General features: G+C 39.9%; 5 protein-coding genes and 1 non-coding gene across 10 annotated transcripts; 2 read left to right on the top strand and 4 right to left on the bottom strand.

Moving 5' to 3' along the window:
• The first annotated feature begins 163 nt into the window (after positions 1 to 163).
• On the top strand, positions 164 to 236 carry trnar-ccu (transfer RNA arginine (anticodon CCU)). The gene has a single exon. It is a non-coding gene; the product is annotated as a tRNA-Arg (tRNA).
• Positions 237 to 9,533: 9,297 nt separating this feature from the next.
• LOC113017725 (copper-transporting ATPase 2-like) lies at positions 9,534 to 18,403 on the top strand. 3 transcript variants are annotated; one of them, XM_080297422.1, is made up of 6 exons: positions 9,534 to 11,310; positions 11,387 to 11,550; positions 11,621 to 11,782; positions 11,872 to 11,964; positions 17,021 to 17,076; positions 17,244 to 18,403. In XM_080297422.1, exons 5-6 carry the CDS (start codon positions 17,062 to 17,064, stop codon positions 18,372 to 18,374), a joined length of 1,146 nt encoding a protein of 381 aa, XP_080153548.1. In that variant the 5' UTR covers positions 9,534 to 11,310; positions 11,387 to 11,550; positions 11,621 to 11,782; positions 11,872 to 11,964; positions 17,021 to 17,061; the 3' UTR covers positions 18,375 to 18,403. The 3 variants fall into 3 exon arrangements, with proteins under 3 accessions (XP_080153548.1, XP_080153549.1, XP_026016622.2); XM_080297423.1 differs by having other exon boundaries at positions 9,539 to 11,310; XM_026160837.2 differs by lacking the exons at positions 9,534 to 11,310; positions 11,387 to 11,550; positions 11,621 to 11,782; positions 11,872 to 11,964 and having other exon boundaries at positions 15,741 to 17,076.
• A 12,098-nt stretch (positions 18,404 to 30,501) lies between these two features.
• On the bottom strand, positions 30,502 to 105,243 carry LOC145424251 (interferon-induced protein 44-like). Of its 3 annotated transcripts, none has more exons than XM_080297417.1 (9): positions 105,150 to 105,243; positions 104,970 to 105,005; positions 104,177 to 104,209; positions 103,336 to 103,369; positions 101,458 to 101,653; positions 101,065 to 101,217; positions 100,814 to 100,985; positions 100,614 to 100,714; positions 30,502 to 30,693 (listed from the first exon to the last, which is right to left on the bottom strand). In XM_080297417.1, exons 2-9 carry the CDS (start codon positions 104,983 to 104,985, stop codon positions 30,517 to 30,519), a joined length of 882 nt encoding a protein of 293 aa, XP_080153543.1. In that variant the 5' UTR covers positions 104,986 to 105,005; positions 105,150 to 105,243; the 3' UTR covers positions 30,502 to 30,516. The 3 variants fall into 3 exon arrangements, with proteins under 3 accessions (XP_080153543.1, XP_080153542.1, XP_080153544.1); XM_080297416.1 differs by lacking the exon at positions 30,502 to 30,693 and adding an exon at positions 99,889 to 100,406; XM_080297418.1 differs by lacking the exons at positions 30,502 to 30,693; positions 104,970 to 105,005 and adding an exon at positions 99,889 to 100,406 and having other exon boundaries at positions 105,150 to 105,206.
• LOC113017623 (interferon-induced protein 44-like) lies at positions 48,246 to 53,529 on the bottom strand. Its single transcript, XM_080297415.1, has 9 exons — positions 53,401 to 53,529; positions 53,172 to 53,214; positions 52,987 to 53,007; positions 52,166 to 52,199; positions 49,813 to 50,014; positions 49,436 to 49,588; positions 49,167 to 49,338; positions 48,978 to 49,078; positions 48,246 to 48,774 (listed from the first exon to the last, which is right to left on the bottom strand). Exons 1-9 carry the CDS (start codon positions 53,512 to 53,514, stop codon positions 48,601 to 48,603), a joined length of 1,014 nt encoding a protein of 337 aa, XP_080153541.1. The 5' UTR covers positions 53,515 to 53,529; the 3' UTR covers positions 48,246 to 48,600.
• Positions 94,708 to 97,509, bottom strand: LOC145424252 (interferon-induced protein 44-like). Its single transcript, XM_080297419.1, has 7 exons — positions 97,435 to 97,509; positions 96,870 to 96,903; positions 96,162 to 96,357; positions 95,783 to 95,935; positions 95,517 to 95,688; positions 95,347 to 95,447; positions 94,708 to 95,138 (listed from the first exon to the last, which is right to left on the bottom strand). The coding sequence occupies exons 1-7, from the start codon at positions 97,484 to 97,486 to the stop codon at positions 94,971 to 94,973; spliced, it is 876 nt and encodes a 291-aa protein (XP_080153545.1). The 5' UTR covers positions 97,487 to 97,509; the 3' UTR covers positions 94,708 to 94,970.
• A 4,972-nt stretch (positions 105,244 to 110,215) lies between the features above and the next one.
• Positions 110,216 to 118,997, bottom strand: LOC145424253 (interferon-induced protein 44-like). The gene is made up of 4 exons (XM_080297420.1): positions 118,678 to 118,997; positions 118,323 to 118,475; positions 118,051 to 118,222; positions 110,216 to 110,353 (listed from the first exon to the last, which is right to left on the bottom strand). Exons 1-4 carry the CDS (start codon positions 118,879 to 118,881, stop codon positions 110,349 to 110,351), a joined length of 534 nt encoding a protein of 177 aa, XP_080153546.1. The 5' UTR covers positions 118,882 to 118,997; the 3' UTR covers positions 110,216 to 110,348.
• Between the last annotated feature and the right edge of the window lie 25,182 nt (positions 118,998 to 144,179).

Below are 144,179 nucleotides of genomic sequence, written 5' to 3'. Positions count from 1 at the left end.
AGCGTTCTGGACACTGAGTTGCCCAGAGTGTAATTTATTTTCTCAGCGTTTCTCAAATGTTCTTAAATACAGCTTCATCTTTGAACTAAAAACCAGCTTGAAACCATGGCTCTCACTCGAACCCCGAAACAACCTCCAAAGAAAGGAAGTTAAGGAATCATCTGCCCCGGTGGCCTAATGGATAAGGCACTGGCCTCCTAAGCCAGGGATTGTGGGTTCGAGTCCCATCTGGGGTGCTGTCCAGCAGAGTGGCGCAGCGGAAGCGTGCTGGGCCCATAACCCAGAGGTCGATGGATCGAAACCATCCTCTGCTATGTGTTTTGGATGGCCCGATTCTCTGAACTGTGTCCAAAAACAGACAACACTCAGGTCCTGTTCCCCCCAAAAATGCAGACAAGTAACCCTGTAGTACAGGCACCGAGTGAGTCAGTCATGTACGATAACTGCCCCCGATCACCAAAGGCCACTTCTTATGTCTACATAGAGCCTAGCACAGGGATTCCAAGTCCAGTCCTGGAGAGGCACTGTTCTTTTTTTCTTTAGCTTTTAGACGCATCCTTGTTCTGACACACCTGAATCAAATGAATGGCTTGTTGTCAGGCCTTTGTCAAACTTGATGCCATGCTGAAGAGCTAATTCAGGCATTTGATCCAGCTGTGTTTGAGCACGTCACACATGCTCCTGCTACTCCCCCTCTTTTAGTGGAACTAGATTCAGTGATTCAAATCGTTGGTACTCTCTGGTCTTCATGTGTTTTCACAAGTCTCAACAGACAACATAAACGCCCCCAAATAAAGTGGAGCAATAAGCACAGCGTGTTGGCTGGCCAGAGTTCTGGACACTGAGTTGCCCAGAGTGTATACAGAGTGTAAATTATTTTCTCAGCGTTTCTCAAATGTTCTTAAATACAGCTTCATCTTTGAACTAAAAACCAGCTTGAAACCATGGCTCTCACTCAAACCCCGAAACAACCTCCAAAGAAAGGAAGTCAAGCACTCATCTGCCCCGGTGGCCTAATGGATAAGGCACTGGCCTCCTAAGCCAGGGATTGAGGGTTCGAGTCCCATCTGGATTGCTGTCCAGAAGAGTGGCCCAGCGGAAGCGTGCTGGGCCCATAACCCAGAGGTCGATGGATCGAAACCATCCTCTGCTATGTGTTTTGGATGGCCCGATTCTCTGAACTGTGTCCAAAAACAGACGACAGTCAGGTCCTTTTCCCCAAAAACGCAGACAAGTTACCCTGTAGTACAGGCACCGAGTGAGTCAGTCATGTACGATAACTGCGCCCGATCATCAAAGGCGACTCCTTATGTGTACATAGAGCCTAGCACAGGGACTCCAACTCCAGTCCTGGAGAACTACTTTTTTTTATTTAGCTTTTAGACGCATCCTTGTTCTGACACACCTGAATCAAATGAATGGCTTGTTGTCAGGCCTTTGCCAAACTTGATGCCATGCTGAAGAGCTAATTCAGGCATTTGATCCAGCTGTGTTTGAGCACATCACACATTCTTCTGCTACTCCCCCTCTTTTAGTGGAACTAAAAGTAATTAAAAGAACAGAACTGTAGATAAATAAACATACCTTTATCCTGTCAGCTAGATACTTGTCATGCTTAATGGCAACAATGTTGCGTTTTTCATTTCTCAAATGGTAATGGTGTTATATGTTTGATGGACATGAGCTTTATGAATTTCAAACTAAAGTATTAATTAAATTACTAAAAAAAAAGAAAAAAAAAAGAAACCAATGCTCCTCTTGCATTCTTGTTAATAACTGCAATATATTAATCACTTTCTACTAAACTGGCCCTTTTGATTACTGCACTAACAAACATTTCCAGTCCCCGTACCTTAATACTAAACCTAAAACCAATCAATGACATGAGCCTGATGTTAACAGGTAGATTACCTCAGTTGATGGATCTGATTGGTGCAACATCTACCGAGTCAATAGTGCCTGTTAAAAAAAAAACCAAAAAAAAAAAAGTCTGGTATAAGACCATGACACCTGAAAGAACATATTTACATAACATGCAGTTACGGCGTGACGCAGGTGCTCATGATGCAGGTAGGCAGCAGATTGTGCATTTTGGAATGTTAGTTTATTTAAGCTTATTCACTTAAATAAGGGTAAAATGCTTGCCTTTTTCCAAAGGGTAGAATCACCTATTTATTTATTTTTGATTAAAGATTTTTTAAAAATTGTCATTTGACAAATAACACAGTTTAACAGGTACTTGGAGGTTCTTATTTCTGCTTGAATGTACTTACATCTGATTATTGTTTATTAACTTCTCATTTAAATATCACAGAATCAAGGTTAACATGGGAATAACATTTTCCAATCCTCAGTGTCAACGTTCAAATAGTCTTCCGTATGATGCAGTTAGTATGTAGGCCTATTTACAAAGAGTAGTTATGTAGCATGTGAAAAGGATGACAACATGTCAGTTTAGTCAGTTAAATTCTCTATATTTACCAGGCAGTGAGCTTTGCATTGAGCTTAAGTAGACTGTGATACAAATGCACTTGTATATTTTTTGCAGCATGTATACAGTAATGGACTGGTATGAGAACACTGGAAATGTAAAAGATGGTGTGAAATTTGTAAAATTTCTCCTGTGTGATTTATTTCAGTGCTGCTGCACTTTGATCATGAGTCAACATTGCAGTGTTTGCTTTTGCTTTAACACAAAATAGAAGTTGAACTCAATGCACAGATTCCCACTGATTATTCTCTAAATCAGAGACATCTGTTGTGTTGTAATAGAAATTGTTGTGCATTGTGTTTGTGATGAAATGGATAAAATGATGTTAATGCAAGTGCAACTCTGCTTAATTTTCTTTTTTATAAGGGTTGGCTTTTCCCCTCAGTTCAATGAGATGTCTTTAAGCAGAGTCATGCTGGGAGGCTTAGGTGAAGGGCCAATCATGTGGTCTCCTGACATGACAGCCTTATAGTGGATTTAAAGTGTCCAGTAGTGTCTGAGCCATCTATCTAGCATCTCATTTTTCAATCCATAAATGTCTTAGATTGCACTTGAGAGGTACCAACAATAGGACTAACAATAGGACTACAAATTAATTCTGTGGTTGTTGGTTTTCACTACAATGTTAAGATTGTAGTTAAAAAAGTACAAAATACACCAGGTCAGGGTCCAAGGCTTTTAGTCAAACTCATATAAATAAAACTTTGCTTTTAGGGTCTTACCCTGTAAATAATTTCTGTTAGCTTACTGGGGTCAGACAGGGGCTTTTCATAGGATTAAACAGTGGCTGGCTTTAGGAACTGTAAAGCTAAGTAAAAATTCATGTTGTTTCTCAGCTGAGGACTTAAAAGACTAGCAGAAACAGGGTTGTCATACTTACAAGTGTATTTGAGGTCTTGTGAAGTCTTTGTTCTTGAGCCACTAATACAGTCACAACAGCAACATGAATATGCAACATGAAGCACCAAGGAATTTAACATAAATGTGGCATGTCAACAAACCAAATGCAAAATGCAGCTTAATATAATGTGGTTAATACTTATTAAATACTTGATGAGTTCACTTTATCTGAGAAAATCTATATCCCAAGAAAGAACAACAAGACAAGTTCCAACAAGAATCTCATGACAGTTGGAAAACAGTTGGTATTTCCCCACATTCTGCAATGTATAAGCTGTGTACTGAACAATGCCCAGCAATGTGGCTTAATGTGTGGCCCCAGTGATCTAATGGACAAAGTAAGCCAGGGATTGTGGGTTTGTGGTTATTTGCAGTAGCATTAAAAGTAGAAGTGGTCCATGGATAGTATATATATATATATATACATATATATATATATATATATATATTAGGGGTGCAACGATATTCGTATCGATATTGAACCGTTCGATACAGTGCTTTCGGTTCGGTACGCATATGTATCGAACAATACAACATTTGTAATTTATTTTATCAACTTTCCTTCTGACGATGCTGTCTGTGTGGAGCGCTCAGTGAATCTGCGTTCGACTACTCCGCCTAGGCTGCACTGTCGAGCGCAGATCCACTGAGTGCTCCACACAGACAGCATAGTCAGAAGGAAGAGCGCAGGGCAAGCTAGCAAGACACATGGACCTCCCCCACCCTCATTCAGATCTGGCGTTTGGAATTATTTTGGTTTTCATGTGACGTATGACCCTGAAGGTAAGCGAGTCATGGACTAAAGTAAAACAGTATGTTGGATGTGCCATGCAATGCTCAATTACATGGGTGGGAACTAGTGTGTTAGCGCAGTTAGCTCGTTAACGTGTTGGCCGTCTAGCCCCATGCACGGGGCGATCGGCGGTAGCTCGTTAACGGAGATTTGCCGTGTTGTGGTGTTAAGGTCATTTCAACGAGATTAACCTGAAAGCACTAGTGGGAACACAACGAATATGACTGCACATTTACGCCGACATCATCCTAGTGCAAAGACAAAAACAACAAGCATGCTACTAACTTTAGCCGAGTCATTTAGACAGCTGTTAGCACATGATTCTCCTTATGCTGCTGAGAATATAGCCCAGAAGAAGCGGATAGTATAGCTTTTATTTTGGAAAGAGACATTTCTCTGTAATAAACTCTCTTTTCCAAAGATGAGTGATTCCTCAATCAGATACAGGGCTTGCAATATCGCTAGCCTGACATCCTGGGGCTAGCGATTTTTTCAGTCGGGCTACCAAAATCTTTCTCTTCCCTGCCCATCGGGCTATTGTAGGAAGGAAAAATATATGTCAATGCTTTTGCATTCTTTCAGAAATGTAGCTGGGTAATTATGTCATTGGCATCGGTGAGCCACTGTCAATATGTGACATATTGAAATCGCGTTTGAATTTGCGCTTGTTTTTTTGCTTTCACTTTGCAATCTGTGTATAGAGAGCGACAGCACTGATCTGTGAGTGATGATAATTTGTGCACCAATTCCTCTGACATCGTCTTATTAATCGTTAGCTTACTATGCAAACATGACAAGTGAAATCTCCCGCAGCAAGCTTAAACATGTGAGAGGTTGATCGCGCAGAGAATCGCTGAGCTTATGTGAGTGAGTGTGTAAAAGCATTTCAGTTCTGCTGAGCCAAACAAGACAGGTCAGGGTGAAGAAGTGACAGCCAAAGAAAAGCTTACCACAAAACGGAGAAGTTATGACAAATCAGACTATAAGGCAAAAAGAAAGTGCAGCTTTATGGTTTCATGGACAAAATAATTTCTGTGGCTGCAATATGACGAGCTAAATAACCAGGGCTGCACATAAGTGGTCCGCAGGTGCGCATTCGCTGTCAAAATAAAAAACACGCACAAGGGTTAGGGTTAAATTTAAAAACTGTACTTTTGAGTTAAAATATATATTTATAATTTTAATAAATGACAAATTAAAAATGCATGAACATTTTTTTTGTATCGAAAAAATATCGAACCGTGACACCAAAGTATCGAACCGAACCGAACCGTGACTTTTGTGTATCGTTGCACCCCCTAATATATATATATATATATATATATATATATATATATATATATATAACTGATATGTGCAAAGCACTTTTTAGGGGCTTTTAAATGTGTGGTGACGCTTATATGTAGAGCTTTGTGTCATCTGAATAATTTAGGTCAGAGTTGCTGTGATGTTCCAGTTCTGATGCTCACAGACGTCAAATAGCAGAAGCCTGATAGAATTACCTTACACTATGGTTTCTGGATCTTATCCTTCTGTCTTACTACATATCTTAATAATAGCATTCTGTAAAGACGGCCTTTATTCTTAAAATATGACCTAAGATATTGTAATTTTAAGATAAATTGTAATAATTATTTTCCCTACATTTCCAAAAATAAAAAAAATGCTGAATTGATATGCTCTTCTGTTGTCCTTCCAGGAGAATGACCATGACATTGAGAAACAAGGCTTTGAAAACCTGGCCTACGAGTATGGGAGCCAAACTGAGCTCTGCCCTCCACCTAAAGCTGCCTCAAGAGCATCTTTTAAACTTCAGCGGATCACCTCTGAGCATGAGGTCCACATCATCCAAACCAGAATCTGCAGCCTGAATGGAATAATTGCTGTCACATAGAGCTGGGCGATATGAGATTTTTTCATATCACGATATGTTTTTTTCATTTCAGGCGATAACGATATCTATCACGATATAAGCCAAATAACTATATTTGTAAGATTTAAATGTGCCGTTGCTCACAAGTAAAATGTGAAATAATCAGCAGCTTGTTTTTAAATATTTATTTCCCATAATAAGTTCAACAGGGTAGATGTACTTAAGGAACATGAGACTTTTTCAGATAAATAAAGGCAAATATTGCAAACTACACAAAAGGCAGCCGCTAAAGCGTTTAAGTTTCAAAATAGAACAAACGAAACAGACTAAATTGTCAATTCCACTTAGAAACAAAATATTAATTCTAAAAATAAATCTTAGTTTGTTTTACAGAAGAACAGACAAAACTGACTAACTTTTGTCAATATCAAATAAACTGAGAACTAAAAGGAAATTCTCAATCTCTCCTTGTTGTATAGCTTAGCTTTTCAAACAGTTTTAACAGTTACTTTAGTCTGACAAAAGCCGAATGACGAATTAGCGCTTCCAGTCAGAGACTGAGGCTACGTCCACACGTACACGGGTATTTTTGAAAACTGAGATTTTCCGTTTTCGTTTTAAAAAATAATCCCGTCCACACATAAAGGCAGAAATGAAGGAAAACGCTGCTATGAACATGCCAAAGCAGCAGGTGGCGCTAGATTCCTAACCGTGCAGAAATGTTGGCCAATCAGAAGTCTAGAAGCCTCGGTGGGAAAAAGTAAACAAAGCTGCGGCATAGAAGCAGAACCGAGTCGTATGCGTGGAGGGACAGTAACTGTGTGTATATGTAAGCATTTAAACACTGCAGAGAGTAGAATTAACAGTAACAGTATTGTAGAAATTCATTTCACCGAAACAATAACGCGGCGCACAGTGTGACGCATGCACCAGTTTATTGTATTTCCAGACTTGCTTTCGGCACAATTTACAGTGCACGCTACTCTGTTTTTTGTCAGACTTGAAATAGCCGAAATACCTTCACACTACGGAACTTCTTTGGCTCTTCCGTTCGACAATCTCTCCGGCGTTGGAACCATCATCTGTTTTCTCTTCGGTCACGCTCGGTTGATTTTTCTAGTCGGCACACTCATTTCCTCCATTATGCGCTGGCTTCATTACCCGCTGGCTGCTTCCCAAACAAACACACGTGCGGCTTGGCACTTGTGCTGTACGTAGCAAGTCACGCGACGTGACGCTGCGGCTGTGATTGGTTCAGCTCTGCGCTACTGAATTTGGATTGGCTGACCTTTTTTTTTTTTTTTTTTTTTTTTTTTTAAGAGGACAAGAGCGGCGAGGTCTATCGCGATAGCTTAATTTCTCTATCGAGTAAAAGTTATATCGCGATACATATCGTTATCGTTCTATCGCCCAGCTCTACTGTCACATGGTCTGTACCCAACAGTTTGGCCAAGGTGGACTATGATGCTTCAGTTATTCCAACCAAAGAGATCGCCCTGGAACTACAGACCTTGGGATACAGCGTGGAGTCTGTGGTGCAGATCAGGGTGGATGGTATGCACTGCCAGTCCTGTGTGCAGTCCATTCAGGGACAGATCGGGGAGCTGCAGGGGGTTTCACATATTCAGGTGTCTCTTCAGGACAAAGCAGCGCTGATTGTTTTTCAGCCTCTTCTAGTCACACATGAAGAGCTGAGAGACAAAATTGAGGACATGGGCTTTGATACTGCTTTGTTATCTGAGGACCCATCAGTAGAAGATTTAAGTTTCTGGCAGAAAAAGGAGGTGGATGCCTCCACCCAGACTGTAACCATTTTGATTGGAGGGATGACTTGCAGCTCTTGTGTGCAGACAATAGAAGGGAGGATCTCTCAGATGACTGGAGTGCGGTTCATAGCGGTGTCCCTGGAGGCGGAAAAGGGAACAATAACCTTTGATCCCTATTTGACAGAGCCAGAGCAGCTCAGGGCAGCTATTGAGGACATGGGCTTTGACGCCTCACTTAACCCTCCTGCCATCCTTTAAAAAACTCACACCCATCACCCTAGGGACCATTCTCAGCCACGCCATAAAAAGACCATATATCCATATTTTATTCCACTTTAAATTAGCCAACCTTGTAAAACTACTTCTCCCTGAAATATTCATGTAAAGTTTTAATTATATTTTCGTTGTTTTAACCCTTCAAATCCCAGTGTTGTTACATGAGCGCCCTGTGTTATAAGCCCCAAAAACCAAAAAACGAAACTAAATATTTCCACAAAAAACCAGTTGAAGTAATATGTGATTGTCATTATAAGTAGGCCTTTAAATGGACCAAAGATTGGCACCAACATACATTTTGACCTGCCATTATTTTTTTTGCATTTTTTTTGCAATTTAAAAATTAAAACTTCAAGGCCCTGAGTCTTCATTGACATCCAAGAAAAGAAGAAAAAATAAAATCATATGATGATAATTTGGGGTTGAAAAATAGCGTTTATAATGGAAGTCAATGGGCAGAAAATGGTCCCCAGGGTGATGGGTGTGGGGATTTCTGCTGCTCAGCCATTTTAGGCTGATTTAAGGAATTCACACTGGAATATTAACATTGACAGGTAAAAACTATCCTGTGGCAAGTTTGGTTATATTCCACTGAACACAGTGGAAATGGCAGCCATTTAACACATAGCAGTGGCACAAAAAGGTCCCAAGAAGGCAGGAAGGTTAAAGGTAGGTAACAAAAATAAATGTTTGCTTAATGAAGCTTTTAAAAAATATATTATTTTAGGATTATTTCAGTTTTCTTTTTCAGTGTGTCAAATCTTAATAAATAGTGAGGGTGACAACTGACTGAACATCCAGGGAACAGTTAGCATTTGTTTTTGCCATCCTGTTTTTCTTTAACATCTTACTTGAGCTCCGCAGCACTTGGTCCAGATCACAACCTAAAGATCCCAAAACTTCTCCAACATAAAGGGACACAAACACTCAGGAACTAGATACCTTACCCATTAGTTCACATGGTAGCAGGTGTTAGCTTGACTCCAGCTGATCAGGCTTGGACAAGAAGTTGTGCATTTTAATTTATTTTGGGTAGAATTTGGCACAGGTTGGTGCATTTTTTCCCTATCCCTATCTTTCCATTTCTGAGTTTGTACATCATTTCCCCAAATCCTCTCATCTGGTCTCAGTGCCTCTCACCAGAGATGCAAGAACAGTAGCACAGCTGGATCATCTGACCAATTTTTAATTTGTTATGGCCCACTGCTGTATTGGCTGATCTCAGGTGTCAGGGCAAGACAGAAACAAGAGGTAAAAAGTAAAAAAGTAAAGTCTACATTTTATGCAATATAATAATAATAATAATAATAATAATAATAATAATAATAATTATTATTATTATTATTATTATTATTATTATTAAAGGCATACACAGACCAATGGGATGAACATGAAAAACAACTCTCATGCCTCAGTGGCACCTCATCTCTTCATCTGGTATTTCTGTCAGGCAAGGAGTGAGTTGGGAACTCAAGTATCTTTGAACTAGTTTTTACACCCGAGGTATAAAAGCACTCATTGTTTGATGTCCTTGGAGGGGTTTGCTTTCATTTAGGAAATGTCTGCCATTAACCGTAAAATCGTGTACATGCTATCTAAAGGGTTTCTTAGAAGAGGTATGTTGTTTAGAGTAAACCAGAAACTCAACGGTTACTCTGGGAACCAGACAACTGTACTCCTCAGTGAAACTCTGAGAGCCCTTATCCTTACCAGGGCTTTAATTGCAGAAACAGCCTGCCAAGATGAGGGATTAATGCAGGCAGATTATGAACAAATTCTTTAATTTCTCTTTATCTTGCTCAGCTCTCAGTGTCAGGTTTTATTGGCCTCTATTGGCCTCTTATTGGGATAGAAGTTATATATCATGTGGTTGTATATCATATGCCAGTGAGCTGTAAAAAAGTCTATCCAAATTTCTAAAACTAAGCAAATGCTTGGTTATTTTCTCTTCTGCATTATCTGTTTAGCAGAAGGTGTGGGAGAAGATTGTGGACTTAAAGTAAAAAAAATAAAATAAATCCAGCTTGCTTTAGAAATGCCATTCATGCTCGTTTCCAATTCTGTGCTTTGAAGCTATATGAGAATTAAACAATCAAAAATCATTCCTGTTTACTTTGTGCGCCTTATATTTCCAGTACAACAGGGAATCATGCCACCTGCAGATGTTCTCTGACGACCGAGTTGTTAGTTCCTACCATGTTATCCAATCCATTAATCCATTTGTTTCACTGTGAAGGCATACAATGTTTTAAAGAGTTCAAGCAAACAAGTAACTTATGTTCCTATTGCTTTAAAGTTTGGAGATGACCCATGGAAAATAAGGCTTTTTCCTAATTTGTGTGAACCTGACCGTTGACCTTGAAGCATTACATACTAAAGTTTTATATCTTTACCCTTGTCTTCTATAAGTTGTGAAAGTTTGACATTTTAAGATATATTCATGCATGCGTGATTTTGCAAAACTTTATGGCGTCACTGTGATGCCTCTCCAGGCCTTTTCACAGGATATATTACTTGATATTATTCCTTGAAGTGTTTTTTCCAAGGTCAACTTTGACCTTAAACAATAAATGTCAATGTTAAATACTTAGCCAACCTAGGTACTCATGTCCCACAGGGCCTAGTATATTGCTGTGAAATCTGAAAAATTATGGGTGATATAAAGATTTTACTAACTTTCACATCTGGTATGACCTTGACTTTGACCGATTTTCTTGAAAATTTAATCACCTTGAGCTGTTATTGGTATCTATTGGTTATTGCTATCTACCATCACACAAAATTCGAAAACTCTGGTTGCCACACTGCTAACAAACAGACAAAAAAAATGAATGAAAGAGATTATATCCTCCCTCCCTTCAGGAAGAGAATAGGATGAGTTTTTAAAATTTCTAGTTGGACTATGGTGATTGAAGATTCTAAGTTGAGCCTCATAAATCTGTAGAGCTACAAACTTATATGGCGCCTCCATATTTTTTTGTCCTTTCAGAACCTATAAAGAGTGTTCAGAGTCATGAAAAGTCCCAGCCTGTAAGCTTTGGACTTTCTGACATGTCGACAAACAGGCCTGTAGTCAGCAATGGGACGGGTTCACAGGCACCATCTGCAAGTTCGCCTGAGATAAAAGCACAGAAATGCTTCATCTGCGTTACGGGGATGACCTGTGCCTCCTGTGTGTCCAACATCGAGAGGAACCTGCTCAAACACAGAGGTGAGCGACTTCCAGGGATGAGGCATTTGAACTGAGATGAAGATTGTTGATAAAGTGTACTGTGTTTGTTAACCAGGAATCTTCTCAGTGTTGGTGTCGCTAATGGCCGGTAAGGCAGAGGTGAAGTATGATTCACATGTCCTGGATGCTACTGCAGTGACTGAGCTCATCAAAGACTTGGGCTTTGGTGCCAAAGTGATTGAGGATAATGCAGTAGCACATGGAAAGCTGGACCTCACTGTAAGTCTGCGGGACACCATATAATGCAGAATTTTGTGCAAATTCCACATCACATGTATTTCACATGCAGATAACAGGCATGACGTGCGCATCATGTGTCCACAACATCGAGTCCAAGCTCAACTTAACCAGAGGGATCCTCATGGCTTCGGTCGCACTGGCAACCAACAAAGCTCAGGTTGAGTTTGACCCAGAGGTGCTCGGACCTCGGGATATTATCAAGCTCATCCAGGTGTTTATCACAGGACTTTTAAAAGCTATCTTAAACCTACAATTTTTTACACATGCAATTTCACACCTTGGAGTTTCTCCTCATTTCAGGGTCTTGGATTTGAGGCCAGGCTGGCTACATGGCAGCGTCCCCAGCAAACCATGTGGAAGTCAACCTGACCGCGTAGCTACTCATGCAGCAAGGTGGTTCCCCTCTCTTCCTAATCTGTCTTGGGTGTGTGAGGGCTCAGAGAAGCACTTCCAGTTCATTAAATGCCTCTCACTTCATACCCCATCATTCAAAGTTGTTAAGAATACATCACACTAAGTGTGCATTTATGTCTCATAGTGATGCATTGTACATACTAGGAGTACACTGCTGCTGCTTAGTGTAGTCTAGACCGCGGTCAGCTCCTCGACTAGATGGATGAGGTCCCGATGATACCGAGATTTTTAATTTTGATCATTTAGAGACAAAAAACCTCCATGAGGCTTGCATATTTCTGGTTCATGCTCCAAGCCACGCACATATAAAATTATAATAAATAAGATGTAATGTTAATGGAACACCTTGAAAACCCATCAAATGTCAATGAGAAAGAAATCATGCTGGAACAAGAAGATGTCACAGCGTTAGACAGAAATGAAAATGATCATCCTACATCCCAAAAATCAAAGTAAAAAAATTACTATTGAATTTTACTTGATAACTAAATCAAAACTAATGCACGAGGACAAAAACGATGGTTGACTGCACTGACACTTTTATTAGCAAATAAAAAAACAAAAACAATCATTTTCACTTAGTTATTGAATGTGTATATGATCTGTTTTAATAAGTTATTTATTTTCATATTGTGAAATAGCCTAAAAAACGGACTAAGCATTCTAACTTTGTGCTATTCAGTCAGTCCCATACATGAACATGGACACACACTTGATCTTGTTTTATCTCATGGTTCTTCTGTTTGTTTCTGTTTTTAACGTAGAGATTTGTGATGCTGTGTTTTCTGACCACAGTCCTGTGATGCTTCAAGTTCCTCTTGCCCGTACCTCAGTTAAACCGCGCTGCTGCTCGCCGCTGTCGTATTTTTGACCCGTCCACTGCTGAGCAGTTTTTAACAGTTTTTAACCAGAACTGTAAAATCCCGGAGCTTTTGTGCAGCCAGACTGAGGAACTGAGCTCATGGTTTTATTCCACCTACCAGATTGCTTTGGACACTGTGGCTCCGTTAAGAACCAGGCAGCCTAAAACTAAATCTGACCCCTGGCTGAAGGCTGTCAGACGCAAGTGCTGTCGAGCTGAGCGTGAATGGAAACAAGCTACAAGTGTCATTCCAGATGCTAAAGGACTGTTGGCATCAATATCAAAAAACTGTAAAAGATACCAAAAGACAACACTTATCTGACATTATTTCATCAAACTGTCGCAACCTGCATGTTTTATTTAACCCTAGAACACTATCGCTATAAATAGTAACACGATCACTAATGCCGGGTGATTTTTACCCGGTATAATATAACCAATGAAAAGTAATCAAATATATCAAAATATGACAACACATGACAAATTAGAGTGGTCTTCTTTTACTTTCAACTGTGCCATGTCTAACAAAATGAAAAATAAAACTCCTAAAACAAAATAATGACTCTGGAAAGCTGGTGTTTGGTCCACCCATTCCTGGGACATTTGAGACTTCCCTGGTGATGGCACAGACTCCTCGACACGCAAACAGCTGCAGGAGTGAGAAATCATGTAAATGTATTTTCTCGGGTGTAAATCACCCAGCGATAGTGTTCTAGGGTTAAAACCATTAACTCTGTTCTTAGTGCACCACATACTGACTGCAGCCTGTAAACGTTTTTTTAAACACTTTTTTATTGAGAAGGTCTCCTCCACCAGGGTTCAAATCTCTTGGCAGCCCTACTGAGACCCCCAATGTGTATTTAGATACCTTGACACAGTACGTTAAACCAGCTGTGACAAACCTGGAGGTCAAAGTGAACTCTGACCTGAAGCTTGACAGTCAGATTAAGGCAGTGGTAAAATCAAGCTTCTTTCAGCTCAGGCAGCTGATAAAATAAAGACATTTATTTCACAGCAGCACTTTGAGACAGTTATCCACGCCTTTGTTAGCACTCGGCTGGATTACTGTAATGCACTTTATATAGGGATCAGTGCTTCATACGTTACTCGTTTACAGTGGCGTGTCCAGCGGAGTGGCCTTGGGGGGCAGAGGCCACCCCCCCAACCAGACTGGCCACCCCAGGTGCCACCCCGAAGCTAAAACAATAAAATTTAATGAAATATCAAATGTACGATTATGGCTTCACAGTGAAGCTCAGATGTCTGAGGGTAAGTGAATGCAGCACCGGCTTCTGCACTATGAGCATCATGTTAGCAAAGGTAGGAGAGCCAAGCACGAAAGACGGCACCACAGAAAACGTTTTTTCAGCGAAAGATTAACAAGTTAACATAGCTGGACTAGCCATCGGACATTTGCACAGTGGGCTGATGACTTTTTTTTTTTTTTTTTTTTGTAACGGCATGAACAATGAGAGGTGGTGGATTGGCCAGATGCTGGCCGATGTGTAAAAATAACTCAGTTGTTTGGTGGTGGCTATGGCGGGGCTTCCACAGAGGCAACAGATGGATGAGGGAAGGGGAGGCAGGAGGAGCAGAGACCTGAGGCGGCCGCCGGTTCGAGTGTCAGGTGAACTGAACTTGAGGTAAGAAGTTATGACCTGCAGTCTATCTGGGTCAGATATAAACCAAGTTTAGGTGGAGTTTATTTTCGTTGTGCTGACTTTTTACAGTCAGTTACAATAACTCGTACTGCGTGAGCTAGCATGACGGAGTTTCTATACAGCTGTTCGGTTGCTATGATGTTACTGATAGTGAACTTTATTTTATTCATAAGGTTAGTTAGTAGAGTTGCCAACGGCTCCTTAAAAAGTGGAATGGTCCCTCATTCAGAGAAAATATTACGGGTTTCGTATTGAGCTGAGAAGAGACGCAGTTTGTCCCGTACTTTAGCTAGAATGGGAAAAGACACAAAGCTGGAGTTATTCTGTCTTTACGCTGCACAGCTGCCTCTTCTCACATTCTCTCCCCCTCCCTCTCCTGTTGCTACTTCAATCATGAAACTGATCAATGATCAGCTGATCGGCTTTTCTCTCTTGTTTGTTTATCGCCCACTTTGCACCAGAAACAGGAAACCAGCAGATGTCGCGCTAAACAACAGCAGCACGTTTAAGCTTGATCAGCTGTTGTTAGAATTTATTGAATATTAATTTCTAGTATCAGCTGATGTTTGCTGGAGCCACAGCTGTAAAGCTGCTGGTCATGATGTCGGTTTGGATATGTGGTGAGAGGGAAACATGAAGATGAAACCAGGAGATGTCCTTACTGAATCATCAGAGCTGTGATGGAGAAACAGGTTTACCTTTTAGGTGACATGAATGAGTTGAAGGGAAGTTATGAACTGTTTCTGAGAGACAAATAACACCAGCATCCTTTTTTTATGTAGCTGACAGCTGGTAACTGTGCAGGGGCGGATCTAGGAAAGTTTTGCCAGGGGGGCAGGTAGGGTATTAACAGGGAGAGGGGGGCACAAAGAAATACTTTTCTTTCTTATTCTCATTTCAAATATTTAGCTTTTATTAAATAATTATCTAAATCTTACAACCAAAGTTTTTATCTGACATAAATGTATAGAAACCATACATATACCAACAAGACAGTGTACATATGGAAAAGATATATATAAATTTTATAAAGTTTGTAAATGTCTTGTGTGAAACTTGTATGAAAAGCATACAAGAGTAAAAACAGATATAAGATCCCTTGAAAGATTATATAATGAATCTTGTATGTTTTGGATACTTACTAAAACAATATATGAAAGTAATGAGAAAGTGGCCACTTTCATGAGTAAATCATATACGTTTTTACTATTTCTTTTCCATATGGGACTGTCACAACAGCATTTGTTTTCATTCAAAGGCTTTATGGCTTTAATACCTGGTGGGCTGGTCTGTAGTGAAAATGCCCAATTTTTTTGTCCCAGTCCAGCCCTGCAGGTTAATACTGGCAGTGTCACCATGCCAGCTGACTGTATTTCATCATCAGCCAGTGTTGTTCTTTATACATCAATATTACCAAAGTTTACCATAAGGCAGCATAGAAAGTATTTACTTGCTTTCAGGTGTTATTCAAATGTTAGTCTTTTCAGTTGTTTCCCCACTTTTTCCTGTTTCAAAATCAAACACCAGTTTGTGAGAAGATTATCTTCTTTTTTTAATAGGCATTGGTTTTGCATTGGCATTGGCTAATTTGTCAATTGTTTGTTACAAATGTTCGTATTTTAATATTCAAAAATGTTTTTGCCCAAAACATATGTGCACTACATGTCAGTAAAAATACTATGCAAATATTGATGTCCTTGACTGCTGAATAAACACTGACTGATTGTATCTCTTGTACTTTATCAACGAAGTATCTAAAAACTTTGCACCGTAGTGGTTAAAATCTCATTCTAATAAGAGTTAAAAGCGCATTTGGTTATTAGGTTTATAAGATTATTGAATTATGGTTAACGGTTGGTAGAATTTTTTTTAAACATTATCTGCCAATTACATCTGGCACCCTTCTCCAAATCTGTGCCCCTACCTGGCCCCCTAACAAAAATTTTCTAGACACGCCACTGTTAAGGCCTGACTGGTGGCATTGGTGCCCATTGCTTTACTGTGCTGTTGGATGTGTATGTGGGCTATCCCTTGTACCTGACATTTGACTGGGCATCACTGTGTTGCTATGGCATGATCCTGGTAGTTGTTGTTAATAAAACAATAACAAATTCAAATTCAAACATTGCTGCATTCTTCTGTCACTGAGGATTCCAAACCTGCACTCAGTCTCCTCATTACTTTGGTACTGAACAGACAAACTTTGGAGCTCCTGCAAACTTTATTCACAAACTGCAACTATTTTACACAAATCTGCGACTGACAACAAGCACAGAGACTTCAAACAATCACTGAAGTAAGGACTGAAAGATTTACTTTTAAACAATAATGATTAAGACCTTTTTCGTAAGGTTGTTTTCCCTTGATTGCCAGCTGTTACTGTTTTTATCTTCATATCTTTCATATTTGTCCACCTAAACAATGCTTTAATGATACAGTTTGAGAAGTTTGATATGAATTTATCCAACTGACTTGAAAATGAAACTGACAACTGTCCTGTAATCTTACACAGAGAAACCAAATCCTGCGTCTTTGCCTTGACAGACGCCTAAAATGGCTCGAGCTGTGGTAAGTTACCCTTCACTGTGTCTGTTTCTAAACATTAAATCGTGTGAATTTTTAAAGAAAAATCCAACAACAACAACAATAATATGTAACAGAGCAAAACGTCAGATGACTTGAATGTTCCTCTGCAACACAAGATCCCTTTGGCTCAAAGTCTGCCTCCTCCACAGGCAAAGGAGAAGCTCCCACACTCATCCGATGCAGACCGTTGTGCTCTGGACAATGAAGTTCCCGCTTTCATGTTCAGACCTATCAGTGCACCTGCATGTGAGCTCCCAAGTCCACCACCTGCTGATGCCAGCTTTCATTCAAAGGACACAAACAAGATCATTCACCCAGATTTGAAAAATGATCGTTCATCCCTGGATGATGAAGTGGCGTTTTTCATGTTTCCTACTGATGTTCCTCTGGCTCCGAGACCTCCACCCACTGCAGAGTTACGTCTCTGCAGAAAGCGCAGATATTCTGCTGTTTTTTCTGTGGAGGATGAAGAGGAACATTTGATGCCTAAACGCATGAGGCTGATGAGTTCTGATGTTCCAGTTTCTTCAGTTCCTCCACCTGCTGATGCCAGCTTTCATTCAAAGGACACAAACAAGATCATTCATCCAGATTTGAAAAATGATCGTTCATCCCTGGATGATGAAGTGGCGTTTTTCATGTGTCCTACTGATGTTCCTCTGCCTCCGAGACCTCCACCCACTGCAGAGTTACGTCTCTGCAGAAAGCGCAGACATTCTGCTGTTTTTTCTGTGGAGGATGAAGAGGAACATTTGATGCCTAAACGCATGAGGCTGATGAGTTCTGATGTTCCACTTTCTTCAAGTCCACCACCTGCTGATGCCAGCTTTCAGTCAAAGGACACAGACAAGATCATGCATCCAGATTTTAAATATGATTGTTCATCCCTGGATGATGATTTGGCCTTTTTAATGTCTCCTCTGCCTCTGACACCTCCACCCATTGCAGAGTTAGGTCTGGGCAGAAAGCGCAGATATTCAAGTGTTTTTTCTGTGGAGGATGAAGAGGAACATTTGCCTCAGCCTAAACGCATGAGGCTGATGACTTGGGATGTCTCTAAGTCTCCAGCTGCTGAAAAGAAGTATGTTTGCTTTCCGTGTCCTGAAGATAAGAGGTCTGAGTTACCTCTCAGCTCCCCCCAAGGCCATCCACCATCACCGGTCAATAATAATGACACTGACCAGTGTACCATTCTGCTGCCTCCTGAAATCCCAGTACCTCCAAGTCCTGCCCCTGTTGGAGTTCTAGAAACTGTTGACTTTCCTTGTGTTGATAATTAAATACGTGTTTGTAGTAATAAATTAATTTTTGAGCATATACATGTTGAGATGATTCGGTTGCTTATGATGGTTATAATTATCCAAACAGTATTATTCCTAATAAGATCTTTACTTTTTCTACTTATTTTCTCCATGAACTATTTTGATGTCTATTTTGAAGATCCACTCATATCGTGACAGTATGCTTATTCTCAGTAGAGTGTATAGCCACATCTGAAGAAAGAATAAATTAAAGTCACTCATTAACAACTTACCACATACGCCGGAGCTGAATTCAAGATGTAAGCAGACGTTTCACAGATATCTTGGTTGTCTTTCCATTTCCTACACTAACGGTATCCTGAGAATTGTCTTATACAGCTGACATAAAGGTGAAATTTGATGACTTAATCTAAGCATCATCAGCTTAAATGCAAATGAATCCACTGTACTTGAGGTAACCTAGAGCTGGGCGATAGAACGATAACGATATGTATCGCGATATAACTTTTTCTCGATAGAAAAATTAAACTATCGCGATAGACCTCGCCGCTCTTGTCCTCTTAAAAAAAAAAGAGAACAGCCAATCCAAATTAAGTAGCGCAGAGCCGAACCAATCACAGCCGCAGCGTCACGTCACGTGACTTGTTACGTACAGCACAAGTGCCAAGCCGCACATGTGTATTTGTTTAGGAAGCAGCCAGCCACCATACCCCCCGGGTAATGGAGGAAATGAGTGTGCCGACTAGAAAAATCAACCGAGCGTGACTGAAGAAAAAACAGATGATGGTTCCAATGCCGGAGAGATTGTCGAACAGAAGAGCCATAGAAGTTCCGTAGTGTGAAGGTATTTCGGCTATTTCAAGTCTGACAAAAAACAGAGTAGCGTGCACTGTAAATTGTGCCGAAAGCAAGTCTGGAAATACAATAAACTGGTGCATGCGCTACGTTCACACGTACCCGGGTATTTTTGAAAACGCAGATTTTTCTATGCGTTTGCACCTTTCGTCCACACGTAAATGGCGTTTTTGGTCACTGAAAACGAAGATTTTTGAAAACTCTGTTTTTGCATTTACGTGTGGACTAGAAAAACGGAGAAAACGCAGCGTCAAAGGTGTGCGCATTTTTTGACGTCACACTGTGCGCCACGTTATTGTTTCGGTGAAATGAATTTCTACAATACTGTTACTGTTAATTCTACTCTCTGCAGTGTTTAAATGCTTACATATACACACAGTTACTGTCCCTCCACGCATACGACTCGGTTCTGCTTCTATGCCCCAGCTTTGTTTACTTTTTCCCACCGAGGCTTCTAGACTTCAGGGGCCTGTTCTTCGTACCTCGCTAAGTAAGTTAGCTGGATTAGATTGTTGACGATTTCGCGTGATCCCGGATCGTTCGGTTCCCCGAAGCTCATCCGGGACTTGCTGTCATAGCAACAGAGCCGTAAGCGTAAACCTGCTCGGGAGCAGGTTTACTTTATGTAAACAGGATTAGATCGCGGCCACGCAGGTATGTCCGCTTCATTTATACGAAAGCAACAGCGATATTCCACCACTGTTTCACCATAAATAAATAACATCAATGTAACTAAAGATAATGCAGCACTTGATCCTTTTAATGATGTCACACAGATACATACAGGTCATTTCCTAAAAAAGGGAAATGAACTATTAACATTCTATTACATGTATGTGATTATTACAGATGTAATTCATATTTCAGAGTAGTAATTGTAAATTACTTCGTGTAATCAAGATGAGAGACCACGGCTATAAAAGCGAAAGTGGATTTGGGAAGCCTGTCGCAGCCATGTCCTGTCCGTATACGCGAGCCACCCATTGCGGAAGGTGCAAGATTGATAAGGAGAGTCCTCAGAATCCAGCGTATATTGCGGGATAGACAGGATCCTTTAGCTCAGCGCGACAGTGTGCTCATTGAGAGATATCGATATTCCCGTGAGGGTATTATTTACTTAACCAACTTGTTGACGAGGGGGTGCAGGACCACCACCTGTATTTTTTTCCTCTGCCCTTTTCTTGGTTGCTGTTATGAACAAACTAACAGAGTATTACAGGGCAGTATTACCTTGCCAAGAGACGCAAAGCAATCTAAGAGATAAATATTACCATTCTGTAGAATACTCCTGTATTCCACTTTTACTTGTTCCCATGTTCTTGTGGGTCCTGTTGTGGCTCTAATGTGAAAGGGGATATAATATAACATATTATAATATAATATAATGCCATATGATATTGGACAATATAGTGTCATATGATAGATCTACCCTACCGCCTACTGGTGTTGGCCAGAGGGGCCGATGGCGCGATATGGCAGCCTGGCTACAACCGTAGCTGCCTCCACCAGTGTGTGAATGTGGGAGTGAATGAATAGTGGTATCGTAAAGCGCTTTGGGTGCCTTGGAAAGCGCTATATGAACCCAATCCATTATTATTAGTATTATTATTAAATTACCTACGAGTTGGATTTGTCAGCAACTTTCTGCCAGCCCTCTCTCCTTGCTTCTGCAGCCTTTGCAGTGTTCTCTTGCGTTTTAATTAAACTCTGAAACTCCTGAAATCCCTCACTCATGAGTTCTTGCTCTGCTGCTGGAAAATACCGAGCACGCCCCTTCGACATTTTCGCCGACCAATCAGCGGGTTGCCGATCAATGTTTCTACTATCGATGCGTAGCCCCTTTTACGACACCCAGTGATGTCACATTACTGCGTCCAGCTGTACTAATCGTCAACAGCAGGCGTGTTCGGGGAACCGGATTAGCGAGCTCACGGTTAGCGGGATGGTTTGGTCTTGGATGTGTCATTTGATCTTGGATGTAGTAAGCGACGTACGAAGAACAGGCCCCAGATTGGCCAACATTTCTGCACGGTTAGGAATCTAGCGCCACCTGCTGCTTTGGCATGTTCATAGCAGCGTTTTCCTTCATTTCTTCCTTTATGTGTGGACGGGATTATTTTTTAAAACGAAAACTGAAAATCTCCGTTTTCAAAAATACCCGTGTACGTGTGGACGTAGCCTCAGTCTCTGACTGGAAGCGCTAATTCGTCATTCGGCTTTTGTCAGACTAAAGTAACTGTTACAACTGTTTGAAAAGCTCAGCTATACAACAAGGACAGATTGAGAATTTCCTTTTAGTTCTCAGTTTATTTGATATTGACAAAAGTTAGTGAGTTTTGTCTGTTCTTCTGTAAAACAAACTAAGATTTATTTTTAGAATTAATATTTTGTTGCTAAGTGGAATTGACAATTTAGTCGTCTGTTTCGTTTGTTCTATTTTGAAACTTAAACGCTTTAACGGCTGCCTTTTGTGTAGTTTGCAATATTTGCCTTTATTTATCTGAAAAAGTCTCATGTTCCTTAAGTACATCTACCCTGTTGAACTTATTATGGGAAATAAATATTTAAATAAAAACAAGCTGCTGATTATTTCACATTTTACTTGTGAGCAACGGCACATTTAAATCTTACAAATATAGTTATTTGGCTTATATCGTGATATATATCGTTATCGCCTGAAATGAAAAAAACATATCGTGATATGAAAAAATCTTATATCGCCCAGCTCTAAGGTAACCTAACACTGACCATGAACGCCACAATCACTGTGCGCCAGTCCAACACAGTGCTTTACTGTGAACTCACCACAGTACTGCAAACTAAAGTGTTTATCTTCCAGTCCAATCCAATCCATCTTTATTGAGAAAGCACTTTAAAATACCCAACAATAGAATAAAACTTAACAGTAAGAAAATAAAACACATAATACATAAAAAATTTAAACAGCCCTATATTTAAAAACAAGATAAAACAGCAAAAATAAACTAAAAAACTCAAACTAAAAGCCAACATCTTACAAGGTGTCAAAGGTCAGGGTGAAGAGATGAGTTTTCAGGAGTGATTTAAGAACAGGCAGAGAAGAAGCCTGTCTAATCTCTAAAGGCAGATCGTGTCACAGTTTCAGAGATGCTACAGCAAAAGCACGATGTCCTCTAAGTTTGCGCTCAGTCCTGGGAACATTCAGGAACAGCTGATCAGCTGACCTGAGACAGCGGGTGGGTTTATAAGACTGTGGCAGCTCAGAGAGTTAAGATGCAGCTAGGTCATGGAGAGCTTTAAAGGCAAATAAAAGAATTTTAAAATGAATGCCAAAAGAAATGGGCAGCCAGTGAAGTGAAGCTAAAATAGGGGAGATGTGCTCAAACCTTCGAGTGCCAGTTAAAACACAAGCTGCCGCATTTTGCACCCTCCGTAAACGAGCAGTGGCGTGTCTAGAAATCTTTTGTTGGGGGGGCCAGGTAGGGGCACAGATTTGGAGAAGGGTGGCAGATGTAATTGTCAGATAATGTTAAAAACAATTCTACCAACCGTTAACCATAATTCAATAACCCTATAAACCTAATAACCGAATGCGCTTTTAACTCTTATTAGAATGAGATTTTAACCACTACGGTGCAAAGTTTTTAGATACTTCGTTGATAAAGTACAAGAGATACAATCAGTCAGTGTTTATTCAGCAGTCAAGGACATCAATATTTGCATAGTATTTTTACTGACATGTAGTGCACATATGTTTTGGGCAAAAACATTTTTTAATATTAAAATACGAACATTTTAACATACAATTGGCAAATTAGCCAATGCCAATGCAAAACCAATGCCTATTAAAAAAAGAAGATAATCTTCTCACAAACTGGTGTTTGATTTTGAAACAGGAAAAAAGTGTGGAAACAAATGAAAAGACTAACATTTGAATAACACCTGAAAGCAAGTAAATACTTTCTATGCTGCCTTATGGTAAACTTTGGTAATATTGATGTATAAAGAACAACACTGGCTGATGATAAAATACAGTCAGCTGGCATGGTGACACTGCCAGTATTAACCTGCAGGGCTGGACTGGGACAAAAAATTGGGCATTTTCACTACAGACCAGCCCACCAGGTATTAAAGCCATAAAGCCTTTGAATGAAAACAAACGCTGTTGTGACAGCGATGTACAGTCTTTTTGGTATATGTATGATCTCTATACATTTTACGTCAGATAAAAACTTTGTTTGCAAGATTCAGATAATTATTTAATAAAAGCTAAATATTTGAAATGAGAATAAGAAAGAAAAGTATTTCTTTGTGCCCCCCTCTCCCTGTTAATGCCCTACCTGGCCCCCTGGCAACACTTTGCTAGATCCGCCCCTGCACAGTTACCAGCTGTCAGCTACTTAGAAAAAGGATGCTGGTGTTATTTGTCTCTCAGAAACAGTTCATAACTTCCCTTCAACTCATTCATGTCACCTAAAAGGTAAACCTGTTTCTCCATCACTGTTCTGCTCTGATGATTCAGTAAGGACATCTCCTGGTTTCATCTTCATGTTTCCCTCTCACCACATATCCAAACCGATATCATGACCAGCAGCTTTACAGCTGTGGCTCCAGCAAACATCAGCTGATACTAGAAATTAATATTAAATAAATTCTAACAACAGCTGATCAAGCTTAAACGTGCTGCTGTTGTTTAGCGCGACATCCGCTGGTTTTCTCTTTCTGGTGCAAAGTGGGCGATAAACAAACAAGAGAGAAAAGCCGATCAGCTGATCATTGATCAGTTTCAACAGGAGAGGGAGGGGGAGAGAATGTGAGAAGAGGCAGCTGTGCAGCGTAAATACAGAATAACTCCAGCTTTGTGTCTTTTCCCATTCTAGCTAAAGTCCGGGACAAACTGCGTCTCTTCTCAGCTCAATACGAAACATGTAATATTTTCTCTGAATGAGGGACCATTCCATTTTTTAAGGAGCCATTGGCAACTCTACTAACTAACCTTATGAATAAAATAAAGTTCACTATCAGTAACATCATAGCAACAGAACAGCTGTATAGAAACTCCGTCAAGCTGGCTAGAACGCAGTACGAGTTATTGCAACTGACTGTAAAAAGTCAGCACAACGAAAATAAACTCCACCTAAACTTGGTTTATATCTGACCCAGATAGACTGCAGGTCATAACTTCTTACCTCAAGTTCAGTTCACCTGACACTCGGACTGGTGGCTGCCTCGGGTCTCTTCTCCTGCCTCCCCTTCCCTCATCCACCTGCTGCCTCTGTGGAAGCCCCGCCATAGCCACCACCAAACAACTGAGTTATTTTTACACATCGACCTGCATCTTGCCAATCCACCACCTCTCATTGTTCATGCCCTTACAAAAAAAAATAAGTCACCAGGCATATGCCCGGTATGCCCGATGGCCAGTCCAGGTATGTTAACCTGCAACCAAATCTGCAGCTCCATACAGCAATGTTACGACTTAGATTATATCTTATAACTCATAACTCTTATGTTAGCTCCCCTCAGTAGCATACTGCCTGAAATATTCGACGGCTGCAATAATAAGTGTTATTTTTTCCTTGGTATTCTAATTTCACCGAAGTTTACTAAACTCAACAAACTTAATATTACTTACCGAGACATTTATTCTGTCCTCATTTTCTTTCACCGAAAAATTGTTTCCTGCGGTGCCGTCTTTCGTGCTTGGCTCTCCTACCTTTGCTAACGTGATGCACATAGCGCAGAAGCCGATGCTGCATTCACTTACACTCGGATATCTGAACTTCACCGTGAAAACATAATCGGACATTTGATATTTGATTGAATTTTATTGTTTTGCCTTTGGGGGTGGCCAGTCTGGTTGGGGGGGTGGCCTGTGCCCCCCCAGGCCACCCCGCTGGACACGCCACTGGGCCTTAAAAATACCTGAGTTATATAACAGCACACTGACAGTGTCTCATCCAAAAAAAGAAAATGTATAAATACAGTTAATATCATTTTTATTCAAATTTTATTTAATTCTCTTCATATAGTGCCAAACAGATGTCTCAAGTCGTCACTGTTACAACATAGATAAACATGAACATGAAATCCATTATTTAATTCTCTTCCATTCACTCCAGTTCAATTCAATAGCTATATAGATGGATAGACAGATACTGTATTATATACTATATTGATTCCAAATGGAGAATTAATGTGTTATATCACCAGGATAATGAATTCAAGTAGTACAATCTCCAATAAACAGACAACACAGTTAAAGTTCAAAGTGCAATATGTGCAGGATCCAGGCTTTATATTGTAAGATGCAAAACGTTTATATATACATAATATTGTTGAAAAAATAAAGAAAGTTAAAAATCAAAATAAGTTTATTGTCACGGTGGCAGATGTGATTGCAATATGAACCCGGAAGCAGACAAGGGAGAGATGGAACTGAATCTTAACAAAAAGCAAACCATTTATTAGGTTGAAAAAACATGAACACAAAACAAGGCCCAGCAAACAGGGGCGACAACTAAAACTAAAACCTACACTGGGAATAACTCAGTATGACTATGACAACTATGACAGGAAAAACATGAACATGAATCCGAGGAGGTGCATGCGAGAAACTCTGATGAAAAAACATGAACATGAACATGGACCTAAACAGAATCAGGAGATAACCTGAAACCCGGAATAACGTGAACGGAGGAAAACAGACACACCAGCACTGACCAGAGGAAGACAGCGGACTTAAATACACAGAAAATAAAAGGGGAAGTGGAAACACAGCTGACACAAATGAACCTGACACCACAGGGGAAGCAAAATGAAACACACTGAACATGGAAACACAACCCTTTCATAATAAAAGACGAAACAAGGAGAGACATAGACGTGTGATGGGCTGAGTTGAAAAAGCAGGAGGAGTCACAGGAATTATTACAAAAACATAGTTTTCATTTATCTAACCCAAAAAAGCTGTGATGGATGGCCTTCGCCTCACGGTAATGCACCAAAGCTTTTAATCCGCCACCCTCCAGCCCAGAGGACATAGTTGGACTGGCCATCGGGCATACTGGGCATTTGCCCGGTGGGCCGATGGTGATTTTTCGTTTTTATGGGCCAATGGGTTTTTTTTTCATTTTTTCCCCGTAACAGTATAAACACTGAAAGGTGGTGGATTGGCCAGATGCTGGGAGATGTGTAAAAATAACTCAATTGTTTGGTGGTGGCTATTGCGGAGCTTCCACAGATTCAGTAACATTAGCAAGTGGTGGAGGCCAGCAGATGCAACACGCTGGCAGGTGGATGATGGAAAGGCAGGAGGAGCAGAGGCCGGAGGCGGTGAACTGAACTTCAGGTAAGAAGTTATGACCTGCAGTCTATCTGGGTCAGATATAAACCAAGTTTAGGTGGAGTTTATTTTCGTTGTGCTGACTTTTTACAGTCAGTTACAATAACTCGTACTGCGTGAGCTAGCATGAAGGAGTTTCTATACAGCTGTTCTGTTGCTATGATGTTACTGATAGTGAACTTTATTTTATTCATAAGGTTAGTTAGTAGAGTTGCCAACGGCTCCTTAAAAAATGGAATGGTCCCTCATTCAGAGAAAATATTATGTGTTTTGTATTGAGCTGAGAAGAGACACAGTTTGTCCCGGACTTTAGCTAGAATGGGAAAAGACAAAAAGCTGGAGTTATTCTGTCTTTACGCTGCACAGCTGCCTCTTCTCTTATCCTCCCCCCCTCCCTCCCTCTTCTGTTGCTACTTTGATCATGAAACTGATCAATGATCAGCTGATCGGCTTTTCTCTCTTGTTTATTTATCTCCCACTTTGCGCCAGAAACAGGAAACCAGCGGATGTCACGCTAAACAACAGCAGCACGTTTAAGCTTGATCAGCTGTTGTTAGAATTTATTTAATATTAATTTCTAGTATCAGCTGATGTTTGCTGGAGCCACAGCTGTAAAGCTGCTGGTCATGATATCGGTTTGTATCAGAATCAGAATCAGAATACTTTATTGATCCCTGGGGGAAATTATTTTTTGTTACAGTGCTCCATTTTAAACCAACATTAAGACAAGACAGACAATACGCTAACTAAGAATAGTACAATATATACATATATATACATACATACATACATAAGTCACTTATAAATAAATAGTTGGAAAAGAAACATGTGTAGCTGTAGCAGCAAACAGTGTGTTAAGTGGATGCGTTGTACAGGGAGATGGCCACAGGCAGGAATGATTTCGTTCAGTGGTGCTTTTCGGTAATCTCAGTCTCTCACTGAACGAGCTCCTGTGACTGACCAACATGTCATGGAGTGGGTGGGAGGTGTTATCCAACATTGTCTTTATCTTGGACAGCATCCGCCTCTCCGACACCACCTTGAGGGAGTCCAGCTCCATCCCCACAACATTGCTGGCCTTACGGATCAGTTTATTAAGTCTGTTGGCATCTGCGACCCTCAGCCTGCTCCCCCAGCATGCAACAGCATAGAGGATCGCACTGGCCACAACAGACTCATAGAAAATCCTCAGCATTTTCTGGCAGATGTTGAAGGACCTCAGTCGCCTCAAAAAATAGAGACGACTCTGGCCCTTCCTGTAAAGTGCTGTGGTGTTTTTAGCCCAGTCCAGTTTATTGTCAATGTGTACTCCAAGGTATTTATAGTCCTCCACAATGTCAACACTGACCCCCTGGATTGAAACAGGGGTCAAGTGTTTCCTGGTCTTCCTGAAGTCCACGATCAGTTCCTTGGTCTTTGCCACGTTGAGCTGCAGATGATTCTGCTCACACCACGTGACAAAGGAGTCGACCACAGCCCGGTACTCTGTCTCATCATCCCTGCTGATGCATCCAACCACCGCAGAGTCATCAGAAAACTTCTGAAGATGGCAGGTCTCTGTGCAGTGGCTGAAGTCTGTGGTGAAGAGGGTGAAGAGGAAGGGGGAGAGGACAGTCCCCTGTGGTGCCCCTGTGTTGCTAATCACCTTGTCAGACACACACTGTGGGAGACGTACATATTGTGGTCTTCCTGTCAGGTAATCAACAATCCAGGACACCAGAGAAGCATCCACCTGCATCGCTGCTAACTTATCACCCAGGAGGGTCGGCCTGATGGTGTTGAAAGCACTGGAAAAGTCAAAAAACATGACCCTCACAGTGCTCGCCGGCTGGTCCAGATGGGTGTAGACACGATTGAGCAGGTAGATGATGGCGTCCTCAGTTCCGAGACGAGGCTGATAAGCGAACTGAAGGGGATCCAGATGTGGTCTTACTATGGGTCGTATATGTGGTGAGAGGGAAACATGAAGATGAAACCAGGAGATGTCCTTACTGAATCATCAGAGCTGAACAGTGATGGAGAAACAGGTTTACCTTTTAGGTGACATGAATGAGTTGAAGGGAAGTTATGAACTGTTTCTGAGAGACAAATAACACCAGCATCCTTTTTCTAAGTAGCTGACAGCTGGTAACTGTGCAGGGGCGGATCTAGCAAAGTGTTGCCAGGGGGCCAGGTAAGGCATTAACAGGGAGAGGGGGGCACAAAGAAATACTTTTCTTTCTTATTCTCATTTCAAATATTTAGCTTTTATTAAATAATTATCTGAATCTTGCGAACAAAGTTTTTATCTGACGTAAAATGTATAGAGATCATACATATACCAAAAAGACAGTGTACATCACTGTCACAACAGCGTTTGTTTTCATTCAAAGGCTTTATGGCTTTAATACCTGGTGAGCTGGTCTGTAGTGAAAATGCCCAATTTTTTGTCCCAGTCCAGCCCTGCAGGTTAATACTGGCAGTGTCACCATGCCAGCTGACTGTATTTCATCATCAGCCAGTGTTGTTCTTTATACATCAATATTACCAAAGTTTACCATAAGGCAGCATAGAAAGTATTTACTTGCTTTCAGGTGTTATTCAAATGTTAGTCTTTTCATTTGTTTCCACACTTTTTTCCTGTTTCAAAATCAAACACCAGTTTGTGAGAAGATTATCTTCTTTTTTTAATAGGCATTGGTTTTGCATTGGCTAATTTGCCAATTGTATGTTAAAATGTTCGTATTTTAATATTCAAAAATGTTTTTGCCCAAAACATATGTGCACTACATGTCAGTAAAAATACTATTCAAATATTGATGTCCTTGACTGCTGAATAAACACTGACTGATTGTATCTCTTGTACTTTATCAACGCAGTATCTAAAAACTTTGCACCGTAGTGGTTAAAATCTCATTCTAATAAGAGTTAAAAGCGCATTCGGTTATTAGGTTTATAGGGTTATTGAATTATGGTTAACGGTTGGTAGAATTGTTTTTAACATTATCTGACAATTACATCTGCCACCCTTCTCCAAATCTGTGCCCCTACCTGGCCCCCCCAACAAAAGATTTCTAGACACGCCACTGCAGAGTGACAGAAAACAAGAAGCTCAAACATGCAAAGACACAGACGTACACAGAACAGAGGGGGCACAGAGAAACATGAAGGGCAAGGGATCAAAGCTAGAAACCATAGAATAAATCACACAAGTACAAAATACAAGAATCACAAAGAACTAAAAACGCTGGGTCAGGAGACCCAGGCTCCTGACAGCAGTGAAGTTTTCCAGCTGTGGTTAAAGAGTGTGCACTGCAAGATGTGTTTTGATTAACCCCTTCAAGTTAATGCAGCATGCAATTTGTATTTTATATGTTGTTAGAAAAGTAAGATGTTTATTTGTGACACAACTGTTGCGTTTATGTTAGTCACGTGTAATATGTCAACATTTGTAAAGGTCCCAGATTTTAAGCCAACAGACCCCTTATTGATCCTCTACCTAATCACACGAGCCAAGGTGTGAAAATGGGTGTGGATGCAGAAGATGCAGATGTAATTACAGTTCAGAAAACAAGAAATCAACTCAACAGATCACAGTCACCACCACCAAAATCAGCACACCTCCATTTACCTTCCATCTGTGCATGTGTATCTTTTTAGCTTTTTAATTTTCTTAGCAAAATTAGGATTCACTGCGTTAATGCACTGATTCACAGAGGACAGCCTTACAATGATTTATTTGAGTTACACAGCAGACAACAGGTTACATGCATATATCTGTCATTCTTCCTGCAGTTAACATTTTTGATTATACAGTAAAGAACAAAAAGTAGATGTATTGATTTTCCAGGAAGGTTATTTGGATTTAATTTGCAAAAGAAAATAAGTTAAAGAAAACAAGAACAAGACAAAAATTCAGTAGGATTAGATTTCTCATGAAATTAACTTTTTGTGTGACTTTTTTGCATAACATTTTCATTTTCTATCCCCCTCACACACTGATTATAGGTCAGGATCATCCTGGTCATTCAGGTAGTCCTCTCCATAGTCAATGATCTTTTTCAGTACACTCAGTATAAGTGAATCCACATCGTTCTCCGTCTCAATCTCTGTGTGGTAGTTCTTCACGAGGAAGATGCAGTTCAGTGGAATACCCAGGTTCATGCTCACTGTTTCCATCTAAGTTTAAACAATATTACATTTTAAAAACTGAAACTCTATTGTTGCACTAGTGACATAATTATAAATTACTTCTTGAATTATTTGTACTGATTCCAGCTGAGGTTTCTGTACAAATATACTGAAATGTACAGCTAAATTAGAGATGTTATATTCATGTGTAAACTGTCTACATATGCATGAAAGTTACTTCACCTGCTTATTCAAGTACTTGCTCTTGTAGACGTTCTTTATGTCTTTTTTGACTTCAGGACAGGCTTCATCAATTTTAGTCATGATAGCTATTTGTGGGATCCCTGCCAATACAGAAACCAATGCAATCAATTACATAATTTCTTAGGGATTAATAAAGTATGTTGATTAATTCTTATCTCATGTTTTTCAGGTATTTGAAATTGTACATCATATGAACGACAACTGCTCTCACCTTTGTCACGAGCTGCTGATCTGACATCTTTCATCTTCCTGACAGTTTCATCATTCATTATGCTCACTGTGTCAGCAGGAATAACTAAAACCAGAATGTGGACTTTGTCATCTAAAGTGGGAAAACTGTTGTAGCTGGAATTTGTTTCAGGCAACGGAGATGTGGGATTGAACTGGAAAAAAGCAAAGTCACTGAAACCTTTTTGCATGATACAGTTTCTGTATCACAGCACTGTGTACAAGCATCTGAATGAAGATTTCATACCCTGTAATCTTCGTTTACATGTCCTCTAATGGCAAGTTTGATGTCTTCCACATGAATTCCTTTGTCACTGGACTGAAGGCCCATGGTGTCATTGAAGACAAAAGGGTAAAACGTTCCTGGCTCTCCTTACTGAATTTTATATGTCCTGAACTGTAAATAAAAAATGTAGTGTTGTTACATTAGTTCAGGATACTAGAGACCCTAAAAAGTTTACCAAATAATTTACAGTCTAGTTGTACCTACTATCTTACTTTTTCTAGTTCAGTGTCTATATGGCAGTTACCACTGCAGTGTGTAGTGCTAGAAAATCTGTTTTTTCATGTAATGCTCTAACAGCAAATGCCATAAGAATAGATACTGTGGCTTGCAAAAGTATTCAGCCCCCTTGAACTTTCCCACATTTTGTCACATTACAGCCACAAACATGAATTCATTTTATTGGAATTCCACGTGAAAGACCAACACAAAGTGGTGCACACGTGAGAAGTGGAACAAAAATCATACATGATTCCAAACATTTTTACAAATAAATAACTGCAAAGTGGGGTGTGTGTAATTATTCAGCCCCCTTTGGTCTGAGTGCAGTCAGTTGCCCATAGACATTGCCTGATGAGTGCTAATGACTAAATAGAGTGCACCTGTGTGTAATCTAATGTCAGTACAAATACAGCTGCTCTGTGATGGCCTCAGAGGTTGTCTAAGAGAATATTGGGAGCAACAACACCATGAAGTCCAAAGAACACACCAGACAGGTCAGGGATAAAGTTATTGAGAAATTTAAAGCAGGCTTAGGCTGCAAAAAGATTTCCCAAGCCTTGAACATCCCACGGAGCGCTGTTCAAGCGCTCATTCAGAAATGGAAGGAGTATGGCACAACTGTAAACCTACCAAGACAAGGCCGTCCACCTAAACTCACAGGCCGAACAAGGAGAGCGCTGATCAGAAATGCAGCCAAGAGGCCCATGGTGACTCTGGACGAGCTGCAGAGCTCTACAGCTCAGGTGGGGGAATCTGTCCATAGGACAACTATTAGTAGTGCACTGCACAACGTTGGCCTTTATGGAAGAGTGGCAAGAAGAAAGCCATTGTTAACAGAAAACCATAAGAAGTCCCATTTGCAGTTTGCCACAAACCAATGTGGGGGACACAGCAAACATGTGGAAGAAGGTGCTCTGGTCAGATGAGACCAAATTGGAACCTTTTGGCCAAAATGCAAAACGCTATGTGTGGCAGAAAACTAACACTGCACATCAGTCTGAACACACCATCCCCACTGTCAAATATGGTGGTGGCAGCATCATGCTCTGGGGGTGCTTCTCTTCAGCAGGGACAGGGAAGCTGGTCAGAGTTGATGGGAAGCTGGATGGAGCCAAATGCAGGGCAATCTTGGAAGAAAACCTCTTGGAGTCTGCAAAAGACTTGAGACTGGGGCAGAGGTTCACCTTCCAGCAGGACAATGACCCTAAACATAAAGCCAGGGCAACAATGGGATGGTTTAAAACAAAACATATCCATGTGTTAGAACGGCCCAGTCAAAGTCCAGATCTAAATCCAGTTGAGAATCTGTGGGAAAATCTGAAAACTTCACAAATGCTGTCCATCTAATCTGACTGAGCTGGAGTTGTTTTGCAAAGAAGAATGGGCAAGGATTTCAGTCTGTAGATGTGCAAAGCTGGTAGAGACAGACCTTAAAAGACTGGCAGCTGTAATTGCAGCAAAAGCTGGTTCTACAAAGTATTGACTCAGGGGGCTGAATAATTACACACACCCCACTTTGCAGTTATTTATTTGTAAAAAATGTTTGGAATCATGTATGATTTTCGTTCCACTTCTCACGTGTGCACCACTTTGTATTGGTCTTTCACGTGGAATTCCAATAAAATTGATTCATGTTTGTGGCTGTAATGTGACTAAATGTGAGAAGCCCTGGGGACCGAATACTTTTGCAAGCCACTGTACATCCTCATACATACTGCAATGGTGAAGCTGTCACCAGAGGTTGCTGCTGCCAAAGCTCGAGTTGCGATTTTGCCTCTTAAAACACTGTCGACAGAGTTGATGAAGCTGGACTTTCCAGCACCTGGTGGTCCATAAAGCATAATTCTGAGATGCTGGACATCTTTGTGAGGCTTGTAATCTCTGACAAGCTGCAGGTCTCGCTCTCTTTCACTGTTCATTAAGAAAATTACAACAGCATTCAGTTTACACTTACAGTTTAACATTATACAACAGTAATATAAACAAACACAAAATAACACAATAAACTGATAACTCAAGCGTTCTGCCTCAGTGTGCGAAGTTACATAAATGAGGCATTTGATGTTTCATGTAACTCATTGGTCTGATTGTAAGAGGCGGAAGAGGAAAATGTGATGCTGATTTCTAAAGATTATAATAAGTATAACAGCAAGAGACAAACAAGTAGCAGAAAATGATTAATCTTTTGAATTCCTAATTTAATACATTTATTTTAGCACTCAGTGCACACTCAGCACTGTGATTCATTGCCAACAGAACAGCTGCACATTGGAGGTCTGAAACTCTCTACCGATACATTTATACATTATATAATCTGGTCTGACATTTACATCTAATAACAAGCATGTGTAAAAAACACGAGTCACATCAAAGTTCTGGAACACAAAAAAGAACCACGCCCATAATACTCACATCCATGGTATGTTCCTTTCTTCTTTCTGTAAAACTGTAAAGTGAACATATTAATTTTGTGAATAACAACACAAGGGAATTTTAAAAAAATAATCATGTGATGATGGTGGAGGGGGAGGGGGAGGTGGAGTACCTGCAATTAAAATATGACAATGTAGCAACATTTTTGCAACACTTTTCCATATTCAGTGTTACTTATATAATTTACTTATTTCATTTTCTTATGTCAAATTAAATGTTACCATTTTCCACGTTCAGAACAAAAGTACATGATGGTATCTTTTGCATTATAAAATCACTCTGCAAACATCTATGACTAATCCAGATCAAGATAACACGAGAATCGAGGATTTTCTTATTTTAGCAGCTTTGATTTACACACCTCAAAAAGCTATTTGGTAGGTAGGTAGGTATGTAGGTATGTAGGTATGTAGATAGATAGATAGACAGACAGATAGATAGATATAATTTTATTTCGAACATGCAAATATAATTGAAATAACAACAGAAAAAAAAAAACCCAAAACGTAAATATCATCAAGCTATTTGGTAAGTCAAGTCAAGCAAGTTTTATCTGTAAAGAGCAATAATATATGAAAAAGCCCAAAGAGCTTAATATGCATGAAAACATACTGGGAGTAAATGAAAAACAGAAAACAAACAAACAAAAAAACTCAAAATTTAAGAACTTATTAAAGCAGAGCTACAAACAAACAAGCAAACCATCACAAATATTTAAGCCATAAAAATGTTACCCAAAAAAAATCTGCTTACCCCGAATAAATTTTATGTTTCCTAATGAAGCTCATGTTTTTTGCACTGACTACCTGTGAATAAAACAGGTAGTTGATTAAATGCCAGTTGCATTTAATAATTGTTTTTCTTACAGTACTGAAATGATAACACAATGTTAGCATACCTGAGTATCCAATTGTGATGGAAAAATAGTGGTTCTCTGGTGTTGCCTTCACTGATGTAGGCTGAGTATGACTTTGTTTTATATAAGCATGCTTTCAGTTTTATTTGAGTCATGTGACTTCTGTGAATTCCCTCCTCACTTGTCCACACTAGTCCGTTATAGCTTCTTTGTTTGTATGTGTCATACACACGTATTTCTTAGAATGGAATTATTGATTCAAAAGTAGCTTCTTAGTGTGTGGTAATTAATGACTAATGCTAATAATTACCACAGTGTACACAATACCTGGTTCTAAATGTAAGTTTTTAACCTTTGGTTGTGGAAGAAAAAAAGTATCAAAGCATCAGCTTTTTCTGGATCAGAGTTTGCATATCAGCCACTCAATCAGTTTGCTCTACATGTATTCTACAGAATCTCCATGTATTCCAAGTTCTGAACTCAAATTAAGTACAACTTAAAATAATCCAAACTTCCAATTTACAAATAAAAAAATTGCAGAAATAAAATGTGAAGCTAAATTAACTCACATTAAAAAAAAGGCCAGAGCAAAATGACAGACCAGCAGTCATTGTTTTTCCTACAATATTGACACATTAGCATACCTGAATATCCATTATGCTATAAAAAAGTGGTTCTCTTACGTTTCCTCCACTGATATAGACCAAGTTTGTTTTATATAAGCATGCTTTCAGTTTTATTTGGGTCACTTTGATGAATTCCTTCCTCTCTTGTCCACACTAGTCTAGACCACATTAAAAAAAAAGGCCAGAGCAAAATGACAGACCAGCAAGGTCAACATCATCAGACGTAAAACCAGGGCCAGATTTGGACAAGTTTTCCACAGCTTCACCTCCACCCTACTCTGACCGTGAAAAACAAGCTTCAAGAGCAACCAATCCCAATCTATCCCAGGCCAAACCAAAAATTGCTGGATCAATTGCACCATGTCTTTCTCCTCAAATCACCAGATTGGGAAAAGAGTTTAACCTAAGAAGGAGTGTGCACTAAAAACTGTAAAAATAAATTCAATTGAAAAAAAGAAAATGTCCTGTTAGTTTTTTGCCAGGAGATTTTTTTTTTTTTTATCGGACTTTCACAGACTTTTCCAAAACTAGTAAAACAGAAAATTCTATAGATTGACAGTAGATCATCTGCACTATTTACTGACATTTCCTTCAAAGCCTCATTTTAAAAGTACAGATGGTATCTTTCTCCCTTTTCAGTGAGTTATTAGGATATCCTGATAATAACGAATTACAGTAGTCCAGACTAGAAGCAATAAATGCATGAACTAGTTTTTCAGCGTCACCCTGAGACAGGATTTAATTTTAGATATCCTGATCAAAAATGACTCCAAGTTTTTTCACAGTGTTGCTGGAGGCCAAGGTAATGCCATCCAGAGTACTCAACTGATTATATACCATATTTCAAAGATTTTTGGGGTCAAGTACAATTACATCAATTTTCTGGGCCGGTTCTAGACAGGCATAAATGAGGGGGCAGACAGAAATGTAAAGATGGCACATGGTGGCAATGGAGGTGGGAAAGGGGTGGTGTGCTCGATAACAGTATCTCACAAAAGTGAAATTTCTCACAAAGAGATACTCGATATCAGATATATTAAAACCCAACAATAACACTTCTCAGTATTGCTCATATTAACAAAATTAAAAAGGGTTAGGCTGAGTTATAAAAAAAACTCAGTTCACCAAGTCTTGAAAAAACAAACAAACAGAAAAATAGAATAAAAAAATAAAATAAAATACAGAATAAAATAAAATATCCATCTAGATCTTTAAAACCAAGAACATAAAATTTATCTTAACTGGATGACCTAATTCTCAAATAAATTTGCAAAATAAAGTAAGAATAAAATAAGACTTCTCAATATAGCCAATATTTACAGGGTTGGCAATTTAAAAAAAAACACAGTTCACCATGTTTCCCTACAACTGTAAAACTATTTTGTAGAATACAACAGATTTTTGCAACTGAACAGCTCCACTGTCCTTTCTCCTCAGTCCACTCTACAACAACAGTCTCCTGTTTCCCTTTCCAAAAACTCTTACAAATTCATCCAAAGTTATTCATTATGGACTTCTTATGGATCAAGATCACCAATTCCTCTTCCTTTTATGTAACATGGTGTGACAGGTTAGGACCTGTGACAAAGTTGAGAAGGAACTCTCACATGATGCTGAAGACACACCAATCACCAGGGCTGTTACACACAAGTTATGCAACTCAGGAAAGGTTTCCTTGTACTCCTGTAGGACTTTACACACAGTGGACAGGTCTGTTTCCTTTGAACATTGTTTGAGCAGCATCTGTTTTGCCACAAGAACTTCATTTTTCAGATTTACAACATCTGCTACAGTGCCAGCCATCACAGCCAGAGGGTGCAACAGGGTGGGGTCTAGAAATGTGCTAGATTTGGGTGCAAGACTAGATATGGCTCTCATCAGGTCATTATTCTTATGGTAAAATCTAGTTTCCATTTCTGAAATGGCCCCAGTCAAGGATGATGAGCAGGGATCTTTTCAGAGACTTATGGGGAGAAATGGTAAGTTCACCAGAGTCTGTATGGCCCAAAGTTCAGAGCACAATACTTTGATCCAGGTGTTTGCTCACTGTTTTCCTTCTCTTTGTTGGATGTGACTCATCCTCATCAGGAGAAGACACTCCCCAGCAGTCATCCTCACGGAAAAACCTCACGTTTCTTTAAGGTGCTGCACTAAGAGCCTCAGAAACACTGCACAGACCAACTGACTGAGAGGTCATATTTTTTCCTGACCTCTCCAGCCACTGATTGGATAATTTCATTTCGGACGTCCTTATCCAAAATTGTGTATTTTGCTTTTTTTTGGGATACCCTTAGTAGTGCTTGCCAGCTCCTCATCCTTCTCTAAGGTATATTCCATCACTTTAAGAAAAATACCTTAAGCAATGTCATTATCATTAACCCCTGCATCATATCTCAAGGGTTCTGCAGTCCCACAGAGCCCCAACTCATTTACACAGAGAAACGTTATAGCACTACCAATACTCAAGACATAGTAATGTTTTTTTTCCTCCAGGTTATAGTTTACCAACCAACACTGAATCCAAAGCAGCCCCTGTGGCCTCTCTGCTTTTATGCTCAGTCCAGATGGTTGAAGCATGCACATAGTTGTGGCTGGACACATGACTCAGCAGCCCCTTGTCTCAATCAAGTGCTGCTTTCCAGTTGTTAAAACCAGTTAAGGTAAAAACTAAATCCCTCTCATTAACAGTGCTGCCTTATTTCCGACAGGCAAAACAGAAGCATGCATCCCGCACAACAGAGTACTCCAGCCATGGTCATGTGCGGTACCAGGCAGGATTGAATGATCTTAATGTTGTACTACCAAATACACGCTTGTATTTGGTAGTACAAATGTCACAGTGTGCCGAAGCAGACTGTGTGAATAGTGGACCCAGTATGCAGACACGAAGGAACAAAACTTGAATTAGCAAAAAGCAAGCCGTTTAATGTGGCTGATGGAGAAATGCAGAGTAATGCATAAGGTAAACAAAGACAAGAAAAAACAATAACCTAAACTGGGGAAACTAAAAATAAACATGAAACTTGGCGTGGATACAAAGATACTTTGCAATTGGAGCCATGGCGCAAAAGACAAGAGAAAACCTGACACTGAACAAAGGAGGACAGAAGACTCCAGTACACAGAAAGATAATGAGAGGACGGGGAACAGGTGGGAACACAGCTGGGACAAATTAGGGGCCTGGGCTGGCACCACCTGATCGTGCACCTAATTGTCCATGTAGGCATGTAGGAGTGGTGATTTTGGTGGTGGTGATTGTGATCTGCTAATTTCTTCTTTCTAGAACTGTAATTAAATCTGTTCAGTAATCAACTTATTGTATTAATAAAACGGACATAACATTGCTAATGTTAGCAATTTATGGTATTTCAAGTTCTTTCTAACTCCAATGTGTTCAGCTAAATACATTCACAACAAATAATCAGATTACATACAGCTCATCATTTTGATGTTTAAGGTGTGCTTCGAAGTCACATTTATTTTATAAATTATCCTCAATGATGTCTTAGCCCTGCAATCACCTTGTGACCTGTCCGTCCTGTGACAACTGGGTGAGACTCCAGTCCTCTGTGACCCTGAGTTGGATAAGCAGAAGAGGATGGATGGATGAATCAGGCTAATCTTTCATCATTCAAAGTTTACTTTCTTAGGTGATGGCAGAATGTAACAACCACAGCCTCTTAGCATGTAAAATGAAACTGAAATATAGAATGTATGAATTGTTAAAAACCCTCCTGTCAGCACATGCTTTGTCTCTGTGGGATAAGTGTGATCCCCACACAGACCAATCGGAATCGACCAATCAAAGTACTTAGCCGTCCCTTTCTTTGTCTTGGCAATTGAGAGCTATTTTCTTTTGACTTTCAGAAAGAGCCAGACTGTTACTCATGAAACTAGTAAGTTTACCCTTACGGGTCGCAACATGTAGTATTTCTCTTTGTAGCATCTCCTGTAGCTCTTTCATTTCTGAATGGAAGCTTTTTAAACCTAGGATCCAGTAATGCAGTTTCTGAGAGGACAGTGTTGAACTCCATACGCAGATATTTTCGATCCATGGTTGAACAAAGATCCGCAACCAATTCCTTTACTTTCTGCACGGTTACTGTCAGTTGGTGTTGGGCTGTCACTGGCTGAAGACCTTTGCTAAGCAGGAGCATTTTGGAGGCTGTGACATAGCTGAAGGAGAGAAAACAGCAACTTTTAAAATTAGTTTTGTTTTTTAATTATGTGGCATATTTAATTTTTCAATTTAGTTTTGTCAATCATATGTGTTGTTTCTGCAATGTATATTAGTGACCGAATAGTAGAGAAAAAAAAACTGTGCAAGGTACCTGTCTGTACTTATCTCAACAGTCACTTCCTTATGGTTGCAGGACGGTGCAGACGTCTTTCACCAGCTCCCATTCCTCTTGACTTAACGTATCAACAGGTGCACTGATCAGGGCCATGGTGGAGATACTGGCATCTTTTGTTTCAAGAATGCCTCAGTTCAGGTAACTCCATCTGGCGCTGTGTGGACTTTAGCCTCTTTGCAGCTACTGTGCTTCTGTGGAAAAACTCCACATTAGCCTTTACCTTGTCCACGGTTGTTTTCACCACCTTCAGGGAATCTCTTATCAACAGGTTTAATGTATGTGCCAGACATGGGTGGTGGGTCCACTTCAGAATTTTTATGGCCTTGGTGATGTTTGCAGCATTATCACTCACACATCACACCACTTTGTCCTGTACTTGCCACTCATTTGCCACTTTTAATAGCTCCTCTACCAACATTTATGTAGTGTGTCTGTCAGTGATGTCAAAGCAGTCCAGCAGACAAAGATGTCATCTTGTAATTTTCAATAAAGTGGCAAGTGACAGACTCGAAAGAGCAGGTGGTTCAAGAGGTCCAGCAGTGAGTTGTCAGGCAAACCGATGGAGCTTTTTTTCACCCTGTCTTGCCATAATGCATGTTCTGTGCCATATACTTTTGGGATTATTGTTAGGGACCGTGTTTTCCTACTAGGTAGAGTGTATGTGGGATTTAAGGCTTTGACAAAACCTTTAAAACCTTTATCCCCCATAATGGAAAAGGGCTGGAAATCAGTGACAATCATGTTAGCCAACCCCTCATCAATACTGTGCTGTTTGGCTGAGGTCATCTGCTTTGGTATAAACTGACTTATTGTGCTTTGAGTTGCAGTAAGATGGGCTGATGCACTAGTAGCTTCTGCAGCAGTTGTTGTTGGTTTGGGACCAGACACCACAGGGTCAGTAGACGTTGAGCCAGCTTGCCCTCTATCCTCCAACTGCACTGTGGGATGGACAGTTCTGATCTGTCTGTGCAGGTTTGTGGTGGAACCTGCTCTTACTGTTATTTTCATTTTACAGTAAAAGCACTCTGCTCTGCTATTCACAATATCTTTAAACTGCAGCCAGATGCTGCTTCATTTACGGGTGTCAGTCATATTTAACCAAGTTAACCAAGCCAGACAGTTCTTTTGTAATGAAAATGTAAACACTCATTTCGCCGGTAAGTTACTGCAGTGCCAGCTGTTTAATTCACAGGACCTTATGCAGTAACTATGGTAACCACGGACACTGAGCAGCTGGATCGATGCAGGTCAGACTCTGGGAAGTATCCCTCATGTCCCTTTGAAACTAAAAAGTGGTCATTCATCAGCTGTGCAGATAGTTTTCCAGCAGGGTCCTGCTGATAAACTGTAAAACAAATGGAAACGTGTTAATGATGAAAATAGCGTGTCTGCCTCTACAGTCTTTGTGTTTCCCTGATGGGCATCAGTAATAAAATCATAGGCACAAGTTTATTTAATTTTCTCATGTTGGCTGAAAACAATTTTACATACATTTTACATCGATCTTAAAACAGGACACAGACACTGTAATTACTGACCTCATATCCTGAGCCCATGTTTGACGTTTCTTTTTATGTCTAAACTTTGCTCTCAAATCTTTAAACAGCAGCGAGTCTGCAGCTGAGAGAATACAAACTCAAACTTTCGGAGCAGGTTTGATCGTTTCCATTATAAGCAGTGTTGGGGAGTAACGGAATACATGTACCGCCGTTACGTATTTAAAATACAAAATATGAGTAACTGTATTCCATTACAGTTACTGTTTAAAAAAAGTGGTATTCAGAATACAGTTACTTTGTTGAAATAAAGGGATTACACGCGGTCTCTTCCTGTTTCAGGAGAGGCTATCCCCTCTCTATTTTGGTAATTCCACGTCGGTGGAAACCCAAACAAAACACGCATTAAGAGGCTCAAATGCCTGTGTCTCAATCTCGTGTCTCATAATGACTTGAAGAAATATTTTTTAAAAATTATTTAATATGAAGGCAATAGGCAGAGTGTTACAGGCATCGCCCTAAAGAATGTAGCCTTATGGGCAGAGTAGTGCTGCAGGGAGAATGGACTGCCATACCTGTTATGTGTCTGTGAGCGCCAGGGAGGAACAAAAAGGAGAGTCGAAAAGTATGAGCTGTCACCGAGCAGAAACGGGAGCTGGAAGCATGTAAATAATAACCACTGCAGCTAAAAAGAGTGCCTGACAAGCCCAGTTGTAAGTAAGCTATTAAGACTCTGCATTTTTCGTGTTTTCCTCCGAAACAATAAGTTCCATTGGAGCAGCTTTTCAATGCCTCTCTCTGTCTCTCGCTAGCAAAGTTGACCCAGACAACAAAGTAAAGCCGCGGACCTGTTTTAAATACGTGCGGAATTGACTATGTGCACGTTAGCATATGCTACTTCCGGTGCGGAAACTCCTGTGGGGAGCTTTGTTTCCGGTGTCCTATTTGCGCCTGGTTTACGGTCCAAAACAAGTTAAACAAATGAATGAATCAAGCGGCGATTTACATTTCTATAGATGTCTTGGGCATTTACCCAGTATAGCTGTAAATGATGTTCATCAACTTGTCGATATTTTTCCCTGCGCCTCAGAGCAAAAGAGAAAAGGGATTCAAATGTTATATTTCTCAGCTGTCCCTCGTTTATCGCGGGTGTTATGTTCTACAAATAACCAGCAATAGGTGAAATCAAGTAGCCAATTTTATTTTTTGACGGTGCAAAACGTTTGGTGGACATCCAGTACTGCACTTCAGAGTCACACTTCTAGCGATCGATGCAGTGATTCTGTACTGTACAGGAGAGACGTCACGGAGGAGATCGTCTGCAGCGATCAGGACGCAGGACACAATGTGACGTAAAAAAAAAAAGTGCAAACTTGCACTAAAAAATTCTGTGAAACAGCGAGGTGAAAGGTGAACCGCGTTATTAGCAAGGGACCACTGTAATTTTGAAGGTAAGTCACAACATACCCTTCTAAATACTAATGTATAGAAACCGTTACCAGCAATCATTCATTTTTTGTGTGGCTTTTTTCACGATTTGTTAACATGCTGTGTAGGTGTGTACTTGACTTGCTGATCTCAACATAATGGGGGAAACATCTGGTTTGACTATTGTTCACCTGTAGTTTGAATGCTGAACATTTACCTGTTTAAATCATGAGACCAGTCACTATACAGAGATGTGCTTCTGAATGTGGACGATGTGTCTTCTGCATGCAGTAATGCAGTTCTGCTTGTGTTGAGTGATGTAAACAACTGATCGATCTAAACTCTTTAAACGTCAAAATTGATCATTCGATTTTTTATGACACAACAGCGGGGGGTGTTCCCACCTTATGCTCTTTGTAACTTAACGTGATCTTTCCGTTTTCGACATGATTTTGGAGTATATCTTCGCAGTAGCGATTGACTGCAAAGTAAAGCAACAGGAAATGTACAACCCTAGATCCGGTCTCAAACCAGGAAGTTAGCATTTTCTCGTGCACAGGATCAATAGTTTTCAATACGAGGTCACTGCAAAAAGTGCAGCCTTACCTAATGTCCTCCTTACTGTTACTCATTTTATATTAAGATTTAAATATCTAGTTGGTATTGGTATGGCGAGTAACCTTCAGTAATACTAATAAATCACACGGTAATAGTACATTCATATAGTTGTAAAAAAGCATGATAATATGTTAAGTAATCCAAGGTATTCAGAATACGTTGCTCTCATTGAGTAACGTAATGGAATACGTTACACAATACATTTTGGGGCATGTATTCTGTAATCTGTAGTGGAATACATTTTAAAAGTAACCTTCCCAACACTGATTATAAGTCAGCTGGAAGTGCCATGTTTTCACTCAGCCTTTTATTTACCGCATGTTTTGTGTGTTTAAAACTTGGGAATGTGTTTAAAATGAGCAGCATGCAGCCTGCTGTACTAAAATCACTGATTGAAGGGCAAACAGTGCGTAGCATTGTCACAGATGCGTGTATTAATTTGGTGATTTATTAAATGTGGCCAATAGATGTTCTGTTTGATTCTAATCTGCTGCTGAGTTTTTTACGCTGATGGAAGTGCAGATAACTCAGAACAGACATCATGAACACCGGTTCAACCAATCACTTTCATTCCACTTTAGAGTAGGAACATACACCTTATGATTTATGACAAAAAAAAAGTTTACTTTTTTGACAAAAAGTTCACTTTTTTGGGGGGACTGTGTATGTGTGTGTGTCTGTCTGTGTGTGTCTGTCTGTGTCTGCGTGCATGTGAAAATGGGTCAAGCCAAAATAAAATTCTTAGTTGAACTGTTGCTTTTGTAACAGTGAAAATGGGGAGATTTGGAGGCTGCTTGCCGCGATGGACAGCTTTATTACATTGTATTTGCTTTTGTTTAGGCCAGAAAAAGGAAATCAGAATCAAAATTGGCCTTACAAACGAGAAAAGTAAAAATGTGTCACGGTTTGGCATGGCACTGAGTCACAGGGTCGTGTCTCAGTGCTCTCCGCTCCCGTGTCTCAGCACTCCTCGTGCTGGCTGCTGTCTGGCGCTCCACACTTCTCATGGGGACACAATAGACGCAGCCGTCAGGACACATATAACCGCGGGCATACACACACTAACTCAGTTCAACTGGATGACTAACGTGGAGTCTCATGGAAGGATCCCGCGTCAGTGGGAGCTCCAAGACTCTCCTAAGTAGCTCCCCCGACGAGGCCTGATCAGCAGCAGGTGCGTGGCTTCGGGTGTGGCCAGTCCGCCAGCAGGGCCACACCCACCAGGCCTGAAGGCGCCCGCAGAAACACATATACACACACGCAAACAGGGAGAAGGACAGAAACACCAAATATACATACAATAATAATATAATCCATAACTGCTCAGGGATCCTGGGTTGCTCAGACCCAGGATCCCTGACTGTCAGAGATTTACAGTTAACAAACAGTCAGGTGAGTAAACAACACTGAGACGCTTCGTTTATTTTTATAGGTTACATAGTCAATATGCAAATATAATCACATTTCCTGTTACGCAGGTCCTGATGCTGTCTGTGTGTAAGCTGTGTGTGTGTGTGTGTGTGTCACAAAGTATGTGTGTTGCAAGTCAATTTCTAAGAATAATATACTGCGAGTCAACTTCTGCAGATGTGTATTTCTGTACTGATCTCTTGCGTTAAATGTCACAGGGTCACAGGGTCAGCTTCCTGTTTCAACAGAAAACTGTGTCTGGTGAAATATGTGTAACATAACTTTTGAAGCATAAACAAATAAAACAATAAAAACTCCCTAACACTGACAAAATGCGTCTTCACACATTGGGCCGTGCAGATAAATTGACATTCTCTCTGACCCCATGTTGGGTTTGTGGATTTGACACTTAAAGGTTTTGAAAGTGGGATTACATGCTTCTGGTGAGCATAAGATTTCTGATAAGAGCTTGCCATCTCAGTTATAAATGAAATTCAAAAGTTTTTTCAAAGTCTGGCTAATGTATAATTTGACTTCTAAAGTACACACAACAAGGCCAAGAAGACAAAGGGATAGTTTACTACATCCTATAAAAACACAGTCCTTAATCTTTGATCTTCCAACTGTATCTTTCTGTTCTGGCTTTAGAGTCTTTTTTTATTGAGTCATACTTTCGGAATCATCCTGCTGTGGTGCTGGGAGACATACAGCATTATACAAGCAGTATGTTTTGGCTGTATCATTAGATCTAAGAAACAAACCTGTTATTAATTATTAAAAAAAGAGTTAACTGAAGTGCAGCTTTAATTTATAATTACTGCATGAACTGACCAGGAATTACATTCAGCTTTATAGAGGAAGGGGCTGTGTGCTAAAATGCTAAAATTCTCTGAGTGTATTTGCTGTATATAACCACCATTTGTAGATCAGTAGTAATTACTCACATAGGTTTTTTACTCATTTTAAATTTGTGCAGTATTTATTTATTTATTTTTGTATTTTTCTAATATATCTCGGATTCAATTTTTCTTGCTGACCCTTGTGTTGCTGTAACATGTGAATTTCCCCAGAGTGGGACTAATAAAGTCTGTGTCTATGCCAAACCTAAAGTTTAAACCCCTTTTATAATTTACCTAGCAGCATTTCTGATTTGCAGTTAAGATTGTGACATGTGTATGTGATATGTTTTCACCATTTGCAAGCCAGAAGAGTGACCGCTCTTGAAGCCTGGTTGCTGCACAATACTAGTACTACTACTGCTACTGCAACTGCTACTGCACAAGTGCCTCAGAGGGCCATATGCCAGCAAGGGTTAGAGGTCAGACACAATGCCGCTTTGTAAAAGATTCTAACATCCAGGTGCTACGTGGTGTTGCGGCTGATAAAGAGCCATAAACTAACCCATTGTTTAGAAGTGATTACCAGTTTGCTGCGGTTTTTAGAGACACAGAATGAGAGAGATCATGTTCTACATTACTTTTTTAAAAACAAAAGGGATTTTCAGAGCTGTTGATATATGAAGTGGTCTTCATAGAAACATGGATCAACCCTGTTTTCGGCATTGAGTGTTAAATTATGACAGTTTTAATAAAGCCTGCAGGTTCCTGCATTTATACTGGAGAGCAAAGAAAAGTTAGATGATGTTTGTACTATTGAAAATCACTTTATCCATAAAAACCACATAGACAGACATGAAAAAGAATGTGTTTGTAAAACTAGTGGTAACGTCCAAGAACTATAAGACTATGTTTCTGCTATTAGAACAGTTTGTGTTGTTAATCCTGAATGATTCTTGGTCATGACATTTGCATCATCAGAGAAAGTTCATTTTACTCCACACACATTTGGAAAATCACATAGTTTGACCATCAAATCCCAGAATAATTAATATTTGACACTGATGCAGCAACATCACTGTGCTTTCATTTGAAAATATAAAATGTTGAAGTTTAAAGTGTAAAGCATAAAAACAAAACAGCTTAAGTTGTTAAAGTTGGAGATTATGTATCGGAATTTCAGGAGCAGGACCACACCTCCTAACACGCTCCTTCCGGTTGTCATCTATATTGGTTCCCCCAGTTCTGCAAGCTGTTCATTCTCGTTTACGTGCCCCACCCTCCCTCCCTCCTTGTTCTCAATTCTAGTACATGGGGATCTGCCAGGCCCGGGAACCGTCAACAGTCCTTCCCCAAATCATAGCTCAATTCATGTCCAATCATTCATCTTTACCTACTAAAAAGCTGTCAAACATAAAATGAGGATGTGAGCCCAGCTAGTGAAATGAAATTTGTGAATATCTAGCATTAGCGTTTTCCGTGGGAAAAATGTTTCGTCACTCATCCAAGTGATTTCTTCAGTCTCAGCTGACTGCAGGTTTCCCCAATCTTATAAACCGTACATTTGCATAATGACTGAAACCAGCCCACTGAAGGAACAATGGGCTGGGAGGTTGTTTCTCCTACGGAAAACGCTACGCCCAGATGAACAGAATCGACTTTTGGAGATTTACTCACCTGGATGACTGAGAATGCATCAAGAAGACATTACAATTGTTGCACATTACTCTAAAATCACTTTTATGAGAGTGACTTTTAGATAACAACCTGATTTAAAACAGAATCTAGCATAAACATTCTTTCCCTTGGAAATAACTCTAAGATATTAAGAGAATATAGCAAATGAGATCACAGGATGGCCAAAAATGTACTTTCAAATGAGATCTTCTTGTTTCATTGGAACAGCAAAGCACCATAAGAAAGAATAAGTAGCCCACACCTATGTATGAACAAGTATCACTGCTATGGAGTTTTCATGTTTTGCATGCAGACTCGGGGCTCCAAGTCTCCTCTTGGCATTTTCTTATTTAAACACTGATGACTTATAACCTCAAAGTTTAGCAGCACAACACAGTGTTCCCTTTTCCATCAGACATTTCTTTCAGTCTTTATTTCCTCAAATCAAAGGGCTTGTGTTTTGGTATTTTTGCTACTGAAAAGCATACAAGTAATCTAAGAAAAGCATGAGTCAGAAACTTTACGTCCTGCAGAAGTGGCAAAGAAGGATGTGCCGCTACACCGGAGACTGAATGGAAATAACTAAACAAAAAGCTGAGAAGGTAAACTTACGAGTTTCATGAATAGTAGTCCGACTCTAACTAGAAGCCAAATAATCTGCAACATCTGATTAAGCTCTCAAATGCATAGCCAAGGGGGAGACTAAGGACATATACAAGTCCTAATTTGGACTTGTATAATTACCTGGATGCTCGTATGGGTTGATAACCTAAGTCATTAAATATCTATCCATCCTCTTCCGCTTCTAAACTCTCATTACAGTTTAGAAAACAAGAAATCACTGATTCACAGAGGACAGTCTCACATCGAGGGTTGAACTGATTTATTTGAGTTACACAGCAGGCAACAGGTTACAAGCATATATGTGTCATTCTTTATGCCATTACCATTTTGAATATACAGTAAATAAAAAGTACATATTGATTTTCTGTGAAGGTTATTTGGATTTAATTTACGAAAGAAAAAAAAGTGAAATAAAATAAGAACAAGACAAAAATCAGTACAATAAAGTTTCTGATGAAATTCACTTTTTGTGTGACTGTGATTGTAATGATAGCAAAGCAAAATAACCTGAAGAGTAACTGAGCATTTTCATTTTCTATCCCCCTCAAACATTTGTTACAGGCCAGGATTATTCAACCCAACAATATACAACCATTCATTCAATCATTTATATCCTGGTCATTCAGGTAGTCCTCTCCATAGTCAATGATCTTTTTCAGTGCACACAGTATCAGTGAATCTATGTTGTCATTCGTGTCAGTTTCTTTGTGGTAGTTCTTCACGAGGAAGATGCAGTTCAGTAGAATACCCAGGTTCCTGTTTACTGTTTGCATCTAAGTTTAAAAAATATTGCATTTAAAAACTGAAACTGTATTGTTGCACTAGTGACATGATTATAAATTATTTATTGAATTATTTGTACTGATTCCAGCTGAGGTTTCTGTTCAAATATACTGAAATGTACAGCTGAATTATAGATGTTAAATACAAGTGTAAACTGTCTACAAGCTCATGAAAGTTACTTCCTGGAACATACCTGGTCATTCAAGTACTTGCTCTTGTAGGTGTTCTTTATGTTTCTTTTGACTTCGGGACAGGCTTCATCAATTTTGGTCATGATGGCTATTTGTGGGATCCCTGCCAATACAGAAAGCAATGCAATAACTTTATCTCATGTTTTTCTAGTATTTGAAATCGTGACATCATGTAGAACATCTGCTCTCACCTGTGTCACGAGCATGTAGTCTGACTTCTTTCATCTTCCTCCAAGTTTCATCACTGATCATGCTCACTGTGTCAGCTGGAATAACAAAAGCCAGAATTTGGACTTTGTCATCTAAAGTAGGAGAACTGTTGTAGTAAGGATCCGATTCACGCAAGAGAGCTGTGGGTTTGAACTGGGGAAAAAAAACCCAAAGTCACTTAAACCTTTTTGCACGATACAGTTTCTGTATCACAGACTGTGTACAAGCATCTGGATGAAAAACATCATACCGTGTAACCTTCTTTGACATGTCCACTAATGGCAAGTTTGATGTCTTCCACGTGTATTCCTTTCTCAGCGCCCCTCTCAAGCCCCATGGTGTCAGTGAAGACAAAAGAGTAAAAAGTTTCTGGATTTCCTTTCTGAATTTTAAATGTCCTGTACTGTAAATAAAAAATGTGGTGTTGTTATATTAGTGCCAAATACTAAAGATCCTAAACAGTTTTCAAAATAATTGACACACTAGTTGTGCTGACTATTTTTCACTCTTTTTATAGTTTAATGCTCATAAAGCAGCTACCACTGCAGTATGCTCCTGTAGTCATAGAAAACCTCAAAGGAAATGAGTGTGCAACTATGATAAGGATAGATACATCCTCATACATACTGCATTAGTGAAACTATCACCAGAGGTTGCATCTGCCAATGCTCGAGTTGCGATTTTGCCTCTTAAAGCACTGTCCACAGAGTTGATGAAGCTGGACTTTCCAGCACCTGGTGGTCCATGAAGCATAATTCTGAGATGCTGGACATCTTTGTGAGGCTTGTAAGCTCTGACAAGCTGCAGGTCTCGCTCTCTTTCACTGTTTCTAAAGAAAATTACAATAGGATTTAGTGTGCACTTACAGTTTACACAACAGTGTTATGAACAAACACAAAATAACAACAAACAAGCAAAACACTTGAGGGGTGTACTACTGAGACAGGCTGACATCTGTTTTCTACTACCTGCAATTTCAGAAGCCTGAAATAACCAAATAAGCATTTCTGTGTCACCATGTGAAACTACACTGAACAAAAATATAAACGCAACACTATTGTTTTTGCTCCCATTCTCCATGGGATGGATGTAGAGACCTAAAATTCATTCCAGATACACAATATAACCATCCCTCCCAAACAGTGGTCACAAATCAGTCCAAATGTGTGGTAGTGGGCACATCTGCCATATTGAGATAATCCATCCCACCTCACAGGTGTGCCACATCAGGATGCTGATCTGACATCATGAGTAGTGCACAGGTGTACCTCAGACTGCCCACAACAAAAGGCCACCCTGGAATGTGCAGTTTTTTGCGCTACTGGGGGTCTGGGGACCCAGAACCGGTCAGTATCTGGTGTGACCACCATTTGCCTCATGCAGTGCAACACATCATCGCATGGAGTCTATCAGATTGTCAATTGTGGCCTGTGGAATGTTGGTCCACTCCACTTCAATGGCTGTGCGAGGTTGTTGGATATTCGTGGGAACTGGTACACGCTGTCGTATACGCCGGTCAAGCACATCCCGAACATGCTCAATGGGTGACATGTCCAGTGAGTATGCTGGCCATGCAAGAACTGGGACATTCTCAGCTGCCATCTGCCCTGAACAATGTGAACCATGATTCATCCGTGAAGCGCACACCTCTCCAACGTGCCAGACGCCATCGAATGTGAGCATTTGCCCACACAAGTCTGTTACGGCGACGAGCTGGAGTCAGGTCAAGACCCCGATGAGGACGACGGGCATGCAGTTAAGCGTCCATCAGACGGTTTCTGACAGTTTGTGCAGAAATTGTTTGGTTGTGCAAACCAATTGTTCCAGCAGCTGTCTGGGTGGCTGGTCTCAGACGATCTTGGAGGTGAACCTGCTGGATGTGGAGGTCCTGGGCTGGTGTGGTTACACGAGGTCTGCGGTTGTGAGGCCGGTTGGATGTGCTGCCATATTCTCTGAAACGCCTGTGGAGACGGCTTATGGTTGAGAAATGAACATTCAATGCACGGGCGACAGATCTGGTTGACATTCCTGCTGTCAGCATGCCAATTGCATGCTCCCTCATTGCTTGTGGCATCTGTGGCATTTTGCTGTGAGACAAAACTGCACATTCCAGGGTGGCCTTTTGTTGTGGGCAGTCTGAGGTACACCTGTGCACTACTCATGATGTCAGATCAGCATCCTGATGTGGCACACCTGTGAGGTGGGATGGATTATCTCAATATAGCAGATGTGCCCACTACCACACATTTGGACTGATTTGTGACCACTGTTTGGGAGGGATGGTTATATTGTGTATCTGGGATGAATTTTAGGTCTCTATGTCCATCCCATGGGGAATGGGAGCAAAAACAAAAGTGTTGCGTTTATATTTTTGTTCAGTGTATGTGAATTCCACATTGTGACTCAGAGGTTTGTGCTGCTGTAACAATTTGAATGTATAAAATTTATTCAGCAGAGAATCACTTCAGAATCAAAATGTAAATGTGAGATCCACAGATGGGTTTAAAGTAAAATTGAATGGACATTAAACATAAGTTAACAAAATGATCAAACAAGTCAAAAGACTTTGATTTTCCATCCATCCATCTTCATCCGCTTTATCCGAGGCCGGGTCGCGGGGGCAGCAGCCTAAGCAAAGAGGCCCAGACCTCCCTCTCCCCAGCCACCTCCTCCAGTTTATCCGGGGGAATACCAAGGCGTTCCCAGGCCAGCCGAGACATATAATCTCTCCAGCGTGTCCTGGGTCTGCCCCGGGGCCTCCTCCCGGTGGGACATGCCTGGAACACCTCACCCAGGAGGCGCCCAGGGGGCATCCTTGTCAGATGCCCGAACCACCTCAGCTGGCTCCTTTCGATGTGGAGCAGCACTTTGATTTTGTGATATAAAATTGTGACTCTAGGATTAACACAGAGTTGGTGAAAAGGGTTATTTTTATTAATTCTAGTACACCTCTCTAATTAACCACACTTTTAACACTCACCCCCATGGTATGATCCTCTCTTCTGCCTTTAACACTATAAAGTAAAAATGTAAATTCTACGAGTCACATTGGAAGCATAACATTTTAAATTAATTACACATTATGTATTAAGGCTGTTACACACTGAACGCGTTGTGTTTTTGAGGACAATTCCTCCTCAATAAACGCACTGTGAAAACTAAAATTGAAGCCGACGTCAAACTATGACGAGCTGAGAAAAGTAAGAAACTAAGAAAACAGCAGCAGGGAGAATTTAACGGTTGGATCCATGAGCTGAAGCTGTGTGTTTGTACAGTTCAGGATGTCAGTGGGACAGTTTGAGGCGAGGCAGGAAATTATTTTACTGAGCCGCATTGTGTAGCTGTGTTTTTGAGGTAATTAGTATTACGTGACTATTTCCATTTGATTGTGTATTCAGTAGGCGTGCCGTGTGAGTTTAGAGGGCACTCGTTGTCTGACGCAGTTATTATATGTTATTCAGGTCATTTTATTCAGATCCAAAAAATCTGACAAATCGATCTTGAATTGCAAAAATAAATAAATAAATAATTTCATCAATTCTGCTTTTTACTCATGGATTTCAGTAACGTTGCTCTGCCTGTAACCAATTGCGCCTCGCCCAAAGTTCCAGTCCAGGAATTTTGTTTACATTTCCTGGAATTGTTCAGCTCAAACGGTCAGTGTGAACAGCTGCAAAAAGAACAGATGAGTCTGAACAATATTTTTAAGATAGGAAATATTTTCACAGATTTTACACGTCTGGTGTGTAAAAGCCTCAAGTTTTGTCTTCGAGATTTTGTATCATATTTTAAATATCTTACGAGGAGGTGGTGAGCGATTTCCTGCAATTGAAATATGACAAAGTAAAAACATGTTAGCAACATTTTTCCATATTCAGTTCAGTTCTATTAGATTTTAAGTTAAATTAAATGTTTTTTTGACTTTTAAATCAAAGGACGTTATGAACAATGAACAACAATGAATATAATATGAAAAAAAAGCTTACCTGACAAGATATTTATAATTTTTTCCATTTTTTTTGTCATCAACTAATTGTGAATTAAACAAACAGAAAAGATAGTAAATTAAAAAATAGTAAATTCGTTAAATTCTTCAAGAAACTACATTCTTTTAACTTAATCTGAACCAAATGGCAGAGATGACTCAGTCCGGTCAATTTAATAATTTAATAACTCGACTTCTTGCATTGGATTATTAACACAATGTTACCGTACCTGAATGTCCAACTGTGCTGTGAAGTTGTCGTCCCTTGGTTTATTGTTCACACTGGTGTAGATGACGTGTGACTTTGGATTTATAAATGTCCTTTCACTTTCTTTTTGGGTCATGTGACTTCTATTATTCTCTCTATCTGATGGCAGTCTAATGTAGTTGTAGCTGCATAGCTTCTTAATTTGCATGTGTCACTAACATCTATTTCTTAAAATCTAAAACTTGCTTCTGTCATAATCCCAGGATTTTTACCCAGCGTTTTCAGTTTTAGCCTTTGTTGAAGTTTTCAGTTTGAATATTACCTTTTATCATCTGCTCCAGATATATTTTCATTCTGATTTAGTATTTATAGTTTTCTTTGTTAGTTATTCTTAAGTTTTTCCTTTTCGTCTACTGGATGTTCCTGATGTTTTTGAGAATCTATTGTGTTTGAGTTTGGCTTTTTGTATATTAGGTTTGTTTAGTTTCCTTTAGAATTGATTATATCATCTGTAGTTTCTCTTTATAATGCAGTTTATCTACTTGGTTTTTATTCTTCCAACTTACCTTCTTTTATGATTCTTTTCTGTTTCCTACTTGTGTCCCTGTATCTGTCTTGTCTCTTTGTGCCCTGGTTGTCTGTTTCCCTATTTATTTGTCTCCCATTCAGTCATTTCCCCCTTCCTGTTGACTGTATGTGTGTTTGTGTTACTTCCTGCTTTACTTTGATAGTCCAAGTGCTTGATATTGAATTTTACTCCCCTCATCTAGTTAATCCTGATTTGTTCCTTGGTGTTTCGGTTTCATCTGCATTTATCGCCCCATTTATCGTACTCCTGTTCTCCTCTATGTAAGTTTACCCCATTGTCTTGTTATTCATTCTGCAGTTATTGTCTCCATCTTCCACTGTCCTTTGTCATGTCCTATCGTCATAATTTTACGTTACTTGTTTCCAATTTTTTGCACTCCGCAATTTTCCCTAGAACAAAAACTTGGGAACACAGAGCAAGGAGTGCAAAACTATTCCTGGCTCCAGTGTTCCTCTGATTTTGCATCTGTGTTTTGATGAAACATTCAAGCTGTTAAGTTCATCTCCGGTTTCTCAAGTTCTGCAACCATTTCTGTACACAGGACTAAATGATAAACATTCAACTGTACTCCATATGGTATATAATGTATGTGAAAAGTAAAAAACATCATGTTGGCAAGTTTGTGTTAATAGGAATGAACAAAAAAAGTTATTGATTGAAATAAAATGAACTGATCTTCAAAACTGGAAAGGAACATTGTGATAAGGAATATTAATAAACTTTTTAGCAGAATGATATAATGAAATTAGCATAATTGTTTTTTATTTTCTAAAGAATATTGCAGCGGTTTGAGATGACAATTTTTAAGCTTGTAGTGTGAGTCACAAAAAAGAGAAATTCATTGAGAATTTCATATCATTATGATATCTGTTATCATATGTGATATCAGATATGATTGTTTTGTAATTTTTTGTTTATTAAGTTATCACATTCCTTTCAAATTATTCAATTTGAGCAGAGTTGTGCTTTAATTTCTCAAGAGTATGGCAGCAGTTTGACATTAAACAGATGAACATCTGCACAAATGTTTAGTAGGTGAGGAAGAAGAAGAAACACTTAGATTTTCATGAGAACACAAAGATTTTCACTGAATTTTTGATATGTCATCACATTCTATTGAACCTGTTTCATTTGAGCATAAAGGTCATTTAAGTTCTCTGGAATCATGCAGTCGTTTGAGATAAAACTGCACAGATATAGTGTGGAGCACCTGGGACCCTGTTCTTGACACATATGTAGCAGGGTCTAGCAGTCTGGCATGCCAGGCTTCTCATTGCCTCTTGTAAATGCTGTTAAACAATGTTCTATTTAGAGCTCATGATGTGGATGACTGATTTATCATGGATTGTGTAATTTCATGAATATGTAATTTCATGTTAAAAATGTCTTCATTTAAAATGTATATGTGTAATGTGTAAGGGCTAATGTCTCATGAGAACACCCTTAGCGAGATTATACAAGAGAGAGTACAATGAGAGAGTATATTTCTTTCTTGGACTGCGGGCGAGCAGATGTCACTCATGAAGCTCTGCTAAGCTAAACTAAAGGTTTATTGAAATCAAGGCAAAGTAACACAAAGACATCAGGACCTCTTTTCAGGACAAGCGGTCAACGAGGTATTTCTGTCTTTATTTTATGTTTGGACTAAATATATGTACTGTAAAATTGCTAATGTGTGTGTACCGTTCACTCAATTTAAACAGTTCTCACTGTGTATTGGCATAATGGTGTACTGGGGTTAAGGCCTGAAGACTCGATGGTATAACTAAAGAGCAGAGAAAGCCCAAGTAATAAACCCCTGTTTCAAAGAACCGACCTGTGTCTGTGTTGTAGTGAAGAGAGCTACACCTCTCGGCCTTTGGGACTCCTGAGAGATGTTATTGCAGTTTCCGACCCTCATTATCAAGTACATTTTGTGACAAAAACACTTGCTGCTCATGGTGGTGCTGTGTGGCAAGCAGAGGTAGGACCCAAATGCAGGACTCGGAAACAAAAGGTAGTAAACTAAAGATTCAAGAGTCAAGAAGCTTATTGTGATGTACACTGCAAAATACAGATGGTTATACAGAGCAATGAAATTCTTACTTTGCAGGTTCCCTTCACACAACAGATTTACAGTTATGGATAATTACAGTTCGACAGTAAGTCAGAGATTTAGTAGCCTGATGGCCTGTGGATAGAAACAGTTTCTTAGTCTGGTGCTCCTTGCTTTCCACTCTCCTGCCTCCCTCGCTTCCCCCCCTTCCTGACACCATGACACCCCCCTCCTCCAATCCCTCTCTCAGCAGCAAGACATCTCCCCCCCTCCCCTCCTCCCAAACATCTCCCAGTGTCACAGTGGATCAGGTCAGGAGGCAACTGAGGAAGCTTCGCCCCAGAAAGGCAGCAGGCCCAGACAAGGTGTGTCCTAGGATGCTAAAGGCGTGTGCTGCTGAACTTGGGGAGCCGCTACAACGAGTCTTCAACCTCAGTCTGCGACTGGGGAGAGTGCCCGCCCTATGGAAGACATCCTGCATCGTCCCGGTCCCCAAAAAGAACCGGCCCAATGAGCTGAATGACTTCCGACCGGTGGCACTGACGTCACATCTTATGAAGACTCTAGAGCGGCTCTTCCTCAACTTCCTCCGACCACAGGTACAACATGCCCAGGACCCACTACAGTTTGCATACAAGGCGGGTGTCGGAGTGGAGGATGCCATCCTGTACCTCCTACACAGAGCCCACTCACACCTGGATGGGGGAAAAGGCACGGTCAGGATACTGTTTCTTGACTTTTCCAGTGCCTTTAATACCATCCGGCCCTGTATGCTTCAGGAAAAACTGAACAGGATGGAGGTGGACCCCTGCCTGGTGGCTTGGATCTCCGACTACCTCACCGACAGACCACAGTACGTCAGGCTGAAGGACATCACGTCTGACACTGTGGTCAGCAGCACAGGAGCACCACAGGGAACTGTGCTGTCCCCTCTTCTCTTCACCCTGTACACCTCTGACTTCTGCTACAACTCTGAATTATGCCATATTCAGAAGTTTGCAGATGACACGGCCATCATGGGGTGTATCTGGGATGATCAGGAAGAGGAGTACAGAAGTCTGGTGAGGAACTTTGTCGCATGGAGTCACACAAACCACCTGCAACTCAACACCTCAAAGACTAAGGAACTGGTTGTGGACTTCGGGAGGTCCAGAGAAGGTCCACTGCCGGTTCAGATAGAGGGGGAGGAGGTGGAGGTGGTCAACAAGTACAAGTACCTCGGGCTGTGGGTGGACAATAAACTGGACTGGTCATGCAACACAGAGCACCTGTATAAAAAAGCCCAAAGCCGACTGTACTTCCTCAGGAGGCTGAGGTCTTTTAACATCTGCAGGAAGCTCCTGAGGATGTTTTACCAGTCGGTGGTTGCTGGAGTACTTTTCTATGCTGTGGTGTGCTGGGGGAGCAGCACAGCAAAGAGGGACTCATGCAGGCTGGAGAAACTGATCAGGAGGGCTAGCTCTGTGGTCGGCATGAAGCTGGACACTCTGGTGACAGTGGCAGAGAAAAGGACATTAAAGAAACTGATGGACATTATGAACAATGCTGGGCATCCTCTGCACACGGCCATAAACAATCAGAAGAGTCTGTTCAGTGACAGGTTGCTTCTCCCCAAGACAAGAACTAACAGACTTAAAAACTCCTTTGTCCCACACGCCATCAAACTGTTTAACTCCTCTCTGGAGGGGAGAGGGAGGGGAAACAGGAGGACAAAGGAGGGGGGAACAACTAAGCTGTAGTGCCTCTTCACCTCACTGTACAATACCTTGTGCAATACTTTTTGTAAATAGTCAACAGTGCAATAGACTCAATACTTGAAATGTGCAATTCACTTGTATTTTTATTTTTTATTCCTATTTATTCTATTTATCCCCTTTGTATATTTTATTTATATTTGTCTCTGTATTTATATATGTGTGTGTGTATATATATATATATATATATATATATATATATATATATATATATATATATATATATATATATATATATATATATATATATTACAGAATTGTTATATATATATATATATATATATATATATATATATATATATATATATATATATATATATATATATATATATATATATAACAATTCTGTAACTGTAACTTCGGTCGTTGCTGTGCTTTTTGGAAGTCGAATTTCTCAGAGGAACCCACCCGAGGGATTAATAAAGTTCTATCTTATCTTATCTTATCTCTTTCACATTTAGGCAGCATCTGCCAGATGGCAGGAGTGTGAACAATGTGTGCTGTGGGTGGGTGCGGTCCTTGATGAACCCCTTTTCCTGACCCAAGTGTTGTAAATGTCCTGTAGTGATGGGAGGGGTACTCCACAGATGAGTTGTGCCATTTTAATGACACGCTGGAAAGCCTTTCTGTCCTGAGTGGTGCAGTTCCCGTACCACACTGTGATGGAGTTTGACAGGATACTCTCCGTGTGGAGGATTTTTGTATGATATGTATAACTATGTAACTATATACTCTATATCTCTATGTGCACTGAACATATATATTTTAACTTTCACATAGAGTCTTAAGCACAAGACATTTTGCTTCACCGTGGTTTATTAAGGTTTTACAGTAGCAGGGCAGTTGGCAAGCGGACTGAGGTATGTGATGAGAGGTGATCTGTTGTTATATTTTATTTAACTGAACTGTGTAACCCCTTGATGCTGTTTGAAGTAACCCCTTTTGTTTTATTTAATCTGTGACTGTATATCTCAGAATTACTTGTTTTGAACTTACCTGAATTAACTTAAGCTCATTGTTGTTATTGCTCATTGTTATTAGTTCAAAAAGTACTGTACGGTATCAACTTTTTCTTATTTTATAGTTTTCACGGTGCTGAATGTCAAGAGAATCAGCCGTGTGTGGAGAGGAAATAAATGGCTGCACCCGTTAGAGACTCTTCTGTCGTTCTTGATGCCAAGGCTGCTACAATCTATACCAGGGGTCGGCAACCTGCGGCTCTGGAGCCGCATGCGACTCTTTTGTCCTTATACTGCGGCGCTCCGCGTGGTTTGGGAAAATAAATTAGAAGTATTTCGCTGAAGTGTATTTTATTTGTGTTTAGTTCTTTTTTTAACTTGTAGTTCTAAATCGGAAGATTATTGTGATTTTGAAATATAAAAATAAAATTATATCTTATTATTTTTTCACTGCTCAAAATAAGTGTCACACTCGCGGAAGCCGGTGTACCCGCCGAAACGCCGTGTATTTATCGAGACTTTCGACCCCAGGTAGGCCAGTTATGGATCTTCGGATCCACATTATGTCAGCAGCTCCACCATGAACTATGTTAAAACAAACACCACTCACGCCTCACAGATGACAGCTTACAGTCCTGCGTAAAGATGAAAGTGACTTCGTACAACCCCGATTTGCAGCCGCTGTGCGCAGAGGTTCAGGAGCAGAAGTCCCGTTGTAAACATATCACGGCAGACCCGACGATGTTTGCATGAACAGGCTTTTCAGCATCTCTTTATTGACCACTTTTCACACACGGTTGCTGTACGCACACAGCCGGCTGTAGCTTTTCAGCTCACAGCCCGACAACACAACAGTATGGAACGCCAGGACTGCCATAATGAATTAATTAAATACACCATTAAATAATTAATTAAATGTGGCAATAATTAATTAAAATTGGAATTAATTAATTAAATAAATAGTTATGACACATGTAATTAATTAATTATTGACACATTTAATTAATTATTTATGTATTTCCCATTTTAATTAATTATTGACACATGTAATTAATTAATTATTGACACATTTAATTAATTATTTATGTATTTCACATTTTAATTAATTATTGACACATTTAATTAATTATTGACACATTTAATTAATTATTTAATGATATATTTATTTATTTCGTTTTGGCAGTCCTGGCGCCTGGCTCTCGTCATGAAATAATTTTATCTGTCAGCCTCACCCATCAAACTCAGGGGGCGGGGTTAACGCTGCCCATGCAGCTTCTCTAACATTTGATTGGTTGCCGTGCAAAGTAAGTCAAAACAGGTCGATCCTAGATAATCGATTGCTTGTGTAGACTTGGGGCAGCCAGGTATCCCAGAATGCAGATCAAATCACAAGCAGCAATGGTGGTGGTGTAGTTTTAAAATACCCCGTTTTTCTGTCACCAGCTACACTTTTAACAGTGTTTTAGCCGCGAATGTCGCGCCGTATGTCTGGTCAGGTTGTCAACATAGAACATGTTTGCAAAAGTGCTCAGATGTTTTCAGAGATTTCACTAGCTCTGCTAACAGTTAGCATGCAGAGTGCACCGAGGGGGTTACGTTAACCGGTTTGTTTACATATTCCACTCTCCGTGTTCCACATGTTGCATTCGCAGATTCTCATTTTCACCGAACGATCGTCTCTTTCCGCCTGGTCTTGTGTCTCTGTGCTTCTGTAACATAAAGAACGAGCTGACATTTTTCTCACGAAACCAGCGATCAGCTCAGCAGACCCTCAGTTTACCTGCATGCATCCTCCTCCTCATCTGTCAGCTGTTTAACACCTGCTGCTAATTCAAGAAACACGCCTAGTTACCTGGTGATAGTCACAGTTTAACTGGGCAGCCGGTGCTCGATATAACGCAATGTCAGCGCATTTTTCTGCACAAGATAAGTAAATATAGTATTTTCCCCGAGCGCAGAGCTGCTGGAGCTTGTTTCCTTACAGAGCACTTTATAGGCGAGCCAGCTTTATCAGCGGCTGATGTCCAATCACCGGCACACAGCTTTCAAACCTCAGCTGAGTTTTAGCTCTCAGTGGTTAAACGCTGGACTTCATTCACTCAGGTTCTGTCTGTCGGGTCACGTTTACTTCGCTGTTTTATTTACAACTGAGCAAATCGGTTTGGCTGAGGTTAAAGTTACGTTTCATAACTGCATAGTTTCACAGACGTTTAATGAACCACTGGCACATGTGTTAGACTGAACTATCATCTAAATATCATCTGTTTTTTAATAGTTATTCAACTGTATTCTAAGCACCAGCTGTCTGTTAGAATGTGATTTTTTTTCTCTCTCTGTTGGCAGAGGTATAAAAATGCGCAGGAAAATCTGACATGCATGGCAAACTTCACCGACGATATTTAGGGAGGAATAATCACATCAGACATAAATGAACCACTCTCTCTTTTTTTTGCTTTTTTTTTGCTTTTTCGGTCATGTTATGTTTACCTGTCAAAGGCTTGTTACAAACTATGAAACACATCGTGCAGACTTCTGGATGTTAGAAGAAAACTAATACTGCTCATGAATGAGACTAAAGGCAGGAAGGTGTCCTTTAAAACTAAACATGTTAATAGGACCTCCCTGTTTATATCATAGTTTATGATATAGCACGTGTATTTCAGTAATAGCCTGCTGAGGCCACTATACGTGCTGGCCTCATATCAAATGTGAAGGCAGACTGAGTCTATGTTTGACGTTTTTTATATCTAATCTTCCTTTTCAAACATTTAAACAGCAGCGAGTCTGCAGCTGAGGGAATACAAATTCAAATTGTCGGAACAGGTTTGCTCGTTTCTTGGATTCATTTGGTGATTTATTAAATGTATAACTGTTATTCTAATCTGCTGCTGAGTCTCTTACACTTTTCTTTATGCTGTATATTTTCACGTCTCTGGAATAGTTGGCAGTTAGATAGTCAGCTGGGAAACTTTGTGTTAACTCATGGAGCTGAGGATATCGTGGATATGCTGACCTCGCTGCGTGGTGTACAGAGCGAGGTCAGCATGATTAATATTCACAATAAAAATATTAGCCGAACATCATGAAGTCTGTATGTGTTTCATAGTGTCGAACAACCTTTGTACAGTTAAAGCCAGCAGTTACTACATGACGGAAACACCAACGTTATCTCTTTTATGCGTTTATACACAGGTCACGCTGATTACTGAACAAAAACCCAAAGATCAGATGTTAAACAGATTTATTTGCTCTCTCTCCTCCTTAAACATGTTTTTAATGTTAGTTATAATTCAGAATTGGCGACTGAAACACGTAGGACACATAAGAACATCAGGAAATAAAACATCGATAAATATAACCTCAGTAAAAGAAGTCAGCGGGGGTTACTACAGCTGTGTACCGGGGCCTGCGCTTTGTCGGTGGGATTGCTTGCGAGGCGAGCGGGTCTATCCCACGCTTTGCCGTGAGACTGGGCAGACATCTCCGAAATCATCGAAACACTTTTGCAAAGAGGCTGTATCTTGACAAACCGACCAGACACATGAAGATTAAACCACTACATTCTCGGCTAAAAAAATATTAAAACGGTATTTGGTAACACACAAACAGGGTTTTTCAAAGCTCAGTTCTGTTAGCTTCCACATGCCGGTTGTTGTGTGCTAGAAACAATGGCCACCAGGCCAAAGCAATGGTTTTGACTCGATCAGCGTTAACCCCGCCCCCTGAGTTTGATGGGTGAGGCTGACAGATAAAATTATTTCATGATGAGAGCCAGGCGTCAGGACTGCCAAAACGAAATAAATAAATATAGCATTAAATAATTAATTAAATGTGTCAATAATTAATGAAATGTGTCAATAATTAATTAAAATGTGAAATACATAAATAATTAATTAAATGTGTCAATAATTAATTAATTACATGTGTCATAACTATTTATTTAATTAATTAATTCCAATTTTAATTAATTATTGCCACATTTAATTAATTATTTAATGGTGTATTTAATTAATTCATTATGGCAGTCCTGGCGTTCCATACAACAGCAGAGAGAGCACAGACTTTAAGGCGGCAAGGCGTGATCGCGGGTGCCGCTCAGGTGCGTCGCCTCCCCTGCAGCGGCGCTGCAGACCACGCCCCGCCACACACATTAACCAGGTAAAATACATATTTAGGCAGAATTTTGCAAATATATATATATTTTTGTTAGCAGCACAGAGCTTTTTTTCCAATTACTTTTTAAAAGTCAGGTCAAGGCTCCAAAAGCCCAAAGGCGATATAAGGGTGGCACACAACAGTTTTTGTTTGCTGGATCATTTTAGTTCAGCTGGGTGTCTTTCCTTTTTGTTATATTTCTTTAAGAGTTCAAAATGTGTTAATTACATAAATAAAATGTAATTTTCTCTGCAGCACTTCATGGATTTCATAAGTAACACACCTTATTTGCTCTATGGATTCTTTTAAAAAGCAGTTAAAAACTTTTCTGTTCAAACAAGCCTTTTGTTGATCTACGTATTTTATATTCTTTACATTATTTACATTTGATCTTTTACATTGTGTATAATGTCTATTGATTGTATTGTTTATTTTAATATTTGTGTACAGCGCTTTGTGACTGCCTGTCTGTGAAAAGCGCTTAATAAATAAACTTTACTTACTTACTTTAGTTGTTCACACAAAGCATAAAAGTAAAAAACAATATATACAGTGTTATCTTCATTTTAGATTTCAAAAAGTATTTGCGGCTCCCAGTGTTTTCTTTTGCGTGGAAACCGGGTCCAAGTGGCTCTTTGGGTGTTAAAGGTTGCTGACCCCTGATCTATACCATCCAGGAAAATCCCTGTATTCAATGGTGATCCTCTTCAGTACATCTCTTTCATCGGCACGTTTGAACAAGGAGTGGAAAAAATTGTATTGTATTGTACTGTATTGTTTGGAACAGTTTACAACATGACAGCCAAGAGAGCTAGTACACAGTTGCCAATATATGGCTGCAGGAAAAGGCTATATACAAGCAAAGCAAATGCTCAAAGAACACTGGAAATGAATATAAACTCGCAACTGCGTACATTGAAAAGACATTATCCTGGCCTGCCATTAAAAAAGAAGATGTGAAATCATTGAAAGCTCATTCTCTGTTCTTACATGGGAGTTGTAATGTCATGAAAACCCTGCAATGTATGCAGGAACTGGATATGCCAAAGAACATGAAAATCATTTTATGCAAACTGCCATACAAAATGAGAGAGAAATGGAGCCTTTGCATATGATATACTGAAAAATTCTAAAAATTTTCAAATTCTTTTGGGTCCTTTATTTGGGGACATTCAGAATGTAAGATCAACAATCCCTGTCTGAAAGGTCAACAACAAACCGAAGGAAGTTACACCCAACCAAACAAATTAAAGGGAACAGCTTTGCTTCTACAGTCACACCCATGAACATGGATAAAACTTACAGCACAGGAAGGTTAATTACCACAACAAACCATGACTTTACAGTAAAGGCATCTTTTGTCTGCTGTACTCAACAACACACACTGGAGGAGTGCCAACAGTTTCAGCGGAAGAAGCACAGAGACATAATGCTTTTTCTAAAGAAGAAAGGGCTGTGTTTTGGTTGCTTATGTGCTAGGCACATAAGTAAAGACTGTACAAGTGTTTGACATGTAGGACATGTGGTAAAGGTCATCTCACTGTCCTCCATATTGATAACAGAGACACAAATAGTTTAAGTCCAGAATCCAGAATCCACACAGAAGAATATAACTCCTATAAAAACATGTGGTCATACAGGGGCCAGAAGAGACAGTGGTTTGCTTTCCATTCTGCCAGTTCAAATAAAGTCCGTTAAAGGTAGTCATGTCATACAGATATATGCAATTTTAGATTTTGACAGTTCAGCTAGTGTCTGTTCAGAGCATATGCAAAGGCTAAAACCTGTGGGCAAACTCACTGTCAGGGTTCCTGGGTCGGTGACCCAGTATTTTCAGTTCACGTTCACTGTTTATCTTCTGCCTGTTCCACTTCCTGTTTTATTGTGTTAGCCTTGGTCCATGTGCATTATGTTCCTTCCTCTTCCCGTTTATCATTAGTTCATTATGTTCAGCTGTGTACTCACCAGGTTCTAATCTCTCATCACTCAGCCTGTGTATTTATGTCCCTCAGTTCAACCAGTCCAATGTCGTGTCATTGATGTTATTGTGATGTTGTCTCTCCGTCTGTATGTTCAGTTAGTCAGTCAGTGCTTCAGTCAGTCGTCCAGCCAGCCATTTTCTCCCTTTGTTCTGTTCATCCACTCCTTATAATAAATCGTCACCTACCTGCGAGTCCTGCGTTTGGGTTCCTTCTTCCTCGCCTCCACCCAACCGCTGACACTCACTTTCTGTTACAAAACGATGGATCAAGAAAAGGTTGTCTCTACACACTAACTTGCTGGTCTTGAAATTCCTGGTTTGGGCAACAATGCCTTCTATGAACTTCCAGAAGTCCTAACACAGGAAAGGATGCCTGTCACTACAGATAACCTTGCAAAAAAACAAACAAGATCTTATTTATTAATACTATTTGTATTTTATCTATTTTTTATCCATCATTTTATCCAGAAAGAATTTCATTGTACAGAGAAATGCTTTTTTCTTTGGACACATGACAATAAAAGCTTTGACTCTAGAATCTTGAATTTGTGGCTCAACACTGTCCTCTAGTGGACCAAAGAATACTCAAGAGGCACTCTGACAGTGGGTTCACATATGGGGCTGTCTGCGAAAACAGGTGCAGATATAGCAGCAGTAATTACAACAGATAACACTCTCTAGTGATCTGAGGAGGCAGAGAAATCATTTCACAGAGCTGACTGAACCGGAGCATCGTGTAACTGTGTGTCTGTTGTAAATAATATCACGTGACTTATTCTACTTGGTTCGTCAGATCTTTTTGGATCCGAAAAATGGGGCAAAACATAAATGCCGCGATTTACCTGGGATTTCAGTAAAGTTGCTCTGTCTGTAATCAATCTCACCTCGCCCAAATTTAACATAATTTAGCTTGACTTAGGTTGTGTTTTCATTCTGATTTAGTATTCATAGTTTTCTTTGTTATTTTTTTCTTTTGTTCTATGTTCCCTGTGCATAATCTATGTTTCTGTTAAGTCTCCCGTGTTTAGTCAGGAATCAGTTGTTTTTGATTTTACTTTGGTCCGTCCAGTTTGTGCCAGTCCAGTTTGTGTCTTAGTCTGTGTCTCAGTGTTTAGGCTTCCTATTTTATTTTGATAGTCTCTCATCTCATGTACGTTGTGTTCAGTTTAGCGTCCCCTCTTGCTAGTTAATTGATTCTGTTCACCTGCGCCTTGTTTTCCCCAGCTGTGTCTCTTTCCATGATTGCGTGATGTCTATTTAAGCCCTCAGTTTTCTTTAGCGCTCTGTCATAGAAGAGAAGAGGATATAATCTTGAGAGTAAGAGTTGGGCACACAGGCTTGAATAGCACACTTAAAAAGATGGATAACATGACACAGGGAATTGTGACTTCTGTGGACATGAAGAGACATTTGAGCAGTTAGTGCTGGAGTGCAATAAGTACAAGCAAGAAAGGGAAATATTGAAGTCTGAATTGCAGGAAAATAGAATTCACCTAAGGGTAAGGGACATATTTCAAAGGAATGCGGGGGATGTAATTTATAGGGCAGTGTTTGGATTTTTAAGATCGACAGGTGTGTATCCATGACTGTAGACAAACTGCTCCAACCCACACTCCAGTCCAGAAGGTGGCAGTAAATGCACCTAAAAGTTGTTTGCAAACTGCCGTTTATATGTAGGAGAAGAAAAAGAAGCTCTCTTTCATGTTGTACTGATTGTCTGCCTCAGTGATTTTGTCTCCTGTTTTCTTCAGCCACCTGGATTTGCTGCCTTTCATCAAACCAGTCTTGGAGTCTGCATTTTGGTATTAATTTCTATGCGCAAATGACGCAATGAATCAGCATTTAACTACTTCAATTGTATTGAAAATAGGTTAGCGGCGAAATGGGAGACAGCAAAACAATGTCTCAGTAATTATGTGCTGAATGTAACAATGTTTTTTATGATTGATACAAATACAATTTTGGAGAGCTGGATTGACTTGTAAGTTGATCCTTTAAACAGTTGTATTGTAGCAGTTGAAAGAAATTGTGCTGGAGGAAACAGGACGTGCTGGGATGGTAGGGTGTGCTTGTGTAATTAGGTCGGGGTATGATTATGTACATGGGACAGGATGTAAAGATTTTTAATCACAATATTTTTTTCCACTGTCTTGGGTTTTTTTTTTTTTTTTTTTTTTCTTGCTGCCAACTTCTCCAGCTTTCAAAAATACACGTTTACGTGGGAAGCAGGCGTTACAAAGAATCTTGCATTCCGTTGCAGTAAAGATGGGTTCAACCATTCATGCAACTCAATCAGGAGACGTCTTGGTCCACCTGTTTGTTTGTTGGGTTTTCCTCCTGCAGCGAAGTAAGCTCTGAAGCAGTGGTTCAAGGAAAATGCAAATTTCAGTTCAAAGTTTGTATCAAAGCATTGGTGTCATATGGCCATCACTACTAATCCCCACCAAACCATGACAGCTCCATAGACATGTTGTAGTTCATGGCTATAACAAATAATGACCATGTGGAATACAATGGCTCTTTTTAAATGTAGGTCTTTCACTACTGAAAAGTAAAAGAAGTATCTAATCATGAATTCTTTATAGGTCAGTGAAATCCAGCCACTCAGCCAACGTGCTCTACAGGTAGTACAGGACACACATTCATTAGCAGAGACATGCAAAGCCCAGCCCAGCCTAGCCTTTTACTGTTTTAAAGCACTTTAAGTAGTTTCTTAAGTACATAAAAAAAACGCAATGCAGAAGCAAGTCTAATATGCAATGGCAGCGAACTTCACAACTTAGCTGACCTGTGTGACTAGGAGGGTGAGTGCACATGTAAGAGGGTGGGGCAAGGCCAATTAAAGACTTAAAACAAACAACAGAATTTTTTTTGGACAGTCTAACATCAAGGACTGAAATGAGTTACACAGCAGACAACAGGTTATATGGATATAGCTTTCATTTTTCTTATAGTTAACATTTTTAACATACAGTAAATAACAAAAAGTACAAAAGTACATGTATTGATTTTCTGTGAAGGTTATCTGGATTTAATTTGCAAAAGAAAAAGTTAAAGAAAATAAGAACGAGACAAAAATCTGTACGATAAAGTTTCTGATGAAACTTCAAAGTATGTAAAGTATTTTTGTGTGACTGTGATTGTAATGATGGCAAAGCAAAATCAGCCAAAGAGTAAGCTGAAGCTACCCGAAGCTACTTATATTTTCATTTTCTATCCTCTTCACACATTGATTACAGGTCAGGCTATCCCTAATAGATTTTTATGAGTTTCCAAATGAAGGTCATATTTTTTGCACCGACTACCTGTGAATAAAGCAGGTAGGTGGTGCTACATGGACTATATATTGGACTATATGGTGTTAAGGTAAAATATATATTCTTTGTTCTTATATTATATTGTTTTATGTAGGGCAGTTGTATTTAATCATTGTTTTTCCTACAATATTGACACATTAGCATACCTGAATATCCATTGTGCTATAAAAAAGTGGTTCTCTTCCGTTTCCTCCACTGATCTAGACCAAGTTTTTTTATATAAGCATGCTTTCAGTTTTATTTGGGTCACTTTGATGAATTCCCTCCTCTCTTGTCCACACTAGTCTAGACCACATTGACAAAAAAGGCCAGAGCAAAATGACAGACCAGCAAGGTCAACATCATCAGACTTATATCCAGGGCCAGATTTGAACACATTTTCCACAGCTTCACTTCCACCCTACTCTGACTGTGAAAAACAAGCTTCAAGAGCAACCAACCTATCCCAGGCCAAACCAAAAATTGCTGGACCAATTGCATCATCTGTCTCCTCAAATCGCCAGACTGGGAAAAGAGTTTAACCTAGGAATGAGCGAGCACTATAAACTGTAAAAATAACTTCCATAAAAATGTCAGAAAATGTCCTGGTAGTTTTTTGCCAGGAGATTTTGTGTTTTTTACAGAGGTTCACAGACTTTTCTGTGGTAAAACAGAAAATTCTGTAGATTGACAGTAAATCATCTGCAGTATTTACAGACATTTCCTTCAAATCTAAAATTGAAAATTACATTAATTCACAGTATTTTTTCTGACACATAGTGAATGGTAAATTGACTGAAGTGAAAATACTCATTGCATCATGGGAATTCCTCAGCAGCCTACAGTTATTGCAACATAACTACGGGAGGATTCAGGGTCACCTGGTCCAGCCCTAAATATATGCTTTAGCAAACAGGAAAGCCTCCTTTTAAAAGTACAGATTGTGTCTTTCTCCCTTTTCAGAGAGTTTTTAGGACATCCTGATAATAGGGATAATAGAAACGATGTGGGCTTCATAGATAATTGGCAAACCTTCTGGAGGAAACCTGGTCTTGTTAGGAGAGACGGCATCCATCCCACTTTGGATGGAGCAGCTCTCATTTCTAGAAATATGGACAAATTTATTAAACCCCCCAAAATATGACTATCCAGAGTTGGGACCAGGAAGCAGAGTTGCAGTCTTACACGCCTCTCTGCAGCTTCTCTCCTCCTGCTACCCCCCCAAAAACCCATCTCCATAGAGACTGTGTCAGCTCCCAAACAGACAAAAAGCAAACTAAAAACCAGCAACAAACAACTTAAACATAAACAATTACAAAGAAAGAACAATAAAGTATCCACATCTGAACCAAAGAGTAAAACAGTGAAATGTGGATTATTAAATATTAGGTCTCTCTCCTCCAAGTCTCTGTTAGTACATGACTTAATAATTGATCAACAAATTGATTTACTCTGCCTTACAGAAACCTGGTTGCAGCAGGATGATTATGTTAGTTTAAATGAATCAACACCCCTGAGTCATTCTAACTACCAGAAACCTCGAAGCACAGGCCGAGGGGGAGGTGTGGCAGCAATTTTTCACACCAGCCTGTTAATTAATGAAAGACCAAGACAGACTTTTAATTCATTTGAAAGCCTGATGCTTAACATTCTCCACCCCAGCTGTGAAACTCAGAAACCAGTCTTACTTGTTATCATCTATCGTCCACCTGGGCCTTACACAGAGTTTCTGTCTGATTTCTCAGACTTTATATCTAATTTAGTTCTGAGCTCAGATAAAATAATTATTGTGGGTGATTTTAACATCCATGTAGATGCTAAAAATGACAGCCTCAACATGGCATTTAATCTGTTATTAGACTCAATTGGTTTCTCTCAAAATGTAAAAGAACCCACCCACCACTTTAATCACACTCTAGATCTTGTTTTAACATATGGCATCGAAACTGAACATTTAACAGTGTTTCCTGAAAACCCTCTCCTGTCTGATCATTTCCTGATAACATTTACATTTACAATAATTGATTACACAGCAGTGGAGAGTAGACTTTATCAAAGTAGATGTCTTTCTGAAAGCGCTGTAACTAAGTTTAAGAATATAATCCACCCACTGTTATCATCTTCAATGCCCTGTACCAACACAGAGCAGAGCAGCTATCTGAACGCTACCCCAACAGAGGTCGATTATCTTGTTAATAATTTCACCTCCTCACTACGTACGACTCTGGATACTGTAGCTCCTGTGAAAACTAAGGTCTCTAATCAGAAGTACCTGACTCCGTGGTATAATTCTCAAACACGTAGCCTAAAGCAGATGACTCGTAATCTGGAGAGGAAATGGCGTGTCACAAATCTAGAGGATCATCATTTAGCCTGGAGAAATAGTTTGCTGCTTTATAAGAAAGCCCTCCGCAAAGCCAGAACATCTTACTATTCATCACTGATTGAAGAAAATAAGAACAACCCCAGGTTTCTCTTCAGCACTGTAGCCAGGCTGACAAAAAGTCAGAGCTCTTTTGAGCCAACCATCCCTTTAACGTTAACTAGTAATGACTTCATGAACTTCTTCACAAATAAAATTTTTATCATTAGAGAAAAAATTACCAGTAATCATCCCACAGATGTAATATTATCTACAGCTACTCTTAGTACCATTGATGTTAAGTTAGACTCTTTTTCTCCAATTGATCTTTCTGAGTTAACTTCAATAATTACTTCCTCCAAACCTTCAACGTGTCTTTTAGACCCCATTCCTACAAAACTTCTCAAAGAAGTCCTGCCATTAATTAATTCTTCGATCTTAAATATGATCAACCTATCTCTAATAATCGGCTATGTACCACAGGCCTTCAAGCTGGCTGTAGTTAAACCTTTACTCAAAAAGCCATCTCTAGACCCAGCAGTCTTAGCTAATTATAGGCCAATCTCCAACCTTCCTTTCATATCAAAAATCCTTGAAAGAGTAGTTTTCAAACAGCTAACAGATCATCTGCAGAGGAATGGTTTATTTGAAGAGTTTCAGTCAGGTTTCAGAGCTCATCACAGCACAGAAACAGCTTTAGTGAAGGTTACAAATGATCTTCTTATGGCCTCTGACAGTGGACTCATCTCTGTGCTTGTCCTGCTAGACCTCAGTGCAGCGTTCGATACTGTTGACCATAATATCCTATTAGAGCGATTAGAACATGCTGTAGGTATTACAGGTACTGCACTGCAGTGGTTTGTATCATATCTATCTAATAGACTCCAATTTGTGCATGTAAATGGAGAGTCCTCTTCACACACTGAGGTTAATTATGGAGTTCCACAGGGTTCAGTGCTAGGACCAATTCTGTTTACATTATACATGCTTCCCTTAGGCAGCATCATTAGAAGACATAGCATACATTTTCACTGTTATGCCGATGACACCCAGCTCTATCTGTCCATGAAGCCAGATAGCACACACCAATTAGTTAGACTGCAGGAATGTCTTAAAGACATAAAGACCTGGATGGCCGCTAACTTTCTGCTTCTTAATTCAGATAAAACTGAGGTTATTGTACTCGGCCCTGAAAATCTTAGAAATATGGTATCTAACCAGATTCTTACTCTGGATGGCATTACCTTGGCCTCCAGTAACACTGTGAGGAACCTTGGAGTCATTTTTGACCAGGACATGTCCTTCAGCGCACATATTAAACAAATATGTAAGACTGCTTTCTTCCATTTGCGCAACATCTCTAAAATTAGAAATATCCTGTCTCAGAGTGACGCTGAAAAACTAGTTCATGCATTTATTACTTCCAGGCTGGACTACTGTAACTCATTATTATCAGGATGTCCAAAAAACTCACTGAAAAGCCTTCAGCTAATCCAAAATGCTGCAGCAAGAGTCCTGACAGGGACTAGAAAGAGAGAGCATATTTCTCCTGTTTTGGCTTCCCTTCATTGGCTTCTTGTTAAATCCAGAATTGAATTCAAAATCCTGCTCCTCACATACAAGGTCTTAAATAATCAGGCCCCATCTTATCTTAATGACCTTGTAGTACCATATCACCCTATTAGAGCACTTCGCTCTCGCTCTGCAGGCCTACTTGTTGTTCCTAGAGTATTTAAAAGTAGAATGGGAGGGAGAGCCTTCAGTTTTCAGGCCCCTCTTCTGTGGAACCAGCTTCCAGTTTGGATTCGGGAGACAGACACTATCTCTACTTTCAAGATTAGGCTTAAAACTTTCCTTTTTGCTAAAGCATATAGTTAGGGCTGGACCAGGTGATCCTGAATCCTCCCTTAGTTATGCTGCAATAGACTTAGGCTGCCGGGGGATTCCCATGATGCATTGAGTTTTTCCTTTCCAGTCACCTTTCTCACTCACTATGTATTAATAGACCTCTCTGCATTGAATCATATCTGTTATTAACCTCTGTCTCTCTTCCACAGCATGTCTTTTATCCTGTCTTCCTTCTCTCACCCCAACCGGTCGCAGCAGATGGCCGCCCCTCCCTGAGCCTGGTTCTGCTGGAGGTTTCTTCCTGTTAAAAGTGAGTTTTTCCTTCCCACTGTCGCCAAAGTGCTTGCTCATAGGGGGTCATATGATTGTTGGGTTTTTCTCTGTATCTATGAAGCGCCTTGAGGCGACTTTTGTTGTGTTTTGGCGCTATATAAATAAAATTGAATTGAATTGAATTGAATAGGGAATTACAGTAGTCCAATCTAGAAGTAATAAACACAAAAAATTGTTTTTCAGCATCACTCTGAGACAGGATATTTCTGATTTTAGAGATATTGTGCAAATGGAAGAAAGCAGTCCTACATTTGTTTAATATGTTCATTGAAGAACATATACAGGTCAAAAATGACTCCAAGATTGCTCACAGGAGGCCAAAGTAATGCCACCCAGAGTACTTACCTGATTAGATACCATATTTCTAAGATTTTTAGGGCCAAGTACAATAACATTAGTTTTTTGGGCTGGTTCTAGACAGGCATATGAGGGGGCAGGCAGAAATGTAACGGAGGCAGGGAAGGGGTGGGGTGCTCTGGATAACTGTTTTTGTTATGTAACTGGATTGCACTTTGTCAGGCCTCTACCCTAAGACCTGTTCCACTTGGGTTTCCCAACTGAAGGCTAAGCTTCTGCTGGTCTAGCTGTTAAGGGGTCAGTGAGGCACACAAACCCCCTGACCACATTAAGGTGGCAATCCCTCAGGGGAAAACTGAAAAATAAAGCAACAAAAAATAAAATAAAATATTCCTCATCAGATTATAACAACTAAAAACATTTACCTTAATTCAATTACCTATATCAAATATATCCAAACCCAACAATAACATTTGTCACTATTGCCAATATTAAAAAAAAAAAAAGGGTAGGCCAAGTTATAAAAAAAAAAGTCAGTTGACCAAGTCTTGAAAAATGAATCTGAAAAATAGAATAAAGAAATAAAAAAAATAAATAAATAAAATAAAATAAAATAAAATATCGATCCAGGCCTTTAAAACAAACAACATAAAATTTAACTGGATGGCCTAATTTTTTTCCCCGCCTCTACCGTTTGGTTCTTTTGCCATCGGAATTGCTGTCTAAAGGCAAAGAAAGATGCCCAACGGATTTACTTTACCAAATGGACCATCCCTGCCTTGCCGCATTGGTCTATTTGATCCACCTTTGGTTTTATTGTTTATTTTATTTTATTTTCACTTGCTACACACGGGACAGACATGACTGGGGGAAAGAAAAGGGAGAACGAAAGAGAGGTAGGGAAAGAAAAACAGCGGAAAAGAGGAACGGTGATAAAGAGCAAAAAACAAACCAACAAAACAAACAGACAAATACATATATCAATCACCTGGATCACCTGTTGCGAAAGAAACAAAAAGAAAACAAGCAAAAAAAAAGAGAGCAATATAATAAACAACATCAACACGATAATCTATGTGAATATAACAGTAAATACTAAATATTAAACATTATTGTGCAGCATGTAAGATTGACAGCACACAGTGTGTGTTCGGTTATCACTAAAAGTTGTAAAATGTTGTATCACTAAAATATAATTCTCAGTCAGTTGTTATTCATTATGTGTTTACACATAATGTGGTTGCTTCAAGCAATGCACTTTAGAAACGGCTTTATTTTGAAAAAATACTTTATTGAACAGGAAGTCCGCTCAGTCAAGAAAGCGAGTGAGAAAAAAGAAGGGAAACATATTGGCACGCAGTTTATGGTGTCCTGTTGGAGAAAATATTGTCCACATCTCCTGTTATGGTTGTATCGCCAGTATGTACTTGAAGTATAAGTTGCAACTTTGTTTTTGTGCAATATGTTGCCCGCTAATGCAGTATTTGGCTGTAAAGCTAGTTCTTTTTTTTTTTTTTTTTTTTTTTTATCGATCACCTGGATCACCTGTTGAGAAAGAAAAAAGAAAACAAGCAGAAGAGAACAAGAGTAATAGAATAGTCCTTTTGTTAAGCTAGTTACCCGCGATTTTGGAGGTCGTCTGGGATAGCATTGATAGTACAACTTCGCATAATTAGACATTAATTTACAGGACTTTACACACAGTGGACAGGTCTGTTTCTTTTGAATATTTTTTGAGCAGCATCTGTTTTGCCACAAGAACTTCATTTTTCAGATTTACAACATCTGCTACAGTACCAGCCATCACAGCCAGAGGGTGCAACAGGGTGGGATCTAAAAATGTGCTAGATTTGGGTGCAAGACTAGATATGGCTCTCATCAGGTCATTATTCTTGTGTGAAAATCTAGTTTACAGTTCTTAAATGGCCCCATCAAGGATGATGAGCAGGGATCTTTTCAGAGAGTGATGGGGAGAAATGGTGGGGTTACCAGAGTCTGTATGGCCTAAAGTTGAGAGCACAACACTGTCCCAGGTGTTTGCTCATTGTTCTCCTTTTCTTGGTTGGATGTGACTCATCCTCAGGTAAAGTAAAAATATTGTCTGTATCTATATAAATAGATAACTAGGATACTGAACTATATGCCAGTTGCATTTAAGTGTTACACTACTGAAAGTGAAAGAAAAAAGTATTTAAACACGATTTGCTTAAATAATTTGTATAAAGTTTGCATATCAGCCACTGAACCTAAATGTTCTGCAGGTCTTGTTGAATTCATTTTATTAGAGAAGATAAAGAAACTCAAAGTATAAATTTTCCTCTATTAATTAAACGATTGAAGGTTCAAATTAATAACAGCACTATGTCTCTTCCTCCGTTCAACAAACTGAATGAACACAAGAGCACCACACCCAGGGAGTAAACACTTTTATTATGTGTCATAAAAACACACTATTAATGTGATTGGTCAATATAGCTGGGAGAAGGCCTACGGTTTAAACTTGGTCCTCCATTTTTGACCTTAGGTCTGTGTCTGGCAAGCGAAAGCAAGGCCGACCAAAGACCACATGGCGTCGAACATTTATGGACGATCTGAGAACTGTCGACATTGCCTGGGACGAAGCTGAAGCAGTCGCTGCTGACCGACATCGATGGAGATCACTAGCTGCCCGATGCGCCGCTCGGCGTAGGAGGAACTAAGTACTAAGTAAGTACTGTGTCTGGCTCATATTTCATCTTCTGCACCTTCTGGACATCTACCAGTAATAGGAGATAACTCTTCCAACTTCACTATGACAACAGTCTCTTGTCCTCCTGTCAAGCCTGTAGAAGTAAAGAGAGGGGAAAGAGAGACAAAGAGAGGGATAGAAAGAGGGAGAGACAGAAAGAGCTCTACCTAACACCAGAATTTATAGGCCTGTTTTTCCTTTCGTGAGGACAGACTGCCGAAAGGTACAAAATCAGCCAAGTCCCATGCTTAATTTCCAGCTTTGGCAGATTTCCCATCTAAAATATGCATCTATTGACATTGCTGATGTCTATAAACAGTACATTAAATTCCATTTCATATAGCTTTTAATTCCTGTCAGAGGACAAAGGGTGACAAGTGAAGGGAAACCTGGTAGGCACTTGGGAGAGCAAGCAAAGTACTAATATGAAAAGCAGGATTAGTCAAATGAACTGCTGGCTGGATTTAAAGGGAAAATGAAACGCACATAAAGGTTAATTTACATCACTGAGCCCTGCTCTTAAAAGCTGACAGAGATGTAACACTGTCTGTGTTTTTCTTAAATTCATGTGTCATGTGTAGGATTTAATTTCCCCTTTAAGAGAGAACAAATATAATTAAGTGATACAAATTCTAATTTGTATATATATTTGTATTATTGTTATTATTGTATTATTATCATTTCCCAGTAATTACAAAAGCCCACAACATGGATATGTTACTGAGCTATACCCCTCAGCTGAATGATTTGTTAAAGCTTGCGTAGTTGATTGAAAGTAAAACTATCTTAAAAAGTGTTCAGTTTAAATAGCAGTAACTCATCTGACAGTACATGATATAGGGGCAGTTTTATTCGACTGACACATTAAGTAAAGTGCGTCTGGGCAAGATAAATGGTTACAAATGACAATAACCAAATAAAGAAATTACCAAACTGAAGGAAACTGTTTCCAGGGCCTACTCCGTGGATCGGCTTCCTCCGAGGCGTGGACGTCTATCAGCAGAGAATGTACCTTCACCTATCAGCAGAGAATGTCCCTTAGTCTGTAACACAGTCAAATATATTCTCAAGTAATATTCAAGCATGCCATTCAGCGTGTTAGTACGAGCAGCTCGGGAGCAGCTTGGGAGAACAAGAAAACAGAGACTGCTTTAGATTGTCTTCCCAAAGTGACTCAACTTTATTCACAAGTACAACAGTTTATATAGAGGGTAAAATTCATGAGACAGCAGATTTATCAGTTTAAACCAGTACAGACCAAGATAAGGCAGTGTCTTCCTGCCCATGGGTGAAGAAGCATCCTTTGTGTAGTGTATCAGTTCAGCTACAATTGTGATTATCTCAGCGACATATTTTCAAGGCACAAAACGAAGAGTTCTTTCATTAGTGAAATCTGAAACGAACCATTTGGCCTTCAACAGGCGTCTAAAAGATTAAGAAACTAATGTAGCTGAGGGAGTGATCTCTGTGGTATTTCAACCTTGTTGAATGACAGAGTTTTCCTGTATAATGTCACTATAAAACAATATCCAGAATATATTTGACTGTGTTACAGACTAAGGGACATTCTCTGCTGATAGGTGAAGGTACATTCTCTGCTGATAGACGTCCACACCTCGGAGGAAGCCGATCCACGGAGTAGGCCCTGGAAACAGTTTCCTTCACAAACAAAACAAACAAACAAGCAAGCAAAATAAACAAGAAGCACTTTGAGAGTGAAATCCCTTGCCCAGGTAGTCTAATTCTATATCTTGGGATACAGCCAGAACAGATGAGCTATCCAGGGTGTATCCCGACTCTATGACAACTGGGATAGGCTCCAACACCCCTGTGACCTGTGGGAATTTTGCTTAATCACTGAAAATTAATGGGAGATGCTTAGATGAACTTTACATATTGCTCTGCTAACAGAATGATGTGCTCCCTGTTCAGAAGGATAAAAACAGCAGTCTCACGGTGTGAAAGACTGCATAAAAAAGATACAGGTGGAAAAGGAAAGACACCGCTCACACTTACAGAGCACATTAGAAACTAGATTAGAGAAGAGGCAACAAAGAAAATGTATCTAATGGACGGAACAAAGGACAAAAGAAGAGTGTATGTGCGTTATCTTGTTTTGCAGGCAAGTGTCCATGTGAGGTGAACCCAACACAAAGAAGACCGGAGACTATTGCCTTATCAGTAAATACCCAAGAGACAACCAATCACAACATTGTGGGGCGATCGTGGCTCAAGAGTTGGCAGTTTGTCTTGTAATCGGAAGATTGCCAGTTTGAGCCCCGGCTCCGACAGTCTCGGTCGTTGTGTCCTTGGGCAAGACACTTCACCCGTTGCCCACTGGTGGTGGTCAGAGGGCCCAGTGGCGCCAGTGTCCAGCAGCCTCGCCTCTATCAGTGCACCCCAGGGCGGCTGTGGCTACAATGACTAAACGTGTAAAGCGCTTTGGGGTCCTTTGGGGCCATTTACCATAACAGTATACTGGCTTCCACATATCATAAAAATGTTGTATCTGTGTAAGGGGCTATACGCTGCATACACACTGTCTGATGCAGTGAAAGCCTGGCGCTTCATTGTTTCAAATATCCATCCTGTTAGTAATATTCTTTCTCTCAGTCTCTGATAACATTACGGTAACAAACACAACAGACCTTGAATGAGAAGACAAGTGGAAAAAAATACATATTTAAAATGTTGATCATAATGTCTTGTATTTCACTGTGACATATTTCACTTACTGGTTTTTATCAAGTCTTAAGACATTCGTTCAGATTTTTGTTACAACATCACACTACATTTTCTGGTCCTAGCATGGCTGTGTGTGTGTGCTTTAAAGTGGTACTTTTTGTGTTATTGAATGTTACTCTTTTTAGAATTAGCCCCCAAATCCATAGAAAAGAAAAATGTAGGGATCTGAGTAGGTATGACCCCCCCACACACAAACACACACACATAAAAACAAAAACAAAAAAACAAAACAAAAAAGACATCATACTGTTCTAGAGATTGTACTTTGTTTGTATTTTGTATTTTTCTTTATTTCAAACTGTCATGAAAAGAGCATGTGGTGTGCAGAGAGCAGACCCAAATGCAGAACTCATGAGACAGAGGTTTAGCTAAAAACCACAGCTTTTATTTGCTGGAAAAAGGCTTAGCAACAAAAGAAAAGCACACACTGGGGCGTAAATTGCACAAGTGAACTCGACAAAGGAAAAACAGAAACACGAAAGAGAACAAATGTAACATATAACAAAAAAAAAACCGGGAACTAGAAAAAACAAACTCAGATGCACTAGAGAACACAGACTTAAAGACAGAACTAATACAGAACCAAACTATATGAAAATCTCTTAAAATAAAAAGAATGAATCACAATACACTGTAAAACCCTGCTGAAGACCCAGGACTATGACACAAACCAGTCACCTTTAATGTGTCTTCACTTTGTAGCATGGGAGAGAGGAGACCCACCCATGAATAAATATCTCAAACCATACTGGATTTATCTTCCTCATTGTCTCCTTCCTAACTCAGCCATCATCATTACAAGCCAAAGTACTGGATACTCAAAATTAAATTCATTGTGTGTTCAGATATTATAGCAGTGAAGATTATTACAGTAGTTGCTGTGACTAAAATCACCCCACCCTCCTATTAATTTCACCCATTTGTCTGAGTGAATAAAATGTTGAATCAGATTTTTCCAGGTAATTAATATCTCTGCCGTCAATAAGTTATATGAGTCAATTTAATGTTTTAGCTGTTAGGAGTACTAAAAAAATCCCACCTTCCTTAAATTTGTTATAATGGAGGAAATTGTCCTCAAAGTACAAGAGTTTTTTTTTTTCTATCAGGTGTTTAACGTACTCTTTAATGCTGTAAAATTTGACACTTTTGGAATAAGCCTCAAGAGGTCATTGGGGGTACTGCAATTTTTGGCACTTTGGCATTGGCTTTACTTTTCAGCACAGTATGATGTGTCTTTGACAAACAAATAATTCTAAAAGTTCCGTCAAAAAATGTTTGTTGCTTAGTGCTCAAATTTGACAGCTTTATATGAGGGCAATTCTGTAAGTTTATAAAATTAAATACTGTAAATTCATTTCTTTTTCCTTTTTGCTTGTTTGTGTTGTTATGGTCATTAAAAAAAATACTTTTTAAATTTTTTCTTCAGCCTGTACACTGCTTCCACTTTTCTTTCCCCAAGAGCTTTAGGTCGCCTGCTTCACAGAAAAACAAAATGTGTACAGTGAAAATTACTCTGAGGACATATAGACAGGATAAAGCAATCAGTTGCTATCCTCAAAGCTGAGAAAAGTTTATTTTAGTATTTGCATCACTAACGTTTGTTTGTTGTTCTTGTTTGTTTCCCCCCCCTTGCTCTAAGTTGATTAATTCATTGACCTTGTGTGGTTCTGGTCACCACCCTAAAGGGCATGTCTCAGGACTTCTTAAGCACAGCTGTTCCCTCGCTTTGTTGCCATCCAACTACAATTCTCTTGTACGAATGACATTCCAGTGTTGTTGCTGTACATCTTAGTGGTGTTCATTAGTAAATCAATGTCACATTTACTCCTGTCATCCATATAGAAGAGGTGGGTAACATTTCTTTCATTTTGTAGTTGGTATCTGTAGCCAGTCTTGTCAATGATTTGGCTGACATGGTTTAGGCCTTTGCACCACATCCCAGTCGATGAAGGCTCTTACAGTATGGTCCTGTTGATCTTGTATAGTTCGAGGCATTCCATGTGTGAGGCATTGAATCATAGGCTTTTCAGTGATCAATCATTGCACAGGTTGGTCAGTCTGGTCTTGCAGTTTCAGGTAACTGCTCTATCTACCAGTAGCTGGTGTTTTGCCCCTCTGGTGTTTCTACCATTTCCTTTCTGTTCCATGTTCATGACATAAGTCTACTATGATGCTTGACAGGACCTTCCATATGGTACTGAGGAAGGTTGTTGGCTGGTAGTTGGATGGGACCGGTCCCTTCTGGGGTCCTTAACGATCAGGACTGTTCCGGCCTTTAGTTAGCCATTCTGGGTATCGCTCATCAACTAGCAGCTGGTTCATTTGTACTGCCAGACACTCATGGAATGCAGTCAGCTTCTTCGGTCAGTAGACGTTGTTGGGATTTAAATATATATTCTTAGTGCTTATTTGCTGATTATATTGTTTTATGTATTTTAATAAGAGAGAGCCAACTTTGAGTGTAAACTAGGTCGCAGGCTGACAGGAAACTGCATGCTTTTGCAGAGCACAGGAGGTGCAGACAGAAAGTGAAACTAAGCATAGTGTTTTGATCGAAACTATATGTGACGTAGCAGAACTATATATACACATTGTTAAATTCAGTTCTTTGCATTCTTTTGGCGGCGAAGAAAAACACGGCTAAAAGTGGTCTAACTCAAAAAAGGATCCTTATTTTACATTCCCGGGAATAGGGAGCTGCTAGGCGCTCTCATGCCCCAACAGCTCTGTAACAAATCACCAAAAAGAATCTGTATGTTCGTTTTTTTCTCAAGGGTCGGAGCTTCACCGCGTACGTTGATCATAAACCCTTGACATTCGCGATGTCCAAGGTCTGATCCGTGGAGCGGGCGCCAGTTGGCAGCCATTTCCGAGTTCACAACTGACATTCAGCACGTGGCTGGTAAGTCCAACTGCGTGGCTGACTGTCTATCCCGCGTGCTGGTTTCTCCCGTTTATGTTGGCATAGACTTTGAGGCTATGGCCGCTGACCAACAGGCCGACCCGGACGTCCTTGCCCTTCGGTCTGCGCAAACGGGCCTTGTACTGGAGGACAGACCCGTGTGGAACGGCGGGCCTAGCCTACTTTCTGATGTTTCCACCAGCCGTCCACGCCCTGTAGTTCCCCTTTCGTGGCGTCGTCGCGATTTTGACTCCATACACGCCCTCTCTCATCCAGGCGTCCGGGCCTCGGTCAAGCTGGTCAGCTCTAGGTTTGTTTGGCCGGGCCTTCGTAAATCGGTGAAAGACTGGGCTGCCGCGTGCATCCCATGCCAACGTGCTAAGATCCATAGGCACACACAGGCGCCTCTCGAACCCTTCCGCGTTCCAGGGAGGCGTTTTAATCATGTGCATGTGGATCTGGTTGGTCCTCTGCCGCAGTCACAAGGTTTCACGCACCTTTTGACTGTAGTGGACCACACAACCCGCTGGCCCGAGGCAGTGCCTCTGGCGTCCACTACAGCAGCAGCAGTGGCCAGGGCATTTTTGTCAACGCGGGTTTCGCGTTTCAGTCCCCCCGTCGACATCACCTCAGACAGGGGCCCCCAGTTCGTTTCCAAGCTTTGGTCTGCCATGGCTGACGTCCTGGGGGTCAAGGTCCACCGAACCACTGCGTACCACCCGCAGGCCAACGGGATGTGCGAACGTTTCCACCGGTCGCTTAAGGCCGCGTTCCGTGCTTCTCTCACAGTTGGCAACTGGGTTGACCGCCTTCCATGGGTTTTACTAGGGTTGCGCTGCGTGGTTAAAGAAGACCTCAGGGTTTCCCCAGCTGAACTTGTCCTCGGTAAGCCCCTCTGGGTCCCCGGGGAATTCTTGCCCGAGAGCCCACCCCCTGTGTTTACCTCCACAGTGTCAGATTTCCAGTGCAGCTTTGCACTAACTTCCCCTTTTCTCTACTTCCCCTGTCTAAGGGGCAACTTGTCATCCTTAACCTAGTTCTTGTCTCATCTGGGTCTGGTTTATAAAGGCCTACACAAAACAATATAATCAGTAAATAAGCACTAAGAATATATATATATTAAATACAACATGCAGCTTGTGATTTTTTTTCAGAACTGTGGGTGCATGATAGCGCCTGTGGCCATCTCCCTGTACAACGCATCCACTTAACACACTGTTTGCTGCTATAACTACACAGCTATTTATTTATGAGTGACTTATGTATGTATGTATGTATGTATGTATGTATATATATATGTATATATTGTACTATTCTTAGTTAGTGTATTGTCTGTCTAGTCTTAATGTTGGTTTATAATGGAGCACTGTAACAAAAAATAATTTCCCCCAGGGATCAATAAAGTATGCTGATTCTGATTCTAACAGCTCTCTGTTCCCGGGAATGTAAAATAAAGATCATTTTTTGAGCTTTGACCACCCTGAGCCCAGGCTTTCTTTTCCGCCAAAAGAATTAAAAGAACGAAATTTAGGCCAGGGCCTGATGCTGGTGATAGTTATTGGATCCTGTTCAGGGAAGTTGCTGTGGTCCCTTTTAGATCCACTGAGCATTGCCTAATGGGTTGCACCATTCAACCATATAATCTTCCAGTATTGCTCTCCAGCCTTGGTTGTGTTAAGTTCAGCACACAGTTCTGGAGGCCGACCGCGAAGCCAGCAGTGGCAATTACACAGTTCAGGGGCCAGCCATGTGCAAAGCGAAGCAGCAGTGGTGTGGGCAAAGAAAATCCGGTGGCTGAGTGCCCGGAAAGTACCAGTGATGTAATAATGGACTGCATTTATATAGCGCTTTTCTAGGCACCCAAAGTGCTTTACAATTCCACTATTCATTCACGCTAACATTCAGACACTGGTGGAGGCAAGCTACAGTTGTAGCCACAGCTGCCCTGGGGCAGACTGACAGAAGCGAGGCTGCCATATCGGCCATCGGCCCCTCTGGCCATCACCAGTAGGCAGTAGGTTAAGTGTCTTGCCCAAGGACACAACAACTGTCACGGCAAGTGAGAAGAGCCGTGTGAAAAAAAGGAAAAAGAGGATCCAAGTGCAGGCAACAACTCAGACTGAAACCGTTTCGGAGGCCTGCCGTGCGGAAAGCAGTGGCAACAAGAAGACAGGTCCAGAGGTCAACCGTGTGGGAAATGGCGTAGGACAAGATGACGCAGAGCCAGACAAAGCAGGACCAGATGGTGGCAGAGCAGCCCCTGGCACCTGAACGGGTGACGACATGGCTGCTGTAGGTGGATAAGGCTGTTAAGCTGGCGATTGAGCTGACGCTGATGGTGGCACTGATGGCTGGATGGACCCTCCTGAGCCTCCTGAGAACAGAAGAAAACTTGGCAGGTTCATCAGAGCCCCCAGCCAGCACTGATGGCGGCGTGGAAGCCATGGACAGCTGTAGTGAGTATTCCGTGACCCCAACAGAGACAGATGGCTGGAGCGGCTCTCTAGTGTCTCCAGCGGCAACAAACGACTAGCACAGCTCTCCAGAGCCCCCAGCAGGAACAGAAGCAGGACCAGTACCTGCGAGACCTCTGGTTGAGGTGGAGTTGGCTGGAACTGTGCAGACCATTTGCTCTGTTCAGGCAGCAACAGCCAAAAAAAAAAAAAAAAAAAAAGTCCGCTGCTGGCTGAGTAAACTCACTGGAGCTTCAAGCAGAGAATGGAGGTGGCTGGGTTGGCTCGCCTGCACTCTCAGCAGAGACAGGGAGCTGAGACGGCCGGCTGAGCTCCCAGGTGAAACAGGCTGTGCAGATACCTCCAGGGGTGCAGAATCAGCTGAGTTTGGCAGCTCTGCCTCTGGGGAAGCGGTAGGGGAAGTTTCAGTCTTTCTAAAAACCATTTCTTTGGCAACAGAAACAGTCTAGGTAGAAAGGGTTTCTTGCTCAGAATGACCAGGTGTCCTGGCAGATTTCTTTTATTTATCGATCACTTTAGTAATTGTAACATCACTTTCTCACTTAGTTATATGCATTTAGAATAACACCACAAATGGGCCTTATGCTGTATCACATACACACACACAGTGGGGCCATTGTAAGTTCATCCCAGCCAAACACCCTAGCGTTTGCCTCAGTTACATAAAAGGCTCATTTGACATGTCACATAACTCACTGGCCGGACCGTCAGAGACAAAGAGGAAAGAGGAAGAGGAAAACGTGATGGTGATCTATAAAGATTATAAGAAGTATAACAGCAAGAGGCAAGTGAGAAGTGGTAGCAGAAAACGATTAATCTTGTAAATTCATAATTTCATACATTTAGTTTAGCACTCAGTGCATGATCAACACTGATTTATTGCCAATAAGACAGCTGCACATTGGTAAGGTTTAAATCTTTCTACTGATAGATTTACACATTTTATAATCTGCTATGACACTGACATCAAATAACAAGCACGAGTCAATAATATAAGTCACATCAAAGTTAAGAGATGGAAAATATGATTGGAGGGGGTCTTATAAGTTTGAAATACCTAAAGTGAGAACCAATGTTAAGTATAGATGTGTGTCAGTTTGTGTTTTTCTTTGTCATCTTTCAGGAAGAATTTAAACATTTGTATCATTCAACGTTACGGAAATTTGGCTTGATGAATTACTTTGTGTTGATTTAATTTGTTGATTTATCATTGATTTCTTTTCAACCTGTTATATAACTTATTTGGTTAAGGATTTGATTATTCCTATGGGGTAAAGGATAGGATAATTATTGTCATGGTTGGCGAAACAAAACACCGAAGCACAAGAAAGCCCCAAAACAAAACATGAGTCCAAAAAAGAACAGTTCAGGGGGCTGGCCGTGCGGACGGCAACGGCGGCGACGTGGAAACAGTTCAGGCGGCCGGCCGTTCGGGCGGCAGCGGCGGCGACGTGGAAACAGTTCAGGGGGCCGCCCACGACGGCGATGACGCCCGACCAGTAGCCTGGAAGGTGGCCGATAAACCGCAGATCCAGATGAGGCTGGATCAGGCGACGCTGAAGGCGAAGACACGGAGGCAGAGGCTGCAGCTGGCGAGGCAGAAGCAGAGGCTGCAGCTGGCGAGGCAGAAGCAGAGGCTGCAGCTGGCGAGACAGAAGCAGAGGCTGCAGCTGGCGAGGATGAAGAGGCTGCAGCTGGCGAGGATGAAGAGGCTGCAGCTGGCGTGGATAAAGAGGCTGCAGCTGGCGTGGGTGATGACTCGGAGGCTGCTGAAGGCGAAGGCGTGGAAGCCGGAGACTGAGGCGCTGCAGGCGGAGGCGTGGAAGCCGGAGGTGGTGGCTCTGCCGGCTGGACGGATCCCTCGGACCCTCCAGCGACGACAGGAGACAAAGGCCGGAGCGGTCCCTCGGACCCTCCAGCGGAGACAGGAGACAAAGGCCGGGCGGTTCTTCGGACCCTCCAGCGGAGACAGGAGACAAAGGCCGGAGCGGTCCCTCGGACCCTCCAGCAGAGGCCAAAACAAAGCCAACAGGCATGAAGTCCTTTGGCTGACATGAGGACAACTGGCGCTGCAACGAGCACTGACTCTGCCCAGCCAATGCTAACATGGTGCAGTTCTTAGGGGGCTGCTTAAACTTCAGGGGTCCAGAATCAGCTGGGGACTGAGACCTAGCCTCTGGGGAAGCCCTGGAGTGGCAAACTGTGCCAACGGCGGCTAAACCATGAAGAGTACCCTGAGTAGAAATTAAGTTACCTCCCTGCATAGAGTGAATGAGCAAAACTGGCGACACAGGAGACTGAGCAGAGAGTGGGAGCTGAGCTATTGGAGACACAGGTGAGAGTGGGAGCTGAGCTACTGGAGACACAGGTGAGAGTGGAAGCTGAGCGACTGGAGACACAGGTGAGAGTGGAAGCTGAGCTTCTGGAGACACAGGTGAGAGTGGGAGCTGAGCTACTGGAGACACAGGTGAGAGTGGGAGCTGAGCTACTGGAGACACAGGTGACACTGGGAGCTGAGCTACTGGAGACACAGGTGACACTGGTGTGGTGGGGTGAAGGTAGCAAGGATGCAGTCTGTTTCTTAAGGGAGGATCGAATAATTTAGTGATAAATATTGATGGGAAAAAACGCTGATGCTGAGAATACCAGGCGGTGAGGGCTTCCAGGAGGGCAGCTGACCCTTCCTTGCCTGGACCGCCCATGCCAAACAGTTCGAAGCAAATCCTGGCTCTCAGAGCTGTTATTAGTTGTTTTAATCTTTTAATGTACAAAAAACCAGCTGTGCAGAGGGTGGAAGACAAAAAGTTGTCAAAAAAGACTACCTGGATGAGTCTCTTGGGAGTGTCCTCAGCGTGGATTACGCCCCGGCAGTAATCCCACAACTGTGCGAGATACAGAAACCGTGAGTCCGCTGGATCCATTTGATGGTCGCGTCGTTCTGTCATGGTTGGCTGTGTGGCAGGCAGGCAAGCAGGAGTGGTGGATCCAAAATGCAGGACTCAGACACAGAAGTACAACTTAAAGCGGAGCTTTATTGCTGGGAAAAACCTCTTACTAAACTAAACTCACCAAAAAACAAACAAAAACGCTGGTGGACTAAAACACTGTAGCAGAAATACTAAACTGGAGCTGGAGACAAAACACTGGAAACACAGAGCCAAAACACACAGCTTGTTGAGGGTACGACGCGACACTGACTCAGAGAAACACAGGGTTTAAATACACTGGGAAGTAACGAGGGGAATGAGACACAGAAGGAGAGCACAGCCGGGGGAAATAAGAACTGACGAGACAAGGAAGCGTAAACTGAACACATTCAAATAAGACACGGACCTTCAAAGTAAAGCAGGAAGTATGACACAGAGACGCGAACTTGACATGGTAGAGACAGCAACTAAGAAACACAGAGACATAACCAGTAAGGCAGAGGACTCGATGAACCAAAAGACACAGAGGGAAACTCAAACCTGCAGACACAGACTTACACAGAACAGAGGGGACACAGAGAGACATGAAGGGCAAGGGATCAAAACTAGAAACCCTAGAATAAATCACACACAAGTACAATAATACAAAAATCACAAAGAACTAAAAACGCTGGGTCAGGAGACCCAGGACCCTGACAATTATAATCCACAAGGCTTCAGCCTATTCCTTTTTTGGTTACTGTATGATTGAGTACTTATATGTAAAATGATAATCTGTGTTGTTGTTGTTGACCCAAATAAATTTCACTTCACTTTCACTTTCAAAGTTCTATAACTCAAAGAAGGAAACACGTCCGTAACACTAACATCCATGGTATGTTCATTTCTTTTACCTCGAAAACTGTAAAGCAAACATGTTAATTGTGTGAATCCCAACAGAAGGAAATGGATTCAAATTCATTATACATTATTATGTGTTGGTTTAATCTTAACATTTGAACAATTTTGTTTCATATTTTTAATTTCTTACAGGGAGGTGAAGGGGGAGGTGGAATACCTGCAATTAAAATATGACAATGTAGCAACATGTTAGCAACACTTTTTCCTATTCACTATTACTTTATATGTAATTTATTTCCTTATGTCCATGTTCACATCCAAAGTACATGATGGTATCTTTTCCATTATAAAATCAAATCATCATAAAAACAAATCTGCTTACCCCAAACAGATTTTATATTTTTCCAAACGAAGCTCATGTTTTTTTTTTGTACTAACTACATGTTGGTAATAAAAAGCAAGCTGAAGAAAATAGTGAAGTCTTTAAATTCTTCTAGAAATTAAGTCTTTTAACTTGACACATACTAGTGGCTTGTTACACATGCAGACTTCTGGATGTTAGAAGGCAATTTATATTGTTTATGAATAGGACTAAAGGCGGGAAGGTGTCTCTTTATAACTAAAAATGTTAATGTCGGGTTGCAAATTTTGAAACCAATATGATAAGCTATTAAAATCAAATCACTCAAAGAAATCCTCTGGAATAGGAGTAGAATTCTTAAAACAGGATTTATTAAACAGTGGCCTATGAACAGTAAACAGTACAGCTGGCTCTTCTGATTCACTGCAAAGCACATTTGCACATGACACATCACTAGTGAAGATGGACAGAGCCCCAGGCGCATCCTCAGCAGGGCCAAGTTTATTTAACCCTATGTTTGGACTTGTCACCACAGGCCATAACACAATCAAAGGTTACTTATTGATCCTAATTACTATATTTCAAACAGTATGGATCAGCAGGTGCTCATACAACAAGTGGCACAGACTTTATTAATATAATTGTAGATAATATCTGGCCTAAATATATGGGTCTTGTGATTTGAACATGTAGGTTAAATGCTTAACACAAAGATTCCAATATATAAAACACTCCGGTGTAGGTGTATGTTGTGTATACCAGTATATATGATTACATAGTACATATGATTACAGTATGTGGTATATATGTATATATATGTCATAGAAAAATCCCCAACATTAATAGCACCTCTAGATTTCTATCATAGTTTATAATATAGCATGTGTATATTGGTAATAGCCTATTTATTTTAGTATAGTGGTGTTCTCGGAAAGTCCACACGAGGCCAGATTTCAGAGATCACGTGGGCGTTATCTGTGATACCCCTAAAGTATAAGTTGTCTAAGTTAACTTGAGGTAACCAAGTAAGAGAGTTTTTTTGTAATGAAAATGTAAACAATTATATTGCCGGTAAGTTACTGCAGTGCCAGTTGTTTAATTCACACAACCTTATGCTGTAACCATGGTAACCACGGAGCAGCTGGATCAACACAGGTCAGACTCTGGGAAGTATCCCTCATCTCTCTTTGTGTCACGGCACTGGGTCAGCAACCCATTGTTTTGTGTTTGTGTTTAATTTATATTCCTTGATTATTGCTATTCATAGTTTTGAGTTCTCTTGATGATTTTCTGTTCATGTTATATTTGTTGTTCCTGCTTTTAGTTAAAGTCACTGTATCTTCCCTGTGTTCCATGTGTCATATTCATTCAGCCTGTGGTTGTGTCCAAATTCATGGGGCATCCTCCTGAGGACCCAGCCTTCGTGGTCTACGTTTGCCGGGTAGTAGGCCGGAAGTAGACGGCTGGGGAAATTGGACGGTCTAGCCTTCTGATTAGCGTCACCGCTATCTCGGTGGAGTTTAATAAACTCGGCCGTCTGCTCCTTGCTATCTAAAATATAACAGGACACTGGCGTAAATTCTCGACCGTCTCATACTTCTGTTTAATCAGTTTTCTGTTTGATGTTTATTCAGCTGTGTAAAAACCAAGGAGGAACCCACCAGGGGGATTAATAAAGTTTTCTTTTATCTAATCTAATAACTTTAATCTCAGCCAAACCGATTGACTCACGAACAAATAAAACACTGAAAAAAGCCCAACAATAACATTTTTAGGTTATCTAAGTGACTTATATATTACGTTTTAACCTGAGTAGCGAAGGTCCGCGGTGATCTGAAAATAATGTACCGGGAGTTGTGCCGTTCTCGGCGGCTTCAGTGACCCTCAAGCTCCCGACTAGCTATTGAGCTGGTGGGTAGCAGACGTCTCCGAAAACGTCGAAACACTTTTGCAAATATGCGATATCTTGATAAACCGAGCAGATATTTGATGTTTACACAGCTACTTTCTCGCCTGAAAATATGTTAAAAGTTTATTTTGTGACCCAGAAAGATTAGTAAGAGTAATTTTAAAACTTAGTAGCGGCCGCCATTGTTGGAAACTGGAGTTTGGGATATGGTAAGCCACGAAGGACACACCCGACCCATCCTTCAAATTTGGGGAAAAGGAGGACGCATTTGTCGGCTGCATTCGGAGGAGTCTACGAATTTGGACAGCCTTCGGCGCGTCGCTGTGACGTAATCGGTCTACAAATGCGGCCTCAGGAGGATGCAGCCCATGAATATGGACACGCTATGTGTCTCAATGTCAATTCTGCATCTTTGTGAATTCTGTCATGTTTCCTGTTTTACTTTGAAAGTCCGTGTCCTGTCAATTTATTGTAGTGATGGGATTTCCAGATCTTTTTAGAGAACCGGTCATTTATGGGATCAGAACGATGCCACCTTGAAATGAAACCGAAAAAAAATATAGTAACTGAAATAAATGTACTGAAAAATCTTATATTGAAACTGGAAAAAAAAATGATAGTGAAAAACAATTAATTGAAACAAATTTTTTTGTTTTCACTTATAATTTTTTTTTTTCAGATTCATTCCAATTTTTTTCGGTTTCAATCAATTTTTCGGTTTCAAACCGTTTTTCGGTTTCACTCTGCTGGCACCGTTTTGCCGTCTGGGCGCGCTGGGGGGGGGATTCCGACCCGTATGTATTTGCAGACATTATAGAGGCCACTAGTGCTGACCAAGCTGCCATCCTTCTTTCTTCCCGTCTTTCAATGGCTGCTTCAATTTCAGCTTGACCCTCTAAACCGCGGGTAAGTAATCATTTTTTGTTATCTTTCTTTGCTGTCCCACTGAACTGGACATTAGTTTAGTTTTTTTAACTACATCTGGTGAAGTTATGGTAAAATACTGGTATTAGCCTATTTGTCGTAGCAAGCTAGCCTGAAGCTAATATTTGCTAAATTTAGTGATACCGTGTCTCTTTAGGAGTTGGAGGCCGGTGTTTTAGGAGCGGCACAAGATCTCATCAACAGGCAGTGTTAAATACAAAATATGAGTAAATGTATCCGTTACAGTTACCGTTCAATAGGTGATATTCAGAAGATATACAGTTACTATGCTGAAATATATGGATTACATGGCGGTAATTTCCTGTTTCATATGTTAGGCCAGACCTTCCCAAAGTGTGGGGCCCGCCCCCTGGGGGGGAGGGGGGGCTGAAAAGGATAAAATAAAAAAAAAAAACAAGGCTTGGACACTGCTAGCATGGGTGCCCACACAAACGCAAAGCAGGTGATGAAGCATAGCTGAATATGTTTCCAAACCAACTTCATTTTAAGCCAAAGACTAGAAAATATGGTGAAGCATTTCTTCCCTTTGGGTTCCATATGAACCAACGCAAAATCCCAACACAATTAAATATAAATTAAAATATGAAAACAAAAAGAACATGCCGTTCTCTGTAATAATGGTAAATGGACTGGTTCTTATATAGCGCTTTTCTACTCTTCTGAGCACTCAAAGCGCTTTGTACAACTTGTGCATTCACACAAGCACATTTATCTAAGTGCTTCTTTTAGCTAACATTCACACACATTCATACTCCGATGGATGCATCGGAGAGCAATTTGGGGTTAGTATCTTGCCCAAGGATATTTGGCATGCAGACTAGGGGAAGCCAGGAATTGAACCCCCAACGATCAGTAGGTGACCTGCTCTACCACCTGAGCTACAGCTGCCCCACCAATATGGGCTGCATGAATAAACTTTTTGAATCCTTTATCATCTGCAAATGAAAATAGTTGTGGATGATTACTATACCTTTCTAATGTGACCTTGTTGTCCCTGGCTCCCTTTCTCTCTCTCCCTCCCTCCCGCTCTGTTCCTGTGCTACTGCCAGTGTAACTACTGCCCCTCCCCCCTCTGCCCAGCGCAAAGCACAAGGCTCGGTGTGGAGTGAAGCGGCAAAAGTGCGAGAGAGAGGGTGAGAGAAAGAGAAAAAGACCCACAGCTCGCGTTATTCACTTCAAAGATCCGGCTCTAAGAGCCATTTCGTTCACGACCGACACATTACTAATGTATTGAGTTTTGCTTCCCCTTGGTCTCATCATGTTTGATTACTCCCAGCTGTGTTCTCCTCCTGTGCCTCATTTCACTCGTTCTCTCTCTGTGTACTAAAGCCCTGTGTCTTCCTGCTTGTTGTCACTTCTTCCGCAGTTGCTGTGTAAGCGCCTTGTTTTATAGCCACGTCATGTTATGTCTCGCCTAGCCATTCATGGTTTAGCGCAAGATTCTTAGTTCTCATTTCATGTTTGTTTCCTTTTTAGTGTTCATGTACTTAGTGTTAGCATGTATTTTCCAACAATAAAGCTGCTGCCTTTCATTAATTATTCTGTGTCAAAGCCCAGTATTTGGATCCTAACCAAGCCTCCCACACAGCTCACTTTGTCTTTCCCTGATGAGCATCAGTAATAAAGTCATAGGCACAACTTTATTTAACTTCCTCATGTTGGCTAAAAACTATTTTACAGATATGATCTTAAACCAGGACACAGACACTGTAATTGCTGACCTGATATCCAGAGGTGTGGACTCGAGTCACATGACTTGGACTCGAGTCAGACTCGAGTCATTAATTTTATGACTTTAGACTTGACTTGAAAAAATGTTCTAAGACTTGTGACTTGACTTGGACTTTTACACCAATGACTTGGGACTTGAATTGGACTTGAACCGGTTTACTTGAAAAGACTTGATATTTTACCCCAAATATAAAATTTAACATGCATATTATATAGAGATTGAAAATGTGACGTCATTCACGGGTAGAACCGCAAAGGATTCTGGGAACTCGTGGCAAGCGGTCAAGCGGTACTAGCGCACGCAGGCTTTCAATTAAAATCAGTTATACAGCGATAAAAAGAAACACAAAAATGTCAAGAAGCCGTTGTATTATTAACTGCAATAGCCGGTCGCATGACAGCCACGGGAAGCCGACGGGTAAAGAGATCGGTTGTTATCGGATTACGTCGTTGAAGAGAAATTGTTCGAGCCATGTTTCCGAAGTAACAAAGAGGCGACGGATGGCCTGGATTGCAGCCATTCAAAGACCAATTATAACGTCCCAGAACCCTCCAGCTCACAGGTTAGTCTGCTCCAAGCATTTACACGAAGGTCAGTGTTTTTTAGTAGTTAATGCGTCATTTTTCTTAACATAATTGGTGATATAGGTTACAAGCAAGTCTGGCGCTGAACAGAAATTGTCGCGCTATGCTCCTTTGTTTATTGTGCATAAATAGTGAATTGTCCTGACACAATATTGTGTTTCGCTTCTGTTATTATGGTACATTGACAAAAACATATACTTTTATTCACAGGATAAAACAGGTTTTTTGTATCACTAATTGTCCAGTACGATTACAGCATATATTATTGTCACTGCTACATTTCTGTGATGCTACCAGAAATTATTTCCACTGCTAATTAATTACCGTTGAGCTCAAAGGTTATATTAATAAACGGTTAATGAATGTGTATTTATGACGACGATTTGTGAGACTGGTAAACTTATGATACGTACGATGGTCTTTACTTTCTACACGGTGCATTTCAAGGTCCTGCACCCATCCGTCGGTAAACTGTACCTGGGCTTGTTGCAGTGACCTGAAGTTACTAAACTTCATGAGTGTGTGCACTCACTCCAAGAAGCGTATAATTATAAATATGCATATAAATATGCTACGATGAGATAGCTGACTTCATCTAACTAGCAAATGTTTTCCAGGCTACGTTGGTGATACAGTTTTTTTTAATGTGTATGATATTTTTGTCATGCGATTTTAAAGCTGGTCCTACAACCGCATCCAAGAATAACATGCAGCGTATCTCAGAACTGTCGGTGAAAATTATTCTTGGAGCTAGGTTTAATTGAGCTGCATTTTAAAGAGGTGCAATTTCACAATTTGTGTATATTTTCTAAGTTCACTATTTTGTCATGTGTTGAGAAAAACACAGATTTAAAAATTACATGGTCTAATATTTACATTTAGCATAACTGCAACATTATTTTTTCATTTTTTTTTTTAAAGACTCGAAAAGACTTGAAATTCAAAGTTTCAGACTTGTGACTTGACTCGGACTTTTACACCAGTGACTTGAGACTCGACTCTGACTTGCCTGACATTACTTGAGACTTGACTTGAGACTTGAGGATAAAGACTTGAGACTTACTTGAGACTTGCAAAACAATGACTTGGTCCCACCTCTGCTGATATCAAGTGTATACGTAGACTGAGCCCATCTTTGATGTTTGTTTTTATATCTACTCTTTCCTCTCAAACTTTTAAACAGCAGCGAGCAATACTTATATACTGTTTATTCCTACAATGTTCTTACTCTCACATTGACAGTAGTAACAAAGTATCAGTGTGGCTGAGTTTACTGTAAATGGAAATAATTAAACAAAAAGCTGAGTAGGAAAACTTACTAGTTTCATGAATAGTAGTCCGACTGTGACTAGAGGACAGATGATCTGTACCATCTGATTAAGCTCTCAAATGCATAGTCAAGGGGGGGGACTAAGCACATATCCTGATTTGGACTTATATATCTAACTGGATGTTTATATGGGTTGAAAACCTAAGTAATTAAATATCTATTCATCGATCCTCTACCACTTATCCAACTTAAATTACAGTTCTTTAAACAAGAAATCACTGATTCACAGTGGAGAGTCTTACATCAAGGGTTAAAATAATTTATTTGAGTTACACGGCAGATAACAGTTTACAAGCATATATGTGTCATTCTTCATGCAGTTACCATTTTGAATATATAATATATATATATTTATTTGGATTTAATTTGCAAAAGAAAGGATGTTTCTTTTCACACCCTTTTTGTGTGACTGTGACTGTAACGATGGCAAATGAAACATGAGCAAAATCACTTGAAGAGTAACTGAACATTTTCATTTTCTAGCTCCCTCACACATTGATTACAGGTCAGGATTGTATGTCATTCAGGTAGTCCTCTCCATAGTCAATGGTCTTTTTCAGTACACTCAGTATCAGTGAATCCACATCGTTATTCGTATCAGTTTCTTTGTGGTAGTTCTTCACGAGGAAGATGCAGTTCAGTGGAATACCCAGGTCCCTGTTCACTGTGTCCATCTAAGTTTAAACAATATTACATTTAAAAAACTGAAACTGTATTGTTGCACTAGTGATATAATTATAAATTACTTATTCAAATATTTGTACTCATTATAGCTGAGGTTTCTGTTCAAATATACTGAAATGTACAGCTGAATTAGAGATGTGACATCCATGTGTAAACTGTCTACAAACTCGTGAAACTTATGAAAGTCCCGGAACATACCAGCTGATTCAAGTGCTTGCTCCTGTAGGCGTTCTTTATGTCTCTTTTGACTTCAGGACAGGCTTCATCAATTTTAGTGATAACAGCTATTTGTGGGATCCCTGCCAATACAGAAAGCAATGCAATCATTGTATCTCATGTTTTTCTACTATTCTACTTTCTGCTCTCACCTTTGTCACGAGCATGTAGTCTGACTTCTCTCATCTTCCTCCATGTTTCATCATTGATTATGCTCACTGTGTCAGCTGGAATAACAACAACCAGTATGTGGACTTTGTCATCTAAAGTAGGAGAACTGTTGTAGTAAGAATCTGATTCACGCAAGAGAGCTGTGGGTTTGAACTGGGGGAAAAAGCAAAATCAATTGAACCTTTTTGCACGATACAGTTTCTGTATCACAGACTGTGTACAAACATCTGGATGAAAAACATCATACCGTGTAACCTTCTTTGACATGTCCACTAATGGCAAGTTTGATGTCTTCTACATGAATTCCTTTCTCAGCGCCCCTCTCAAGCCCCATGGTGTCAGTGAAGACAAAAGAGTAAAAAGTTTCTGGATTTCCTTTCTGAATTTTAAATGTCCTGTACTGTAAATAAAATAAAAAGTGGTGTTGTTATATTAGTGCCAGATACTAAAGATCCTAAACAGTTTTCAGAATAATTGACACACTAGTTGTGCTGACTATTTTTCACTCGTTTATAGTTTAATGCTTATAAAGCAGCTACCACTGCAGTGCGCTCCTGTAGTCATAGAAAACCTCAAAGGAAATGAGTGTGCAACTATGATAAGGATAGATACATCCTCATACATACTGCAATGGTGAAACTGTCACCAAAGGTTGCTGCTGCCAATGCTCGAGTTGCGATTTTGCCTCTTAAAGTACTGTCCACAGAGTTGATGAAGCTGGACTTTCCAGCACCTGGTGGTCCATGAAGCATAATTCTGAGATGCTGGACATCTTTGTGAGGCTTGTAATCTCTGACAAGCTGCAGGTCTCGCTCTCTTTCACTGTTCATTTAGAAAATTACAATAGGATTTAGTGTGCACTTACAGTTTATACAACAGTGTTATGAACAAACACAAAATAACACAACAAACAAACAAAACACTTGAGGGGTGTACTACTGAGATAGGCTGACATCTGTTTTCTACTACCTGCAATTTCAGAAGCCTGAAATAACCAAATATGCATTTCTGTGTCACCATGTGAAACTATGTGAATTCCACATTGTGACTCAGACGTTTGTGCTGCTGTAACAATTTGAATGTAAATATTTAACACTTCAGCAGAGAATCACTTACAGTGACATCAGAATGAGCAAAAATGTGACACCCACAGATGGTTTTAAAGTCAAATTGAACGAACATTAAACATAAGTTACCACGATGAGCAAACAGGTCAAAAGAGATGGATTTTGTGATATAAAATTGTGACTCTAGGATTAACACAGGTGAAATTAAATGGTTAATCTTAATAATTCTAGTACACCTCTCTAAGCAACCACACTCTTAATACTCACCCCCATGGTATGCTCCTCTCTTCTACCTCTAACACTGTAAAGTGAAAATGTTAATTGTATGAGTCACACTGGAAGGGCAACGTTATAAATTAATTACACATTATATATTAAGGCTGTTAAACACTGAACGCGTTGCGTTTTTGAGGAAAATTCTTCCTCAATAAACGCACTGTGAAAACTAAAAATGAAGCCGACATCAAACGACGACGAGCTGAGAAAAGTAAGAAACTAAGAAAACAGCAGCAGGGAGAATTTAACGGTTGGATCCAGGAGCTGAAGCTGTGTGTTTGTACAGTTCAGGATGTCAGTGGGACAGTTTGAGGCGAGGCAGGGAAATGATTTCAGAAAGCCGCATTGAGTAGCTGTGTGTCTGAGGTAAATAGTATGACATGATTACACTTCCTGGAATTCTGCTGCTCAAACTGTCAGTGTGAACAGCTGCATTAGCTGCACTAACAGACGAGACCAGAAAATATTTGCGCAGATTTTACGTGTCCGGTGTGTAAAAGCCTCAAGTTTTTTCCTCAGGACTAAATAATTTTGTATCATATTTAAAATATCTTACGAGAAGGTGGTGAGCGATTACCTGCAATTGAAATATGACAAAGTAAAAACATGTTAGCAACACTTTTCCATATTCAGGCACAGTTATATTAGATTTTCCAGTCAAATGAAATGTTACTTTTTGCCAAACCAAAGGACATTATGGTAACTTTTCTGTTGTAAAATAATTTTGCAAACATCTATAACAAATTCAGATCAAGATCACTCGAGTCTCCAGTATTTCCTGATTTCAAAACTGTTCAGTCAAGTCAAGCCAGTTTTACTTGTGTAGCTCAATATTACATGTTAAACCCACGAGAGCTTCACAAACATGACAATACAGGGCAAATCAAAAGAGAAGGATGAAGAAAACCACCAACAATGAATATGAAATGAAAAAAACTGCTTACCCGAAAATTTTTTTTTAATATTGAACATTTTTTTTGTCATCAACTATCTGTGAATTAAACAAGCAAAAAAAGACAGTAAATTATAAAACAGTAAATTCTTTAAATTCTTTTTGAAATTAAATTATTTAACTTGACACATGTCAACCAAATGAGAGATGACTCAATAAAGGTCAATTTAATAATTTAATAACTGGATTTCCTGCATTGGATTATTAACACAGTGTTACCGTACCTGAATGCCCAACTGTGCTGTGAAGTTGCCGTGTCTTGGTTGTTGTTCACACTGATGTAGATGATGTTTGACTTTGGATTTATAAATGTCGTTTCACTTTCTCTTTGGGTCATGTGACTTCTATTATTCGCTCTATCTGATGCCAGTCTAATGTAGTTGTAGCTGCATAGCTTCTTAACGTGTATGTGTCACTTACACCTATTTCTTAAAATTAAAAACTTACTTCTGTCATAATCCTGGGTTTTGTAACCAGCGTTTTCAGTTTTAGCCTCTGATGTAGTTTTAATGACCTTTTTACCTCCACTCCAGTTGTGTTTTCATTCTGATTTAGTATTCATAGTTTTCTTTGTTAATTATTCTCAAGTTTTTCTTCTACTGTATGTTCCTGGTGGGTTTGAGAATTTATTGTGTTTTGTTCTGGCTTTTTGTATATTAGTTTTATTTAATTTCCTTTAGAACTCGTTATATCCTCTGTAGTTTCTGTTTATAAGGTAGTTCATCTACTTGATTTTATTATTCCAAGTTACCTTCTTTTATGATCCCGTTCTGTTTCCTACTTGTGTCCCTGTATCTGTCTTGTGTCTTTGTGCTCTGGTTGTCTGTTTCCCTATTTAGTTGTGTCCATTGTTTTCCCATTCAGTCATATTTCACTTCCTGTTTGCTGCATGTGTGTGTTTTAGTTCATGCTTTACTTTGATATTCTCATGTGCTTGATATTGACCCCCATGCTTCCCCCTCTAATACTGATTTGCTCCCTGCTGTTTCGGTCTCATCTGTATTTATTGTGTTCCAGCATCAACGCTTTATTGGATCACATTGATCATTTGAGGCTCAACACTGTCCTCTAGTGGACCAACGAATACTCAAGAAGCACTCTAACAGTAGGTTGACATATGTTTGCAAAAACAGGTGTAGATATTACAGCAGTAATTACTACAGATAACACTCTCTGGTAAACATTACCTCTACACAATAACACAATAACATCAACTCCTTATTTGGACTTGTATATCTACCTGGATGCATGTATGGATTGATAACCTAAGTCATTAAATATCTATCCATACATCCTCTTCCGCTTATCCAGCTCAGGGTCATGGGGGTGGTGGTGCTATCCCAGCTGTAATAGGGTGGACAGCAGGGAACAACGTGGACAGATCAAAGGCTGACATGCTTCACAATGATGGCTTTATAAAATAAATGGGACTTAAAAGCATACCCTAAAAATGAAAATGATGAAATGAAAATAACTATTTATGTGCTATTTATTCTGATTATTTATTTGGGAACTTATTTACCTGAACACATTGGAGTTAGAAAGATGGGAGAAGTCCTAAAGGTGGTGTCGGAGAGGCGGATGTTGTCCGCGGATGTTGTCCAAGATAAAGACAATGTTGGATAACACCTCCCACCCATTCCATGACATGCTGGTCAGTCACAGGAGCAGGTTCAGTGAGAGACTGAGATTACTGAAAAGCACCACTGAACGACACAGAAAATCATCCCTACCTGTGGCCATCTCTGTACAACTCATCCACTTAACACACTGTTTAATAGCTACACCCTTCTTGCACATGTTCTTCCTTTTTCAGCTATTTATTAATAAGTGACTTTTATATGCATGTATATATTGTGCTATTCTTAGTTAGTGTATTGTCTGTCTTTGTTAATGTTTGTTTATAATGAAGCGCTGTAACAAAAAATAATTTCCCCCAGGGATCAATAAAGTATTCTGATTCTGATTAAAATATCATTAACTGCCAACGTTATCAATGTTATTTCAATATAATAAATACAATGAACAAATAAACACACACTCTCTGGTCAGTCGTCATTATTTTCAGTGAACAGATTTAATTACAGTTCTGGAAACAAGAAATCACTTACTCAGAGAGGACAGTCTTACATCGAGACTTGAAATCAGTTATTTGAGTTACACAGGAGGCAACAGGTTACAGGTATATAGCTGTCATTTTTCATACAGTAAATAACAAAAAGTACATGTATTAGTTTTCTTTGAAGTTTATTTGGATTTAATTTGCAAAAGAACAAAAAGTTTAATAAAATAAGAACAAGAAAAAAATGAGTTTGATAAAGTTTCTGGTGAAATTAACTGTTTGTGTGGCTGTGATTGTAATGATGGTGAAGCAAAATCACCTTTTTCTATCCCCCTCACACATCATCTGGATCATTCTGGTCATTCAGGTAGTCCTCTCCATAGTCAATGATCTTTTTCAGTGCACACAGTATCAGTGAATCCATGTTGTCCTTCGTGTAAATTTCTTTGTGGTAGTTCTTCACGAGGAAGATGCAGTTCAGTGGAATACCCAGGTCCACGTTCACTGTGTCCATCTAAGTTTAAACAACATTACATTTTTAAAAAACCTGAAATCGTATTGTTGCAGCAGTGACATAATTATAAATTACGTCTTGAATTATTTGTACTGATTCCAGCTGAGGTTTCTGTAAAAATATACTGAAATGTACAGCTGAATTAGAGATGTTACATTCATGTGTAAACTGTCTACAAGCTCATGAAAGTTACTTCTTTGAACATACCAGCTTATTCATGTGCTTGCTCTTGTAGGCGTTCTTTATGTCTTTTTTGACTTCAGGACAGGCTTCATCAATTTTAGTCATGAGAGCTATTTGTGGGATCCCTGCCAATACAGAAAGCAATGCAATCATTTTATCTCATGTTTTTCTAGTATTTCAAATTAAGACATAATAAATGCTCTTAGAACCACATCTGCTCTCACCTTTGTCACGAGCTGCTGCTCTGACTTCTTTCATCTTCCTCCGAGTTTCAACACTGATTATGCTCACTGTGTCAGCTGGAATGACTAAAACCAGAATGTGGACTTTGTCATCTAAAGTAGGAGAACTGTTGTAGTCAGGATCCGTTTCAAACAAGTGACATTTGGGGTTGAACTGGGAAAAAACGGAAAATCACTTAAACCTTTTTTCACGATACAGTTTCATAGATTGTGTCTGAATGAAGATGTCATACCCTGTAACCTTCTTTTACATGTCCACTCATGGCAAGTTTGATGTCTTCCACAAGAATTCCTCCCTCAGCACCCCTCTCCAGGCCCATGGTGTCATTGAATGCAAAAGGATAAAAGGTTCTTGGATTTTCTCTGTGAATTTTATATGTCCTGTACTGTGAATGTAAAAAATAGTGTTTATAATGTCATATACTAAAGACCCTAAACAGTTTTCAGAATAATTTACACACTAGTTGTACCGACTTTTTTCACTCTTTTTATAGTTTATTGTCTACAAAACAGTTACCACTGCAATGCACTCCTGTAGTCCTAGAGAACCTCAAAGGAAATGAGAGTGTTTTCATGCAAGCATTTAACAGCAATTATGATAAGAATAGATACATCCTCATACATACTGCATTAGTGAAACTGACACCAGAGGTTGCGTCTGCCGAAGCTCGAGTTGCGATTTTGCCTCTTAAAGTACTGTCCACAGAGTTGATGAAGCTGGACTTTCCAGCACCTGGTGGTCCATAAAGCATAATTCTGAGATGCTGGACATCTTTGTGAGGCTTGTAATCTCTGACAAGCTGCAGGTCTTGCTCTCTTTCACTGTTCATTTAGAAAATTACAATAGGATTCAGTTTACACTTACAGTTTACACAACAGTGTTATGAACACACACAAAATAATAAAACAAACAAAACACTTGAGAGGTGTACAACCAAGCCAGACTGACATAGGCAGGTTTGAATTGTCTAGTCTGATAATATCAAAAACCAGAGTCAGAGAAAATTAGCATCGTGATGGTGGTTATTATTGATAACTCAGGCTTTTTGCCTCAGTGTGTGATGCTATATAAAAGGGGCATTTGACATGTCATCTAGCTCGTTGACCTGACTGTTGGAGACATTAGAGCAAAAGGTGCTGTGGATCTATAATAAAAATGATTCATCTTTTGAAATCACAATTCAACACATTTTTCTGCTAGCACAGTTCTTCAGTGGAGGATTAAATCTTTGTATTGATACATTTACACATTATCTGCTGCAATCTGTTCTGACATTAACATCTAATGGCAAACCTCTAAATTACATAAGCCACAGCAAAGCTTTATTAATTTTATTGATGGATTCTCTGTGATAAATATCCAAATAAACCAATCAGTGTTCTAATCTGTTTTCTACTACAGTGGTACCTTGCTATAACGCGGCTTACCTTTTCGTTTTTGTGCAATTTTGAATGCTTTTTTTGTTTGTTTGTTTTTTTACAACGTCTTGTTTTCTGTGAACTGATTGGCTTAGATCATCAATCAATCTCGTCCCGTGTCTCGTCCCAGTACAGAATGCGTTCAGCTTTCCAAATTTACTTAAATCTTCGATCGCTAGCAGTGTGACTCTGAAGTGCTGTACTGTATGTTTGTAAGTTTTCTCTCCAACATTGTCGACTAAACGTTTCGCACCGTCAAAGGCACCTGCGGTAGCACCCAAAAGGCAGAGGAAGATGCTAACATCGCACAAAAGTTGGACTTCTGGACAAAGGAAGGTAGAAGTTAATGTATTTTTCGGACCATAAGGCGCACCAGATTATAAGGTGCATTAAGCGAAACAAAACAGATAAGTCAACCTTTACTCAACTCATTCTTCTTGCTTCCTCTACTTTCGTACCATTGATTCATTAATGTTGAATTCTCTCGCAGCTACTCTATTCCCATGTTCTGGACCTGAAAACAGGGTTTGATCTTTGGTTTCATTCTATAATACTGGACTTATTTTTTTTCGAAGGCCTTAAAACATCTATAATAATTGTAAAAAAAAAAAAAAGATGAGCATTTCTGCATCACCATGTAAAAGAATGAAAATTATTATTATTGTAGTAGTTGTGGGAGTCTCCTAGTGTGTGTGAGTATAGTGGCAGACGTTTCATGCTGCTAGTGTGTCTGTTCCGAGAGAAACCATTCATAACATAACAGGCTGGCACCGATGCCCCCACATGTATGTACGGGCGGAGTAGAGCCTTGGAGACCTAGCCTGTATGGTCTTATGTTGCTAATGTCAAATAAAGGTCTGTTGTTCGATTTAACTGACTGGCTCCCCCAACAACATGCTCGGTGGACCTGCTAGCCGCTCCTTCCTCGCCAGACTGCTGTTATAACAAGTTGAAACAGATCAATTTCGTGATATAAAAATTGTGACTCTGGGATTAACAGAGTCACAGAGAGTTGGTGAAATTAAAGAGTTATTTTTTAATAATTCTGGTACACCTCTCTAAGGAACCACACCCTTAATACTCACCTCCATGGTATGATCCTCTCGTCTACCTCTAACACTGTAAAGTGAAAATGTAAATTGTATAAAAGTCACACTGGAAGGGCAACATTTTAAATGAGTCACACATCATGTGTTAAGGCTGTTACACACTGAACACGTTGCGTTTTTGAGGACAATTCCTCCTCAATAAACGGACTGTGAAAACTAAAAATGAAGCCGACATCAAACAATACCAAGATGAGAAAAGTAAGAAACTAAGAAAACAGCAGCAGAAAGAATTTCATGGTTGCATCCAGGAGCTGAAGCTGTGTGTTCGTACATAGTTCAGGATGTCAGTGGGGCAGCTGTTGTTGAGGTGTTGTTGGTAGAGTTGGGACCAGATCTCAGGAGGCAGCGAAATCATTTCACAGAGCCAACTGAACTGGATTATCATGTAACTGTGTGTCTGATGTAAATAATATCATGTGACTATTTCCATCTGGTTGTGTATTCAGTACAGGTGTCATGTGAGTTAAGAGCTGCCAAATGCAGTGGGCTTGTTGGTCAGGTCTTTTTTATTTAGATTCAAGAAATCGGAAGAATCGGTTGGTCTGAAAAAAAAAAATGCCGCGATTTATTCAGGGTTTCAGTAACGTTGCTCTGACTCTAATCAGTCTCACCTCGCCCAAAGTTCAATTACTGAATCTTTTTTTTCTAAACTTCCTGGAGTTCTGCTGCTCAAATGGTCAGTGTGAACAGCTGCATAAAGAACAGATGAGTCCGAAAAATATTTGTAAACCAGGAAGTATTTGCACGGATCCGGTGTGTAAAAGCCTCTTGTTTTGTCTTCAGGTTTGAATTTTGTATAATATTTAAAATATCTTACGAGGAGGTGAAACAGGGCGTGCTGGCCGTTTAACTGCAATTGAAATATGACAATTTACAAACATGTTAGCAACACTTTTCCATATTCAGGCACGGTTACATTAGATTTTCCAGGCAAATGAAATTTTACTTTTTGCCACTTTCAAATCAAAGGACATCATGGTAACTATTCCATCCATCCATCCATCCATCCATTCGCTTCCGCTTATCCTTTCCAGGGTCGCGGGGGGCGCTGGAGCCTATCCCAGCTGTCATGGGGCGAGAGGCAGGGTACACCCTGGACAGGTCGCCAGTCTGTCGCAGGGCCAACACACAGGGACAGACAACCATTCGCTCTCACATTCACTCGCACATTCACACCTAGTGACAATTTGGATTATCCAATTAACCTATCCCCACAAGTTGCATGTCTTTGGACGGTGGGAGGAAGCCGGAGTACCCGGAGAGAACCCACGCAAACACGGGGAGAACATGCAAACTCCACACAGAAAGACCCCGGCCTGATGGTGGAATTGAACTCAGGACCTTCTTGCTGTGCGGCAACAGTGCTAACCACCGTGCCACCGTGCTGCCCCGGTAACTATTCCATTATATAAAATATTGCAAACATCTGTAACAAATTCAGATCAAGATCACTTGAGTCTCCAGCATTTCCTCATTTCAAAACTATTTGTTAAGTCAAGCCAGTTTTATTTGTGTAGCTCAATGTTACATGTTAAATCCCAGAGGGCTGAACAAACTGTGTTAAGGGCAAATCAACAAAGAAAAAGAAGAAAGTCACAACAATGACTTACACTGAAAAAGTTTCATGTCTTTTTGTTACCAACTACCTGTAAATAAAACAAACGGAAAAGAAAAGTAAACTCTTTTAACTTAACACATCTGAACTAAATGTGAGATGACTCAATCCTCTCAAATTAATAATTTAATGACTGGATTTCCTGCATTGGATTATTAACACAATGTTACCGTACCTGAATGTCCAATTGTGCTGTGAAGTTGGTGTGTCGTGGTTGTTGTTCACACTGATGAAGATGATGTGTGAGTTTGGGTTTTAAATTGTCGTTTCACTTTCTCTTTGGGTCATGTGACTTCTGTTATTCTTTCTATCTGATGGCAGTCTACTCTAGTTGTACCTGTATAGCTTTCTTTAGTTCTCTGTCATGTTGTACTGTTTGTCTGCCTCAGTAATTTTGTCTCCTGTTTTTTTCATCCACCTGGATTTGATGCTTGCGCTGTAAAATGGTAAATGGCCTGTATTTTACTTTACTTAGTCCCTAAGGACCCCAAAGTGCTTTACACTACATTCAGTCCTTCACCCATTCACACACACATTTACACACTGGTGATGGCAAGCTACATTGAAGCCACAGCCGACCTGGGGCGCACTGACAGAGGCGAGGCTGCCGGACACTGGTGCCACCGGGCCCTCTGACCACCACCAGCAGGCAACAGATGACGTGTCTTGCCCAAGGAAACAACAGCCGAGACTGTCGGAGCCGGGACCAAACCGGCAACCTTCCAATTACAAGAAGAACAGCCAACTCTTGAGCCATGATCGCCCCACAAAGGTTTATTTTTCATTTCCTCAAATCAGTCTTGGAGTCTGCATTTGCCTCTTAATTCCTAGTGATGCGCAAATGAAGCAATGAATCAGTATTGAACTACTTAATGAATTGTATTGAAAATAGGTTTTAGTGGCAAATTAAGACAAAGCAAAACAATGTCTCAATAATCATGTGCTGAGTGCAATAACGGTTTTTATGATTGATACAAATACAACCAAAGCAATTGCATTGTAGCAGTTGGAAGCAGTTGGAAACAGGATGTGGTGGGATGATAGGGTGTGCTTGTGTAACTAAAGCGGGGTGTGACTAATCTTACATGGGACCAGGATTTAAAGACTTTTAATCACAATTATTTTTACATTGGTTTGTTTTTGGTTTTTAGTTTCTTGCTAGCAACTTCTCCAGCTTTCGAAAACACACATTCACATGGGAATAAAATGTTACAAAGAATCTCGTGTAGCAGTATCAATTGCTTCAAGCAGATTCAAGGTGGAGTAGACGTGAGGAGACATCACGGGCCAAGTGTTTGTTTGTCTGCCCTCCGGCATTAAAGTAAGCTTTGAAGCAGTGGTTCAAGGAAAATACAAATTGGAGTTGGAGGCTTGTATTGGAGCATCGGTGTCATATGGCCATTACTACTAATCCCCCCTAAACAATGACAGATTCATAGACATGTTTTAGTTAATGACTATAACAAATGATTACCAAGTTGAATACAATGATGTTTTTTAAATGTAGGTCTTTCTGAAAAGTGAAAGAAGTAGGTGAGCGTGAGTTGTTTATACGTCAGTGAAATCCAGCCACTCAGCCAACTTGTTCTACAGGTAGTACAGGACACACATTCATTAGCAGAGACACGCAAAGCCCAGCCAAGCCTAGCTGTTTTTTGCTTCAAAGCACTTTTTATAAAGTGCTTTAAAACAATATGCTGGCTAAAATGCTCATCATTAAGCTCACAATAGAAATTCAAATTCATTAATAATAATAAAAAATTTTTAAAGTCAACTCTCTCACTGTGGCCAATGAAAAAAGGTGGGCTTTAAATAGTTACTTAAAAAACGTCAGTGCAGAAGCATGTGTAATATGCAAGGGCAGTGAATTCCACAACTTAGCTGACATTTGTGACTAGGAGGGTGAGTGCACCTGTAAGAGCTCAGAGAGTGGGGCAAGGTCATTTAAAGACTTAAAAATAAACTACAGAATTTTAAAATTTTGTCTGGAAGATTGTGTTTGACCAATTGTATATGGTAAATAAAAAAGAAGACACTCGCTCTCACCACAGCACTGAATTGCTTTTAATCACTGTCCATTTTGACACCCAGGTTAGTGACAAAATGTTTTGTATTGTGTAAGAAGGCCCAAATCTAAAGGAGGAGACCCACCAGTAATAACTTTTATTTTATCAAGACATTTAAGGTTTTTCTAAGTTAACGGGCATATACACCTGACTGTTACCAGCATAAAACTGGGAAGCACATTTATGCTTTCTAAACATGGAGCACAGGGGAAGAAGATTTAATAAAAATAGCAGGGGCCCAAGGGTTGAGCCCTGAGGTACCCAACATGACAAGGAGAACATGATGACTTAAATCTATTAAAGATAACAAAATGTTCTTTCAGCCAGGTAGGACTTACACCAATTCAGGGTAGTGCCATTAATGCGTGCAAAATGTTCCAAACAAAATATCAGAATAATGTGACCCACTGTAGCAAAGGCTATTAATCTAGTAAAAACTAGGATCAAATAATTCCAACCATCTGTAGCTAAAAGAATGTCATTAAAAACCCTTAGTAGTACAGGTACTGTCCTATGAAAAAATTTTAAACCAGACTAAAATCCCTTAAAAAGATATTATAATAATATAATATAATATATAATATAGACTCTTTTTTTTTCCAAAATGTTTGAAATAAGGTAGCTTGGAGATTGCTCTAAAATTGGACATCATGTTGGAAGCCAGGCCAGACTTTCTAATTAGGTTACATGATAAAATAAAATAATGAAAATACAATTTTATTTATATAGCACCTTTCTCGACAGAGTCACAAAGTGCTGCACATAAGCCTAAAGTCTTTTGGAGTTACAGTCAAGGACAAGCTGCTGTTGCTAACAAGAACTGGCCCCAAAGCAGAAATCACCTCTTTTAAATAGTCAGGGTGGGACTGCATCTGTGGGGAACCCGAGGACTTCTGTTGACCAACAACCTCATATAAAAAAGGTAAAGTCACAGGCTTAAAAAACTGATAAAAGGCAGCAGAGCAGGGAAAAGAAGATGATGGGTAAATGGCATATGGTGATATCTGAGTTCTCATATTAGACACCTTATCCACAAAGACATTTGAAAAGTTTTCACATACTTCAAATACAGATTCAGTGCAGTCTGTGGAAAATCAACAACAGCATCTAAAGTATTAAACAATATATGATGCTTATTGCAGTTGCAGAGACACGGCCTTATAGAAGCATTTGGCAGCTTACAAAACCTGCCAACTGTTTTTTTTTTAAATAAAACTGCAAACATATATAACACAGCTATAACATAGTTGTGTTATATCTGTTATAAGCCTCTTTAGAGTTTCTCAGCAGTATCTCATTTTAAATGTCCTTAATTTTTGTGGCAAACAATCCAACACATTTCAAACACTAAAGTTACTGGGAGGGAAATCACATGCTATACACATGCTTAAATTCTAGCTTCAACGATTTGCCATCTAAAGATGTATTTGTGGCTCTAGAACTCAACGTATTCTTCAACTTGGCAACTTACAGTACAAGCTGGTAAGGTTTTCTTAATATATTAATTTTTCATATAAGGATATAATATACATGGAAGCAGAAAACATTTATCAGGGAATCACCCAACATGCTTTTGATTCATATTATAGCAGATCCAATATAACCCATTGTCTCTGGAACGTGGTTCAGTGCTGTCCCATTGTAATAATGTACGGTCATAATATAATGACACGGTATTGGAGAACTGTGTTTATCACTGCCACACTTTAGGCACACACCATCACTGGCAAGTAGAAATATGAAATTGGTATAAGTAGGAAATAGTAATATAAATATATTCATATATTCAATTATTCAGGTAAAAAAACAAGAAAATATCATCTTAACTGTGAGACAGAGGCAGATAATACAATATGGTATAAACCCACAATCATAGTTAAATGTGATGAAATTGTCATTGTTGTATAGAAACTGCCCTCTTAAGAATACACTTAAATACATTTAAATACATGTGACACGTGGGCTCACATATGTGGCTTTTTGCAAAGACAGCGTAGATATTACAGTACTAATTACAACACACAACAAGCTCTATACAATAACAACAATCAACTGAAACAGTCTGTAAAGCAATGCTATTACACTGTTTACTGCTACAATGTTGCGACTCTCACACTGGCAGTAGTAACAAAGTATCAGCCTGGCTGGCTGAACTTATTTTAAATGGAAACAATTAAACACAAAGCTGAGAAGGTAAACTTACCAGTTTCATGAGTGACAGTCTGACTAGGGTCGGAAAGCCGGACATATTTGTGTACAGCATCCAACCTACATCTCAAGTTCCTGGCATTTCTTTCTGAGTTTGAGATGTCCTGTACTGTAAATGTACTTATAGTTCATCTACAAAGCAGTTAACACTTCATTGCACTCCTGTAGTTCTAGAAAATATTGCAGGAAATGTGTTTTTCATGCAAGCCTCTAACAGTAACTGTAATAATAAGAAATGTGACTCTAGGATTTATAGAATTGGTGAAATTAAAGGGTTAGTCTTAATAATTCTAGTACACCTCTCTCTAACCACACCCTTAATACTCATCCCCATGGTATGCTCCTCTTTTCTACCTCTAACGCTGTAAAGTGAAAATGTTAATTGTATGAGTCACACTGGAAGGGTAACATTTTAAATTAATATTTATTAAATATTATGTTTCAAGGCTGTTACACACTGAGCTCCTTGCGTTTTTTAGGACAATTCCTCCTCAATAAACGGACTGTGAAAACTAAAATGAAGTCGACGTCAAACGATGGCAAGCTGAGAAAAGTAAGAACCCCCCCCCCCAAAATTACTTTCCAAAATATACAGAATACTTTCTAAAACAGATGAATCAATATCACTTCCTATTGCGAAATGGGAAGCAGATTTATCAGTTAACTAAGAACAAAACGTCTGGTCTCAGACATGCTTAAAAACCTTTCATTTAATTAGAAAGCCCAGTCTTCAATTAATTCAATACAAAATACTACATAGAGTACACTCTACAGGTCATCGGATGTTCAAGATAGGCTTTACGTCTACCAACAACTGCTCACACTGTCAAACCAATACACCAGACAATTATATCCATGCTCTCTTGGTAGCCTGGCTGCCCATGGGTGGGTCTGGGGGTGCTCCGTCTCTGGGCTGGGGCCCTGGCTGGGCCTTGGGAGTTTGGGTCCTGGTTGGTGTGTCGCCTGGGTTGTGGGCGGGTGGGTGTAAGGTGGCCCAGCCCTGGCGCAGGGTGCCGCCAGTGCATCGAGCCACCTGGGGGGCTCTTCGACTGGTGGGGGAGGCTGTTACATCTTGCAGGAGGTCTCCTCTCTTCAGAAACTCACTCTGCAGGAGGGGGAAATATAGGAGATCTCAGTCTGGGTGTCTATTGTCTTGTGTAGTCTGGAAGATGAGTGGATGACGGGGTGAGTGCAGTTTTCTCTGTGGTGGAGCGGGTGGGCTGTCCCGGGCTTTGTGGAGCCAGGCAGTGCTGCTGAACTGGGCCCTGGTCCGGATGGGCCTGGGCCTCCTTTCCCTGGTGGGTTGCAGAATATGGGGGCGCCTACTGGGGTCAGCAGGGGAGCTCAACACTACATATGAGCGGGTGGAGGGAGGTTTGGAGGCTTCACACACCCCCGTTCTCTGTTGTCTGTTGGGGCGGGGGGGCTGGGAGGTGTGAGTACTATTGTTTGCACGTGCTTTTTATTTTACTGCTTGGCAATGAGTGAAGCGACCACATTGTTTTAGGTCCCAACGCACCCGAGCCACGACTCAGGCCTGCAACGAGGGGTTTGCTAGCAGAAAGACTGTATCACTTGAGGTGTGTGTGTGCTGGTGAGAGTGTGTGTGGGCCCACAATATTATTTGATTATTTTGTTTCTGTTGAGGTAGATACCTTACCATTGTTTAACGCACTTTATTAATTTTACTTATTGTCTTTTGTGTTGTTGTTAAGTAATCGTTCACTAAAGTGGAGTTAACTTTCTAATTGACCTGCTTGTGTGTGGTTTATTTCCATATAGCGTAGTTTTATTGCATATTTTATACTATAAGTATTAAAAAGGGAGTATCAGTAGGAGAGTAACAACGGGAACCCAGGGCCCCTCTCAATAGAATGTGGGACGGGTGTTGCAATCATTACAGAAACTTTTTTTTTCCAAACTTCCTGGAATTCTTCAGCTCCAACAGTTAGTGTGAACAGCTGGATAGAGAATAGATAAGTCAGTAAAATATTCTTTGTGCAGGATTATTTGTATGGATTTTACACATCCAGTGTGTAAAAGCATTTAATTTTGTCTTCATGATTAAATATTTTGTACCATATTTTAAACATCTTACAAAGAGGTGAAGCAGGACTTACTGAGCGATTTCCTGCAGGTGGAGGGGGGGTACATGCAAAAAAGACAATGTAGGAAGTTGTTGGGTCTGTGTTTCCACAAGCCCCGCTAATTCTAGAGACTTATTCGTCATGAAGAAAACAAGACAGTCGATCGATCGATTACTCGCGCAAGGGAGGCCTCGTCTGTGTCCACCAAAAAAATGACCCCAAAGCTGCCTTTTATTGAGAGACAGTTCACACAAAACACATCACAGCAAAGCAACGCCCAGACAAGGCATCGTATGTATATTAGAGATGGCACGATACCACTTTTTTATGTCCGATACCGATACCGATATCATAAATTTGGATATCTGCCGATACCGATATGAATCCGATATAGTGTTTTTTAATCAACAAAACTGTTTTTTAAAATATCTTGCTGCATTTTGCAAGTCTGCAAGTTCATACTCAAGTTTAAAACAACAACTACACTAAAGCTATTCTGTTATACCTGTATACAAAAAAAATATTTCATAGTTCAGCAATACTGATCAATCTAATAAACTTAAACCTACACCATCCTCCCTATTCTGGTATTTTAAAGAGTACTTAGCGTAAATATTAAGCAACCTAACTAACAGGGTTCCAACTCCCAGCAACAACAAAAATAAATAAATAAAAAAATAGGGAACCACCCCTCACGCGCCACCTCATGATGCTTAATCGACGTAATCAACCTTAATTTGATGCAGTGTGAAAAAAAATGCACAGAAATCAATTATTTTTCAAGAAATATTAAATAGATTCAACATCTTTCTTCAACAAAATTGCAGACTGCACAGATGGTACCTTCCCAAAGTAAAAAGTACTATAGCTTACTAGGGTATATATATTAGACTTAATAGTCACTATATACAGTAATTGACTTCTATTCATTTTACATCAAATTAAAACTTTGGGTGTCAGATAATTATTTATTAAAAGCTCGACATTTTAAATGAGAATAAGAAAAAAGTCTGTCTTTGTGCCCCCTTTTCCCAGTTAATGCCCTATCGGCCCCCCTGGCTAAACTTTGCTAGATCCGCCCCTGCACAGTTACAGCCGTCAGCTGCGTAGAAAAAGATCCTGGTGTAGAAAGAAATATTAAATAAATTCTAACAACAGCTTATCAAGCTTAAACGTTCTGCTGTTGTTCAGCCGCTGGTTTCCTCTTTCTGGTGCAAAGTGGGCCAAAAACAAACAAGAGAGACGGAGTCGCGACAGAAAAGGCGATCAGCTGATCAGTTTCACGATTGAAGTAGCAGCCAGAGAGCGAGAGGCAGTCGCTTGTTAAGCTTAACGTGGGAATGCTTTACAAACATTCAGAGATGGACTTACACACTTGCTTTACTTCTCTCGGGGATAACTTTGTCGGAGATGAAATGCCAGGTTGCTAGCGAAGCTCCACATGCTATCCAGACCACCGACAGGTCCGGCATGCCACAGCTGCTCTATCACGTGATGCATACTGCTCCGACGTGCTAACGTTCTGAGGTGAGTTACGGCGTGTTGCAAGTTTTGTGAGGTGCTTTCGTGATATTTAATGGATCGGATTACATTTTTTATTTTTCTCCGATATCCGATCCAGTAATTTAGGTCAGTATCGGACCGATACCGATACGTAATATCGGATCGGTCCATCTCTAATGTATATGTGTGAACTTCTGTAAGAATGTGTGTGTGTGTGTGTGTGTGTGTGTGTGTGTGTGTGTGTGTGTGTGTGTGTGTGTGTGTGTGTGTGTGTTACCTCCTGCTGACCAAAGGGTCATAAAAGCAGGAGCAACATCACAAGAAACAGATCTTCCAGATAGGATGTATAATATAATAATAATAAACTTTATTTATAAAGCACACTTAAAAACCAAGGGTATACCAAGGTGCTTAACAAGTAAAATAGAGTATAGGAGGAGGATAATAGAAATAGGACCAAAGCAAGTACTAAATATGCAAGCAGATAACTGTCACTAATACATAGGAAAGCAACAGGTACAGAGCAAACAAGAATTTAAATGAGCATAAAAGTGCATGATATAAAATCATAAAAGAAATATTAACTAGAGGGAAAGGCAAGATTGAATAAGTGGGTTTTTAATCGTGATTTGAACAGTGCAATGGAATCAGATGCGCGGAGGTCGAGAGGAAGGGTGTTCCACAGTACCGGGGCAGCCAGAGCAAACGCACGGTCACCCCGAGACTTCAGTCGAGATCTGGGTTGGGTCAGAAGTAGTTGAGTGGCAGATCTGAGTGTTCTAGCAGGAGTATGTGGTTTGAGAAGTTCACTAAGATAACTTGGCGCTAATTTATTAATAGTTTTGAAAGTAAGAAGTAATATTTTAAATTGAATACGGTACTTTATGGGCAGCCAATGCAGGCTAGCTAGGACAGGGGTAATATGGCAAAATTTCCTGGTACCAGTTAAAAGGCGGGCTGCTGCATTTTGGACTGTTTGCAGTCTAAGAAGAAGAGAAGAGGGAAGACCATAGTACAAGGAGTTACAATAATCCAACCTGGAGGTCACAAAAGTGTGAATAAGCTTCTCCAGGTCCTCATGCGGAATATAATGCCTAGCCTTAGAGATAAGGCGCAGTTGGTGGAAGCTAGATCTCACTACAGCAGACACTTGCTTATCGAGTTTGAGCGAGCTATCCAGCAGTACACCCAAGTTACTGACATAGTCACAAGAAAAACTAGCAAAGGAACCCAGGGCAGCACAGAGTTGGGCACGAGGGATTTTACTGTTGAACACCACAATCTCAGTCTTCTTATCATTTAAAACGAGGGAATTACTCAGGAACCATTCTTTGACCTCCCGCATGCATTCTTGAAAGTAGTGCAGGGACACAGCAAGGTCGTCAGTAAGTTCAAAATAGATCTGTATGTCATCGGCATAAAAGTGGAAGGCGATATTGTATTTTTCAAAGATTGCACCTAGAGGGAGCAAATACAATGAGAAGAGAATAGGGCCTAAAACTGATCCTTGAGGCACACCACAACAGACCGGAGCGGAGGAAGAGGAGAAGGTGCCTAAGTGAACTGATAAGGATCTATCAGCGAGATATGATTTAAACCAGTCGAGGGCAGTGCCTCTAATACCCACAGTGTGCTCAAGTCTTAGTAATAAAATGTTATGGTCTACCATATCCAAGGCCGAAGAGAGGTCCAGTAAAACTAGGACCATAGAGCGTCCAGTATCAGTGATTACAAGAATATCATTAAGAACTCTAACCAATGCTGTTTCAGTGCTATGCAATGGCTTAAAGGCAGATTGAAATTTCTCAGCAATATTGTTCGTGTCCAAGTACGCCTGGAGCTGGGAGAGAACTAGTCTCTCCAGGATCTTGGACAAGAACGAAAGCTTAGAGATCGGCCTATAGTTTGAAAGGTCATAACAGTCAGAATTTCTTTTTTTTAGAATCGGGTGGACTACAGCATGCTTAAAGGACAAAGGAACACAGCCTGAGAGCAAGGAAAAGTTCATAAGAAATAGGATACTAGGTCCGATTACATCAAAACAGTCCTTAGCTAAACAAGATGGAAGAATGTCAAGCACAGTATTGGTGTTATTCATTTGAGCAACTAGCCGCTTAAGAGTCAAAAGTGACACAGGCTCAAACTGGTGGAAAGTTGAAATGCACTCAGGAATGGGGAGAGGATATAAAGCAGGGGGAAGGGAGGACTTAAGAGATGAGACCTTTTTTTAAAAGTGAGTTTGAAATCGCTCACAAAGACTCTGAGAATGAATTAAAGGCATGTCCGGAGAAGGGTTAACCACAGAGTTAAAAATTTTAAATAAGGTACGGGAGTTATGGTCATTGTCCAGGATGATTTTGGACAAGAAGGACGCTTTGGCCGTTTTAGCAGCACTTTGGAATTTTAAGCGGCTAGTCTGTAGCATGTCATGGGAAACCTGAAGTTTATCTTTTTTCCATCTTCTCTCAGCGCGCCGACACACGCGACGTAAGGCGCGCGTAGTGTCATTAAGCCAACACTGAGAGTAGGTTCTAGGGCGCTTCATCTTAATGGGGGCAACAGTATCAAGGATTGAAGAAATCAGCGATAGGAAGGAATTAGCACAGTCATCAACCGAGTGAAAAGGACAACAGTCGAGAGTGACAGATGCAGAATCCAAGAAAGACATAGAGAAGTTTGACATCACTTCAGCATTAATTACACGTAGCGGGCGAAGGGGAGCCGCAGGATGTAGTTCATTAGTGCATAAGCCAGTATCAAATATAACTGGGAAATGATCCGAGATCCCAGTGTCACTTATATCCTTGATACAAATGTCCAGACCATATGAGAAAACCAAGTCCAAAGTATGTCCTTTAACATGCGTTGGGTCATTAACCCACTGAGCCAGGTTAAAAGAGTCCGTTAAGGCAAGGAAGTCTTTAGCAAATGAGTCATCCTTACAGCAAGTGTGTATGTTAAAATCACCGACAATGAGAACACAACCATACTTAAAAAGAACGGAGCCTAGGAGATCAGCAAAGTCCGTGATAAAATATTTGCTATATTTAGGCGGTCGATAAACCACCACGCAGAGTGTGGTCGTGGATGCAGTCATCTCCAATAATTAGACTTCAAAGCTAGAGTAGGTAGGTGAGGGTAGCTGCCGAACTGCATACGAATTCTTAAAAACCGAGGCTACGCCGCCACCCCTACCAGTAAGCCTTGGTGAGCTAAAAGCAACACAGTCCGACGGAAGAAGTTCAGTAAAAGGGATGAACTCACCAGGACGAATCCAGGTTTCAGTCAGGAATAAGGCATCAATCCCATTAGTGGAGATGAAGTCATTTAAAAAAAAGGTCTTATTGACCAGCGACCTGACATTAAGCAATGCCATCCGTATCCTAGGGGCTAAGTCGCCACGGGTGGTGCGTCGTAGGACACTTAGGTTGTTTCGGCAAACGCCGCGTCGGAGCGATGTTATCCAAACCCGAGCAGGAGAACATGCCACAGGAATCGCAGGGTAGACTTCGTGGTCGGCCAAGCAGATCCAACGGTGGGTGAGCAACTTAGCATCAGAGCGCTCCTGGGAAGGAGGGAAAGAAGATAAGATATCCAGGCTGGCATGTGGGTAGCCAGTGGCTCTGGCTTTAAAGTAGAGCCTGAAGCGAACGCGACGGCCGCTCCTTCTACCGCGTTTCCTATAGCGTTTCTTGTGTAGATTCGGAATAGATAGATGGAGGAAGCCGGTCGGAGGGACCGGTCGGGGCGCGGTGGCGTCACTCAGGTTCCAGCAAGGATCAGGCCGAGAGGAATGAGAGAGTCTTAGATTTAAAAGTGTTTGCCTGTCGTATGTAATCAGTGCACAGCCATTAGATGCGCATACAACTAAAAGGATAAAAAAATACAATGCCAAGGTCCATAAAGAGCGTAGAGAGGGTAAGAAGCAGCGAAGCAGATGTAGCCGAGGACGGCAAGCCACGTACACCGGCGCCATCTTGCTACAGGAACTGGGCGAATAACACACTCGCTCATTCAGCAGACCTCTCTCCTGGGGCTGCGACCTGGCCAGGTATCTGCAATGAAACATTACAGCCCCCCAACCAGAACCTCGAGAATCTGGGGGGAAGGACAGTGGAATTCCTTTCATCAGAGTTGGCAAGCATAAAATGACAACATTTAACAATTCACTCTAACAGAAGTCATTTGATTTTTTCCTCACGTCAAATGAAATATTAAGTTAGCCACTTTCAAATCTAAGTAAATTATGGTAACTATTCCATTATAAAATAATTTAGCAAAGATCTATAAGTGTCCAGAATTCCCTTATTTCAAAACTGTTTGTCAAGTCAAGCTAGTTTTGTTTTTTTAGCTTAATATTACAAATAAAGCCCTGCTGGCTTCACAAATATGACAATATATTAACTGCAAATCTTTTACAGTAAAAAAAGATAAAACAACAAAAAACAAAAAAAAATGTCATACTCAGATTTGATGTGTTTTGGGTGATTTTTTAGATCCTTTGTCTTAAACACCACTCTCTGCAATTGGATCTTGGACTTTCTAACTGACAGACCCCAGTCTGTCTCTGTAGGAAATAAAACCTCCACAGACTGAGTACAGGATCGCCGCAGGGCTGTGTGCTTATTCCACTGCTGTTCATCCTGCTAACACATGACTGTACTGCACAGTGCAGCTTAAATCACATCATCAAGTTTGCATATGACACAACAGTGGTGGGTCTCATCACCAACAACAATGTCTGAATACAGAGAGAAGTAACTGTTAAATTGATTGGCTTTTCAACCAATCATACATTTGATATTTTAGTTACAGGTAGCACTATAGTTGTTCCAATCTACCATCACCTAAAAAAGTAAACCTGATTTGGACTTTCATATCTGGATACTTCTATGGGTTTAAAACCTCAGTCATAAAACATCCATCCATCTATTCTCTTCTGCTTATCCAACTCCGGGTCAGAGGGCTAGAGCCAGCTAACACATTAAATTAAGGATGGCTTTAGAAAATAAATGTGACTTGAAAGCAGACCTTAAAAATGAAATGGTGAACTGAAAATAACTTTATGTGTTGTGTATTCTGATTATTTTTTGTGAGTTACTTAACTGAACACACTGGAGTTATAAAGTTCCTCAAATATCATTAATTGTCTCATGTTTTTCTACTATTTCAAATTGTGATATCATACATGTAGAACAACATCTGCTCTCACCTTTGTCACAAGCTGCTGCTCTGACATCTTTCATCTTCATCACAGTTTTATCATCGATTATGCTCACTGAGTCAGCACGAATGACTAAAACCAGAATGTGGGCTTTGTCATCTAAAGTGGAGGAGGCTCTGTAGTTAGGATCCATTTCAGACAAGGGACATTTGGGATTGAACTGGGGAAGTAAACAAAAATCAAACTCACTGAAACCTTTTTGCATGATATAGTTTATGTATCACAGACTGTGTACAAGCATCTGAATAAAGATGTCCTACCTTGTAACCTTCTTTGACATGTCCATTCATGGCAAGTTTGATGTCTTCCACATGAATTCCTCCCTTAGCTCCCCTCTCAAGGCCCATGGTGTCAGTGAAGACAAAAGAGTAAAATGTTCCTTGCTCTTCTCTCTGAATTTTATATGTTCTGCACTGTAAATAGCAAAATGTGTAGGTGTTACAGTGCCATATACTAAAGTCTCAGAGAACAGTTTTCTGAATACTACTTATAGTTCAACGTCTACAGAGGAGTTACCACTGCAGTGCATCCCTGTAGTCCTTGAAAACCTCAAAGGAAATGAATGTATTTTCATGCATGCATCTAAAAGCAATTGTGATAAGAATAGATACATACTGCAATGGTGAAACTATCGCCAGAGTTTGCTGCTGCCAAAGCTCGAGTTGCAATTTTGCCTCTTAAAGCACTGTCCACAGAGTTGATGAAGCTGGACTTTCCAGCACCTGGTGGTCCATAAAGCAGAATTTGGAGATGCTGGACATCTTTGTGAGGCTTGTAATCTCTGACAAGCTGCAGGTCTCGCTCTCTTTCACTGTTCATTCAGAAAATTACAACAGCATTCAGTTTACACTTACAGTTTAACATTTTACAATACTAATATGAACAAACACCAATTAATAAAATAAACAAACAAAACCCTTCAAGGGGTGTACTACTGAGACAGACTGACATCTGTGTTCTACTCCCTGCAATTTTAGCAGCATGAAATTACCAAATATAGATTTCTGCATCACCATGTGAAACTGTGAATTTCTGTGGCATTGTAACCTCAGCAGTAACCCTTAATACTCACCCCCATGGTATACTCCTTGCTTCTACCTCTAACACTGTAAATGGAAAATGTTAATTGTATGAGTCACACTGGAAGAGCAACTACACATCATTATGTGTTAAGGCTGTTACACACTGAACACGTTGTGCTTTTGAGGACAATTCCTCCTCAATAAACGAACTGTGAAAACTAAAAATGAAGCCGACTTCAAACAATGACAAGCTCAGAAAAGTAGGAAACTAAGAGAGCAGCAGCAGGGAGAATTTCATGATTGGATCCAGGAGCTGAAGCTGTGTGTTCGTACATAGTTCAGGATGTCAGTGGGACAGTTTGAGGTGTTGTTGGTAGAGTTGGGACCAGATCTGAGGAGGCAGAGAAATCATTTCACAGAGCCGACTGAACCAGAGCATCGTGTAACTGTGTGTCCAAGATAAATAATATCGTGTGACTATTTCCATCTGTGTATTCAGTACGAGTGCCATGTGGGTTAAGATCACAGTTGTTGTCAAACCCAGTGGCCTGATCAGGTATTTGGATCTGAAAAATAGGACAAAGAATTAATTCCACTATTTACTCGGGATTTCAGTAAAGTTGCTCTGCCTCTAATCAATCCCACCTCATCTAAAGTTCCATTACAGAAACCTTTTTTTTTTAAAAACTTCCTGGAATTCTTCAGCTCAAACTGTCAGTGTGAACAGCTGCGTAAAGAACAGATGAGTCCGAAAAATATTTGTGACCCAGGAAATATTTGCACGGATTTTACTTGTCCAGTGTGTAACAGCCTCAAGTTTTGTCTTCAGCGCTAAATAATTTTGCATCATAATTTAAATTTCTTACGAGAAGATGAACGATTTCCTGCAATTGAAGTATGACAAAGTAAAAACATGTTAGCAACACTTTTCCATATTCTGGGCAGGTTTTTTTTTTTTCTTCAAGTCAAATATAATGTTACTTTTTGCCACTTTCAAATCAAAGGACATCATAGTAACTATTCCACTGTAAAATAATTTAACATCTATAACAAATTTAGATCAAGATCACTTGAGTCTCCAGCATTTCCTCATTTCTAAACAGTTGAGTGAAGTCAAGCTAGTTTTATTCATGTAGCTCAATATTACACTTGAAAGCCTTGAGGGCTTCACAAGTATGACAATATATTAACGGCAAAGGGTGGCAAGAAAACCACCAACAATGAATATGATATGAAAAAAAATGCTTACCCCAAAAGATATTTTTAATTTTCTCCATGTTTTTTTTTGTCATCAACTAATTGTGAATTAAACAAACAGAAAAGACAGTAAATTTAAAAAACAGTAAATTATTTAAATTCTTCTAGAAACTAAATTCTTTTAACTTGACACATCTGAACCAAATGGTAGAGATGACTCAGTCCAGTCAATTTAATAATTTAATAAATGTATTTCTTGCATTGGATTATTAACACAGTGTTACCGTACCTGAATGTCCAACTGTGCTGTGAAGTTGGTGTGTCTTGGTTTTGTTTCAGCTGATGGATTTGTATGACTTTCAAGTATGAGTTTGGATCTATAAATGCTGTTTCACTTTCTCTTTGGGTCATGTGACTTCTATTATTCCCTCTATCTGATGGCAGTCTAATCTATCTGATGGCAGTCTAATCTATCTGATGGCAGTCTAATCTAGCTATGCAGCTAGATTAGATGTAGCTGCATAGCTTTTTAGTTTGTATGTGTCACTAACATCTATTTCTTAAAATCAGAAACTCACTTGTATCATAATTCTGGGTTTTTTACAGCTCAATCAGTTTTAGCCTTTTTACCTCCGCTCTGTTGTGATTTAGTATTCATAGTTGTCTTTGTTTGTTATTCTCAAGTTTTTCCTTTTCTTCTACTGTATGTTCCTTGTGCCTAGTCTGTGTTTCTGTTAGGTTTCCCGTGTTTAGTCAGTTTTTGAGTAGGCTTCCTGTTTTATTTTGATAGTCTCTCAACTTATGTACTTTACAGTAATAATAGTAATAATAATGATGATGATGATGATGATGATATTATTATTATTATTATTAACTTTATTTATAAAGCACTTTCAAACAAAGTTGCTTTTGTATTAATGGTTCTAATGGTTCAGCTTTATAGACATGCTGTAGTTAGTGGCAACAACAAATATTTACCATGTTGAATACAATGACTTATTTTAAATGTAGGTCATTCACTAATGAAAAGTGAAAGAAGTATCTAAATAGTTGTTTATAGGTCACTGAATTCCAGCCAGCTTGTAGTACAAGACACACATTCACGAGCAGAGATACACCAAGCCCAGCCGAGATACTTTATTTATATGGTCCTTTGAAGTTCTGACTAAGGTGCTTAACATTAAGAACACAATACAAATGAAAAGAAGGCGTATTGCAGCTGCAGACAGCCCTATAGAAGTGGCTAACAAAACCATGGCGTTCAGCTATGTTTGAACCAAAACTGCAAACAGATACAACAAAACTCGAACATAAAAAGGAAAGGTAACACCTTCTTTAGAATTTCTCAGCACTATCTCATATTAAAGGTTCTTGTTTTTCCTTGCAAACATACACATTTCTAGCACTGCTACTGGGGGAAGAAAAATCACTCAAGCCCCTCGCTTAAATGACAAAATCTTGTGTTTGTTGATGTAGTTGTCCCTCTTGGAACTCAACACACTCTTCTTTGCAACTCACACTACATGTCTGCACTGTTTTGTTAGTTGATTTCTTTTTCACTGACTTTTTTTTGTGATTCCCTGTATTTTTGAGAATCTATTGTGTTTTAGTTTGACCATACTTTGGTTAAGAGTTTCCTTTAGTATTTATCATATCCTCCGTAGTTTCAGTTTGTAATGTAGTTCGTCTACTTAGTTTTATTATTCCAGTGAATAACTCCAGTGACTCATCGCCAGCTAGTCTTCTCAGACACCTCCCCGGCAGGGTTGGGTACCACTCGGTGCCTAAATTCTTGTTATCCAGTGTGCATTTATTGTCTCCATCTTCCACTGTCCTTTGTCATCTCCTACCATCATAGTTTTGCACTCCTTGCTCCATGTTCCCAAGTTTACGCACTGCGTAGTTTTCCCTAGTACATAAACTTGGGAACACAGAGCAAGGAGTGCAAAACTATTCTTGGCTCCAGTATTTCCCAGATTTTGTATTTCATACTTGTACCAACACAAAGCAGCTGCCTGACTTCTACTCCTACAGAGGTCAATAATGTTGTTCTTGTACCTATCTTGTACTTATATTGTAGCTCCTGTGAAAAAAAGAGTTTCAAATGAGAAGTACTTGACTCCCAGGTATATTTCTCAAACGCGCACTTCAGGCAGATAACTCATAAGCTGGAGAGGGAATAGCATATCACATATTTAGATGATCATCATTTAGCCATGGAGAAATAGTTTGCTGCCTTATGAGAAAGCCCTCCGTAAAGCTAGAACATCTTACTATTCATTATTGAAGAAAAAAACCCTGGGTTTCTCTTATAATCTGTTTATAATCTGGGTGTCCCAGAAGAGAATTTAGTTTACTTTAACTGCTAGTCTGCTTGCAAGAATGCTGCAGAGTAGGGGTGATGCAGTGAGCTCACAGAGCGGAGTGGAGGCGGGGAAGAGCAGGTGTGCTGAACTGGTTTGATGAAGGGCAACTCTTTTTGTCTTGCAGTGAGACGTAGCAGAAGAGAGTGACAGTTGCAGAGGAGTGCTGGCGTCCTGGGCAGAAGCCCGAAACCACAGTAATCACTACTGTCAATAAAGGCACTGCTAAACGACAAAGCTGAAGCGTCAATCCTTGGGTTCTGTGTCAAATTACACTTTACTAAAGTGATTATTTAACGTAAAATAAAAACACTAAATATGCATTACATGTGCTTGCACAAAGGGCATTTAGCGTTGGTATTCATGCTTGGTCCAACATGATATACAAAGAATTGGAAGCGACTGAGGTGAAATGGAAAGCTGAACCTCAGAGTGGCTGATGCAAGCGTCCCTGCATTTAGCCTCACTTAAGCTTGTGAAAATATTGTGTCCCAGCAGTACATCACTGCCCTCTGCCAAGGCAAAGAGTGGAGGTGACGCTATTGATTTAATTTCATTCACTCGGATTCACTCGCAATTGGACATAGATGATCATCAAGGACTCACCTTCATACTCAGCTTTTCCCAGCCTCCACCACAGGGTGAGACTTGTTTCAACGTAGCTGTTACACAATGTGCCACAGCACACCTGGTTTGTGTCTCTCTGGGATCTCCAAGTTTTATTTCACAGGAGTGGGAATAGCCTGGGGCTGCACAGGTATGTTTTGAGATTAATTACAGCAGGTTTCATCAAAGAGCAAAGAGTCCTGATAAAGATCAAAATGCGTCCCAAGCAAACATCTTAACTGGACACAAGGTGTGACGCATTCAGTGTGGATGTTAGGGAAAAATCTCTGCCTGAGTATGAAAACCAGAAACATCAACTGGGTAAAAAGTTAACTAACCTCATCCTCTCCAGACTCCATGGCACAGACAGAGTTTATTTACTGATTATCAGTGGTTTCATTGAACTTCAGGAAGTCAGAGAAAAGATATTTACCATACACAATTTGTATGCAGAGCCTCTGTGAAGACATTTTTGTTGAAGCTGATCACCAAATATGCATTTTCTGATGTTTCACAACACATTACTGACAGTGTGATGGTTTCCATGGTAGATACCTGATATCAATGCAATCAATAACATCACATGGCCAGATTGCCAAGAGGTTTTGGCAGGACACCAGCGTAAAGCATTATTCCCATAACAACAGACAAGAAAGGAGTCTTTGTGGAGTTGTCCTTACGAAATTGACAAGGCCTTTTACAGCCTTTGATACAGGCTGGCTGCCTCACACAATAGAAGGCATATAAATTTGCAGATGTCGTCTGGAAAGCTCAAATGTCAACGCTTTTCACAACAGCACCCAGGCTCTGCGAGAGGAATAATTGATCGGCTCACCTTTTGTCTTGAGCCAAATATTCATTCTGCAGGACAAAGCCGGAGGCAAAGTGAAAGATGAAAGAGAATCTTCAGTTTCACAGTGTGTGCGGATAGTGTTCATCTATTCTCTTTGAAAAACAAACAAACAACAAGTCTAGCTTGTAAAATACCAGAATATTTGGTGCTCATGTGCTGACTTAAGTGTCAGTTCAGAAAACTTCTGACTTGCCCTCATTAAACTATGCCTTCCAAAATTATGTTGACGTTGAGGAATACTGAATGTTAATATCTAAAACATTAAAATCACGGCCTAATATCACATGGGCTGCTTGTTCGTTTACTTGCTTGATTATTGCCCTGAGATGCTGACAGCTGGGCCTGTGCCTCCTGTGAGATGCTGGCTTTGGGGCTCCATGGATGCTTGTTCGTATGAGGATCGTCACCAAGTTCATCTTTGCTACATGTCATCACTTGCACCCAACCTTCTCGGTAATAGCTCACTTATGGATGTCTTTCTTTTTCTCATTCATGCAGTAAGTTTCTCATCTTGTGCCAACTGACCAGGTCATACTTACGTGAGCCAGTGAAACGTATCACTAGAATCAGCTTTCGTCACCTTGGCTTTTTCAACCCACGCCTAATTTTTGTCTGCCTTCTTGAACAGTATTGTTTGAATTCCTTCAGTCTGCTTTTTTTTCTCCCTTACAACAGCCCCATCCCATCACTATCTCTTTAACATACCACAAAGTAAACATTTACTTATATAGAAACAAGGGTGCATGACAGACCTGTGATTCAAATCTCATTCACTGATGCACGCGACAAAAACAAAACTGGCTGATGCAGATATTTTATAAAGCTGATGCGTGTTCACTTGTTTTGCGTCTAAGTCTAAGAACATTTCAGTTTAGCTTCTGTTGTAGTCAGAGCGTGCCATTGCCACTGGGTGTGTGTGTGTGTTTTCAACTAAGATTAGGTGGTTGGTAATACCACAACCCAGCAGAGAGAACATTGCTTTGTAAGAAGATGACCAAATAACTGCAGCCCCCTTCATTCACTTAGTGTATGAGTGGCAATCTTAAACTAAAGGTAGTTCTGTGGAAATATTACATAATGTTCTTCTTTCTTCACAACAACTTAGACAGAAAAGCTTCAGCAGCATTAGCACTTTTGACTTCTTTTTCAGTGGTGTCAGTGGTTTTGTTGCCCATACTTGTCTAACTCCAAATGTAACTTAGTTAAATTTAGTCCATTAACAAGCATCACTGTTCACAGATCAGTCGACAGGCGACTGGTGGCAGAGGAAACTAATAATCAGGAGCTAGACTGCAGTGTGAGTCCACACATGCATGCAGGATACTGACTAAGAGTGAAAGGAATCACTGGAGTTTTATTGTTTTCGTCCAACAGGTGTCTGCTTTGTGAAAGGTACTCCCACATGCACACAGGCAAAGTCCTCTGGAGCCGTACAGTACCTTTCTGTCTCTTCATTGTGCTGAATAGCTTGTGATAATTTCTATTTGACTTGTATTGTTGCATCGTGTCCCCCTCTTTCTTTCTCACTCTTTCCTTCCAAAAGCCTCACCATTAATTTTCAGCCTCTGCAATTTTCCTCTCCAATAGCAGAAAGGAGCGAAAGAAAAGGGGGAAAGAAAGATGACAAAGACAACACAGGACTCCTCTCTTCCCCCGGCCCTGTTATTGTACAAAATAGCCCAGCAATAATTTTTGTCATTGGTTTACTCCTAAAAGCCCATTTGACGTCGATCCTGAAAAGAAAGCAATAAAGAAACCTTTTCAGTGGAGTTGAATGAGCGAGAGAAGGAGGAATGAATCCCTTTGGGACGCTGCGACCGGAGAGGCCTTTTTATTTTTCTTTGCTCTGGTAATCAAATGGAGCTGAAATGAAAATGGAGTTTTCTATGAAAATAGGGGCCTTTGTTGGCTTGGAAGGCTGGTAATTCATAAACAATAAGCCGACTCCTTTTGTTTGGGTTATAATATATTCCTGCTGCTCTGAAAGAGGTCTCTCTCTCTCTCTCCCTACACACACACACACACATATACTGAAGCCAGGGTAAAAGCCAAAGTGAGGCAGCAGGGGAAGAGAGAAAGAGAATATAAAGGGAGGCAGAGAGGCAGGCTTTCCATTCATCCTCCTGGCTGAGAGACGACAGGATGCTCGCCTCCTCTCTCCATCCTTTACCCCGTTTCTCTGCTGTCTCTGTTGGAGAAATGACGGTGTTGGGGCTTGCTCTTCTTTGACTTGTTGCTAGAAAAACATTAGCTTGACTGGGGTTTTCTTGGCCAGGCAACAGGTGTGGAAGGATTACTTTTCTCTGAGCACAGCCTACTTGCCAATTTGAGGAAGGTTTTTCTTCTTCATTAAATTAAAAGTGGATTTGCAATTTTTTCACCTCTCTGGTTGCTAAATTTGTTAAATCTGCTGAAAGTTGGAAGACTTTAAGCAAAATAAAAAGAAGACAAGGAGGTGCAGGTTGAGGGGTGATGACAAACCTCAGCATCAGCAGTATGGCAGGACCACAGCGATGTACCAATGAGCAAAAACGCGTCTCTTTGCTTAAAAACTAACAAAATGGCAATTATACAACTTCAAAAGACTAGGACTTCAGTGCTTGGAGAATAATTTATCTGAACGTTTAACCCTTTAACAGAGAGGGAACAGTGACATCATCATCTGCTCCTGCATGGAAATCCACCTGCTGTGTTACAGTGAAGACATCCAAGAAATAAGGTACAGTTTAAAATCGGGACCAAACTTTTTGACAAAAGATCTGTTGCAAGTGCTGCTTTTGCATATTTTGTTTGTTTGGAATCGAATGTTTTTTTTAAGTCTTGTTGCACACGGAAGGAATATTTCAGTGTTTTTCTTGATGTTTCTGTTAGTTGTTAAGTTGTTAAGCAACAGCCCAAGCTTAAAAAACAAAACAAAAAAAACAACAACAACCCATATTTATGATCAGAATGAATTTGATAGAAAACATAATTAAGCTGGTTTCTGCCCATGAAACAGGTTATCACAGCTGACATTAAAGATGACACCAAAAGCAGGATAAGAAAAGCTTCATATTCTTTGCTTTACCCACTGTATACAAGCTTAAAGCTGTCTGATTATCCTCATACAAAGCTGCGACATTCTGGTCGGTTGTTCCAATTATTCTTACTCTGTCCATGTTTGGCTTCTCTGTCTGTGTAGTCCCTGTGTAAATCTAAGCTAAGAAATAAGATGATTCATTCCTTCATTGGTTCACTTTATTACATACTGTTTAATTAGTAATGGCCTTAAAGTTCACTAAATAAAACATTCATCATCCTATTTTGGGAAACAGATTTAGGTTTTCCTGATGCATCCATGTCTGTGTGTTTGTGAAGCTAGTTAAAAATCATTGCTATATTACAGTCACAACATTTTTTGTGTTGCAAGTGTAGCACATAGCCATGAATAAGCAAAGCACACAGAGAGAGCAAAGGCAGACTTTTATTAAACATGTGCACTTATAAAGCAGTTCAGATGCATCAGACAGAACTGATCTGTTCACAGCTGTGTGTTCGCTCACTCTAAAGTTATATGATGTTCATAAAAGTTTTTAAGGGGATCCTTGAAACTAAGAATCGAACATGTTCCCCTGCAGCAAAATAAGGACAGAACAGACTCAGATAGGTTGCATCTTAATCGTGACTGAACAAGAGATCTTGTATTTAGTCACATGACTTATCGGCACTATTGGTACTAACAAGAACTCAACACGAACTCAACATGGTGAACAAATCAGAGTGACTGCTTTAGGTGAAGCAACTAACAGTATCCCAACAAAGAGTCATTTTCTCCATTATTATTTACCTGCTTTTCTTCATGCTGGATCCTTCCTGGTACCAACCTTTCACATTAAAAGCTTTCTGTGGCTACTTTTGAATCTGATTATATCAGGAGACTTTGCAGACATCAGAGCTATAGCAGTGTTGACATACAGATGTTCATGCGTGTGTTGGTGAAATGTTTAAATTAGAATGAACACTGAATTGTTTATGAACTATATTCATATTACACAGAGTGTAGATGATTGCATTCATAAAACTGATGGTTAATATAGTTGTTTTGATTCTGAGTATCCTGGAAGCAAATCTGTCCTGGCCTGCATGAAAGTTGTTATTAGTCCGTTAATAATGGTTTATCGTTAGTGTAGTGTTCAAATGAAGTGTGAATTTCATTTTATTTTAATGATGCAAATTTACTGTATGGTTGTTTTGCACTTTTGTGCAATGTAGCTACACAGTCTTTCAATCCTGCTGCTGCTGTAAAGCATTTGAATGTTAAAAGTTTCTCACTTTGCTGGATAGCCAGCATCAAGCTGTTCAGGCCACAAGTGTAAAAGAGGAAAGAACTTCAAAAACTGACTCTAAAAAAAGGGTGTTTCTGATATTCAATGTAACCAATTATATAAACAACAACAAATTATACAGCATATTATTTTGTTTTAATACAAACTTTGTAAAAAGTTTCAGATTTAAGTGCCAGGCTGAGGTTAAAACCTTCAGGATGAATTTAACTGTTCAAAATGACATCACTGCTTCATTAAGCATATTTTGAAACATTGGTTCTTGTGATTGCTGAGGCTTCCTGGTTTCTCTTTAATTACAGATCAACATTAGTCATAACAGAGCGCAGCATTAAAGACCTCGTATATTTAAGTGTACACAGATCTGATATGATTTACTGTATTTCAATTATTGTTTATTACTTTTTCTAAACTGGACTTCCTGTCAGTGAAACAGTCTCATATTGGTGGCTGCTGGTGTTTGGATTTCCAGTGTATGTGAAGATGAACCATACTGAATCATGTTCGTCATGACAAGACGCTTCAGGTCAAACACACCAGAAGGTTAAAGTGCACCACTTCCTGTGTTTTATCTTTAAAGTGATCCTTTGCACAGATGATGACGAGTGGTTCTTTTTCAAAGAAGGAACATCGTTTGATCTTGTATTGCATGACTTCAGACAGTTTTCTAATGCTTAGGATGTTTTAGATGATTTAAAGTGCAGATGCATCCAGTGGAATTTTACCCAGAAGAGATCAATTTGCCATCAAATAGGACAAACAGGAAATGAAATGAGTGCAGTATATTTAAAGTTGATCTAAATCTAAAACACAATTATTAAAGGAATTTTTTAACAAAAGCTGGAAGAGAACAGACTGGTGAGATTAGATTGCTCTGTTTGAGTTGACAGATGGTGTGAACCTTGATCAGATCACTAGATGGCAGCACAGTCTAACAAACAGGAAGACAGTGTCGGCACACTCATGCTGGACAGACTTACTCCTTTTGGCAGGTAACTGCAGTTTTACAGTTTTAAGTTATTCTACAGAGTTAGACATTCAGTTTTATCAGAGCTATCAGCTTAAACGTTTCAGTTTGTGAGCATGTTTTATTTTATCTGACAGAGCCTGATTTGAACAATTAAACTAGCAGCATGCCAGTGTCCTTTTTTAAATGCTTTTTTCTTTAAGAGGAAAAAGCCGCTAATTGCTCATTATGGTGAACTAAGACAACAAATTTAACCATAAAGACATATAATTACCACCAATAACCTCTATAGTATTATTTCTTCATGAATTTTGTTAGCTTAACAGTCATTTACAATACACATTCCTGTCAAAATTACCAGTGTTTTGAACTCATTTAGGTCAGAATACTATCATAAGACATCATATTAAGTCTGAAAATGGTGTTAAAAATGTGGAAATGTTGATATAAATGGAAAATCATCTTTAGGTTATTCAAGTATACGATCACTGCATCTTTTTCTGGCTCTTGTTAAAGTTGTGTATGAGCTGAACATTTAAACTTGACTTTCTTTCTCTGAAGTATAGATATATCTGTTTCCCATGCTAAGCTAAAACACCAATATTTGCATTTAGTTTAATTGATTTTTCTCACAACAGTGGCACAGCACAGATTAAAATGCCATTTTTGTTATTTATATAGCCCAGTAACAAGAGTTTTGCACTCTGTTTGGTACATGTAGCATATGTAACATATAGGAATAAGGACCTGTTGCACTGAGCGTCTGAGAGAAAAGCTCAATATAGATTCTTTATTGCTACGATGAAGAGGGTAGACACCCTCCACTAGAGGGAGCTTGACATCCGCCTCAAAACTGCTCATTGAAACCACCAACAGGCCTCTGAAGTTGTGTTAACCCGAGCTGCTTGTGTGTACTAAACTCTATAATACTATATATAACTATAATGTTAACTGACCAAGAGAAGAAAAATGAAAGCCTTCTGAATTGGTATTCATAGCTGGTTGTTGTGCCTCTAACAGGCTGTGCAGTGTGAAAAACGACTGTAAAATCCAATAAAGTTTGTCACACTGTAAGTCAAAGTTCAGCTAAGAGACAGCTTAATTTGAGAGAATGCCATCTCTTCATAGCAGTACAAGGCATCACATTACAATAGTGTTTGTTTAATATTTGCTTTTTTATAATGAAAACATTTTTATATTCTGGGGAGAAAGGACTGACCCCTGTGATTAAACTGAAAACACAGAAGATGACATTTTAATTTTCCAAATAAGAAATGAAATACCCCACAAAATTAGCATCACAGTCTCATTAAACATGCCGTTTCGGTTCAGTTTGAGGTAGACCTTTTTAGCATGGCCTCCAAATGTCTCCATTTAAGATTCAAGTGCATCAGATTAGAGCTAGAACAGAGAAATGGTCACATCACCACAGGCTGCGCAGCTCAACCACAGTGTGAGAATAATTTAGATTATTTATTTATTTAAAATCTGCAATTTTAGTTCATTAAAACACTGTAAAATATTAATCCACAGTTTCTGCTCATACACAGGAGAACCTTTCATTGCGCCTGTTTTTTTCCAGAGGCTCGGAGATTAAAATATGAATAGGTGGGTAGGAAATATCACTTCTCCTCACTATGTGCGCATTATGCCATTTCTTCAGCTGTTATTTAGACTAACTGTACCATAATGGCCAAACGAGCTTGAGTGGAATAAAGCCTGCCATTATGTGAGCTCGGAGCCTCGACCTGTTGCTGCGCCATTAGCTTCAGTTCTCAGATGTGACTGGATTGTGAAACTGTTGTTCACTCCTCGCTGAGACCGGGGTTAACTGGGTACGAAGACTGGAGAAAAACAACAGGTGGTTTGACTCTAAATGCTGCAGGAAGTCTGATGTGTAAAACTAAACACAAACTTTCTGTGAAAGAACTTATCTGTTTAGATGTGCCATAGCTGATAAGTCTGATGTAATTAATTTGTTTATATTTGTCATTTTTATCCTTGTGCACAGAATTTAAACAGGTTGGGTTAAAACTGTAAGTGTCTCCAAATATCAGGAAGGTCTGTTGAGCTAATTAGTTCATAAGTCTTTATTGTCATCAACAAGCATAATGAAATTAAGACAATACTCCCTCAAATGTTGTAAAAGAAAAAAAAAAAGACTCTAATAACATAAATATACTCATATAATGTAAATCCAAATAAAATATTTAAACACAATTTATTGATTTTAGCTGTCTTTAAAAAAATCTGCACTCTTGAACTGAAGCATGTGAGCTCCTTTAATCCCAGGTTTGACCTGTAGGCCCAAAGTCAAACTTTACAGTTCCTCCCCAGTCCTGTTGGGCTTGTGGGGAGTGCTGAAAGCAGGACGTCATGGTCAGCCGATGGTTATCGCTGCTTATAGGAGAAATACAAGGTGACCAGCACTCGTATCACAACACACATTTCTTTTTAAAATATAATCTGTTTATTTCTTTGGTGACTGACTCGTCATTCTACTATATTAATAGTATAGACATTTTGAAAACATTTCCAAACACTATTTTAAACAATTATATAGTTGTAACTTTATATTTCATAGTTACTTTCCATGATTACACAAGTGCTGAATGTCCACCACTACATTAAACACACAGAATGCATTTAAAGCACATCTAAAGCTCTGATTGTGCACACAGTTAGCTTGGTCTTGGTTTTACTTTAAAATATTATGATTTCTTTCTATAGCTGAAAATGCCACAAAAATATGTTGAATTTAAGGTGGAAAACTATTTTACAGACAGTAATTTTAAATGTATTTTTACATATTTATATATATTTATTATATATGTTCTCAGTCATGCTCATTTTGCTTTACAATTCTCCAAACAACAAAGACACATTCAGAGGAGGCTTTTAAATTTTTGCCGCTTCTATTTTTTGTCTTCAAGTCTGAATTCAGGTTAGGTATTCGAGTTGCTCGTCTTACAGTTTTGTACTGGTTGTTTCTGAACTCTGGTCCAAATCTAAGATTTTTTGCTCTGAAATGAGTTTTAAAAGCTTTGTCATATATATAGATCCCAAGTAGCAACGGGCAAATAGGTCTGACCACAGAATGTACAGTTTACAGTAAGACTGTAGAAGTGTTGGATCTTCTCAGTCTAATCTGTTTGCCGTCTTTAATGATGTCAGACCTCCAGCTCTTAGCGTGCCCTGGTTGATGGCCGGTGAGTCTTTGGTCGTGGCTGCTGGCTAATGGTGTATTGGCAGTTCAAACCACTATCATTTTAACATCTTTGATAAAAATGATTTTATGACAACATCTTATTGGTGATGTCCTTTGTCCTCTAATTTTACATTTGATGTTTTGCCATTTCTACTTTTTCTTTTTAGTTATTTTCATTTGCAAATCTCACAGAATAAAGGCTATAGAAGGCATGCATGAATGGCCAATGTAAAAATGTCTGCTTGCAGTTGAAAATGAGGAGAGATTTGCTCTGTGTCAACATTTAAACATAAGTTTAGAAACAGTCTGCAAACTCGAGTAGGTATTTCACTAAAAAAAGGAGGTGAGAGCTATAGAAATGAAGCCAAAATAAATAACTTTACTGCAGAATTCAATAAAACAGCCAAAATCTACCAGCAACAACTACACTGAAATTGATTTTAAAAAAGAAACCTGTGAAATATAAGTGGTGTGAAGCTTTCCAAACCATTTGCAGAAAAAGCAGGGACCAGTGGGATACGAGAGTCTTCCTGTGGACTGAATTGCCTCAAAGTGCCAGCCTGCTATCAAACCGTGCTAATGTGATGGATATCCGAATGCATTCATTCTCGACGCAGTAAACATGGGAGCTGACAAACAGATCCTGGTGAGAGGGCCTCCAGCACAGAGCGACCGCCTCTCCGCCTCTAATGCATCGACAAATATAGCCTGGGTTCAAGTACATTTTACATAAAAATACAAATACAAACAGACACACGTTTCCTAAACCCAGTCTTTCCAAAAATCCAGAGAACAAGCAGTTTCTTTCTCCTTATCTTTCTTCTTTTTTTACAAGAGAACAAAAACTGCTGTTGCTTTTATAAGAAAGAGGGGGGTACGTTCATGGTGCTACTGCGTGGAGCTTGCAGCTACTTTCAGTTATTTGTCTTAATATTTGGTCTTAATATTTTAAATTAACCGAAAGACACATTTGTGCTGCATTGTGAAGAAAACAAAATATTGGGTAAAAATCCTGACTGCTGAAAGCTGAAAGTGTAATGGTGATCACCTGATTCAATTAGGAAAAAGGGCAGCAGGAAGTTATGCATTCCTCAACTTAAAATTTTTCTAATTGCTTATCTTAATACTATGAAATGGATTTTATTTTCTAGTAAATCTTGTAAATTAATATTGCTGTTTGGTGAAGATGATCAGATTCAGAAGAGACAGTTAAATAACTGCAGACCCAAGTGTACTGTTGGTCAGTCTAAAAAAATTGTATTATCATAATCCAAAAGCCCGTCTAGCCTAATAAATGTCAACGTTTCAGTTAACCTGAAAAAGGGCACTTTTTGTGGAATTATTTTGGTGTTTCTAAAACTGAATCTCAAAGTGCAGACTTGTGAGGAGAAAACCAAGCTCTTGTCATTCATGCCCACATGGCCAGTGCTTACCTGATGTTGATTACTGCCCTGCTGAAACCATATAACCAGCATGTGTCTGCAAACACTGTCACAGTAAGTTTTCACACCCCAGTGAGGCGAGCGGCAAATTGTGTTCAGAGCTGGAAAGAGAGTCAAACACCAGGGTCTTCATAACTTAAACAAACAAACAAAAAAACCAACAGGAAACTTTAATTTCTGCCTTACAGTTGGGGTATGTGAGGGTAGCGCTAAAGTGCCCTAAACTTGCAGTCTTTCTAATAGCCAGTAGGTGGCGACTCTGACTCTTAAGGCCATTTCTTTATATTAAGTTTATTGGGGGGAATTACCTTACTTCTGAGTTTATTTACTACTTGAGTACACATTTTCCTGGTGATTTTATTTCTCGGGAGGTAGTTTGATGTCTTTTTCAATAAATAGTTATGTTCATTTTGAAAAAGTTATGGTCCGAGTTAGAGTAAAATAGATAATGAACGAGTGTATGGGTTAGGCAAAGTGTAATGTATAAGTTGTTGTGTCTTTGCGTTCTCACTCAGATCCAACCCTCATTTCTGAGATCCAGGTTTTTAAAATCCAAAATGGTAACTTGAAGGTACCCAAAACAGACTCCACGAGCAAATGAGTGATGGCACATTGGTCACATCCATCTTTTGCATACAGTTTATGGCTTAGACTTGGCCCAGGTGATTTTGCTGTTGGTTGTGTGTTGTTCCTGTAGTTTGGGGTGTATATCAGCACAGCTTTGTCTTCCTGTCCCATTACATTCACTGCAGGGGCAACACACTCTCAAGCAGCACAGTTGGCTTCATTTTTGAATCCACATTTTTAGGAATAATAAGTATTTCCTGGTTCTATTACTCTCCCCTCTATCATTGCTGTGATCCCGTCTTCCCCAAAACATGCGCTGTTCTCTGTTGATCCATTGTTATTACTGTCTGAGACCTAATTTGTGCTGCCATCATATAAGGGGAAACTGCAAAGTGGGTCCCATCAGTTTAGGCTGATTTGATATTTGAATCACGGGGAAGTAAATGACAAATGACACTCTTAGAAACTACCTAAGCAAGATTTTTTTTATGCTTGGCTTTTTATCAGTGAAACGTAGCCACACTTATACTATAAATCTAAAAAAAACAATGTGGGATTAAAGCTGCTGTGTGAACTGTTGACAAGCATCATAAATGCAAATCTGCCTGTGTATATATTTAAATAGACTCCCCAATCATCCATGCTGGTGTCCCCCCCACCGCGCCCTACTTATACCCCTACACGATGAAGGAACTACACCGCCATCATCACTCTACTCCGAGCATTACACAAGATATTCAGTCTAAGTAAATGGCTGGGCCAATTACATTGATTTTAGAGGAGCTATGTTGTTTGAATTAGTGGAGGAAAATGGACTGCCATTTTCCATGTTGTTGAGAATTGAGCTCTTTTCAGGGTCTATAATGGACAGGATACCAATCAGCGGGCTGATGTAACGCTACAAGCTCCTCTTTTTTTTCCTCTTTTTTTTCTTTTTTTAAACCGTGTATCACATTGGGTACTTACACCATTAGAAAGTCTTTTCAATATATTTCTAATTACATGAGCAAATGTATTTTTAGCTTTGCTAGTGAGTGCACAGGGCAGGAAAGTAGGCAGCACAGGGGCTGGAGTGATGCTGGTATCCAAACATGCTGGAGGGGAATGTTTAGTGTGACGTGTCCTATTTTTTTCACGCTGCTTACTTTCATAGAGGAGACATGTTTTGCAATCAAAATGGGGATCCATCTTTTCGAACCAGCACTCCCCACTATGACTTTTTTGATACGCTAAACCACTTTAAAAAAGTTATAGATTTTGAAATTCAGGCTTCAGAGTGACAAGATCTTTTTAACATAAAAACTCTCAAAATGAAATTAGTTTTATGCACATGCTTGCAGATAAAGTACAAGCTGTTATTACAACTTGTACAATAATGAAAGTTAAGTAGTGTCTATCGGGTGTTTTAAGAAATGCCTGTAAAATGTGTGCTGTTGTGGGAATGCCAGGCAAAGAACAAAACAAAAAACAACACTGTTACTAATGTGTAACATCACTTTGTGGTAAGCAGTTGAAGTGACTACCAGTGACTTTAAAAGATGCTGTTACTTCATTCAAGGTGGCTAACACTAACCTGACCAGCGCTAGCTACAAAGCAATCAAATCTTATTCGAGATGAATTCTAAAACTCAATCTATCACTAAACTTGAATCTCCTGATTCAGTCATGTGCATTTGGCTCCTAATGCAGACTGTATCAGTCCTCATACTTTGAAAAACTTCAATAACACAAGTTTTCCATAGGTAGTATCAGAACTTAGCAATTTTATTGACCAATATTAGTTAGCTTCTAACTAAATGATTATATTAGTTGGTTGAGATAATTGCTCTAAACTGGACAATTTCAGGTGGTTGATGGTCCATCCATCCGTTTCCGGTTATTCATTTCAGGGTCGCGGGGGGCGCTGGAGCCTATCCCAGCTGTCATAGGGCGAGAGGCGGAGTTCACCCTGGACAGGTCACCAGTCTGTTGCAGGGCTAACACACAGAGACAGACATCCATTTGCACTCACATTCACACCTATGGGCAATTTGGATTAATCAATTAACCTATCCCCACAAACTGCATGTTTTTGGAAGGTGAGAGGAAGCCGGAGTACCTGGATGGAACCCACGCAAACACGGGGAGAACATGCAAACTCCACACAGAAAGACCCCGGCCTGATGGTGGAATTGAACTCAGGACCTTCAGCGACAGTGCTAACCACCATGCCTCTGTGCTGCCTGACAATTTCATCCATTTATCCTTTTGAGGGTCGCGGGGAAAATTTACAAAAAAAAAAAAACAACAATAAAAAAACCCTGAACATTTTGGGTAAACACAGGGAAACATTACCTTGGCCTCTGGAGAATTTTAAGAGCCACTTTTGAGCATTTTTGCCTTTTAGAGAAGCCTGACCAGAAGAATAGTCCCTCAGCAGCATATTAGCAAACAGCAATCGCAAAATACATTTTTAACATCAGCCATATTTCCACAAAAGACCCTTCTGTTCCAAAAGCCGTTGGTTATACAGTCAGTGGGGCTGTTAAGAACAGTCAGAAACTTATTATATTTCCTAATGTAAAAATAAAAAATAAAAACACGTCATTGTACAGGCATGAATAGGGTTAAAGCAACCACCCCACCTCCCCCATGTAATACACACACAGACACACTCCCATGCACTCCTAAACCAGAGCACCACTAAGTAAGAAATCAAATGTCATTCTCGGGGGCCAAGTCGATTTCAATCTCTATTTTCACCTTTTCCAAAAACCCATAAATGCAGCTCTTAACACAGGGCTGAGAGCTGGGAGAGCAGAGGGTTAAATTGGGGTCCAGGGCTCTGTCAGGCTTGGGTTAACTGCCGTGTCATAGTGGCTTTTGTCCTCTGAACCGCGCAGCGCTGATTGTGCGTGGCGGACAGCACAGCCTGAAGTGATCTGGAAGGTTGTCGGTTTGAATCTACACAGTGAATTGGCCCCAGCACTGCTGCTCGAGAGTCTCCGATATGGCTGCCAGAGAGTGTTTTATGTGAACCTTTTCAGAGGGACCGAGCTCTTTTTCTTTGCTTTAAATAGAGCAGAGGGATGTCTTATGGGCCTTGTCACTCAGCAAAGACAAATATCTTGTTGTATATGTTGCTGCTGTATGATCAAAAAGCTTTCGGGCCTTATAGCTGGCAATAACCACAAGAGAAATGCCTCTCCAGCCACGTATCATAGCTGTCTCACAACAAGCCTCGCCTCAAAATAATTTCTTAATCCATTAATTGGCGTGGAGCAGCATTCGGGGCAGGGCTTTTTGTTCAGTATGTTTTTCAGAGATGCATACTAATCATATAAAGTGATCCTTTGTGCTCAGGTTGACAGCAACAGCGAGGGCTTTTAGGCGCACGCGCGCACACACACTCAGCGAGGCATGTGTCTAGGAGCGCCGACGGCAGAACGAGTGTATTATTTTCCCTGAAGAGTGTTATTTTCCTGTCAAGGCTTGATGGCAACGTGCCAACAGATGTGACAGGGAGCGATCATCCCTCCTTCATACAGTACAGAGAGAGAGGGGAAGTGAGGAGGGATGGATGAGGACAGAGAGAGTAAGACAGACACAGCCGCGCTAGCTGGGTTTCCATGCGGGCACATTTTTATGCAAATTATGATGTATCGAATTTGAAAAGCAGCATGAAAAATGGCTAATTCTAATGAAATTTTCTCAGGAAAAACTTTTTCTGCTGGAGGCCAGGAGTTTGATTTAAGACTTTAGATTGAAGCCCATGTTGTCACCGACATGGGGATACGATCCGTTCACCCTGAACTCCCAGCTGCTACCACATAGAGTCATACATCCACTTATGCTAAATCCTAAAGTTATTTCTTTACAGCAACCGACTGTAGCTAGCATACTTGCAGTTTTTATGGGTATTAAGACTTGCGTGTGTTCCTTGTTTGTCAAGCTGTGGCTGTGTACTTTCTTTTCTTCTGCCTTTTCCCCTCCTCACTGATTTTTGAGGTTTTTAAAGTTGACTATTCAGTCCTTTTTACTGCCTACTCCATACTTGGCTTTTCAGAGTGCTGACGTTTTTTTCCCACCAATTTGAGAAGCATTTGTGGTGGGCATACAACACTTAAAAAAGACTTTTGAATGTGCAATCAGAAGAGCTTAAAATTCAACAGTTCTTCCAATAAACAATTAACGTTTTAGCAGCTCCACTGTAGTCTAGATTGCATATAAGGCTTTTAAAGGCTATTCACCTAATATCAAAAGTATTTTTTCTTCTTTCTGATTTGCATCAAGTGACTGCTGTAATTTTATCATGATATTTAAATGTGGATTCAGACACTTTTTTTGCTGCAGCTTGTTGTAACAGTAAAAGTTAACAGCATGTCACTGTGACTCTGTGCTGATTTCACATATTCACCTGCTTCTTTTCAAAGGCATTGGTCAAAGTTCCAGGTTGGTAGGAAAGTCTTACAATTTGTAGACCTGGCTGTCTTTCATCTAATCATATGATATTTTCCCATTTGTGAATTTTAATTGATAGAAGACAAATACATAAATACATAAACAATTTAAAAATATTGCAATGTAAATATTAGAAAGTTGTGCAAATGATTAGGATTGGACTAGGTCAAATAGAGTATATAGACAAATAAGTGAAACATCTGTATGTAAATGGGTCAGTATACTTTATCGGGATGTATGGGCACAGATGTATTACTGAACCGGTCTGCTCAATGCAGGCCTATCCTAGTCTTTTTCTTTGAGGTGGTGGTTAACATTTATTCCTGGCAAGTCAAACAATGACAAAGAGACACAAAAAGGTTGTTGTTTTAATGTTTCCCACAGAATTAGATTCACATGTGTACACATGCAATAAATTACTCTTTCATTTGGGTAATTAGCTGGATCTCCAGCAGTAAGTCCAACTCCAGCATCACAGGTGCCTAAGCCAATTAACCCAAGGTTGCAGGTTGTGGTAATTAAGTTACAAAATATACCTTGGTAGCCTACCTAGCTAAAGGCAAAGTAATGTAGGACATGTGGGAACTTTCTGCACGTTTGGGTTCACTCTTGTTGCCATGCATGTTAAGGTCAACAAAATAAGACGTATCTGAAGGGATGAGGAAGTTCTATACCTAAAAGATGGTTGCGGAGCGTTAACTATATTTTTGCCCAGTGGTCTTTAGCAGGATCGTTATCAGGTGCTACAAATCTGTGGGAATCTCTGCTTCAAGGAACCCACTTGAATCACTGCTGGATGTTGCTCCTGCAGACTAAATTTGGATTTCCACTCCAGATCTTGCCTCAGTAATCTGATCTCCTGAGCCAGCTTTTCCCGAGATGCACACAGTGAGACTCGCTGATGAGCACTGCTATTCAGAGCTACCTGATAAATAACAGCTGCAGCAGATCAAATTATAGTGTGTGTGTGTTAATGGCACTGTTCTCCTTTGTCATCTGGTAAAGTCTGTAACTAAACTGATTCTTGCCATTATCTCCCTCTCTTTCTGTGCTCCTCAATATCGCTCTCTTTGCTCTTTTACCCTCTTCATTTACTACTTCCCTAACTAAAAAACAAAGAAAAGCAAAACAAAGCAGAAGAAAACAAAAGGAAAGAAAGAGGAACATGTCATTACTGGTTGTGTTTCTACAGCCGCACAATACCCTGACCACCCTCATCAAGTGATAGAAGGAGATCGCGTGCACGCGGGCAAGTACGAGAGAGCGATAGAGCCCCCGTGCGACGAAAGGCAGTTTAATTTAGATAATTATCTCACAAATTAACCACAAACTCCTTCCCTGTTAATTACCTGTCCTGGGGAGCGGCGCAGGAAAACAAAAAGCAGAGCCAGGGAGGTCTTTGTTCAGATCTTCTTGGGGGGGCCATAAATTGCTTACACCCCTGCTGAAAAGCCAGATAACCCTTTTGAAGGAACAACCACTAAAGCATTTGATAGGCTAATGGGGAATACTGTTAGCATCCCTGCTTGTAATTGGACGTCATAAATCTGGCCCAGGTGATGGGGGGAACAAAAGAGGGGTGTCAAGGCCACAACGCGACTTGTAAATCCTTCTCCCTGCTGAATGGCACTATCTGACGTTCCACATAGAGCTACAAGACGAGATCTCCCGGTGTTTACATGTGCTCACATACGCACAACAATATATACACTTTATATGTATATATGTCTGTGTACGTGTGTGTTTGTATCTGCTCCAGCGTGCTAATAAAAAGACCTTTTCTTATCTCGGTGTCTGCTGAAGGTGATTCTGTCAGCTGCTATTAACCTTGCCTTTATAATGACAGCTCAGCTGATTAGATTCGACACTTAAAGCCCTGACATTTCCAGTTTCACTCCGTTATTTTTCTTCTTCGGGTCTTTGTGGCTGTTACAAACATGCTCTCCACATCTTTATCTTCTTTAATAATGACTTGTGTTGTTAGGGCTCCTCATTAAAAACCAACATTAAAGCCTTGTTTTTTTTTAAGCTTTCAACAAACAGCACCAAAGTATTTTTCCATAAGTAAGCAATGTGCTTAGAAGAAAATCAAAAGGTAAAACTGTAATAAAAAGAAAACACGTTTAAATTTAATAAAACTTTAAAGTAAAAAACAAAAACAAAAAAAGCACAGTAGGTAGTCCAGCTGCTTAAAAGAAATCTTGGAAACAGATTATATTTTAGCTTGTGTGGAAAAATTTGACAAGGTTAGTGTTTTTAACAAAAGCCGCTCAGCTTAATTTCCCTCTATGTCTCCTTAAGTGCTAATAAAAATAACCGTCTTTATCTTTGGTCAGTGTCAGGGAGGCATTTTGTTATCGCCTCATTTCAAAGTTGGTGGAGCTTTAGTATGATTATCAGAAGTTTAGCTGCCTGACACTTTTTCTCTCTCCTAGCTGGAAGGTCAGACAGCGGTCATTGCATGAGTAATGTCTAAACTATACAGTTTTTAAACCCTTAGCAGACACCATGGCAGTCTGCTTCACTAGTAGAGTCATGCTTATAACTTTGTTAACAAGGTTAAAGAGCATTTAATGTTGAGTGCAGCTGAATCTGATGATTGCATTCTCACACACATCTCAGTGTAGAAATGTTCAGGGCTGCAGTTCACCTGCGATATTGGTTTTATTGATTTAGTAAAAATAATGCCAACTGATGGCTGCTTTTGAAGCATCTCGTTCCAAAGATCCATTCTTGTTTTGGTTTGAGTTTGGACTACTTTTTCTTTTTGCTGGGTGAAGTTTCAAGTTACTCTTGTTCTTCTACCTAACCTGTACCTCTTTTCAGCCCAAGGAGGCTGAGTACCATCTTCTTTTTCCTTCATTTTCCTGCCCAGTAGCAAGGCTAACGAACAGGTGTCAAAGTGCAGACAATGTCCATATTCAGTTGCCACCACAAACAAGTTAAAGCAAAAAAACGTTCTCAATTTCCAGTTTTTGTTGCACTTTTTAAAGTTTTAGTACCGCTCAGCTTGTAGTCAGCATGTTTTTAAAGACAAGCATGAAAAACCACAGGTAACAGTGACAATCTGATAGCAATCGAAGCAATCACTGGGAGGTTTTTGGTGCAGTGCCTTCTTTGCAACTGATTTCACCCAGCGAGAGCCAGCAAGCTCCAGGAACCACTTCCAACCAGTCACCCAATATGGTGGACAACTCTCAAGGAATTTGCACATGACATCACATTGTCATAATATTATACATTAACTAAGGGCAGGTAGAAGCTGGGTTGAATTTCTTTAGCCACAGCCAGGCCGGATTATTGCCACATCTGTTCTCAAAAAAGAAATCACTGAAATAGGGCCTGCCTGACAAAGCGGAGTAGACCAAAAGCTCCTCAAAAGACAGGCATCATGCCGCGATCCAAGGAAATTCAGGAACAAATGAGAATGAAAGTGGAGCCAATATCCACAAATGGCAAAAACATGGAACAGTGACTGGCCAACCAAAATTATCCCAAGAGCACTGCAACGACTCATCCAAGAGGTCACAGACAAAGACCCCAGAACAACATCCAAAGAACTGCAGGCCTCACTTGCCTCAGTTGGGAGGTTTAAGTCCCATTACATCTGATGTAAAAGTAACAAAGCATTGGAGAAACGGAACATCACGCCAACAGTAAAATATGGCGATCGTAGTGTGATGGTCTGTGGCTGTTTAGCTGCCTCAGGACCTAGAAGACTTGCTGTGGTAAATGGAACCATGAATTGTGCCGTCTACCAAAACATCATGAAAGAGAATGTCCAGCTATCTGTTCTGACCTCAAATTGAAGCACATTTGTGTGCTGCAGCAGGACAGTGATCCAAAACACATCCGTTAGTCCACATCTGATTGGTTTAAGAAACACAAAAGTGGCCAAATCAAAATCCTGATTTGAATCAAATCGGAAGCATGACCATAAAAAGGCAGTTCGTGCTCGAAAACTCTCCAACGTCGCTGAATTACAACAATTCTGCAAAGATGATTGGGCAAAAATTCCTCCACAGCACTGCGAAAGACTCACGGCCAGTTATCGCTAAGGGGTAACTTAACTTCGTTGAGGGGGGAAAGCATTTTTTCACACCACTGTATATTTTACTTGTGATGATTTTTACTCCCTTTTTCTTCTTCACTCATCTCTTTTCACTCTCTGTGTTTATACACCACTCTGCATTTAATTATTAGTTATCATTAATCTCTGGCTCACCTCCACCTTACCCCTAACTGGTCATTGCACATGTTCTAGAGTTTTCTTCCTGTTAAAAGGGAGTTTTTCCTTCTCACTGTCCCCAAGCACTTAGTCAAAGGAGGTTGTGTAATTGTTGGGGTTTTCTCTGTATTGTTGTAGGATCTTTACCTTACATTATAAAGCTTCTTATGATGACTGTTGTTGTGATTTTGCACTATTTAGTTTAAACCGAACGGAATTCAATTAAACTGAAAAGTCTGCAGGAGTAGCACTTAGCTTGGATTATCACCATGATTTAACAAGACCAACCTTTTCTGGCTAGAACAGATACATTTGGGCAATTTTTAAACTGTTGTACAGGAGCCCCCTCCAAAACATGGTCTTGTGATATTATCGAAAGAAGTTGAAAAACTCGTAAGCATTTGGATTGAAATGATTTTGACCACAGTTTTGTGACTCACATGGATGAAAAAAGAGAATACGGTTCAAGTGCTTTTACATACCTGCTTATGTAGTCCAGTAACATTAAAACAAATCTTCATCCTACAACTTACAGTAGAAGCAGAAAGATCTCCTTTATTTGTATGGAAACTATTATACATAAAGAAATATGAACAACTAAAACAAAAGCAGACTCAAAAGCAAGGACTATCCACTTCAAAGCTTTCTATCCTTGCGAGTACATTCTAAATAAATGAACATACACACACCAATACACACAACATTGTTGTTGAGCTGTAGCTATGTTCTTCAAACCAGGTGTGAGAGACATGAGAGTGCACACAAACAAATACACACACACACACACACACACACACACACACACTGCTCATACTTAACACACACCATGAAGGGGAACATCGGAGCTGCACCAATATTTGTGTTTTCGCGGCTGTCACGTATTTGTCCAAGTCCTTGTCGCT

The sequence above is a fragment of the Astatotilapia calliptera genome, chromosome 23, assembly GCF_964374335.1.
Source record: "Astatotilapia calliptera chromosome 23, fAstCal68.1, whole genome shotgun sequence".
Lineage (NCBI taxonomy): Eukaryota > Metazoa > Chordata > Actinopteri > Cichliformes > Cichlidae > Astatotilapia > Astatotilapia calliptera.
The sequence above is the reverse complement of the archived record's forward strand: the minus strand, read 5'-3'. Positions and strand labels throughout refer to the sequence as shown.

What these genes read in the sequence shown, in the direction of transcription:
- LOC145424253 (XM_080297420.1), bottom strand. Translation starts at nt 118,881, where the DNA reads ATGAACAGTGAAAGAGAGCGAGACCTGCAGCTTGTCAGAGATTACAAG. An exon ending in GCGATAGTTTCACCATTGCA is followed by an intron (nt 118,476 to 118,677) that starts GTATGTATCTAT and finishes TGCTATTTACAG; the next exon opens with TGCAGAACATATAAAATTCA. An exon ending in ATGTCAAAGAAGGTTACAAG is followed by an intron (nt 118,223 to 118,322) that starts GTAGGACATCTT and finishes TTACTTCCCCAG; the next exon opens with TTCAATCCCAAATGTCCCTT.
- LOC145424252 (XM_080297419.1), bottom strand. Translation starts at nt 97,486, where the DNA reads ATGTTTTTACTTTGTCATATTTCAATTGCAGGTAATCGCTCACCACCT. An exon ending in TAATCGCTCACCACCTTCTC is followed by an intron (nt 96,904 to 97,434) that starts GTAAGATATTTT and finishes TTCACTTTACAG; the next exon opens with TGTTAGAGGTAGAAGAGAGG. An exon ending in GAGAGGAGCATACCATGGGG is followed by an intron (nt 96,358 to 96,869) that starts GTGAGTATTAAG and finishes CTAAATGAACAG; the next exon opens with TGAAAGAGAGCGAGACCTGC.
- LOC113017623 (XM_080297415.1), bottom strand. Translation starts at nt 53,514, where the DNA reads ATGACCCAAAAAGAAAGTGAAAGGACATTTATAAATCCAAAGTCACAC. An exon ending in GAGAGGATCATACCATGGGG is followed by an intron (nt 50,015 to 52,165) that starts GTGAGTGTTAAA and finishes AATTTTCTTTAG; the next exon opens with AAACAGTGAAAGAGAGCGAG. An exon ending in GTGATAGTTTCACTAATGCA is followed by an intron (nt 49,589 to 49,812) that starts GTATGTATGAGG and finishes TTTTATTTACAG; the next exon opens with TACAGGACATTTAAAATTCA.
- LOC145424251 (XM_080297416.1), bottom strand. An exon ending in GTGTCAGTTTCACTAATGCA is followed by an intron (nt 101,218 to 101,457) that starts GTATGTATGAGG and finishes TTACATTCACAG; the next exon opens with TACAGGACATATAAAATTCA. An exon ending in GCAAGCACATGAATAAGCTG is followed by an intron (nt 100,407 to 100,613) that starts GTATGTTCAAAG and finishes GTTTAAACTTAG; the next exon opens with ATGGACACAGTGAACGTGGA.